Here is a 142,687-nt window from a genome sequence, read left to right on the forward strand (position 1 = left end):
AAATGAAGGAAATTAACGCGGCGTACACAAAGAAAAACACTTCTTGAGACAACAGGAACAAGTTTATTTCAACACTAGGTGTAAAATCCGAGACGGAAACAATGTTTGTGGTACTAAACCTAAACGTATGGGTTGAGCGAAGAAATCTGACCGTTTCGAGCATCCACCCTGAAGAAATAATGGTTTTTCCCAGGAGATTAGAACGTCTGGACTGTATCGAAAAATGGGGCCAAAATAATGAAAATTAAGGTCGCGGAAATTAACGCTCCACTTAATTAACGGCGCGGAAATTAACGTTAACAAAAATTAACATGTTAATTTCATGAAGCGTTAATTTCCTATAATAAGGTAGTTAAATGGGATGCTAGTTTATTGCAGGGTGACCCCAAGCAAAAATCTTAGGATTTTTGTGATACTCTTAAAAATGGACACTGACAAAAATTTTAAGAGTCTTTATGGTTTGGGAGATGCTGTCTCAAAATAAGAGACGTTTGTATGGATTTTGAACCAAGGTCCAAAACTTGGTCTCTGTTCATCCTAAAAGCATCAAACTTGGACAAATGACCAATCTCACTGTGATCTTTCACATGGTGTTGAGATTACTGATTGCTTAAAGGGACTATGTCAGGAAGATTTCGCAGATTTTTTGTCTAAACTGTTCTGAAATGAGTGGAAGGCAAGTTAATCTTTAAAAAACAATTTCTTTGAACATCTAAAGGAAGATATAACCTTAATTTGTGGATAGAAATCATTTAAGGCTACAAATATCTATTTTTTGACGACGTGCGGAAACAATTTGAAAACGTTTGCCTAACGTTTTCAAATTGCAATCCGTTTCCATCTGCGCCATCCCCAGCCAATAATGCTACTTAACAGTTTCAGTGCTCTAATATAGCAATTTTTAATAAAAATGGACTATTATTTTTAGGTTTCATGCGACACAAATATAAATTTTGGCTGTTCAAAAATCTGTTAAAATCCGTGACATAGTCCCTTTAAAATTTGAAACTCGCCCCAGTTCCCTTCACAACTTGGGAATGGCCAATACATGTGGGTGAAGGGAGGCACTATCATATGAGAGTTAAGTGTCTTGTCCAAGAACACAACACAATGACCCCAGCCAGGGCCCAACCCAGATTGCTCGAATAGGAATCCAGCACACTAACGACCAGTCCACAGCGTCTAATGGAAAATAGTACAATAGCAAAATACATAAAACTGGAGTGGAAGGAATTCTCTCCTTTGCAACACTTTGTGAATATCTTCATTATTTTATTTCATAAACATCATAAAAATCTTATTTTATTAACAGTTTGGTTGGTGAGCGATTTATAACAAACTATCTCTCAATAGATTGAAATTCATTTTAATTTAAATTTCCATTGTACATCAAAATTCTTTATCAGTAAAATAGATTTGGCATTTTTAGTAGCTGTATATAAATTATGTAATGTCAAACCTGTATTTTAATACTTGGTGCCTACGGTCCCCCCTTTACCCAAGGATGATCCTTGGGTAATGCGGGGGGGGGGGGGGTGACAGCCACTGAGTCATGGATTGCCTACATTGTATGCATGTCTCCTTTTCTTTGTTTCATGTCACAATTGTCACATGCACCATGTACACTGATCATGAAAACGTAATACTAAATTTCTACATGTATTGAGGTAACAAAGTTCCACGTCAGTCCTTATATAATAATAATAAAAATAATGTTTTTTTACCAGGGTGATCTCATTAGCATTAGTGCTGGTATCAATAAGGGTCCTGGAAAAATTAAACATAAACCTTAAAACTGAGTGTATTTCTCTTGTAAGGATTTTATCAAAATCTTTTCAAAAGTACAGCCTACATGTTAATTCAAACTAAAACTCAAAAACACTGGCAAGCCCTGATCATAATTGAAGGGCTCGGTGAAAAAGAGCATTAACTGTGATTTTGGCTAAAAATGAACATTGCCAAGAGAACTCCAAATTTTGCATGTGGGTTTGTTTACGTGTTCAACATTTTACTGTATTTATTTTCACTGGTTTCTGTTTTTTTTCTTCTGAGAAGTAATGTTTGCAAATAACTCGGTTTTTCCAGGAATTCTATAGGAATTCTTTTGTTTAATCAGAACAAAGGAACTCCAAAAGACGCCGACTGAACAAAGCTGGTCTTTTGCAAACATTTCTCGAAAACGACACAAAACCCAGAAGATATAGGCCAGCGATGTTCATTTTTAGTCAAAAATCAGAAATGCCTTTTTCCACCAAACCCTTCAATTAGAGTTACAAAGAGTTTCAGTAAAAGCTGCCTGACTGAAAGAATTCTGCCATATATACTTTACATTAGTATGGTTCTTTTGAAATCTTTCTCTTGCCCTTTTCCTCACTTTTCCATTCAGCTTGAATGCAAACAAACTCACTGTAGTCAATTTCACCATCTTTATCAGCGTCTAGCATGTCAATAATTTTATCCACCTCATATTGTGTCAATCCAACATGTGATTTCCTTAGTCCTTCAGCAAATTCCTTGACGCTGACTTGCATGCTGCCGTCACGATCTAACTTACGAAACAGGTCAACAACAAGAACATGTTCTTTGGCAATGTAGTTGCGAAGAAGTGTTCCAGGGTCGGGTTGTTCTCGTTTGTTTCGTATTTCAGGATTCTCGTCTGTAATGATTTCAACCTGCCTCAATTTTCTTAATTCATCTGCAATTAAGTTGAATTCTTCCTTGACAATCACACCTGTGAGGTCAATCTTGGATATTCTGCTGTCTCCATTTTTAACAATGGAGTTCAATAAAGCGCTGGCTCCATTGTTTTGCAGATTGTTCTTTGTCAATCTTAACACTTCAAGTGATGAATTGCTCTCTAAACATCTTGCAATACTGAACGCCCCAGTGTCTGAAATCCTATTGCAACTCAAATCGAACGCTTGCAGTGTTCCATTTTCAAGCAAAGCCCCAGCTAACGCACGTGCTCCGTCATCTGACAAACCATTCCACGCCAAGTTAAGGGATTTAAGCTTCACATTTCCTCTCAGTCCTTTGGCAAGGGCCTGTCCACCTTTCACTTGAATATGGTTCCAACTAAGATCAAGTTCAGACAAAGTGATGTTCTCATCGAGAACCTTTGCAAAGAACTCGCATGCTTTGTTGGAGAATTTATTACAGCTCAGATCCAAATGGCTGAGAGTGTTGTTCACGAGAAGTGATTGACATATCACTTCAGCATCTTTGTCATCCAAGGAATTCCCAGCAAGTCCAAGCTTTGTTAATGTGTTATTCTCCTTGAGAGTTTCCGCAATCTCGGCAATAGCCACTCGACTGAGTTGATTTTCTGACATGTCCAGCTCCACTATGAAGTAGTTCTCTCGTAAAAGCTTAGCCATGATCACGCCTCCTTCCTCTCCTATCCCGTTATCCCTTATGTTCAGGCTCGTGACTTTTGTGTTATACAGAAGTGCCAAAGCCATGGCACGAATGCCGAGTGGACCAAGTCCATGGTGCATCATGGCAACAGTTGGCTCAATCATGTGTCGCACAAAGTACGAGGCTGGGATGATGCCGAGTTTCTGACATGCCCGCCGATAGAGTGTACGCCCTGTTGGGTCATACTGTGGCTTTATCTGAAAGAAGAGATACTACGCTTATCAGTTGAGTATGCAATGAGGGAAGTTTGCACCCAAGTTTTACCGTTAAAACTCTGCTGTTGTCAGGGGCGACAGAGCTAGTTTTCATTGGAAACATCTCGTGCTATCTTTTCTTCAAGCCTGAGAACTTTTAGCCTTGCAAAAGAAATCCAAGACTCCAAGAAGGAATCCCAGAAAAATTTGAGAAGACAAGATCCCTTCATACTGCGAGACATGCAGAGTGCAGCTCAGATTATAGCTTTCATTTGAGTGACCACACACTAATATTTAATCTATCACAGCCTTAACAACGTGTGATACCATATCTTTGGGGGGGCTAAAAAAAGGTTATGTACAAGTTTGTCTTACCTCTTCACACTCCAAGTCAGTTTCCCACCCATCTGAATCGTCACCACTGTCCTCACTGGTAATGGCAGGAGATACAGCTTCATGTTTCACTTGACCATGGTCTGCAGGGGTGACGGACAGGCTTACAGAACTCAACGCCCGTAATGTCTTGTCAACTTTCTTCACTGTAGCCTTTGGTGAATGCATTGCCCTGGTGAAAGCGAGCAAAGATTTGTTATGCTGATTTGGAAAGCCTTTTGTGTTGATAATTGATTGGTGCGATTTGTTAGCTTAGTAAAAATAAAGCTTTTAAAAACTGTCATCTCCTAGGTGGAATAATTGATCTTGTACAAATAACCACATCAGACTTAAACAATCTTTCAACACATTTTAACAGCAAAGCAAGGTTTGATTCCTTCATATTAGTTCACCATGGAATATTCTTTCTTAAAACACTGACCAAAACACCAGCTAGAAGAAAATACAAGTTTCTCTTTATAAAATGTACATGTATTTGCTTGCTCTTGCATCAAGCAAAAAGAATTAATTACTCTAGCTTTTGACCCCCAAAAAATCAAAATCAGACAGACATGATTTTCTTTTTTAAATAAAGGTTTATAGTTTGCCTTATAGTCTTCTCCTGACATCCACATTGCTTCTTTAAACCGTTTGGTAAAAAAAAAATTAAGCATAGCAACATTACAATAATCCGATTTTCAGATATTGGAAACGCTTTGTTTACTCTAGAAGACTTCATTCTAGCTTTTGTTTCATTCAAGCTGTACAACCTGTTTTGCATTTATAAATGATGTTTTTCATTTCCTGGAGAATTTTGAATCACTAAGCAGCTATCGTTCTTGAAAATACGGGCATAAATCTCGATACATTAAACATATACTCGCATTTTGGCACGCGAATCGAACGAGTTGATCTTCTAATGACTAAATTGTGGTATTTCCTTTCAACAATATTCCTTCGTAAACTGTTCATATAACTTAGCCCAAATATTTACACCGTATCTTTCCGAAAACATCAGCGTTTCTAAGAAGTAAAGAACTATTACGTTTTTCGTTCGATACGAACTCGATACAATTGACTAAAGTTAGTTTACGTGATCGATTGTCGAAGCACAGCGTGAGGGATGAACCATCTTTTGTGAAACAAATTCGAAGGCCTTTGTCTCAATCAAAACATTAATCCACTGCGTTGATCCTTTAAAAGAAGAGAAATTCACGATAGCTTTTTCAAATCTATCTTCAAGGCAAGAAATATTTTTAATGTATCGAGAAGATTATCGGAATTTATAAGGCTATCTCTAACGCAACCTGAAGACAGAAGTTGTTTGGCCGCCATGTTAAAATTAATTATCGGGAAATTACGAGTAAAATCCAACACAGATCATTAGAACAGAACTTACGAGATCTTTAGAGTAAGCTGTTCCACAATCAAATGCCTCTACCTTTCAAACACCATGATTAATGATTTTGCCTTGCCTAGCTTGGTCAAATAGTCAACTGCTCCTTGCTGAAAGAACTGACACACAAATCACTAAAAGCTAATTTATGGACAATAGAAGGTCAGCCGAGTCATCCCCATAGCAACGCGTGTAGAAATTAGCGCTGAAATTTCTTGATATATTCATTTTTCCACTCTTTGGGGTTTTTCCTTCTTTAAAACCATTAACCCGATCAGCCGTTTTGTTTGATGACTCTTTGATCGCTGGAAGGGTAAAAAACATTGTAAAGTCGAACTGATCATGACGGGACGGGATCGTGCGGGATTGACTTCCCGGGTTTGTTTGGCCAGCGTTCGTTTTGGCGGGACTTTCAATCACCACGCCATGTAAGACCATGATTAGATTGTTGTGTTTGGGGGGGGGGGGTGACATTGTGACTCCAAACCCCGGCTCCAAACCGAACATTCAAGCTTTGGTTGAAAGCCAGCAATGAACTGCATGGAGTATATTTCTTTTGGAGTACTGCAGCGATAGAAACCTATCTTTCTATCGTATTATGGATGAAAGATTCCTATCGGATCGACTTCAGATGCCGACCATTCTCAACAGTGAGCCCCCAGGATCGACACCAACATGTAAGTTTTGTTATCTAGTTCTTTCACCTTGACCATAGTCAAATTTTTTAAAGCCTAGCAAAACGATGGATAAAAACTTAATATTCCAACCAGTAAGCAGTTTGCGATTCAGGCGAATTTCCGTTGGCGGAACTGTTATTTCACGTAACTGGAGTGAAATTACAGACCCGTCTGCGTTCGCAGGCCCGGGTGAGGATACGTGGTCACGTTCTCTATGTTTATGCACCTATCAGTGATTTGCCCCAGGATGGGGGATGCGGGCAACCCCGGGGGAATTTGGCATTTTTAGGTTTTCAAATGTCACCCCACCCCTGGGTCTCCATTGAGCATGAGAGTCAAATTTTCACTTTCCAAGATGGAGAGTGAGTCATTTTTTTTTTTTTATTGAGGGACTGTTGTGGATGCCAAAATCCCTACCCAGAAAAAGTTGCCCAAAGTTAAATTCCCGTGGGTTGCCCTCCCCCCCCCCAAATCCTGGGGCAAACCATTGGTAGGTGTGTTATGTGTTACATGCCAGGAGTGGCGCAAAAAAAAGCAAAACGAAGACCAGAGACATGCAAATGAAGCCCAGACTTTGCACCCTTACAATATTATTTCCTCGCTAGTTTTACATGTACTACCCCCCTTAAAATGCGGTACCCAAAACACCCTTTAAAAGATAACCTCTGCAACAATCTGCAAGTTCCCTTGGTTTGTCTATTCTTTAGTTAAAAGCTACTCAATGTTATTGGAGATATCTTGATGTCATCTATTAAGTTCCCTCCCCCTCACCCCTCACTTTTAAGCCCCCTCCCCCCCCAATGGGACTAATAGGTAATTATGACATCTAATGTGTAGCATTTAGCTGTCATCATGTTCATTATATACATATGATTAATGAAGCACCAAAGTGTTAAAATCTATATGGTCAGGAATATTTTGGCCGAGTATTCTGGAATAGGGCAATTTTTTTTTTCACCGAATTTTTTTCTTGGGCTGTATTGTGGTAGACGACTTTTTAATCAAGTTTTTTCACATCAAGTTTTCATTATGTCAGCATACTTTGTACATATATGCATTTGCCATTCATTTTGCTGGTCATGTAGTGTCACACAACACTTGTTTTCACTTTACCAACTACCGTACACAGCCTTTGATTGAGATAAACATTTATTCACTCTGATAATGCTATTTACAACCTGTGTGCTTATTAAATTCTACTTAACTGCTTATTTTACTCTTGTGCTTAGAATATGTTTTCTCCTTAGTAATCGCTATACATTTCCTTAAAAGTTGGTTTTGAGAATCTGGCACTTCATCAAGACAATACCTTAAGCTGATTATTTCCTTAGCTCATTATATTCTTTATTTGCTTGACAATAATTTCAGACAAGGGGACATTGATAAAACATGGGAGTATTGCATGCTCTATATCTCGTTGACTGCAGCAAATTCCCCGTAATCGATCTCCCCGTCTCCATCTTTGTCCAGAATGCGGATCAGTCTTCTTAGCTGTAGATCAGTAAGCGGCACGTTAAATTTCTTCAAACCGGTAAACATTTCCTCGGGCGACACGCTCTGTGTCTTGTCTTTGTCCAAGCAGTTGAACAAATCCACAGCACGCAACCTTTTTTCCAACAAAAAATTCTTTAGCGCCGTCAATAGTTCGTGTTTCATCCTCCTTCCGGGGTCGTTGTCGTCGTTGCCATGGAAACTGGCCAGAGAGCCTCTTTTACTGTTGTTATAAGTCGAAGCACCGGAAGTGATTTGAAACGCAGGCTTTTTCTTCATAAACTCTTCCAACAGAGAGGCAAAGTTCTTTTTCACTGTAACGTTGTCGAGGTGAAGTTCTTCCAGAGCTGAATCAGCATTTTCATTGATCGCTTTCATGAGTGCGTACGCGCCGGTGTTTCCAAGAGGATTAAATCCGATTTTAAGCACGCGTAAAGTTTGATTGACCTGCAGACCTTTTGCTAAGCCTTGCGCGCCTTTCTCTGTGATGCGATTGTGGCTTAAATCCAACTCAAGAAGTGTGTCGTTCTTTTTGAGCGCCTCTCCCATCGCTTCAGCGCCTTCATCCGCAAAACCGTTCCATGACAGATCAAGGATTTCTATAGAGCTGTTTGATCTCATTCCCTTGCAAATTGCGATGGCGCCCTTCAATCTCAAGTGATTCCAACTTAGGTTTAGCTCAGTTATGCTGTTATTTTCCGCCAAAACTGGACCTATTGTCTCTCCGCCCGCCTCGCAAAAGGAATTCTGACTCAAGCTGAAGCATTTTATGCTTGTATTGCTCATCAAACCCTCGGCTAGCGGCTTGGCATCTTTATCGACAAAGTTGTTAAACGACAGATCAAGCCATTGTAAGTATTTGTTTTGCGCGATGACGCTCCCTATTGCACGCGCCCCGTTTGAGCTCATCATATTACCAGCGAGGTTTACCCACTTTATATAACAGTTCTCAAGCAGCATTTTTGCGAAGCAATCCACTCCTTCCTCGCCGAGGCTGTTTTCTTGTAAGTCGAGTTTTTCCACTGTGGTACTTTTCACAAGCGCCTTAGCCAGGGCTCTGCCACCCTGGGGTCCCAGGCCATGATGTGCTAGCGCAATCTCCGAAGTGTGGATCGTGTCGGTTATGGCAGTGACTGGCGGAACCCCAAGCCTACGGCAAGTTCTCAGATACGCCGATTTTCCAGTGATATCGGCGCTTTTGCGCGTCTTCTGGGCGTCTTTAGATGGTGTTTCTAAATCCGTGTCCCAACCGTCCTCACTGTCATAATTGTCAATCTCATTTTCAACATCTTCTTCGCTCTTTCCTTTGTTTTGTAGCTCCTTCAATGTTTCATCAACTTGACGCACGGTGTTTTCGAAGCGAACGGTAACATTTCTTTTGGAGGGCTTACTTTCCATTTTGCTAAAATTAATTTACGACTCGTAATTGGTTTTCTTTTCTTCAGTATCCAAATATTTTAGCCCAGCAGTCTTTTTCCGTTGTGCTGCGGATCCAAACACAATTTTTGAGCTTTATTCTAATGTTGTTAGCTTGTATCTGGATAATTATCTCTTCTACCGCCAACAAACTATTTAGTGTATTTCAAGCTGCCTCTATTAACACATAATAATAAACTTAAAAGCTTTGTTCCTTTAATTACGTAAAGGAAGGTCTTCGGGATCTAAATTATCGCTTCGGACACGCAATTATGGGTCTTTTCACAAGGCGACAATCATGCCAGTAAATTGAAGTTCTCGTTAGCCTTAAAAATGTACAAAATCGACTTTTCTTAACCTGTGTTTCGTTGTTTGTGAAAAACTACTTTTTAATGCCTCTGCTCGTACAAAGAAGCAAAAAAAACGGCACTAAGTCGCCATTATGGATGTCGCTATGCCTTTTTGTCATAATCGAGAAGTGTTAATTGTGGGATATTGGCTATTCTGTTCCATAATCACATATCTTTTTATCTTTTGTGTTCTGCTGATGAAATTTCCGTTCGCTAAGTGATTTTGCTAATGAGACATTTCCTTATCGCCGTGAAATGACCGAAAAAAGAGACATAAACTTCAAGTTTTAAATTGTGTTGGTTATACAGCAAAGAAAGGAACACAAGGGTCGTTTTACATGTCAGGAGTAGTAAAGGTTTTATTTTTTTAAGTCTTTTCAACAACAATGTTGAACAAGCAATGCCGAATACACCTTATACGTGTTACCGCAGTTGCTAAATCTCACCTCCAAGCCTCGTTTACACGAAATTCTTTTCCAGCCTAATGGCACATTCACACATTTCACGTGGGTATTCTTTTCATCTTTGCTGCTTTGAGAATTCGTTCATGATAAAATTTACAAGCTTGTACTAGTCTCCTTTTTACGACTGGTCACTCACATGGTCCATCATCTGTAAAATTTTTCTTTGCAACTCCGCTGACCTGGTAGAAATATACTTGTAGAAAGAGTGTAGCAAGGCGGTTAAATTTAAAGGGGTTTGACAAGAAAAACAAGAAGCAAAGAAACAAAATATGGCTGACAATTACGTGTAGAAAGTAATCGACCGCCAAAAAAGTGGACATATCAATCTAATAGACATTCCGCCGATTATCTGTTATCATGTTTCCTTATTTCTGAAATGTTTGAATCACTTGCTGCTCATATATTTTCAAGGAATGAAAACTAAATGTAAAACTTGGTGAAAAAAATTCAGTCGTGGCCCGAAGAGCTCTTTGATTGCTTTTCAAGGTGGTCCCCACACAGCCTCTTGTGTGTACATGTGTATGCGTAGGGATTTTGAAAGACGGTTGCAAAGATGTGTCACGTGGTGCCAGTTAAAAAGCGTGGGTCGAAAACTTGATGCAAAAGTCCTTAGCTGAAAATAGGGCATGTCTGAGTTGCCTTTTGCCTCTGTGTCAAAACGAGTCTTCGTGCGAAACCATTCATGTGAAAAAGAGTTTCGTGTTCATTTTCATGCAGATCCAAAATATTTTTATATAAGAACTTTGTATGAGGACTCGTTCTGAAGCAGAGGTAATAAAAAGTGATCTTGTTTGGAGCCAAGGGTTTGGAGCCGAGTTTGTTTTCAGCGGGGTATCCGGGGGTACCAGACAGTTTCGTTCCCAGACTCGACAGAGAACCTGGAAACGCGGTTAGAAATTACAGCTAGGGCCAGGGACACCCTGCATGTTATATCAGCAACGTACCACGCGCACTATAATTGGTATATAACTTAATTGCAATGATAGAAAACATTTCGAGAGTTTATTTCATACAGGAAATACGTAAATTTTCATGTCCTTTTTTTCAAGATACGGAAACCCTCGACGTAAAAGATTTAGAGGCCAGTGAACGCGTCATGTTTCCATCGGTGTTTCTCGTTCTCCCAATCATCCACTCGAATTGCTACCGGAAAAGGCTCAAAAGGTTTGTATCACAGTGTAGCCACACTGTTTTAGATTAACTTTGGGGGTGGAAGAATATTTGTGTTTAATACAGGGGCACTTCCTAGGAAACATTTCAAATTGTCAACTAACTATAATAAAAGCAGAAAGATTAAGAAATAGGTTTTTTTGTGGGGGTTATCCGAAATAAGAACAATAACGTACTGATAAAAAAGCATTAGCCAACATCGTATATTCTTCGCAGCCGTTATTTGGTTCGCCAAGTAACGGTGATAGGGTAGACGTATTGCGTGACTAAAGAGAAGCATTGCGTGACGACTATAAAGGCCTGGCAAAACGAGGAAACATTTGATGTTTCCATAATTGTTTCCTCGTTTTGCCATGGTTCCATGCCGCGCTGAAACACGAAATGTTTCTGTCGTGTAGAAACACATTTTGCTTAATGCAGACACAAATTGACGCTGTAAACAATATTTTCCGTATGGCAAAACTAGGAAACTCTGGAGAAACATGTGCGCGCTACGAGTGTTTCTGAAAACAAGTTTCCTCATTTTGCCAGGCCTTAATAGCAGCTGCGCCGGAGACTGCTGTAGCTTGTTCGCGTTCGCATCTTTTCCACAAAATAAGCACAACTGTTCATTTTAACATGCATTTATTAATACTCTAAAAGGTTTAAATCACAATATTAAGACGCACTTACTAAGCAAAAAAGTTAGAAACTACTTCCACTCGAATATTAAAACTGTAGAATCAAAGTTCCTATTTCTATTTTTCTTATCTCAACTGTGAGGACAGCTCTTATTTCTATTGAGCGAAGTCCGGCCCTACCGAGTTTTCTGCTTCAGTTCTAGTACTCGTTATAAGCAGAGATTGCTTCGTTCGGAATTCTTTACCACTAAATAAGAACTGTCCTCACAATTTTATTTTTGTCCTGCACAAGCCAACTGCGCCTTCTTAAATTATGTTCCTAGTACGGACACGAGCAAGCTGGCAATATACTATTTTCTACGACAGGAAACATTTTAAAATTCGAACTACTTGTTCCACACACGAAACGACTGGCTTTCAAGTTTCGATTTGGCAGTTTGGACATATTTGTCTAAACTGAGTTTAGTCCATTTTGGTTTTTGAAGAATTTGGTTCAAGAATAGAATTAGAACATCCATGGACTTTGTTTCGTGCTATAAAAAGAAACTTGAACCTAAAATCACATTAATTGGACCGTTTTCGTCAAGATTACTCTTACAGTATCGAGCAGTGCACGTCGATGTTAGCTAAATATCTCATAGGAAAATATTAGAAAAATAGTGTTGTTTTTTTAACGAAAATCTTGAACACCTGAGTTGTATTAAGTAAATATTAAGAGAATTCAACCCTCTACTTTCACCAAACAGATTATTTAAAACAAGCCTTAAGTTTGGTCTGTTTTCTAAGAATAAAATATCTGAGGAGCTTTATGAAGACTTCATCAGCTAGATTATGTAAATTGTTCCAGAAGAAGAATTAAAAAGGTAAGTCTTAAGCAATGTTTCTCTTTTCTTTTACTCAAACAGTAAAAGTGTTCTTGATTTTCTTTAGGATTTCGTTTTTCTTGAGCTCTTTACCTTTACAGTGCGGGTGGTCACGGTCTGTTCTCCTCCCTCGAAATCGTCATCATCGAATTCAAATCTGGTGGATTCAGCAGATGGCCCCAGGTCGGCGTCACCTCCACCACCGAGGTCGAAGAAGGTTTCGATTTGCTTTTGCGTGGATGAGCTGTAACTCTGCGTCTTCAAAGCTTCGTTTTCACGCTGTAGCTCGCCGACGGTCAGCTTGAGGGACTGCACTTCTCCAGAGCGTTGCTGTTCTTCCAGATTGCGGGCTCGTCTGTAGTCATCGATTTCAGCTCTCAGAAGACTGATTTCTCCAGCGCTTTCCTGGAACTCTGCACGTTTCTTGGAAAGCTGCTTTGCTAGGTCTTCCTTTTCACGGCGGAACGATAGACTGCGTTCCGACAGCTCGGAGATCTGTTTGCTGATCTCATGTGATTCAGATTCTCCCTTGCTGTGCATGGCAGTCAGCTGGAGTCTCAGGCTTTCCTTTTCTCTCTCGGAATCGTCCAACTGTTGCTCAAGGCGCACAATCTTGTTGCGCTGGTTTGTAACTTCAACAAGCACCAAAGCCTTTGACTCCTGGACGGCCGCGTTCTCTCGGCTCATCTCCTCGATTCGCTGTTGCAGCACAGTCAGCTCGTTTTCCATGTCTTCGTTTGCTCCTCGGTTGATTTCATACTTCTCCTCCAGTTCTGAGAGCCTCCTCTGGTAGCTGACGACTTCCTCGCGCAGTGTCGCACTCCTGATGGTCTCGGTGTTGTAGGTAATTGTTAGCCGTTCAACTGTCTCGTGCGCACCGTTCAACTGGTGTTTCAACTCTCCAATAACCTTGTAGCAGGTCAGCAGCTCGGCTTGCACCTCGTTCTCTCTCTCCTGGCTGCGTTTGTATGCTTCTTGCAGTTTGGCATAAGCACCGGAGTCATCATACTCGTGGCGAGTGCTGATGTGGATTTCGTACTCAGCCTCGATTTTTGTGATCTTCTTCTGCAACAGGTCGTACTCTATTTTCAAGGAATCCTTATCGCGTTTTGCAGCATCCAGCTCTGACAAAAGATCAGCGATCTTTCGTTTGGCAGATTCCAGCTCGACTGTCAGCCTGTTCTTGTCCGATGATAAGGTCTGGTTGTTGTGCTCCAAGTGAGTGATGGTTTTCTGCATGTTGTCCAATTTGTCCTCGAGGCGCCTCTTGTCAGCATCCAAGTTGTCGTAGTTGTTTTGTAATGTGGTGTACTTGTTCTGCCAGGCGGAAAGATCATTGTTAAGACGGTCACGTTCGTTCTTGGTTGCTTCGAGGTCAGAGGGCATATCAGGGAACATGTCCACACCAGCTTCCAGACCGCCACCTGACACTTGACGAATCATTGGCTCTGGCTCGCGTCTGGCCTCATCCAAAGCTCTCTTGGTGTCTTCTAGGTCCATTTGGAGTCTGGTCTTATCTTCCAAAGCCCTCTGCAATCGACCCTCGAGATCGTCCATCTTCGGATTTATTTGATTCAACTGATTCTGCAGATCGCGCTTTTCGGCTGCCACGTTGTCGAAGTCGTTCCTGTAGTTGGCCAGTTCTCGCCTCAACTTTTCCAGCTGGGCCGTTAATTCGGCGTTTTCTTTCTCCAGGCCATCGATCGTGTACTTCCTTTCTGACCATTCCTGGACCTGGGAGTCGTACTGCTGTTGCAGTTCGCGCAGTTTCTTCTGCAGCTTGGCGATTTCCAGTTTAAGGTCTTCGTTCTTGATCTTCACTTGGTCAAGAGTGCCTCTTACGTGAGCGTGCTGTTTGGCTTCTTTCTGGAGTTCATTTTCCAGAGCCTCGATCTTGTCTCGCAAGGTCTGTATCACACCATTCAGTTCACTCTTGCTGTTGTGACAGGACTTGGTGGCTGCCTCGAGGTCTGCTACTTTTTTGTAGGCTTCCATCAATTCCTTTCGCTGATCTTCAATTTTATCTTGGTCCTCTTCTGACTTAGCCTCGAGCTGGGCCACCCTTTCCCTGGCCTTTATCAAATCTTCGCTGAAGTCCTTCACCTTTTCTTCATAAGTTTCGTTCTTGGCCTCGAGACGGAAGATCTTGTTCTTTGAGGCATCTAAATCTTGCTGTAACTGGGTGATTCTGTTCTTCCATCCAAGAGCTTCATCGGAATCAACCATGTCTTTGGACTGCAGATCATTTAGCTCGTTTTCAAGCTGCTTGATTCTCTTTGCCTTCCACATTGAATCGCCCTCTAGTGCATTCTTCGATCTGTTAACATCGGCAAGTTCACTTTCTAACTTGGCTATTTTGTTTTTCAGCGCTGCAGCATCTTTGTCTCCATCTTCCTTTTCTCTGAGAACTTTCTTGTAGGATGATTCCAAGTCTTTGTATTTCTTGTTGGGCACAGAGTCATCTTTAAACTGGAACATGTCTGGAGCTGACTGAAGACTGGGACCAACACTCTGCACGACAATGTCTGTAGCTGGAACGCGACGATTTGCTTCAAGTTGGACTTTTTGATCCGAGATAGTCTTCTTGAGGATAGAGATCTCCTGCCTGAAACGATTCTTGTCTGCTTCCAATGCCTTGATACGATTCTCCAGGCTTCTGATCTTCTGGATCTTCATGTTAAGCTCGTTCTGTAGTCGTTCGATGTCGTTCAAGGCGTTAAGGTACTTCTTCTTGAAGTCTGCCGCGTTAGCATTTGCAGTGGCCAAGTCTCTTCGGAGCTTTTCATTCTCATCCCGGAGAAGAGTCATGTGGTGTTCAAGATCGGCAATCTTTGCCTCTTTTTCTTGTATCTGGGCATTCAAGTTGTCCACCGTCTCGTTAAGTTTGTCGTTAGCTTCCCTCATGTTATCCAGCTTTCTCTTTAATGAGGCTATCTCATCCTTCAGCTGACGCTCATTGTTAACATGCCAGTTGATCTTACTCTGGCTATCATCTAGCTCACGCTTCACAGCTTGGACTTCTCCTTGAAGGTCACGCACTTGCATTTTAGAGTTGTCTAGCTCGCTGCGTGCCCTCTGCAAACGTTCTCCTGTCTCAGCCAATTCTCCGCGCAGGTTGGCTTGCTCTTGCAGTGCACGATCCCGTTCAGCCTCGATAGCTGTGTTCTTCTCCTGTGCCCTTAGCAATTCCTGGTGGAGGTTGTCATTCTGCGTATTGGCCATGTTGAGCTTGAGTTCTGCCTCGTTCAACTTCCTCTTGATCTGGTAAAGCTGGTTCTCGACGTCTGTACGACGCTTCTGTGAATCGGCCAGGGTTGCTTTAACAGCTTCGAGCTCCTTCCTTAACATCTGGTTATCGCGTTCCAAAGCGTCTTTTTGTGCACGCAACGAAGCAACAATGCCTGGAGCATCAGTCTGATCCCCTACTTTGGAAAGACGAATGGTGAGCTCTTGAATGCGCCTCTCTAGGTCCAAAATAGTATCGTCGTTATCCTTCAAGATCTTGTCTTTGTCGTCTACTTGGGCTTGCAGCTGCGCTTTTGAATCAAGAGCCTGTCGTAGCTGCTTCTCAAGTTGACCATTTTTCTCTTTCAGATCCTCCAAATCTCTCTTGAGAAATTCAGCCTCCATTCCACCTTCTGGTCCTGCTTCAACGGAGCTTTCGGATTGCATTTGGATAGAAGATTCAATTGGTGGGGCGGATTCCAAGTTGACAATTTGCTCTTGGGCTTGTGACAGCTTCTCCTGCAGTTCTTGTCCTTTATCTTCATTGATCTTATTAGAGATATCCAGTTCTGCGATCCTTCGTTTTAAGCTAATATTCTCTTCATCGAGACGCTTAGCCCTGTCACGATTGCTGTCACTCTTGCTCTCAAGCAGCGTGGATCGCTCATTGGAAGATTGATAAGCTTTCTCCAATTCTCTGATCTTTTGACGAGCTGATTCATTTTCACTCTCCAGGCGGCGCAAGTTCTTTCTCAGATTGTCAAGCTCCTTCTCTTGCAGGTCATCTTTGTTCCTCAAATCCGCTATGATTTTATCTCGGTTCTCAATCTCTCTTGTCAGGAAAGTGATCTTGCCCTGAAGTTCAGTGAGCTGCTTGTCGACCACCATTCTTTCCTCTCGTAGGTTATTTAGTTCTTTCTTCAATTCTTCAATCTTTTCCATGAGTGTTGCCCTCTCACTGACCAGGTCTCTGATCTGCTGCTCAAGATTGGTGATTTTGTCTGCGCTGACTTTGGCCTCGTCGAGTGCTCTATCTCTTTCTCCTGTCAGTTTGACGATACGGGCCTCCAATTCGTTTATCTTGTTTTGCAGGTCCAGAATTTCATTTTGCTTGCGGGCATCTTCAGCTTTCAGGGAATCGATCTCTTGTTGTGCATTTTCCAAACTGGCCTTGGCAGCGTCAAGTTGGCCTTCTAAGAATTCCTTGCCTGCTGTTAAGTTTTTGATTTCGTTATCTTTCTCTGCCGCCTCCTTTTCAGCCTCCTCGAGCTGTATCTTGTCTTCAACGATGACCTGTTCGTTTTCAAGATTCTGTTTTCTTGCCTTCGCCAGTTTTTCTAGAGCATCATCCAGCTGCTTCTTGAACGAATCCTTTTCTTTTTCTTCATTGTCACATGCTACCTCAAGATCAGCCACCTGGTTGTTGGCAGCTTCCAGGTCTCCTCGGATAGCTTGCCTTTCCTTGTCACTGCGATCCAAGGCGGCTTGGAGGTCACGGACCTTCTTGTTTAAGGCGTTTACTTTAGCTCGGAGGTCGACGTTCTCCTGTTGGACTTTGCGATAGTCGGACTCCATCTTCTCCAAGCGTGCTTTAAGGGCTTGTAGTTCCTGCTTCCATCTGTTCTCGCGGTCCTGGCTAGCCTTGTAGAGAGTCTCGATCTCAATATATTGAGTGTCGTGAGATGAACTGGCTCGATCTCTTTCTTCTCGCTCCCTATTCAAGTTTTGAATGTTGACTTCGAGCTTGCTCAAGCTGAGGTTGGCTTGTTTCAGGCTATTTTCCAAGGATTTTATCTTGTTTTGGGCGGCATCCAGGGCATTTCGAGTTGCCATTAGTTCTTTCTTCAAGTTAAGGAGTTCCTCGTCCACTGCGGCCTTTGCAGCTTTCAGTCGTTCAATTGTAGCGTCTTTGTCTTGGATCTCCTTCATCCTGGATTCCAGCTCCTTTTCCAAGCGACGTATCTCGGTTTGCAAAGACAAGTTTTCCTCCTTGAGCTTCTTCAAACGGTCGTTAAGGTTTTTCACTTCCTCTCTCAAGTTATCTCTTTCCTTTTTAACACTGTTGAGCTGAGACTCCATGAGCGCCAACTTGTGCGTCTTGTTGCTGAGTTCAGTCTCCAGAGCATTTCTTTGTGCCTTGAGATCTTTTATTTCGTTCTCGAGTAGCTGAGCTCGCTTGGACTGCTCTGCGAGTTTACGCTCCAAATCCTTCTTGTCAGACTTGAGCCCCTCAGCTGCCACGTTGGCAGCAATAACGTCCCGCTTAGCATCGGCCAACTCGTTTTGCAACTTCTTAATCTTGTCGTTGAGTTCGGCGATGACTTTGTCCTTCTTAGCATTCACGTTCTTTAGACCTTCGTTGACCTTGTCCTGTTGGTTTACTTTAGCCTGAAGGTCGTTGTTATCTTCCTTAGCTTTGACGATCTTGTTGTTGGCGTCCTTCAAGTTGTCTTTTAGCTGAGCATTTTGCTTGCGTTGGGCGGCCAGTTGGCTCTCGAGATTATCGATCTTTCCTTGAACTTCGTGCAGGTCATCCTCAGCCTTGTCTTTGTCTTTCTCAGCAGCCTCCAGATCAGTCTCCTTCTGTGCAAGGTCACTTTGCGCCACGACGAGGTCACGGGAGAGGTCATCCTTCTCACCTTCAAGTTGCTGGATGCGATCGTGCAACTTAGCAATTTCTTCATTGGCAGCATCGAGTTCCGCCTTCAGTTGATCGATTTCTTTGGATCGGTCTCTGTCCTCAAGCATTTTAATCTTGAGTTTGAGGGCCTTGATCTCTTTCTCCAGCTGTGCGTTCTTTTCTTGTTCTCCTTCAAGCAAACCATCCTTATCACCGGCCAAACTCATGAAGTCTTGGTAGCTACTCTCGACATGCTGCACTTTGTCAGCCACCACAATTACCTCGCTCTGTAACTCTTCATTTCGTTTGACTGTGGTGTCGATTTCTCCAGTCAGACGGTTGATCTCTTCGTTCTTCGTGTTCAGCGCAATTTGAAGCTTCCTCCTCTCCTCTTCAACGGCTGCAAGTTGCGCTTTTGTCTTGGAAAGTTCTGCTCTTATATCGTCATTTTCCTTGTCCAGATCGTTGATCTGAGATCTGAGGGCAGCAATTGTGGCATCTTTGTTGTCAGCCTCTCTGCGATAGGCATCAATTTGACGTTGAGCTTCAGCAAGCTGGCTTTTGAGGCGATCTATTTCATCGTTGAGCTTGGTAACAACGGCGTCGTGCTGCTTAGCGTCTTCCTCGAGGACTGCCTTCTTACTAAGAGCATCACGAAGTTCCGCTTCCACGCGCGCAAGATTCTGCCGCAGATTGAGCACCTGCTCTTCGAAGTCTCTCTTTTCTTTCTCGGTGCTATCCAGTGCGTTTTCCAGGTCGTTGTTAGCCTTCTGTGCGTCTATAAGGTCTCTTTCAGCGTTGTCTTTTTCTTCCAGGGCCTGCTTAAGATCTTCTTCTAGCTCAGCCAGTTTCTTGTTTCCATCCATAAGCTCATCGTGCATGTCGTTCTTTTCATCTTCGAGCATGTTGTTTTGGAGGTTCAGCTGTTGGACGTCCTGTTCTTTCTCGTGGATGTTTCCCTCAAGGCGGCGGATTGTGTCCCGCAAGTCATCGATGACCTTCTGCTTCCTTGCGTTGTCATTTTTGTACTTGTCGAGGTTTCGTTGTGCTTCTCCTAACTGGGTCTGCAATGCAGCAATCTCTTTCCTGAGCTGAGAGCTCTTGTCCTTCTCAGCGTCCAAATCTGCCCTAAGCTGAGCTTTAGCTTTGTTGGCTGCAATAAGCTGAGCTTCCAGATTCGAGTTCTTAGCCTTCAGCGCGTCAAGCTCCCGCTCAAGTTCGTCACGTGAATTTTCGCTTCTCTCCAGAGCCAGTCTCAGTTCTGAGATCTTCTTCTCCAAAGGAGCAAGGCGCAACTTGAGGTCATCTCTCTCTTTGGCGGTAATGGAGTGACGGGATTCCAACTCATTGACCTTGCTCTGGTGTCCTCCCATTCTGGATCGTAGCCCGTCCACTTCAGTGATGGAAGAATCATACGTAGACTGTAGCTGCATATACTTGGTGTTGACGCTTTCAAACTCGCTCTCCAGGTCGTGTATGCGGGCACGGCAACGGACAAGTTCGTTCTCCAGTTCTCGTACTCGGCTAGTCATCTTACCGTTCTGACTCTCGAGCGTAGCCACCCTGCTGTTGGAAATTGCAAGCTCTCGTTGAAGATCTTCATTGGTGCTTCTAAGGCTATCGATCTGCGCCTCCTGCTCAGCAACTCGCCTGTCCGATGAGCGGATCTCGTTTTCGAGGTCTTTCACGTGTTTGGCTTCCACCTCGGCACGCATCTCGCTCTGGGACAGGTCTTGCTTAAGCTGCTCAATCTGATCTTCCAGTGCACCGTTCTTCTGCTCCAGGTTGCGGATTTGCCTGTTCTTGCCTTCCGTTTCATCCCGGAGTCTGTCAGCCGTCCTCTTGTTGTTCACTGCCTCAGCCTGTGCACTTTGCAATTGCTCCTTGCTCTTCTTCAGATCGTCTCTTAGCTTTTCAAGCTGCCTCTTGAGGTCCTCTCGCTGCTTCTGGGAATTCTGCAGTTGCACTTCAAACTTCTTGACTCTGAGGTCGCACTCCTTCTTGGTGGCGTCCAGGTCTCGTATCGCCCTATCGTAATCGGCCTGCAACCGAGCAAGCTTCGTCTGGAGATTCAGAATCTCTTCTTGCAAGCCCTCTTTTTCATCTGCGGAACTCTTCAGGGTGGCTTCGTACTCCGAGATCTGGGTGTTGAAGAATACATCCTCCATAGGTGCCGATTCCTGGACAGTGGACACCGTCTGGCTTACGACCATCTCGGACTTGAGCGTCTCCAGCTCTCGCTGTAGTGCCACCTTGTCGGCCTTGAGAGACGAGATGATGTTGTTTTTGGAAGACAGCTCGCGTTTGAGCGCTTCCAGCTCGGTCTCGCGCATCAAGAGCCGTTTTCTGATGGACACGAGTTCTTCATTGAGCCTGTTCCTGTCGCTCTTGCTCTCCTGAAACTGCTCCTCTATTTGTCGTTTCTGACGCTTCAAGTTCTCGATTTCCAGCCTAAGCTGTTGAACCTTTGACAAGAAAAAGACAAATGGAACACTTAAAATCTCCTCTCCCGACTGCATATCATTTTGTGTCGTGCCTAATATTTGAATTTCAATTTCATCATTCGCGTTTGGTTTTTTTGTTTGTTTGTTTGTTTTAGAAGTAATAGTTGCAAGGACCATTGAATATTATGTTTCCTCGCGAAGCGAGGCGGGGGGGGGGGGTTTTGGGGGGGGTTGGGCCCGCGCGGGGGGGGGGGGTTTTTTTTTTTTTTTTTTTTTTTTTTTTTTTTTTTTTTCTTTTTTTTTTTTTTTTTTTTTTGATCTTTAAAGTTGGGCAGACTTTTCACAGGTTCACTTTTTTTTCCCTTTGTTATTGATAATTTTGCGCTCGCAACACGATCCGAGAGGATGTAAACAATCTGAGGTTAGGTACTCATGATTTAGGTGGAGCCGTACTGCTAAGCCAAGCAACCCCTACCCATTTTGAGCCATAAAATATCAATCTTCCCTACTCCATTCCAAACCACGAAAAATTTCTATCCCACTTTCTTTTTCACGAATATTATGCAAAAGCTACCGCGAAAAAAAAAGCCAATATGGAACTGAAATAGGCGGCGTCAAAATCTCCCGACGTGGCTAAAATAGAAATTTACTTGCGAACGCCACTGTAAAAGTTGCAAAGGGCGTTTGTAGGCGCTGGCTGCCTGGCGCACAAAACCCCCGCAGTTTCTTTGTTACTGTGAAGAAAGCTGTTTGTTTTTTGCTTTGTTATTGGTCATTTTGTGCTTCATTAACAATTTCACAATGCATAACAAAACATTTTCATATGTCTTCTGTTAGAGTGGTCAAAACTCCACATACGCCGCCCATTTCCGAATCGATCCGAGGCATTTAACAAACTTAACAAATTTGAAAGTGGTGCTTAAACCGGTCATGAGTTATTTAAAGGGCGTATTTATGTACAACATACGCTAGCTCATTGGAATTTTTTATTGGTTTTAACTCGAAAACAATAAAAAATTCCAACGAACAGATGCGACGGCTATATATACGCCTATGTTGCAAATACGTACGCCCTAAGTCTTTTGAAACTTTCGTGATCGTTGCAATTTAATCGACAATAGTTCGGGTTTATCTGGCTATATCAGGGTGTATAATCGCATGTGATAATCTCTGCTAATGTAAAATAAACGAACGTAAACACACGCCAATTAAGGAATGTTTATTTATTCTTTTATACCTTTTGCCTCGGGGGAAGCCCATTTGGATTAATTTTTCGCAACAGTCACAAAAACGAAACGTGATATTTCATGTGTATTTCATTCGATTGCGTGACAGTGTTTGAATTTAGCCTAAACTGTCGGTCAGCTTCGCGCCGTAGAACTCAACTAGGCTCGAACGGAACCTAGAAGTCAACAGGCTAATTCTGCTCATTAAAACGGAGCCTTTGTCATAAAATTTAATTCCTGTGCTCAAGCCTTGCACACTGTGTTAGGTTTTGGATAGTTTCATTTCAACAGGGCTTTCAGAATTTAGCAAAAGAAGACTTGTGTTCAAAACAGGTTTTCAAAGGGCCAGTATTAAAGAGCCTGTTACGTCAATCGTGTCAACTTTACTGACGTGTGCACGGCGATGTGCGAGGCGAGCTGGAACTAATGTGAAAAATCAATATTGAACATAGTATAAACTCTTCGCTTCTACTACAGTATCGGACTTTCCAAACAAGCACCAGCAATTTTAATGTCTGCCGCGGCAGCAGTCGATGTCGTGGGTCAAAATAACCCTTACGGTCCCCGTTTCTTCCTAGAACTTAAAACACTGTTTTTCCGTGTCGCCTTTGTTCATCGCGTGATGCAACCCGCGGTAGGCGCGATGGTGTTTGCGTCCACGGTCCACTGGTTATTTGATTTACGCCTTCCTTCCTTTACAAGCTTTTTGCATTGATTTCCTGATCCTGTGGAAACTTATGCCCTTTCTATTATTAGAACATTTAAAGCGTGAAAGAAGCTGTGCGCGAGCCAAAATCAATCACGAGCCTATACTCAATACCTCGATTGCCTAAGTAGTTTTTTCTCAAAAACACTCTGCCTTCAAAACTTGACCAAGTGGACAAAATATTTTGCCTCTTTAATTGTTCTACAGTATCCTAAATTTGCCGTTGTTTTTTTACATAAATATATTTTTCGACGCGAATGACAATCGCCTATATTTTCAACTTGACCCCGACCTTTCTCGCCCTATGTTTTATACGACTTGGTTGTTTGTGAAACTCGCTGCGTCGATTTAAAAATCCAATAAATTAAATCAAATCCTTTTATTTAGTGGATGATTTCTTCTGCCGAGATGCTTAAAGAGCTGAGGCGTTAAATGTACACGAATGTATAATCTTGACAACTTGTCTAGGCAAAAGGATTAAGTCATTCGCTCTTTTTGTTGTGATCTTTTCTTCTGAAATAGGTCCAGATCCCTTGGGTTTGTAGGCCTGGGAATTAATACTTTGTGGCGTATGTATTCGAGCGTGAACTGAGCGTCGGTCGCTCTCGAGCAGTGCGAAGTGTATTCTTTTAGGCGTTAATAAATCATGCTCGTAAACTGGGATATTTCAATTCTGCCTGCATTCTTCTCGAAATTCTGCTTGGATATACATTAGATATTTCGAAATTCTGCTTAGACAGCTATTTTGCTCGAAATTCTGCTTAGACAAAGCTATTTTGATCGCATTTTATTCGAAAAAATAATAAATTGCTGTGGTTACTAAGTCAAGTGTTTGCTTTCTCTGCTACAATTCTGCTTGGGCTTAAAAACTCCTTATCAGTTCTGCTGGCATAAATGTTCGCGTCCGCAAACGGCAAAAAAAGCCCTAGTCTGGCGCATTGAAATTCCACTACCGATGTTATCCAAGGCGTAAGTATAACTCAAAACTGTCAAAAAGTTTTGTTTAGTTCTTTCAGGTTTTACGTACGGTAATGGAAAGATTTTTATCGCTTTAGCTGATCCCTGGGCATTTGAGTACATAAGCGCTTACTAGGTCTTCTTACATAACCAGCATCATGCAAAAACATTTGATCTTTGGTCCGCAGATGTCTGAATTTCAAATCAAAACTTCACGCATATAAACGGTGACAACCAAAGGATTAGATTTCTTAGCGACGCCAAGCGCCAGCGAAATTGAGAACGTTTTCCTTTGCAAATAAATAACTCCCGAATACATCGGGGTTTCCCTTGTTTTCCTTAAACATTCTTACTTACTCGTACAGAAAAAGAGCAATCGATCGCTTTGTTCATAAATTAAACATTGATTTAAAAACCTCATTAAAGCCGATGCTGTCAAGCTGTGCACAGGGAAACGGCTACAACTCTCTAGCGAAAAATATTTTCACACGCAAACTTTCAGCTTTAGTCTGTCAGAGGAGCGGGTCACACACAAAAGCTACCGCGGTCAGATTTAATGCTACTTTGGGTGTGCCGAGCAAAAGGCAATTTGCATGTGTGTTTTATTTAAAGCAATATCGCCGTCTGTAACATACGAGTGCGGCGTATTAACGAAATTATTAAAGGAAGAAACACAATATATGTTTTCGCTGAGGGCTAGTAGTGCGCTTTTCGTAATAAAACTCAAAAGAGAACCTTCCTACGCAAAAACTGAACCATCAATTTGGAGTGTGTAGACAAATGTTAATATACTTTAAAGAAACCTAATTACAGCTATTTTATAAACATATATATGTGTTGTGGACGCAACTTACCTCGCTGGCATGGTCTCTCTTGAGGCTGTCGATCTCAGCTCGGTGTTTCCGGTACATTTGCTCAAATTCATTGAGGTAGCCTTTCGCCTCGGAGATATGCTGAATGGTGATGTCGTTTCCTTTGGAAGACATCGAAAGCTCGGACGCTTTGTAGGTCACTGTGCGGCGAACGGAGGGCGAAACTGGTCTTCCACCGCCAGACGTAACTTCCAAGCGCGTCTGCTCCATTTCGGACATCTTTGCAGTTGGTAGTGAAACTTAAACCCCTGTAACAGTTTGAAAAGTGACCTGGTGTCAGCGAATCTACCGAGCAGTGTTGTTTCTTTCAAGAAGCGAAGACGCCCTTTAATACACGTACACACTCAAATGCAGAACTTCGCACTTCACTTGTCTCGGAGACTGAGCGTAATCAAGCAATCGCGCGTTGTTTTGTAGTCAGTGAGTCATTTGCATTCTTTATAAACCGCCTGTCAACACGCCCAGTACTGGTGCAATGTCATTCAATAAAAGGCAGTCAATGACCTAGAAGATTCTTATTATATTTGGGCAGAACGCAGACTTAATGGAATATAACTGGCTCACTCGATTGTATTGGGAATTGTTTATACGCACAATGGGGTCATGACATAGCTCACAAAATTACTGAGGCCTGTATTCCTGTAACTAAGCGCGTTTGAATATTGGGCAAGGCAAACGAACATTCTGGCCACCTTGTGCGCAAAGCCTACTCAAAGGTACGTAAAACCATTTTTAACTGTAACTTTTCTTGTTCGCGTTCAGCTCGGTTTACTAAACGCATTCGTGCACGGAAATGGATGATAAACCTGAGACGCCCCTTCACGATTTGATTTTTCCGAGTGTTTATGGGAATTTGGTTTGGTCAAATGTCCGGAACTTTTCAAGCGTAAAAAGTGCTAACAAAGAGCCGAGCAGAGCTTTGCTAAATATAGCCATTATCTAGGATCACTCAATGCCCATTTAGAGACTAACCGATTGTTTAACAAGCCAGACTTCCTGGGAATATTTCTTGGTGCACTGTAGTTGAAATTGTCTGGGAAAATGCTGCTACGAACAATTGAACGACGTAAGAATTTAATCGCAGTGTGTTGTCGTTTGTACATGAGTACATCACACCCCATTGCACAAGCATTGTTTACAACTGTAAATTACTATGCTAATATCTATCAGATACAACTCAGGCCGTGGGAAATTTTTTCCAATTCAGTTTCTGAGATAGAGAGCTTAAGCTTGGGAAAATTTTCTTTGCTAGTCAATTTTTTATCTTTTGATTTGTTATTTACCTTCTTTCCCACGTTTGCTTTCCTTTGAAGACGAGAGTCACGCGAGGGACTGATGGAGTTTGATTTATTTAGCACCTCATTTTAATGGAAACGATATTCCCACGCATTTCCGGTAGTTAAGCACATCGCAAAAGGCGTTTGATGAAGAGCTTTTGAATTTTTTTTTCGCCTCGTATTAAAGACAAACACAAGAACATTTTTCGAATGTGGTGAAATCAAACATTTTTGCTCTCAATAAAACCTGGAAAATTCTAGACCTAGAAGGGGTTTTCCAAAGACCTCTAGACTAAACTAGAACGAAGTGACCTCGTTTTAGGTGGAAGAGCACAGCTTAGTGGTTCGTGACAAAATTGTTGTTTATGAAACTTTTTGGCGTTTTATGTCGACGTCATCGAGTTCCCCTGTTTAAAAATATTTTCTTTCCAGCTTAAATGTAATATAGCCTTTAGTACCCAAGGAACGAACTTCTTTTTATTAAAACGTCGTTTTGTAGGGTTTTGTTTACCCTCTTGTCAAAGGCTTATATGAGCTTAAGGATCTCTTGTTGTTCGCATTGGATATCGTGATTGCGAGGATTAAAAACATGCACTGTCAAGCACTTTTTAAAAAATCATAGATATCCAACAGTTTTTCACTTCCCTTTAAAAAAAACATTAAGTTTCGTTTTACCAACGGCGGGTGGTATTTTGCAATCTAGTGGTGGCGTGATTGCAACGTGTCACGGAATATCTATCTAAAGTTTTATCTATTCGTGGCGATCTTTGCTTCTTGAGAGCTTTTCAAAAAGACGTATTGTATTTCTCAAAAATATTGGCTTTAAAATGTTTCGCTAATAGCAACGGTATATTTTTATGGAATCACAATGCCCGATATATCTCGCTTTTAACCCCCTATCGGTATCACGAAAGCCTTGATCACAAACTTTCAAAAGTATTTCTAATTAATAAGAGTATAAAATGTTGGACCACATTTTGTGGGGATTTAAAAAGAATTTCACTTACTTAAAATGTTATGTTCTCGACGTTTTGAACAACGATCATGTAATTTAGTGTTAAACTTTACAGTGCCGTTTTAAATTCAATATTATAGATACATTAACATTTTCCCTTTTCTTAAGACCTCCTTTCAGTGAATATTGGTTAACAGCATTTTTAGAGGTAATTAATTGATAAATTTACAATGCCTTGATCCTTTAAATTCCCCTCATGTTGGACCCAATAACAAATATAACCTAATTTTGTCCTTTTTGTGCCAAAACATTCGTGCAAATTTAAAAAAAAATAGCGAGCGAGATATTCATTATGTACCAATATGAATAACAATTTACAGCGAAGAAACGAGAAAAATTTTCCTTTGTGCTCGAGTTCGTGTTTTTAATTATTTCACTTCCGCTCAATAAGCCCACAGAGATCTTTAAAACAACACACTTTAATGACTTGATCACTGTGGACTTTTGTTTTGATATTTTACCTATGTGATTTTCAATTTAAAAACCTGACGCTCTTTTTCGCTGTTATGAGCCTCTAACTTCAAGATCATAATTGATCACGCACGCACACACTTGTACAGTTAAACAGTTTCTTTTTAAACTCCAGTTCTGCCGTTTGCTCGTCTTTCCTCGCTAAAACATACCGTTTTTATCTCAAATTTTGACATGGAAGGAGTTTTGTTGTGACCTTTCAAAACCTTATTTCGATTGAAGCCGATTTTTTTTTTCGATTTGCGAACTCGACGAAACGAAATTCGAGGGTTGTTTTCCCATTATTAGTATCAAAGAAATGAAGCATACTTCCTTGCCCGGAGCAGTTAGTTTGGGCGATCGATCGTTATCTAGGCAGAACTTTACTGATGCTTTGGCGGCAGACTGGATACTCAAAACAGACGCCGATATAAATTAAACGATTGTGAAATAATGAATAATGGGCTGGGCAGAAAAACAACGCTTTAACCCTCAGTTTCGGTCAGTGAGCAATTGCTTTGGGTGTTGGCCTTTAAGTTTGCTTGAGTGGGTTTGCATGTGCTCCGTAGGACTGAATTCTTGGAAAGGTTTGCTTTATTCTGCGATCCCACCAGGCTACATAATTTGATTTTTTTTCCTTGTACATGCAGTGATCAAACGCCACGACTTTCTTTTGATATGTTCTTTTAAAATACTTTTTAATTTTGATGCTGTAATTAACTTAGCAATAAACAATTTAAATTATGCTCAGCTGATGATTTTATCGTTGTGATTAAGTTGGTTTTACTCAAAAACCGTGCGCTAAGAAGCTGTATTTTGGTACAATCGGCCTCCCCACCTTTAGATAAAAAGATGAGGTCGTTTAAGTGTATTCCTGTTATATTCGATTTCCGAAACAGCCAGATATCAGCCTTGAATATCTGTCTCTTCAAATGTCACACATTAAACTTCCTTATTCATCTTTTGACGTCTAAGTTACCGTCTTCGAGCTCAAGCGATGATGGCTATTGCTTGTAGCTAGTGCAGAATTTAAAACTGTCGGATCTAAGCGGCAGAAATTTCCTGTCTTCGAGTTTGTTTGCGATCTTTCGAGTCGCAGACACTCACACCCTTAAAAGCAGTGAAGCGATACACAAGTTTGTCAAATTTGCATATTAGTGATACAATATGTGTGTCCGCCATCGCCGCCAACTCAGCGAACTTTCCATTACATTTGCATAAAATTTACGTGCTTCGGAATGTTGCCAGTGGCATAAATTAAGCAAGAGAGTATAGTTTGAGCACTAGTTTCTTCGTTGCAGGCTTGATCTGTTGTTCACCTCCATGACAGCGGGCTTGCACCGGCTACCACCACTTTTAGCGATCAGCTGAGGGACTCCGTCTGAACATGAGTACAAAGAAGGCCGGAGAGAGCAGTTTCTCGAGTGTGTCTGGCGCCGGCGAGCGAACAGAGACTTACAAGAGCGGCACAACTGAGGCTACCAGTAAAACCAAGCTAGGAGACGATGTGTATTCCTATACGCGAGTCTCAAGGATTTCACAGGGATTCTTCGACAATGATGACCTCGCTTTGCGGCATTATGACGAAGCGAAGGACACTTTCACCGCGCTCGAGGCCGCTTATAAGAGACTTTTACTTCAAGTGGAAGCCATGAAAGACGAGCGAAGATACGAGGTAAATTTTATTTGTTCCTTCTTTCGTAACTTACGAACTTATAAACGCCTGCCTAAAAGGTATACCTTTGATACCGAACTGTGGCAGATTTGTTTACAAGTTTCTAAGGTTATAACTGTGTGATTGCGAGCCCCCTTAAGAATTCGCGCGTTAAGAAAATTTAAAGGTGTTTTGAAGTTTTGTTCTCAAGACTTTTTAAAGTTCTTGTGTCACTCATGTTACTCAATAATTCAGACAATTCGCTGGGGAATTACATGTATAGTCAGTGTCTTCTAACAAAAGATCACTTTATTCACTTTTAATTTGGCTCTTGCATTGTGTACGATTTCTCGTGTGAAAGTTCGCGATGGATTAAGGTTATATTACACATTGTAACACCTTCCCTTTCTCCAATATTCAAAACAGTGTATTTTATCATTGCCAATTAACGTTTAGTAGAATTTTAGTTAGGGCTCAATAATCAGTTCTCAATTGGTTTGGTTAGGACTGTGTCACTTGCCATCTCTTACGATAACTGTCAATGAAATTATTTTCGATACTATCGTTAAGAATTCCATTTACTTTTCGTATATACCGTGCGAACGATTACAATATCATAGACTAATATATTGAGACAACAATTAGGTGCTAATTGAATTAGATAAACAAATGTGGAATTCTAGATGCAGTATTGAGCTCTTTGAGAAAAATCAGTTCATATTCTATTCACAAAGTTTGAAAGGAAACTTATATTTCAGTTAAACAAGACGAAGTAACAACGGGGCCCGCTGAGTCAATACGATGCTAACAAATGATCAATTTCTAAAGCATCCAAAAGCTAATATTGATTTTATTCAGATTTCTATCTTCTTTACACGGAAGCTTTTACTAACTGGGCAAAAAATTTCAAACTTTAAAGATGACTGTCGATGCTGTTGTGTGACACGACTTGTCCATTCCAAACTGTCATGTAGACGTATCGACTTTCTGTTACTTAAGTTTAAAACTTGAGAAAAGTTGCTTTCAAATATTGTACTTGTCTTTGCTTAATTTTTGTAACTTACACTTCAAAAAGAGACAGGCTTCTTTTTCTTTGAGACTCAGTGAACCGCTTTCACTACCTTTGGTAGACTGAATAAATCCGGTCGAATTTGAAAGAAAGTACAGTACTTGTGTTCAGCTGATCGAAAATTAATGTTCATTAAATTGGCCACCATTTTGTAAGCGTATTTTGTTAAAAATTTAACTATACTGAGTACTTACAAAGTTACTTTCTGGTTGAAACGAAAGAAGACGCGTACACACCAAAAAAAGAAGAACAATTTTGCCCGGAGCCGATGAATGTTTGTCAAGATTAATTACACTGTTTTTATGCGAAGTCAGCGTGTGTATACTTTTCAACTTCTAATCAACTAGAGTTTTGACAGGGTAAATAAAACATTATCTGTACGTTTTACTAGTAGGAATTATACCTGTTCAAATCAACGAAAGAGATCTTAACAGAGCGTACCTTATTCGTTAGCAACCAGTTATTTTCACTCAGTTCGTGGACCACCGACAAAGCGAAATGGTTTCGTTTGCAGAGGAGTTAATTAAAAATCTGCTCAAGATTTTTGTCACGCCGTGTTGGCGTTAAGACAAGCGTAACCTTTCTTTCTTTAAAGGTGTTTACAAATAGGAAACTTCTGCTTCAGCATGTTTGGATTCAGTTCTGCTTTAATATATCCTCTCAATCCTATTTGGGCTGGAAAAATGACTCTCATCAAATTTGAAGTTTGTGGCATATGTTACTTTTAGTGAAAAGCTGTTTACACAAACTGAAAGTAGGAAACTTCCTACCTTTTTCGTTAGCAACTAGTTATTTTACTTAGTTTTTGGACCACCGACAAAGCGAAATGTTTCGTTTGCAGGGGAGGTAATTTAAAATCTGCTCAATATTTTTGTCGCCGCCGTATTGGCGTTTAGACAAGCGAAACCTTTCTTTCTTTAAAGGTGGGGTTTACAAATAGAAAACGTATGCTTTAGCATGTTTGGATTTTCTGCTTTAATATATCCTCTCGATCCTATTTGGGCTGGTTACTAAAATAACTCATCAAATTTGAACTTTGTGGGATAAGCTGCTTTTAGTAAAAAGTTATTTACACAAACTGAAAGTAGGAAACTTCTGCTTATAAAAACACGTTTAAATATTCAACTGAATAAAAACTTCAACCCTTCATGGACCTCTTCTTGGGCTTTCCAATGGTCTGGCGAACCCTCCATTACAAAGGTAGATCACATATCAGTGTTAAGAAAATATTTTCGTTGTGTATCCGTGTTTGGCTTTCTTTTTCTGCTTTTGTTAGCTCTGGAATGAGCAAAATCCTTGGAAAAACATGCAAAAAAATTTAAACTTGCTGTCACATCATGTGGAATGTGGACGTGCCTTACGTCTTTAGCTCATGTGCAATCGGCTTAATACTAATTGGGAATTGTTTATCTATTCAAGTTTCTATTTAAGCCAAGCCAGAAAGTGCGATGTTTGATGAACAATGAAATATACAAAATCTAAAGTCGAGAAGTTAAAGGGTTTTTTTCCTCGAGGACTCTAAGTTACAGTGTAAATGTTTTCTTAGTTGTGTAAATAGAACGAAACCGATACCAGCAGAACCTCTATACGAAGGATAAACATTATTCACGGTAGCTGAGTCGCTTAGTCACGGCAAAAATAAGCTACAGTACCCACGAAGTAAAGTAAGAACAGATTGTCTTGGATATGTAGCTAAATCATTTCACCACGTTCTAAATAGCTCAAGTATTTAGTAATACGTTGGAAATCAAGCACCGCCTCTCTCGGTATTGATGTCCCATTGTCTATAAATGGCACTGTAATGTCTGGTACTCTAATGTTGTTTCTTTTTTTTTGCCATACTCGATCATTATGTCTGATAACAAATGATTGATTGCAAACCGATGTGGAAAGAAACACAATTCCTTGGTCCGAGCGCGCGGCACAGCAGTAGAAAAATCTACCCTGCTGGCACTACTGGCTCTTGAGGCAACTTTGATATTTTCCGGAAAAAAGTTACGAAAAAGAAGAGCTTACACGGCGTTGTTCTCAGAATAGGGAGCTAGAACTACAAACTAACTGTCACTAAATAATTAACTGGATACTAAAAAGAAAAGGAACTCAATTTTGAACTCTACAATAAATTATTTGCGAATAATCATTTATGAAATAAACAAGAAAATGCATGCTGGGATTTGTTGGAAAACCATCTTATCACAAAGTTATTGTAAACATATTTATGGGGAGAAATAGGATGGGGGGGGGGGGGGGGGGGGGTGGATCACTCAATAGTCGGCTTGTGTTTCCACAGCTTTTTTTCGTTTTTCCAAACATCCACTCGTGTCACTCTATGAAAGCTAGTTTTCTATGTTTATCAATATGCATTACTCGTAAGGGTGCCTGTCTAGGTTTTTACCGCGGCACGCACAAAACGAGAATGATGGAGTGGAGAGTACTCAGTTCTAAAATCTCTGCCGTATTTCCTTTACTCTCGTTCTAAGGTATAATTTAAAGGGTTCCTAGTCCCCAGCGAAGCATCCCACCCGACTTTTCCAAATCCCCCCCCCCGGCATAAGATGAGCATGACATCTGCGTGAAAGCTGGTGTAACTACAACACCATGCTTTGGAAATTTAAAAGATAACAGATCATCATATTGTATTGGAAAGAGCCAAAGAATTTTGAAAAATAATTTTAGTCAGACTGCGTGTTTACGGTCGCTGACCTTACAACATCTCTATCAGAGGACTGGGAAACTCTGATTGGTCCGTTCGAAGCATTATGCCATCGTTTAATCCTGACAGCGGGCGCAACAGGAAAGCACTGTTTCCGGAACTTATTTTGTTTGTTGCGCCCCTGGTCAAAATGAAAGGAGATCGTCATGAGACGCATAAACCACAAGATTAAACTGTGCTTCTTACGTCACATTTACTAAATGAATAGCAGAATTTGCATTCTGTTCATAGAGTAAAGTTTCAAAAGGTAAACAAGCTGTCAAACTAGATCAATTCCGTTCTTAGACTGCTTAATTTATTACATGTACCCTATGATATTTTAGCAAAATTATAAGATTTTGCTTCTCAGAGATTTTGAACTTTCTCAAGTACATCTAAGTTCGGTAAATTGAAGTAATCTTTCCGAAGCTGTGCAAATTTCACGGGTATGGAATTACGTCACGCTAGAATACGCGACATCTTGTTTATAGTTATTTTTCTCGTGGGAAAGATTTCTCAATGTATTCAAACTTATACAGAAGCAACCGAGCGTTTCAATGGACAATGAAATAGTAAATTTGAATGGAACTTTAAATTTAAGTTTTAGATCAGGAATAGCGGTATTAGAGAACTTCGTTAGGCTTGTAAATTGTGCATTCTACTTATTTTAGACGCCTCCGTAAGTGGGTTTTCTATTCGCCGACAATGTTAACTTCTTTGACCTATCAGTGCAGTGATCAGCCGTGGTAACCATAGAGACAGGGGGCGTGTAGGGGGTGTAAAGAAGGCGTGTCATTATTCTGCATAATTTTATACAGGGATCAGCCCATTGTTGTGGCTTTTAATTGAATTTCTTGCCTCTACTCAAAGTGTGCAATGAAAGAAGTCTAAGCTCTTACTGTAATTTGGCTTATTCGGAATAAGTCTGTATTTAGCATTTTTAAAGGGTATACACTAAAGGGGCTGATCTTGATAAGAGAACTTTCATGTTATGCGTTATTTACGGAAATTCCGCCACAAACCAATTGGTATTAAACCTATCATACACGTCTCGTTTCAGACGTGTCAAATGTAAATTAGGTGCAATGTCCCTTGTTTTCACATTGTTGTCGAGTTCAAGATGAACAATTTTTGAAACTTTTCATGGAGCTTGAATTACGTCTGACGCGACTTAAATGTGTCGCATGAATTTAGACGCGTGAAAAATAATTTTAAATCCGAAAACAATTATGGTCTTTTTTTAACAGTGTTAACTCTAAAGCCTCTTTGCAGTGCTTCAGGTCATCCTGAGATAAACGAACGTTTCGTTTCAAAAAGTAAATAGAACCTGTAAGTAGTGCCCTGTAAAATAAAACACAAACGAAATGCTTGATTATATAGTCATACAATTGTGGCAACCTCTCAGTGTCTGAGTTAATTGCCCAAAGGCTCTGTTACATCAAAATTGATTGCTATTTTTATAACTTTTTTAATTGATCGTTTTTTTGAAAGATATAATGTAGAGTTTATTTGGTTAGTATATAATTTCCTCATATAATGTTATCATAATAAAGACAAGAATAATTTGAAAACAGAACAGGAGAGAGTGGGAGAAATCGGCCACGTTAGTGATTTCCAAACTGCACGATCAAAATCTGATTTCTCCTTCTGAAGCAGACAGGTGAGGGGAATACCGATAATCATCAAGCACTCTATGCTATCTCCATATAGCGGCAAGTTCGTCTAACTATCACTGAAAGAAATGTAGGGCAGTACGTGAGGAGAATTACTATGTAGACCTTTCGTTTTACCATCAAGCTCTCTTATTTTGCTCTTCCACTTAATTAAAGGGACTGTGCCACGGCTAAGTAAGATTATTCTATTTACGTTTTACCAAATACTTGCTATGAAACTTAATGTTTGCAAAGAAATTTCTCTTTTGGATCTTAATGACAAATTCCTACCTTCATTGCAAAAATGTGTCTCCCGGGCGTTATAATTTAAAGCTACAAGCAAACGAGACTAACTTTGAAAACTGTTTAGCCCAGCAGTATTTCAAAAACCCATATCACAATCCGTTTCAATCTTCGTCGCTTTGGGCCATCCGTGCCTTCTTTTGTATTTGCTGTGTTACTGAAATATTCTTTCACTGTGTTAAGAGGTTATTTTTATATTTCACCGAATCTGATGGTCAAATTTGACAGTCCCTTTAAAAAATATCCGAATTTTATTTTCCTTTTTTCAGACAGAGAGATGGAAAACCAAGGTAGATAACCTTACTCGACAAAACCAACAGCTTCAAGAGCAACTGCTCGACTTCAAGTCCAAGTACAACAAACAACAGGAAGAGCTTTCTTCCGTCCAACGCCGGCTTCGCGAAAGAGACTGGGAAGTAGAGTCCCTGCGGCGCGAGATCAACACCAAGAACAGCGCCATGGACAAGCTAAGAACTGAGAAGGTGGTCATTGAGAAAGAGCTCATGATGATGCGAGACCAGATAGTCAGTCAGGTGTCCCAGGTGCAAGTCTTGGAATCATCGCCTGACATGGAGGCGTCGTTCCTGCAGGAAACGATCTCTCAGCTTGAAATCGATTGCAAGAATGCTTCGGACGAGAGGGATATGCTTCAGGGCGAGCTGTCGACGCTACAGACAAAGTTCAGCCAACTCCAGGCTGATTGCGACAGGTACCGCAGGCAATCGGAGATGGCAGGGAAGACCGGTAACATGACCATCAGCAGGTACAAATAATTTAATATTTGTAGTGCGCTAATTATACATATTAATACTATCAAATGCGCATAACATACGTTAAAAAAATGCTAAAAACTACGTTTAAAAAAATACTAAAATACTTGCAATATGTACTCTTCAATCTAATAAAAAGCTTTAAAGTATGTGAAAAATTCAAAAATTTAACAAATAAGAAGCTAAATTATAAATAAAAATTAAGCAAAATGGAACTTTAACAACGATTTAAATCTATTAATAGTTCTCTCGTTACGCAACTCTTGCGGTAAATTGTTCCTTAATTTCGGAGCAGCCGCCGAAAAAACACGGTCTCCTAGTGTCTTTGTAGTCAAACATTTTGACGGCTGCAGACGCAAACCTCTTGAAGGTCGAAGATTATAGAAGTTGCTTATTTTAAAACTAATGAGTTCACATATGTATTAGGTATGAGATGCAAGTACAGACCGTGGTGAAGCAGAGAGAGTCATTCAAACAACAACTGGACGATCTCCGCGAGGAGCTCAAGAAGGCCAGAGACACAATTTCCCGATTGCAACGTGAGGTACTGCAGAGCCAAAATGACGCCAACAAGTACAAGGAGGAGTCCATCTTGAAAACACACAGAATAGAAACTCTTCAAACCCAAAACACGACTCTTGAAGAGAGTTTGGAGAGTGTCAAAACAGAGCTTTCCAAGTGTCAAACAACGGTGGATGTACAAAAACGGCAACTGCTGACGATGCAAGAAACGATCACACTTCACGAAAAGACCATCCGGGAGTACGAAGTCACGGTGAAAAGTCTGCAAGAAGAGAAGGAGACCATCGAACGGGAGCTTGTCTTGGTGACGGGAAAATTTTCCAACCTTGAAGCATCTCAGGGCAAGCTTCAGGAGCGAGTAAAAGAATGGGAGTCGGTGGAGGTGCAACTGAGGAAGAGGGTAGGTGAACTGGAGACAGAACTGGAAGTAAGGAAAGAAAGAGCCCCAGACCAAGCTGATGGGCAGCTTGTCAGTAAAGTAGACGATCTTCAGTCCAGGCTGGATGAGTCCGTCATGTCAGTAACCGACCTTCAAGGAAGATTTGAAATTGTCATCAAGGAACGAGACGAGCTTAGGAAAGTTGTGGAAAGTCTGAACTCCAAGGTGGTAACTACGACTGACTCACTGCGTCGGGCACAAGACGAGAAGGCGGAGTTAGAGCGTACGGCGACTGCAGACCGCAACAAGATATCAAGGCTAGAAGTTCAATTGGAAAGCGTTAGTAAAGCGAGAGACAGATTCAAATTTGAGCTTGATTCGGAGAAGAACAAAGTGGCACAGATGAAAAAGGAGTTGATGATGGTACAGCAGGAATTATCAGAAAGTCGCCGTGCCATGGAACGCCTGAACGGAGATCTAGAGAAACGAGACAAGACGATTGACGAGCTCAAGTCCAGAGTGTCCTCTCTTGAGACGAAGGTCGATGACTACCGCGAAGAATCAGAAAAACTGGAAAGACGAATCCATCTACTGGAAAGCGAGAGTGAAGAACTTCGTGCTGAACTGATGGAGCTCCAGAAGAGGTTGGGAGATTCTGAGGCCAACTACAAGATCACAGCAGAAGAAAGAGATCGCATCAACGAGGAGCTTCAAACTGTTTACAAGGACATGTCGAATTTGCAGTCTAATTTTAACATCGTGGATCAGCAGAGAAACGAGTTAGAACACCAACTGGCGGTATTGACGAACAAAATTGTGAAACTAGAAGACGAACTTAGCAAGGCGAAAAGAGAGAATTCTGTTTTAGATATTGAAGTACAAGAACTTCGATCTACTAAAGCTAGGAATGCGGAGGAAATCGAATCCCTCAAGAACAAGCTTGCGGATTTGAAGAAACTAGCTGAAGCGTACAAGAAAGAGATTGCGGAGAGGGACAATACGATCGAACGGTTAAGAGGAGAGTTAGCTGGTGCGACATCGGACAAGGATAATATCCTCGCGGAAATAAACCGACTAAGAACTGAGAACGACGTTATTAACGAAGAAAACAAGGTACTTCAGAAAGAGCTCGATGCAGCCAAGAAGGAAATCCTACGGTTATCCTCCTTGTACGACACCGCGACGCAAAGCAAGGAGCTACTGCAGACAGATTTTGAAGTGGTCCAGATGAAAGTGTCTGATCTTGAGTCGACGTACATGGATTTTGAGGAGCGTGGTAAGGATACTGGTGTTCTTTTAGAAGAGGAACGAGCGAGAAATGCGGACCTAGAGAAGAAAATACGCGACCTCACTGACAAGGTGAAATCGCTGGAAACGCAAGTCGACGAGAGACAAAGAGAGAATGACAAGCTGGAGAATGACATGGACGTCGCTGAAGAAAAGATGCTCACGCTTAATATCGAAATTGAGCGAATCAATGAAGAGAAGAACAAAGAGTACCAAAAGCTATTGGTGACAGAAAGCAAGTTGAAGGAAGTGGAAGAAGACCTCGATACTGCCAGAGATGAAAAAGATCGGGCTGAAAAAGAGTTGTACAATCTCCAAAGCAAGGTATCTAAGCAAGAAACTCAACTTGAGACCTGCCGTAGACAAATAGCCCAACTACGCGAACAACTGGACGCTGCCAACAAGAAGATCTTCGATAGCCAGGAACGCTTCATTCAAATTGAAAGCAAGTCGGCGCAGCACGAGAAGTTTGGCGAAACCCTTAACACCATTATAGCAAGAAAGGACAAGACAATTGACGAGCTGAATAACAAGATAAGACAGCTTCAAGATGAACTGGACAAAACCAAACGACAACTGAACAAGAACACCGCAACGTATGACATATTGAAGACTGAAAAGGAAGAGCTACAGAAAAGGATTGCCAACTTACAAGCAAGGCTTGACGACACTGAGCAGGAGATTAGAACGCTGAAGCAAGGTCGCCAAGAGCTTTTACGCGATGTAAGTTCAAGAGATCACTCAATCACCATCCTTGAAACACAGCTCACTAGCGTGACCAAGGAAAGAGACCACTATAAAGCGGACGGTGGCACAGTAAGAGAGGATTACCTCAAAGTGAAGGAAGAATTGATAACCACACGAAACAGTTTAGTGGAGAAAGACAGGCTCATCAACAGCCACGTCAAAGAACTTCAGGACAAAGCCAACTTGGTAGACACTCTCAATAACTCTAAGAAGAATCTCGGAGATGAGTTAACAAATCTGAAGAAGGAGCTCGAGACCACTCGGACTTCCAGCCAAGAAAGGATAAGAGTCCTACAAGGCCAACTCCAACAAGCAAACATTAACATTTCTAAGCTGGAAGTTTCCGTAACAACGCTGAGTAGAAAAGGTGAATTGAGCGAAAAAGATCGCAAAGACTACGACGACAAGATATTTGAAGTTGAAAACTTGTACAAGACCACTCAGGGTCGCGAAGCTGACTTGAGGAACGAGGTCGTAGCCTGTAATACGAAGATCCAGAAGATCGAAACGGATTTTAAAAAGTCGCAGAAGCGAGTGTTTGAACTGGAGCACGAGACCACCCAGTTTGAGAGGACCGTGACCGAGCTGCAGAAAACACGAGAAAGAATTGACCGAGAGAAAGGTGATTTGAAAGAAGAACTTGTCAATGCCAACACCAAGATATCAGAATTGGAACTAAAGTCCGAGTACGATGACAAAGAGATCGCTTCATTGAAGAAACAACTTGACGGTGCACTTCAAAGATCTTCCGGTGTGAGTCGAGAGGATTATTTGAAGCAAGAGCAGCAGTTGGTTGAATTAAAGTTGATAACAGAAACAGCTCAAGACAGGTTGAACGAGAAAGACAATCTCATACGACAGCTAGAATCGGCAAGAGCATACCTCGAGGACCAGCTGGAGTCCGTGAAGGGTGTCCTAAAAACTACCGAAGAAGACTATGAGAAACTCAAGGACGAGATCGGCAGCTTACAGGCGGAAAATATCGAGCTCAATAAAGTCATCAATGAGCTTCACGGAGACGCAAGGAAGTTGACTTTGGACAAAGAACGCCTTCAAAATGAGCTCGATAACCAAGTGAAGAAGCTTACCTCCTTAGAGGAGCAACTAGCACAACTCACAAGTGCCGACGAAGCAAACAAAGAAAAGATCGCCGAGTTGAGGTCGTTGCTGAACGAGAGTCGAGAGAAGAACATGCTCCATCAAAAGACCATCAACGAACTTCAAAGCAAAGTTGATTACTTTGAGAAGGACATGGACGACAAAAACAAGCTGATTGACGATCTTAGAGAAACTAAGAAGGCCTTGGAAGATGAGATAGATGAGTTGAGGAAAGCACTCCGCGCGTTGCAAAACGACCACAATATCATGGTAAGAGACAAGGAAGATGTAGAGAGCAGTTACAAGCTGATCTCTGAAAAGACGACATTGATGGAGGATTCTTTTGAAACCAGCAAAGGAGACGTTAGAAGACTTACGGAGGAAGTTACTGTTTTGCAGAGACGACTTACCGACGCAGAAAGTGAAATCAGAGCATATCAAGACAAGGAGAGAGATCTGCTGGAAAAAGTAAAGACCTACCACGCCCAGCTTTCCAAACTGGAGTCAACAAACGAAATACAAAGCGAAAGAATCATGGTGTTGGAGCAAGACGTGTCATCGCTGAAGGAAGAGATAACCAACCTCTTGAATGACCGTGACCGCGCAGTAAGAGAGTTGCTGGTTGTAAACAAAGAAATTGAGGAGAGAAACACGCAGATTTCACGGCTTAAGAAAGAACTTGATGTCGTGAACAAAGAAAAAACGGAAATGGAGGTGCAGTTGGAGGAACATGTCAACGTTGTGTCTCAGAATGAGACGCAGCTGCTCAACGCTGAACGCCAGCTCCAGGAGTGGATGGTCCGTGGTGATGACACCGATGCCCAGCCCACGGAAAACATCAAAGCAGAGAGAGACTCCCTTCAAAAAGAGGTTTACGTCCTCAGGCAGGAGATGGCTTCTACTAAAACCACGCTGGATAAAGCTCAGAGAAAGAAGGATGATCTGGAGAAAGAAAACTTCTCACTGAAGAAGCAAACAACAGAGCTCGAGATGAAAGTTAAAGCTCTGGACCACGAAAATGAAGACCTCAATCGTGAATTAATCAAGGATCAGAAGAGAATAGGCGTCCTGGAAGGGGATATTCATCGGCTGAACGTAGAGAAGAACAACTTGCTCGGCGAGCTGGAGAAGGTGAGGGGCGCACTGGACAAACAGCGCGAGGAGAACATGATCCTTCAAAGGGAGATTTCTGAGCTCAGAGCCATGGTGGATAATTTTGACAAGACCACCGAAGAGAAGAACAAGCAGATTGAATGGTACCGTTCCACCAACAAGACTCTGGAAGAAGAAGTGACTAACCTGAAGCGAAAGATCGCAACTTATAGAGAGGACTATGATAAAGCTCAACACGAAATAGCAGCCCTAACATTGAAAATCCAAGAACTTGAATCCAAAATTGATGGCCTTCAACATAGCCTGGAACTTTCAGATAACGAGAAGAATAAACTCAAACAAGAAAAGACGACTCTGTTAACCTCATTGAACGAGTACAAGACTAACTTTGCAAATGCCAAAAGAGAGGTGGACAGGCTACAGAACGAAATCCTCTCAATAAACCGCAAGCTTACCTACCTGCAAGCTCGCAATGAAACGCTGGAAGAAGAGAAAGATCGTTTAAAGAAGGAGATAACAGATTTGAAGAGAGAGAACACTGAGCTGCGAGCTCGCCTGAATGCTCTCCAGTCGGAAAGAGATCGATTGCAAACCGACATCACCATGATAAACAAGAAGTATGTAAATATACAAACAACGCAGACGAACAAAAGAGATAAGAAACCAACAGATGCAGCCACTCTTAAGAGACTAAAGGACTTAGAGGAATCCTACCAAAGAGTTCTTAACGAGAAAGAAGACGCGGAGAGAAGGTACCTTGACGGAAAAAGAAGAACATCAAAACTTGAGTTGGAGCATGGAGATTGTAGTCGAATTATCCAGTCGTTAGAGCACGAGCTTTCTTTGAAAGTGAAGAGGATATCTGACCTCGAGGACAGCCTTTCGGAGCTTCACGGAAGGGATGTCGTGGACGAGGGAGATTATAAAACGCTGCGCAAGAAGGTGGTCAGTTTGGAGCAAGAGTTACAATCTGCTAAAAACAAAGTGTTCCGTTTAGAAGCGTACAAAACGTCCTACGAAGAAAAGCTGAAGGACTTACAGGAGGATCTCTTGGCCAGTCAGCAGAAGACTGCCCAGACTGAGACAATGTTGCAAACAAGTCAAGATCAACTAAGCGCCCAGCAGAAGGAACTTCTGGAGGCCCTTAAGAAGATGGCCGACTGGGAATCGGCTTACAAGTCTGCAAACAACGCCAAAATAGAGCTTCAACGAACTGTGCAAACGTCGCAGAGCAAGATCATATCCCTTGAAGAGGAGCTGCAGAACCAGATGAAAGAAAACGCCCAGCTCAAGGGATCGCTCGACCAAGTCAGAGCCAGAAATGACACCCTGAGGGAAGAGATTAACCACCTACAGAAGAAATTGATAGAGCAGCAGAAGTACTATGACGAGCAAATTCGCGAGCTGGTGGAGAAGAAGGCGATAATCGAGAGACTGCAAGAAGAAAACGAATATTTAGAAACGGACAGAGCAGAGTTAAAGGAGGAACTCGATCGTGTTCGAACGGAACTGGAGAAAACTATCATGGAACAACGAGACACGAAGTTCCAGCTTCAAAAGCTTCACATTCAGTACAGTGAGCTAGAGGGTAATGTCCGCATACTAAAGGATGAAAACGAGAGACTCAAAATGGAGCTTGCGTCTCTGCAGAAGCTTTACGACGAGCTTAAAGTTTCCCGTGAAGAGACCATCGCTGTCCAAAGCATTTCAACTGTTGAAGCAGCACCCGACATGTTTTCAGTGGATTTTAGCGCCGAGTATGAAACTATTAAGATAGAACGAGACACTCTTAAAAGAGAAAACGACGCCTTGCGAAACAAAGTCGGCGGATTGGAGAATTCTCTGGAGGAGGTGAAACAAGAAAGACGCAAACTTCAAGACAAGGTCCTTGAACTACAGAAAACGGTGTCTGAGAAAACGCAAGAAATACAGATTTTAACGGCAGATAACAAGAAGTTAACATTGGAACTTCAGTCAATTAAACGCCGCCTTGAAGACATGCAGGAGGAGGAGACGGAATGGGGAGAAGAGAGGGACATGTTAGTGAAAGAAGTTGAATCTATGCAAAGAAAGCTTCACGACCTTGTGTTGGAGAGCCAGAAAGAAAAAGTCTCCGAAGTCTCCTCAGAACAGATATTTTCCACCATGGAAGCTGATTTCAAGAAGCTTCAAGAAAGGGAGGCTGAGCTGCAGCTGGAACTCTTGGCTGCGTTAAAGAAGGTATCCACTCTGGAGCATGAGTTAGAGACCGAGAGAGAGAAGAACAGTGGGCTACAAGGTTCAAACCGAGTCCTCGAAGAGAGAGTTACCACGCTTAAAAGAGAAATTGTCGAATACCAAACTAGGATCTCTAAGATAGAAACAGACTACGAACACATCCAGGAACGAAATAAGGAGCTTCTCAACCAACTGGCAGAGCTTGAGGTCCAACTTGAATCTGTCAGAGACTCAAGCAAGTTGTCGCAACAGGGCAAGTCTGATCTAGAGAACGAGGTTATCTCCCTCAGGACCAAGGTGAAGAAATTACTGATTCAAGTTGAAGAGGACAAGAAGGTACAGGAGACCTTAAAGGCCCAGCTCGCTGATTATAAGAACATGGGAGACAACCAGTCAAGGGATTTCGGAGATCGTGTCAACGAACTACGAATCGAGATTGAAACCTACCGCAAAGAAATCGTCGATAAAGAGTGCGTGATCAAGGACATGCAGAATAAATACGCTGATTTAGAGGACGACATCCATAAAGTTCAAAGGGATCTTCAGAACAAGCAGCTAGAATGCCAAGATTACATCAAAGACCTTGAAGGAAGTAACCAACAAAAAGCAGACATGGAAATCGAAATCAACACACTCCGCGGGCAAATAAGAAACTTCGAGATTCTTATAGAAGAGCACGAAAAAGACAAGAATGAGCTGAAGCTGAACATTAACGAGATCGTTAGCAAGGGAACCAATCAGAGCAATGACCTCAAGAAACAAATCAAAGATGCCACGAATCAAGTGGAAGTCTGTAAGCGGGAGATCATTGAAAAGGAAACCATTATTCGAGAACTTCGGGAACGAGTGTCCCAAGCAGAGCATCAGCTTCACATTACTAAGACCGAGTTGGAGACGAGAGAGAACGACTGCGAGGATCACTACAAAGACTTGGAAGACACCAAGAAAGAAAAGGCGGATATGGAGGTAGAACTGATGGCGCTAAGAAGCAAGATTACTAAACTGACAGTCCACATCGACACTGAGAGGGCCGAAAAATCCCAGCTACAGGCACAGCTAGTGGATGCGAGGACCCGTGGTGATCAAGAATCGACAGGTCATGCTAAATTCGTGACTGAACTGCAGACCAAGCTTGACAATGCCAAGAGAGAAATCAGCGTCAAGGAAGACGAAATTGAACACCTGAAGTACGAGCTAGAGGTCACTAGAAGAGACCTTCTTTCCAAGGACGGAGAGTTCAAGATTTCCCTGGAGAAAATAGAACAGATCACCAAGGAAAAATCTGAGCTCACTATCGAAATAATGTCGCTTCGGGAAAAGGTCATCATCCTAGAGGGCGACGTACAGAAAGAGAAGGTCACTAGAGAAGGCGTCGAGAGACAACTTTTTGATTCCGCGGCTAAAGGAGAGACAGATGCCAAGTTTATGAGTGAGCAGATCGTTGAGATACAGACGAGGGTCGAGAGCTACAAGAAAGAAATCATCGAAAAAGAAACCATCATAGAGAAGTTGCGATTCCAAACCACATCATACGAGCAGGAGGTCGACCGGCTCAAGAGAGATCTCTCCTCCAAGAAAAACGAATGCGAGCAATACTTGCAGGACATTGAGAAACTGAAACATGAAAAGTCCGAACAACTCGTTGAGATCAATTCACTTCGCAGCACAATCAACAAGCTGGAGATTCACATAACGGATCTTCGGAAAGACAGAGAAATTGTAGTCGCTCAAGCGGATGAGCTGAAAAGTAAAGGCGAGAGTGAAGCTAGCGTCATGCATGAACAAATCATCGAGATTCAAACACGCATCGAAGAATACAAGACCGAAATTATCGAGAAAGAGACGGTCATCGAAAGGCTCCGCGTCCAAATTTCAAACAACGATGGAGAGATTGATAGACTGAGGCGCGATCTGAATACCAAAGAAGTAGAGTGCGATGGTTACATCCGGGAAATCGAGAAGCTCAACCAAGAGAAGTACGACCTCGAGGCGCAAGTTTCCACGCTTCGAAGCAAGTTTGATGTCCTCGTAAAACAGATAGACATGGCGCGGGCCGACAAGAGTCAAACAGAGAGTGAAACGAACGTCCTACTGGTAAAAATCACCGAAATCGAGAGCAGAATAGAAGTGTACAAAACGGAAATCATCGAAAAAGAGACCTTGATCGAGAAGCTACGCATTCTTAACAATTCTAATGAGCAGGATTTAGAAAGGCTAAAGCGAGAGCTCAGTAACAAGCAAGTGGAATGCGATGGCTATATCAGTGAGATCGAGATCTTGAATCAAAAATTGGCGGAGTTGGACATCGAGCTTAACCACCGGAACAGTCGAGTCTTGAAACTGGAAGGATTCTTAGAAGACGAGAAAAAGGACAGGGACATGCAGATCAAGAGTGTGAGATCAACTCTGGAAATCGATATTACTTCGTTGAGACGAGATCTTGAGACGAAGATCCTCGAGTGCAATGGCTACATCAAAGAAATCGAAGAGTTGAACCAGGAGATTTTCCGGCTCAAGGGTCTGCTAAGACCAGAGAGAGAAGTCGAAGCCCACTACACGACATCGTACATCATGCCGCCGAAGGGAGTAACGGTGACCCGAGAGGTGGTTGTACCCCAGGAATCCACACAGACGGAATCTTCGTCTTCAACTTTTGGTCACACTGAATTTATGGTGGACGTTAAAGAGAAGACGAAACCTGTAGAGATTTCCAACTACGAGATGAGCCCTAAAAGAATGGTCAAAATCAGAAGCCCATTTGCTGAAGCTGGAAGACAGGGCAGCACGGCCAGCAGTGATCAGAGCAGTAGCACTGTCACCACAACAAAGATTACCAGAATCCAGAGAAGTGTCAGTCCAGTCCAACGCTACCAGGTCGACGCAGGAGCTGATGAGCCGTCCATTACTATTGTAAGTAATAACGGTGAAACTAGTAACACACCACCCAGCAGTCCCATTAGAATAATGCACCTGGAGACGAGCTCAGGTCCCAAGATTAACGTCTTCCAAGCCCCCACAAAAACATCCATCAAGCCTACAACGTTAAATGTTGCAGACACTAGAAGCCAAACCGCAGCAACAACAACAACAACCAGCAGTAGAGTTTTGACCAAAATCACACAATTGCAGACTAGTTCCGTGTCGGCTACAAACTCTTCTTCCTCCCCGAGTTTGTTACAATTCCGGGTGCAGTCTCCGAGAAACGGCTTGGAGATAACCGAAAGCCAAGAAAACAATCAAACTGTCATTTCACAGGTCGAGTCGTCTCAGGGAGCAGCCAGCCCCATTCGCGTGAAAGTAGAGGCGGAAGAGAAATTAGAATTTGAGCCGGTGCAGCTTCATGTTGAAAGAAAGCCATTGCAGTCATCCTCTACCAAATACCAAACGGTCACCACCCACTCCTCCACCAGCGGAGAGGGGAGGGACGGCGGGACCACCAGGGAGGGGAGAGACGGGTCCACCAGGGAAACTACCACACGGACAAGAAATGTACCCGAGTTAAAAGAGCAGCGGGTCGAATTTACACGAAGTGGGAGCAGTTCAAAAACCAGCAGTCGACAGAAGAGTACCAGCAAAACATCAGAGCTGTAAAAAAATTAGTTAAAAATACACAAAAGGAAACAATTGGATGTAAAGGGATACACGTTGTATGGTGCAGAAATAAACATTGTGGAGTTTGCTACTGTAATGGAGCTGAAGCGATTGTCGCGGACTGCAAAAGTTAATATGGAAGAAGAAGAAGCTGTTGTGCTGCATCAGCAAAAAAGTGAAAACACTTACGTTATTGTCAACTTAGAGACGACAAGGTAAATTCACTGACGTCCAATGTTTAGTTACAATTCTGAAGAAGCAAGCAATACTAGTCGCTACATACTACGGAAACCAGAGTTATTATGCACAGCCCTGTCGAGCAACAAGGCTCGAAAAAAGCTTTTCTTCAGGATTAAAACAGGTAACGCTTTATATTTGAGCGTTTTAGTCCTTTAACTCGGGGCAAATCAAAGGGTTTTGATCTCGAAATTCCTGGATTGCAGTTGCACAGAGCATTCTGATTGGTTAATTGATTTTCATTTTTGGACGTCAGAGTTGTCTTAGTCATGTAATACCTTACCTTATCACCTCCAACTTGACAATAAAATGAAAGGGTGTTTTTACAAAGATACATTCAAGAAAAAAATAAAACGCCATAATTTATGAAGGTGAGGGGCTTGATATGGTCCAATTTTAAGTAGTTAGGGTGAAGTGGCAAAGAACTGTTAATATTATGCTACTTGAGATGGGACGCAAAGTTATAATTCGATGTAGATAAACGTGGTTTATTGAAGTATTTGGCAAAAAATGCCTATCATTTGAACTCATTGGAAATTCTTAAAGAAGTTGCAGGAGATTCTGTTCACTAGTCTAATGTTTTAGAGAATTGGGGTTCAGAATCAAGGGGATAAGCCATAAACAAAACAAAAACAAACGAACCCGAGAGCATCAACAATTCCACAGGCGTGACATGTGACGTCAGTGCTGAAATCAGTTCAGCTGTGAATTCCGTAATTTCTCTAAATACATTATTGGCTGACATTTTATTTGCGTGACTTCACTGTCACAAAAACATGAAAAAAAAGAACAGTTTTGATATGTTACTGTGAGACTAAACGAGCTTTCAGGGTTCAAAAAAGGCTTGTTTATGGAAGTTCTCTTTTTAATTACAAAGTTAGCCTAGTGTGACATTTCTCAGGTTTTCTTACTCTAAAGAACAATCAGAATAAATTCAAAACTTAAAATAATTATTAGCGACTTGGTAAAAATTACTCTTCAGTTTAACGGGCCTATGAAATCTTGGTTTCTACAAAAAACTTAGTGTCATGAAGCTAGTCATTTTTTAGACCCTCTTATGAAAGGGACGGGGATGCTTGTTGGAAAACTGGACGCCTAAAAGATACCATGTAGTATCCCTGATCCGTCTATGCTGCTTACACAGTATGATGACATGTTTGTTCTTTCTTCGCACAGAATCCTGAACGAGACTTTGATGACTGTCAACGAACACCTTATGTACTTATCAGTGTTAAGCCGCTTGGGTGGGGGAGGCTGTGCATAGGCAGGGGATTTGGCTGCACTTGTTTGCCCATAGTGGCGACTTTTGACCGTTTTAATGGCCTTTCTTACAACATTTTATTGACGTTTAGTAACTTTTTGAAAATGCTCTGGGGTTGGGCATTTTAACAGTGTCTTTGCTAAGTTGAAATGCCCGGCCTCCCCCCTCAAATTAATGCCCGGCCTCCCCTCCACAAATTAATGCTCTGGGGTTGGGCATTTAAACAGTGTCTCAGCTAAGTTGAAATGCCCGGCCTCCCCCCCCCCCCCCCCACCTAGCGGCTTTAAGTGAAACCGCAGTCCATATTTATATCTATAAGTGAGACAACGAGCATCCCCATCCCTTTGTATGGGTATCCCCCTGGGTTTGACATTTCTCTCTCACAGAGGCAAACTGTGTCCATTAATGTGATTATGGTCTCCATCTGGCACTTGTGGAAGAGTTAGAATGGGCCATTTCCGAGTTACCCTTTGCGTCTGTTTTAAATCGAGTCTTTAAAATGAAAATGAGTTTAATTTTGCATGAAAATGGACCTGTAGGTTAAACTCATTTTCATTTGAATGGGTTCGCACGTAGACTCGTTTTGAAACCGAGGCAAAGGTATGTCGGAAATGGCTTATTATGGCCACCATTTTACTGAATGAAAAGTTATAGTTTACGTCTAGCTTAACAACAGCAGTCCAAGGGAATTTCTCACAAACGTACTGTGTAGACTCTGCCTTTTGCATATATAATAAAGTGAAACTAGTTTCACATCAACAAATGTTGCAAGGTTAAACACATTAAATTAACTGAAACCAATTTCACTAGATGTTTCTCTTATAAAATGATTTTAAGATATTTTCACAGGAAAGAAAAAAAATTTACATTGGCAATAATTCTGTAAGTAAATCGCAAGGCCATAAAACATAAATTAAAAGGTCTAGGTATATATTTTAAGTCTCAACAGGTTTGTGGTATAATAAAAGATTAAGAGAGGATTTAGATTTGTGTTCTGTTTATGTCTTGGCCAGTACCTTTTGTCGGGAGGCGGTAGGGGAGATGCAGCAGCCTATTGGTAGCGTGTTTGACTCTGAATTAAGCTGTCCAGGTTCAAGCCCTGGCCAAGGCACTGCATTGTGTTCTTCGGCAATATAAATGGGTGCCTGCAAATTTACTACTGGGAGTAACCCTGCAATGCACTTGACAACTAAGCCCTTACCCTTTCAAATACTATTTTAATCAGAAAAGGACCCCATTTTAATACCTTTGATAGGAAAATGGTACCCTTTCCATGGTTTGTACCAACCCTAGAAAACCTGGAAAGTCCTGGAATTTTATTGTGGCACTTTCCAGGACTAGAAAGTCCTGGAAAAATGGCGACCAGTCCTGGAACGTTCTGGAAATCTGTTAAACTCAAGTAACAACTAAATTCTCAGAACTAAAAATATAAGAGATGTACAGACAGTAAGGAGAAATAATATTGAGATTTTTGGAGTGAAAGGGTTAATGTGAATTTCAGAGTCCTGGAAAAATCAATCTGAGTCCTTGAAAAGTCCTGAAAAAGTGCTGGAAAATTGTTTGTGAAAAAGGGTATGACCCCTGCCTTTCACGTACCTACAGACTGCTCAGTGGGTCCGTTTGAGAGGTGAAAGGTCTTTTTAAATACCTAAATGACAGTTTTCATACCTTTCTGTATACCTCAACTAATGAAATCCTTATATACAACAGCCTGACAAATAGACTTTCAAGAAAGTCCTTGGTCTTTTACCTGACAAAGCACCCCTTAACCCCAGGGGGGGTACTCGGGGTTTTAAGTGACGGGGATGATCGAAGGATTTTTTTGGGTTTGAAATTTTCGATTCCGGGATTTTTTTGGGTAGGAAAATTTGGCAAGTGTTTTTTTGATTTGAGTAGGGAAGTTTTTGGGTATTCAAAGCAATCTGAAGATTTGTGGTAGTGCCTTGGCTGTGTAGTTCTGCGAATAAAGTACAAACAAACGTGTTTTGCTGTTGATTTTTGAGGGGTCAATTTTTGATCTAGGGATTTTTTTGGGTTATGTTGGAAGACCTAGGGATTTTTTTGGGTCTTGATTTTTGCCCCCATTCGATCATCCCCGTCACTTAAAATCCTGAGTACCCCCCCCCCTGGGCCCTTAACTCCTTATATCTTTCCTTAAGAGCTACAACTAAATAGAAGCCAATGGGCTTATTTTTGGAAGGATATTTGCGTCTGAGATTTGGGGGACTTAATTTTTTTTTTGGAAGGGGGGGGAGGGGGGTTGCTTATTTTCTGGAATTTTCTGGTATTTTTCTTTTTTAACATAATTTCCTTACATTTTTATCCAACAGAGACAACAGACAGATTTTGAAAGCTTAGATTTTTTTAAACTTTTTTCAACTGCTTTATTTTTCTTGCATTTTTTTTGTAACAATCTGTTACAGTCCATCAGCACTGCTTTTGAGCTGGTGACTTATAGTGAGCTTACACACTTGTTATCATTGCCTCTGTCATGATAGCCTGTGAGCAGGCTCACCTTTGGGTCACACACACACACAAGGCAAAGCTGCCAGAACAAGTTGGCAAGAGAAGCAAGCTGGTGGGGAGCCAGCGAGAAAGTGAGCCTGCTTTGACCTCTGTAAATTTTTCACTTCCACCCCAAAAACTACAGTGCTTGGATAAGCAAATTAAATTTCACCAGAAGCACAAAGTTTAACAAAGGCTGCAACAAACCCACCTGCAGAAAAAACACAAGCTGAAATGAGGTCTTGTAAGATCTTTTAAGCATATGCTCTGTGAAGATACTTGACTTGGTTTCTTCAATCTGTCACTGAATGATGCTGGTAAGCAGACAACTTACAAGAACACAAGCCTTTGTGTTGTTTCATGGTTCACCAATTGCCATCACATACCTTTGAAACACAACACTTTTTCATTTTCCAGTCAACAGTGTGACAAGTATGTTGCAATTTACTATCAGATTTTTTGAGAACTGAATGGTGATCCTTTTTAACCAGAAACCAGCTGAATGTATGCAGTCAAATCTTGCTTTAACTGCATGCTGACATTATGAAAACTGAACTGGTAAATGAACTCATCGCTTCGCATCAAACATCAATGATTAACAGTTTTCTCACTTATCTTGCTTCTTGGTCAATGGCATTTTTTTTACCTTGCTCAGTCAAAACAGAAATGAAAAAATTACAGACATCAAAGCAGGCTCACTTTCTTGCTGGCTCCCAACCAGCTTGCTTCGCTTGCCAACTTGTTCTCGCAGCTTCGCCGTTTGTGCATTTGACCCAAACGTGGGCCTGCTCACAGGCTAATGTCATGACTGTATATAATATTCTTGTATTCTGAATCTGTTTGGCCTCTAAGACATTGCATCTGATATTTAAATCTCCAGGGTTGGAAATAAGGAAAAACAGATTGATACGGGTTTTTTTGTAAAGGTGCAAATGATAAAGATTTGACCACTTAAATATATATATACGGTTAACAACTGCATCGCAAAATGGAGGTTGGGTGCCTGCGGCATCCAGGAGCTTCCACTATTGGCAGCCAGCTCCTAGATGGAGACTGCTCCCATGGCTGGCAAATCCTGGCAAGCCAGCCATGAGCCCCCACGCAGTAGGGAGGGCAGGCACCCGTCACACTGCACGAACAGTGGAAAGAGGGAGGGAAGAGGGGGGGGGGAAGCCTTGAAGATGAGGTCCCATGAACTGCCACGCTAATAAACACGCTTACGTCCGCAAACGCTCAAAGCACACTTCAGTCGAAGAGCACATGGGATCTGGCGCATGCCCATGTATGAAACACCGCTGACTCCAAACAACACTGGCGCTCTTTGTTGTTAACTCTGTTAAATTGCATTTAACTGCATTTAACAACTGCATCGCAAAATGGAGGTTGGGTGCCTGCGGCATCCAGGAGCTTCCACTATTGGCAGCCAGCTCCTAGATGGAGACTGCTCCCATGGCTGGCAAATCCTGGCAAGCCAGCCATGAGCCCCCACGCCAAGCCGGAGGACCTCCGAGCAGCGCGCTAGCAAGCTCGGAGAAAGAGGGGCTCATGGATGGGAGAGCCAGAGACCCGAGAAAACTGCCCAAATCCGGAGGCACCCAGTAACCGGCAAATAAGTGATAAGTGAAACACCATACCTGTTAGGCAAGTCTTTCAGCTACTGAAAGGATGGTTTCCACAGGCGTGCGCACATATAACAGGTAAGCATCACTCGACCAGCGACCCATTGTCTTAATGAGATGGTCAGGAACACCTCTCTGCGCAGCAGTTGTTGCGGCTCCAATTCTAAAGCTATGCCCTGAAAACTTTCCAGGAATTCCTGCTGCCTGTAGAGTGGTTTGAAGAAACGAGGAAAGCCGCGATCGAGAAAGAGGAGAGCCATCTTGGTGAATAAAGAGAGGTCCGGTGCCTGGCCCGCGAAGATGAAGGTAGTTTGTTAATGCAGTCACAGGACAGAGAGGCAAGGAACCACGGCCAAGATAGATGAAACAACCCTGCCTGAAAGGGTCAGTCTTTGAGCACTTGATCAACACTCTAAAGCTTTGGGGATTTGTGGAGGAGTCTACTTGAAGATCTGCTGCTGTCAGGTGCACAGTTGGATCAAAGGTACCATTTGTTGTAAATTCTCCAGCTCTAAGAAACCCAAAGAAGCCGAGACAGCAGGCTGCCCATAGCATGACATTGTCAGGGTTAGTAAACTCTAAAGACTTGTGCAAAACAGACATAAGGTCAGCTGTCACTGGCTGGCGCTGAGGGAGATTTGAGCCCTTGTGTCGTTTGATCCCCCGAAGGAGACGCTGAAGTTGAAGACGATTGACCATTGGGTCCGAGAAGCCATAGTCAATATGTAAAGAACGGACTGCAGACAAATATACTTTAATGGAAGAATGGTGAAGACGATCTGCTAAATGAGTACAGAAGCGCATCAGAGTTTGTTCACTGGCTGGTAAAATGGGCTGACTTGGCTCGATGGGAGTATCCTGACTACAAAATTCTAAGAATTGACGTTGAGCAGAAGCATAAACTTGGCGAGTAGAAGGTGCGAGGCCATTGGTCAAGTAGAACTGGCATTTGTCTGTCAAAGTACGGGCAGCTGAGCTAGCAGCGTTGAAGGAATTGGAGTTGCCCCAGGAGCTGCGTGAGGAGCAAGATGATGGAAACGCTGAAAGTCAAAACGAGATAAGGCATCAGCAATGGAGTTGTCTTTACCCGGTGTATGAGAGGCAGTAAAGGCAAAGGAATGTCGGGCTGCCACAAGTGATAGGTGACGGAGAAGAACCATCATGTTCGGATCCTTCGTGGTGCCTGAACGCAAGACACTAACGACCGCCATGTTGTCGGAGCAGAACTCAACTCGTTTTGAAGCCCATCGGTGGCCCCATAAGGAAGCTGCAATAACCACAGGAAACAGCTCTTTGTACGCAATTGCCAAGGGATGCTGAGCAGCTGACCATTCACCCACGAACCATTCATGATCAAAGATTGCACCATAACCCTTGGCACCAGCAGCATCTGAGGAAACGGAAAAATCAGGTAAGGTCGCCCACTGTGGGGAGAGCAGGAAACTGAGACCATCCCAAGAATGGAAAAATTCTCGCCACCAACGAAGGTCTAAGCGAAAGTCTTGGTTGAGCCTAATCGGGTGGTCATCACGTCGGAAGGCTGACAATAAATTAATCATGCGCCGCAAGAAGGTACGCCCCTGAGGAACTACTTTGCATGCGTGTTGAAGATTGCCAATGAGAGATTCCAGCTCCTTCCTAGTGCAATGTTGTTTGAGGGACCAGGATTCAAGAAGAGCAGCAATACGATCAAACTTATCACGTGGCAGACGGGCCTGAAGTGCAAGAGAATCAAGCTCAATACCGAGCACCGTTAAACAAGTGGATGGCCCCTCCAGTTTGTTCGGGTGAAGAGGGATTCCCCACTTTTTAAATAGCTTAACACAAGTATCAATATTGTTCTGGCAGACAGGTGAATTAGGAGGGCCCAACGTATGGAAGTCATCCAGGTAGTGTAATAGAAAATTCACATTGTAATTGTGTTTCAGGATCCACTCGAGCATATCTGCAATGGAGGAGAAGATGAATGGAGCGGAGCGTAGTCCAAATGGAAGCGCCATATCAATAAAATATTTTTCGCGCCACTTCATACCAAGCAGGTAACGATCATCAGAATGGACAGGGACATTGCGATAAGCACTTTCCACATCGAACTTTGCCATCAGTGTTCCTCTACCGTGAAGCATGATCCCGCTGATGACATCATCAACCTTCATGTACTGCACTGAAAAGGGTTCTTTGGGAATGCCGTCATTGACACTATGGCCTAAAGGACTAGACAAATCCAAGATAAGCCGCCATTTTCCAGGCTGGTACTTCTTTGGGATAATTCCAAAGCGACTCACGTGGAGGTTTGGGATAGGGGCTATAGCGAAGGGGCCAGCTACACGGCCTTTGTCGAGTTCCGTGAGGAGATACTGGTCGATGACGGACGGCTGAAGGGATGCTGAAGGCATATTTTTATTTTCCGATTTTAAAGATATAGCCAGAGGATCAAAACCAAGATGAAAACCATTTGTGAGGCCTGCAATTACATAATCCACTTGCGATTGGTCGGGGTAAGAACACAGTTCATGTCGAAGTTTTTCCGCGTCTATGGGTGTTACTCTAGATGGGGGGACGAGGTCTTGCTGCGAGGTGCCCAACGTGGAAAAGGAACGAGAGGGGAAAGTATGGGGTGCCATTGCGGAGGGCATGCCACTACCAAAAGCATCTTGTGGTGCATGAACAACAACATTAACAGGAATAGGAATCAAACAATTTGAAGAGGAAACTGAACGAAAAGAATGTACACTATTTACAGATGGTTTGGGTCCCACTTCAACGCCGCTGACGTTTGCTTTGGGATGGGGGAGTTGACTGGGAGCGCCGGTAAAGAGAGGTTGAGGCCCGAAAGGGACAATTGACGCGTGGATGATCACCTTCACATTTCTCGCAGCGATGTCGGTACCGGCATTGACCAAAGGTCCAGCGACAGGTGCCATCATTCCAAGATCGGCAAAAGGTGGACGAACTGGCTATCGACGTTGAAGCTGGAGATGAAGTGGTTGGCTGCTGGCTAGACTGAGGAAGAGGTGACGCAAGAGTATGGAAGTTGTATAAATCCAGATTCATACGAGACCAATCCACCAAACCTGCTGCAGCTGCGTCCTTGCGGAATGCAATATCGTAGTGGAGCCAGGCCTTCCCAGGGAACTGGCGCGATGTCTTAAGAATTAGTAGCTTGTATTGTGTCATGTCCTGCCACCTGGAAGGATGAGCGCAACATAAAATCCACGAATACATGGTGAATGCCTCAACCCATGTCATGATATCAGTGATCTCTTGCACCCTTTTCTTAGAAGAACTCACGAGAAGTTTGCCATCAAAGTACATTGGGGGCTCTGTGTCCTGGGCTTTTAAGTTTTCAGCCAGCAAGTCGGCAAGATCAACAAATTGGCCAGACCTAATTTTCGTCACCAGCTTCTCAGGGATAGGAAAATAACCGGGGCCAACAACAAATGGGCTATTCAGGGATGTTGAGGTAGACGCAATTGAGGAATTAGAACCAAAGGAGGACAATGGCGTAAAAAACTGGCTCGAAGATGGCGGTCCATTCGCGGCACCACGAGAACCAAACAAGGATGGCGAAGACAAAGAAGAGTTGCCTAGTGTGCAATATGTTGAAATAAATGGAGGAACGACCAAATTACCTGAGGACTGGGCTGCAGAAGAAGGCAGTGGTTGGTTAATGACAGCAGAACCAGATGACATTGTGACGGGCGATGTTGTGCCCGATGTCGCGTTTCCCGCCGCCGAAGAACTCGATGTGTGGCTTTGCAACGCCGCCAAAATGCGCGGTAACGAATCCCCCAGGGCTTGTGAAAAAGCTTGACTGAGGTCCTGTTGAGAGAGAACGAAGGAGGGTGGAGCGCTCACCGGAGTTGAATTAATGGGAGGACTTGCGACGGAAGAGGGAGGATCGGCTGAGGAAGAAGGCTGACTTGAATCCAACATGGCGGCTGCACTGTTGTTTGTTGTACGCTTTGAACGAAGTGCCATACAAACGAAAGAAACAACCGCAAGATTCGAAACGACGGACGAAAAACAAATAATGCACACGCTACTCAAGATAAGGACAAGGGGGGAAGCCTTGAAGATGAGGTCCCATGAACTGCCACGCTAATAAACACGCTTACGTCCGCAAACGCTCAAAGCACACTTCAGTCGAAGAGCACATGGGATCTGGCGCATGCCCATGTATGAAACACCGCTGACTCCAAACAACACTGGCGCTCTTTGTTGTTAACTCTGTTAAATTGCATTTAACTGCATTATATTTTTAAATTTATCAAATTTTATTGAATTTTTGGCTGATCGGTAATTACCAATCACCTGCTGTTATTTCCAACCCTGAAACCTCTTTGGTATGCTTTGCCAGCATATCTGATGGGTTTGACCAAGCCATGGTTCATTTTTTGGTGAGACCCAGTCAAGCCAAATACTCACATGGTGAGACCAAATGTGCCTGATATCCACCAAAGCATACCAAAAAAGGTACCATCAGGTATTTACCGTACCCAAAATCAACCAAAGACCAGGTCAGTGACTTGATATTTCAGGAAATCCGTACGGCGGACAAGGCTTCTGGTTGGCTAATTGCAAATTTAGATAGAGTAAAGCAACAATAATTCTCCAAAGAATGTGTGGTAATAAGCAAAAAGAATAAGGAGTGAGCTTAGAACTCCAGGGCCGGGTTGTTCAAAGCATGATGAAGCTTATCCAGGATTAGCGTGAATATTTTTCTTTCAGTTTTTAACTTTTCAGTGAGGTTTTTTGTTAATACTTTCTGTCCACCAGTTTCGATGTCCACTAATCTCAAATCCCACAAAGCATAAGCAAAAGAAACACTTTTATGCAAGAGAAATTAAACCCTCAATCACTTTCAATCCTGGGTTAGTGTTAATCGACTTTTGAACAACCTGGCCCTGGCTTTAAAGATATTACAATATGGAACTCATTATTGGTATATATTAAGCTGAAGTCGCAACATGATAAATTGAGGGTCCTGAAGGGGGGTCCTAAATCCCAGTTCCCAACCAAATTTTGGTCCAAATCCCAGTTCATAAACAAGAAATCCCATTTCCATAAGTACAGGTTCAAATCCTGTACAATTATAATGACTATGAATTTGGCATCATCGGTTCTGTGGGTAAAGGCACCCCCTCCTTCGATTCCATGCGACATGGGACCTCTTATCATATTGACTGTATCCTAACCACCAAGCTATTTCAGAGTTTTTTTAAAAAAAACTCTATGAATTCAGGATCCCACGAATATTCTCACTGATGGGGATACATACACTTGAAGGAATGCTTGAAGGCACTTATAGAAAATCCCATTTGTTTGGTATTTTCCCTTGTTTGACAAGTTTGTCTAATGTACAAGCAACTTCATCCGCTTGCTCAACACATACAGGAAGCATATTGTAATCTGCGTAATTTACTTCAAGTACCAGTATCTTGTGAAGTTTCTTCATCGAGTATTACAGATTCTGCATCAGTAATCATCTCTGTAGATTCAAAATCAAGACAAAATTCTTCTGTGTCATATTCACTGTCCACGCCACTAAGACTTTCATCAACTTCATAAAGATCAGTCAGAACATCACATGGATTACGATATCGCCAATCACGTGCTGACAAGTTTTCCATGGTTCAAAGGTATATGAGCCAATGTATATCAATATTAATTTGAAACATCTTCAGACCTTCCTAGGGAATCTTCAGTTATCTTCGGCAATCTTAGGAAATTTTCAGAAAAATTCGGAAAATGTTCGGAAACATTCGTATGACCTTTAGAAAACAGTTTGTAAAACTTCGGAAAATCTTCGGAAAATGGTCGGAAATCTTCGGAAATCGTCAAAAACTAGTAGGTTTATATAATAAACAGAATAATACATGGTTGCTTGGAGATATGAAATTTATCTTCTCGTGTTAAAATCGATATCCCACTTGTTCGCTGCGCTCATTTGAAGATAAATTTCATATCTCCGCGCACCCATGTATTATCCTTTATTTAAACAAACCGCTGATCATGGACATGTTATGACGGCAACGTAAAGCGTGGAAAAATACTGACTTCTAAGTTTTTTGTGTCATCAAAGTGGGATAATTCGAGTATCCCACTTTGAAATTATAGAGTCAGAGACTAGCAAGTCTCACAAAGAAGAGAAATCCCATTCCCATTTTCCAAAGTGTTTGCCCCATTCCCAGTGGTAAAATCCCAGTCCCAGCGCACGAATCCCATTTTCCCAGCCCAAAATTAGGCAAATCCCAGCTCCCATTTTACCCCTTCAGGACCCTCTAAATTACTTCAGTCAATCTATAAAATACCACACTAGATAGGTTACTTATCAAATGTGTTTGATCGGCCTCGGCTGTTGTAGCTCGATTCCTCTTCTAGCTTAGTCGCCCAACGTTCGCTGCTACTGCCTTAGCTACAAATGGATTGAAGCTTTCCTGTTACTGAATTAAGGCTGAGTCCCCAGCTTATTCATTCTGACGGGCTATTATCAAAATATCTCTGTAGAAAGGTTTGTATCGATGCAGGCATATCAACCTCTCCAACTAAAAGCTCCAACCGCCACTGGCCCATATTGCCTACAGGTTCGTCAAGCCAGACAATTCATCCCACCTCAGCAAGGTAGCAGTCTTAAAATTCATGAGTTTAGCAAGAAATTCCTAGATCAGATCTTGAAATCCACTTCTCAATCCACTTCTCATGAATTCTCCTTCGGCCGCCATGTTGGATTTATGTTAAACCGCAGACGAATGCGGGCTCAACCTAGTCTCGTACTAGTACCCAGACCTCTCATATGATAAATCGAATAATTTCTTCGTTTTACCTTCATAAAGTTATAATAAAGTTTCTTGAAACGTTACCTCACTTCTACTTTACTATTTCTAGCGCCTTGTAAGCTATTTGAATACGTGCTAAGAGCTTGGATATCTGTGATTTTCATGTACACACACAGTCAGAATTATTTGCTCGCCTGTTTACACATATCGTATACAATTTAATTAATTACTCGTACCTTACCGCAATATGTTTCTCAAATCGCTATTAAGAAAATTCGACCAATCACTGAAGAGCATAACTAAAATAACTGTCTCTGTTTATATATGATTGGCGAATCAGAGCTTTAGAATGAGTTGACGTGTACATTGTTACAGTAGGGGGTCGTGAGAATTGACCTTTGATCAGGTTCTGTTTTCGTTTGCTTGGTAAACTATAGTGGCTCGGAGCAAACAAAGCACTTTAAAAAACACGCATGATTCGTCCAAATTTACCCACACGCATAGGCACATACACGTTTAATTTGACAGTGTCAATAATGAACTGGTGCGAGAAAACTCTGAAACTGGTACAAAAACGTGAAACTTTATCAACAGAATCCCTGATATCTTAAAACCTAGCAACGGAGCAAGGAGAAAAGAAATACGACACAGGTACAAAGTAAGTAATTTTTCCCCTAAGAACTTTCTTCTTTCTGTTAGCTAAAAATGTATTCGCTACATTCCCGTGCGTTCAAACTCTTTCATTCTTGCCGCGCCCACAGAACAAGCTTGGGTTGCCTGTGCCTTTACCAAAGGTTTTTTTTAAAGAAATTGTTCGATACCATAGCCCGTTGAAACAACAACCAGAATACCAACTTATTTACTGCGATTCAGTCGGGGAAGCATTGCCGAACCCAACGTAATGAAAATTAATTTTCATCAAATATTCACTGTCTTAAGGTGACTCGGTAAATTAAACAGTGAACAAAGTTGAGTTGAAAAGATCAAGTGCACCGTGGTGCTGGGGGGAGGGGAGGGTAATGCTTGTCAGAATTTTTAGCGGGGGCATACTTATCCTCTCCGCTAATTCATTTTCACTACCTTTTTTAGACCAAAATGCTCTATAAACCTTGTTACAAATTTAAAAATTTCCTTCCAAACCTTGTACATAGTTTGCTGTCGTTTAGTCGGAAGTTTACTGGCAAAAGAAATTTACGTAACAATTAAAATAAGGAAAAACTGCTAGAAAGCTGATGGAAAATGCTAGCTATGATACGGAAAGAACTCTTTCATGATACCTTTAATATAGAAGATAATTAGTCAATTGAACTTGCTAAATATTATCAAAATGACTGTTTCTGGGACTATATTCATAGCAACAGTATAGAGCAGCAATGATAAAGTCAGCAAACCGTGGTCTTCCGAAAACAAAAAAAATAATTTCGTGAAAGCCATAGGTTAAGTTTAGTACCCATTATTTGGTCTTTACGGTTAAATTGCCCAGTATTGAAGCAGCACTCGTAAGCTTGTAATTCTACTAGTCTTTTTAGTGTAGCAGTTGCTACTGTGTTTTGGGGGCTAGGGGCATTGTTTGTTCTATTTAATATTCTCTCGAAGGGTAGCGAGCCACTCATGTGAGTGAGACCTGGCGAGAGCTCGGCTACACGACCCAAATTGCCATTTTCCGAGCATCGCAGTATAGGTAGATCTCAGTACAGATGACTACTCAGAAATTTAATCTGACGGACCTCTTGGACCGATTCAAAATTTAAGTTCTTTGCCGGGGGGGGTACTCCCATAAATTTCGGGTAGGGGTGTGCCGCCAAGGTTCTTAAACCCTTACCCTATTTAAGGATAAAGAAAGCGAAAATTGATACCCTTTTTAAGGCCCAAAACCGAAAAATGACACCCTATTCAAGGGAAGGAGAAGCGTTCCGTGACGACCCAATTAACGGCTAACCGCGCACGGCAAGACACAAATCTTTATAAAATCGCTTTACTAATACCTGAACAGAAAATTCAGTTTTAAGATTTATTTTTTTCTCAGCGCGTGAGCGGGCAAGATGAACCAAATCCTGCAATCTGATTGGTTCCGGGAGCGGGCGGAATTTTCCGATCTTGACCGCGGTCAACGGTACGCGGGCCGCAGGGAATCAACGGAACGGGATTCAGTTCCGCGCGAAATCAGTGTGCAGCGAGACGAACGAACACATGAAAGTTTTGCTCTCCAAAATTGAAATAGCTGTTTACTCGAGTTTACCAACCGTTGTAAATTTGAAAGGACTAAAAAGCAGTGGAATTAAAGGCCTCAAAGTTCTTCAAAAGGCGAGTATTTATTTCTTTCTCAACAAAATCGAGTTGTAGTTTACCGTTCGTAGTTTGCCGTCGCGTTGTTTGTGCATTTTGCAATGATTTTCACGCCATTGCGGTAACCTTCACCGCGGTTTTTAGGCTCTATCTATGAGTTTAACTGCCTTGTTTATCTGTCAAGTTTGCTAAAGCAGAACACTATTTGCCATCATTCAAGGAAATGAGATTCTTTGATTAAAAACGGACAAATTAATTATCACAATATTGTGCCGTACGTAGACACTACGCATTTCATTCAGTATGACACTGTTTATCAGAATAAAATTCTGCTGGGAAAAGTACAGAGATTATTAATTTGTTAAATACAAGTGTGAATAGATTAAAATACTGCTTTCCAGTCAAAGAGTATTTTTGAGTCAGAGAAATAGCCTTAACACCCTGTGAGCAAAAATTCTTTCAAGAGAATTTATCGAGAATTGTTTGGGAAGCCGACTGAAATCGATTTAAATGTGTTAAGTTTTGCGGCATATTTGTGCTTTATTTATGACTTCATTTGCTTTTCTTGATTCTCTGCAATGTAAATTAAATATGCTGAACCTTTTTTGAGTACGGTTCATTTTAAGTAAAGCTATTTCATTCGGAATTAAATAGCAAACAGCATTCTTCATTCTTGCTCGTCGATCAAGTCGCTCTCAAATAAAATCAAATCAAATCCGCGCGTAAAAACAAATATTTTGCGACACATTTTTCCTTGGTTTCTTTTCCAAACAAATTAAAGTAGAAAAAAATAAAAACGTTATTTGCCGGCCTAGGTCGGTCCGTATTGGGAAAAACTGTACCCTCGGTCTTGAGCACGGCCCTCGGCCTGCGGCCTCGGGCCGTACTCAAGACCTCGGGTACAGTTTTTCCCAATACGGACCTCCCGGCCGGCAAATAACATATATACCTTTTTTTTCGTTTGGCTGGGCGTTTATTTTAGCTGATAGAATTTAGGTACCCTACCTAAGGATCACACCGGGAACAAATTGCCAAAAGGAGCAAAAATGATACCCTATTTAAGGACCGAGAACCTCAAAAACCATACCCTATCGGGCGGCACATACCTATATAGGCCACATATGGGAGTACCCCCCCCCTCCCCGGGGTTCTTTGTAGAATTATGTTTCAAAAAAATATTCACATCCTATTGTTTTTCCCAAAAAATGTCAAAATAATTTATTATTCATTTTCAAAAACCTGCTTGAGACATTTGACATCTTCGCATATAATTGTCGTGGGAAAGCGGAAGTTGGAGGCGCGGTAGCCTGGGGGTTTATAGCGCGCTGGGCTTCAGATCGAGCAATCCAGGTTCGAGTCCTGGGGCCCGTTTCCCGAAAACATTCCGGGCCCGCTTAACCATTTTTAGTTTTATGTGTCTTGAAAACTCAGTCAAAACTGTATGAAAATGATTCTTAATTACGTGAACATAGACTTGCTCACAAGTCGAGCTCACAAAGCCGAAGTGCGAAACTTGAGGTCTTCCCAGGAGGTCTACTACCTAACCGGGAAAGAGAAGCGAGCGACTTTGAGAAAACCTAAAGTAAACAGAGTGTCAATTAGGAACTGGTAAATGTGATTAGCACTTCATTGTGCCGCAACTACATTGACTATTAAAGCTGATCTTCTTGGCACAATATGTACAAGTTAAAACATGAGTAATCACAGTGTTCTAGCACCAATCAAAATTTCTTTCCAACTGAAAATTTATAACCAGTTGCGTAAATAACACCACGCATTTAACAATCGGGCATTACTTTATTAATTGTTTTTAAACCTTGATTTTTGTACCACTTGCGGCCCAGTTGCATGTACTGTGCTCGATCTCACAGAAAGGAATTGCTCATTTTCAGAGGGACAACTTGGTCATCGATTAAAAGATATACAACTAAACAATTATATCAAGTAAATGGAAGCCCACACTTGTATGCTTCGCGAGCGCCTCAATGTTTTGCGCTGTTGTCACAATTGGTCGTGTAGTAGTCGCCATCTTGGACAATAGTCCGGTTGAAAAACTGGAACATTTATGAGCGAAATCCGGAGAAAGGACAAAAGTACTCCACCTCCCCTCCCTCCACCACCACCACCACCACCACCACCAAAGTAGACTGTCCACAGCCTCTCGATTTTTCAACACAAAAAAGCAAACGAAGCGAGCGCAAAAGGGCAAACGAAGCGAGCGCGAGCGCCCCCCACCCCCTTGCTTCTTCCATTTTGCGCTGGCGTCCAGTTCTCTCGCCGTTCTCACCGCGCGCTCATGGATCGAAAAAACACGAAAAAATAGAGGGCTGTGGTCAGTCTACCACCAAAGTAGTTTTGCTGTTCTCTCCCCAAATTTCACTCCACCAAATTATTCAAGATGGCGACTGACTCTACGAATCTACGATCGAACGACAGTCACGGCCCGATGATTTCACCGTCAAAAATAAAGGGATTGTTACGGCCAAGTTGCAAAACGTTGTTAGTGTTTTTCTGACTGACTGTGTTCAACACAATATAACGCTACAAATCAAACATTACAACCAGGAGCGAGAATTTTTTTATAAAATGAAAAACGGCGGCGCAGCAGGAGCTATTTTCTTTTGCACTCATGCGCGGCTTTCCGCAAATCATATGCACAACAGAAAAATTGATTGGTAACCATTTCGCTTCGATTGCTGTCTCATATGAACCGCACACACAAAAGGAAGCTACTACTGCTGAAAAACGTCATCATCGATGTCTTTCTGTTTTGTAATAGTTTATAATTATGGAAGGATTAAGAACATATGCGCGATTTACAGTTAATCTCGCTCATTCGAAACGAATTCCTGCCGCGAACAATCGTCTGACCCGTAGCATCTAGGGCCCAACTTATTTTCATGTATATTAAGGGTTGACTTTTCAATCCTAGCACCTGGAGGGGGGAATATTTGCGACATTCTTGCAAGCCCGACTGACAGAGTTTCTTTGAAATCTTTTAATAATTTCGTTACAACCTCATTGCAAGCGGCTGCGACCTTTACGAACTGCACTGAACTAAATATTCGCGCGCTGTCGACTGGAAAAACAAAATGAAAGAAAGGCAATATGAAAGCAGTCCACTGTTCAATAAAAATCAGTTCGCTTTGGTCTGTACCTCAAACTTGAATCAAACCAAGACTTGCTTACTGCATGCCAATAGTTTAGTTATGTTGCCTTCCAAAAGAATAAAAGAATTTGTGAATTATTCTCGTGTCACAGAGCTGGGTCGGCTTGATTAATGATATTGCACAATGTCTGTAGAGTCACTTTTGAAATGCACACAAAAGACTTGGAGTTCCTTTGTTAGCAAGATGAAACGGAACCGGAAAAGCTATCAAATGAGATCATTTCAAGTAAAAAATAAACTTCAGTAGTTTCTTCTCGCATTTTTTTTTTACCTGCTTGCTTGGAATTCATTTTCACACTGCCTTCGTAAACAAGGTTACGCTAGCTATTGTAACGAAATGAGTATTAAATTGGTGTTCTCTTTGCAATTGCATCAGTCGGCTTTTAGTGCTTGACTTAACAATTAAATGCTTTGCTTTACGAACATTAACACTGAGCAAGAACAAACAAATTAAGCATCGATCATGCAAGTGGTTTACTTTCAGATTTGCATATCAGCAGGACAAAAGTTTTAAATAGTCTAAAGACAAACAACGAACATTTTTAACCTAAAAAATATATATATGTTTGCTTGGGTGAAGTCAGCAGGGCCTTATAAGCTTAATTTCGCGTTGTGTTAATGTTCCTATTTATGTCGATGAAATTAATTTACAAGGACGAATAATGGTAAAAATCCCTTTATGATGTTAAGCATTGTCCGTAAATGACGGTATATGAAAGATCAAAAACGTCTATTCATCTTTTTGATTCAAAAAGCCTTAGGGAGGAAAAATTCCTGAGATGTTTCATCTCCTTTGAGGCATATTCAAAGTTGAAGACATTGATTGGGCTTTAAAAGCAATCTTTCTAGAACTCTTTTGTGAACAGGGCCTTTGCTTTGTCCTTAGGTAGCGACGCGGAACAACCTTACATATTCAAATCGAGCTCTTCGCTAAGAGTTCAAGTTGGAGCTTGTCTTCGATCGCGCTTGCAGGTCTGCAAAGCAGCTCGAGTTTGCTCAACTTTCCGACGGCCAGATTTCATCCAAGCCTATTTCACCGACAGTTACTTCAGTTTGGCAAGGATCGCGTGGCTTTTGGGTGAGTCTTGAATTCTAAATTTCTGTTTGGGATTTTGAGATCGAACCTTTGCTGATACCTAGTGGAATGGGGCGGTGGTTTGCGCAATTAGTCAATTTGAGTCACAGATTTCTTATACATGATCTTTCTGCAATGTAGTGGAATTTTCCTTACATTTCGTGATTTGATAGGCAGGAAGCTAGCGAGTGGTGTTATTCAGGAATGATTGTGATCTAACTGAGCGTGCTGCAAAAAAATTAAGTGCACTTTCTAAGTCAAAATATAATTTCAATTTGTTTCAATGCGCGGTGTAATTTTCGACGCGTTTTACCTGCAAAAATGAGCGTTAAGTGTTAATTCACTTTCTAATCGCAAATTGAGATGGATAATTTAATGTTTCACCGCTACAATTAGATTTCGAGCGAAAATAAATTAAAGGCCGCTACATTTGTCGGTTTTTGGTTTCGCTTTGTTCAAGTAAATATCAGTAATATTTCTCAAGAATGTTACTTGTCTGGACTTAACAGCAGCGTTTCGACTTGACACTCCTTAAGTTTGTTTGCAAGATAATTTGTTTTATTTGATCCTTGGCTCTTTAAAAAGAGTATATGTAAATTCCAAGGTGCAATATTTGCAAATGATGTCAACAGTTATTTTACGTCGCGTGTTTACTTAACAAATTTCACGTTTTCATTATCAAATATTTATCTAAGGTGTTCGTTCTTTCAACAAGGAGACCCTCTTATTTAAAGAACTCATTGCAAACAGCAATCTTAGGTATTTAGGGACAATCAAATTCCATGTCACACCAGAAAGTTCTCAATGTAAATTACGCAAGCCATTCATTTTCCATGCGCAACTAGTCTGTCGCAACATTATCACATGAAGCGTTCTCAAAGTAACTCCTTTTGTAGTTATTAAATATTAACGAGTTTTCAAGAAGTCAAAGAGTTGTAAACAAACAAAGAATTTACCTACTTTAGGTATATCGTATTGCCAAAACATTTTTTGCTTCGAAGCGGAGTAACTATTATTAAAGGGCTTTCTAGTGGGCGGATGTTTGTAACAAAACTTCATTGCATTCCAATAGATTATGCAAGTTTTCCTTTTGAATAGTGGATTCCTCATTCCTATTTTGAGCACACGCCTCGAAATTTCGCCATTCACACATTTCAATGACAGGAATCTTGCTACTCGATTAGCCAAAGTTTGATAAGTCAAAGTTACACAATAGTTTCTGTGCTCAAGTTTAATTTCTCGATTTGTTCAATGATGCTGAAAAGACGCTTAGTGACTGTTTTGTGCCCATAACAATGCAGAAAAATCGCTCTAGAATCCCACATTTTATTTTATACGCAAATCTCGTCCAATTTTGAGAAAGATTCTCTGGTCACGTTCATTGTCTTAGAATGGATTTTTTTCTTTGTATATGCAAATGCAACACGGCAATTATTGAAGTTGTTATTCAACTCGCAAACAAGTCCCATGAGGCGTTTTGCCTTTTCAGTAAAGAACTCCAAAATTGAAATTAAGCAGTGTCATTCATGGTCGATGAAATCTATAAACACTTTTCTTGTGCAATGCATGAAAACGTATGTTGATGTGTTTAATTCTCCTACTTCAGGGTTCGAACCTTAGTTTTACTCTACCACTCCCAAAGTGTGAAAACTTAACTTAAGGAATGTTTTGATAACATATCTTTCAAACAACATGGCTCGGGCGATACATTATGCCAAATTACGCATTTAGTTCTGAATTGCGAAACTATTAAACTATATGTAATTTTCAGCTAAATTTCTATTTTCACCGCACATACTTTTTAAAGCATGAATATATCTTTTACAAATCAAGACCTCGCCAGTTATGCTGATTGTTTGGTAGTGTTAAAATAAAGATATTCATTCACACATAATGAAAAATTACGCTATAAGTTCTGAAACTGTTTAAGGAATAGACCACATATTTTGTATGAATTACAAGCTTTTGGAGCTTTTTTCAAGTTTTTAAATTTCCCAAGCTGGTTATTGAACCGAATAACCACAGAAATGCGTGGTTTCCTGTTCATATAATTATCATGTGGTTTGTTAAAATACCCAATATCTACTGATCAAAAATTAATCCCGGCACACCGCGCGTATCATCTTAAGTTATAACATTAAATGTTAACAAAATTATCAGCTGAATTATCTAACCAAATTACTGAGAACTTATCACTGTTGAATAAACCGCAGAACCAAATACTAAGAGCCCCTAGAACAAAAGGTAACAAAACTCTTTGTTTGCATTCTCGCGTTGATAACAATTCTCATAAATTACATCGTTTCAAATCAAGTCTTTTCAGCATGCGATCTAACGGCCTGCATGCAAATTTTTCTTATTTCCTTTCTGCGAAATGTGAGTACAAAGTCAACGCTGCAAGCAATTTTATCACGAAAAAAAGTTGTCTGGTATCTAATTAAATTCTCTCGGCTATAATAGATAGAAATATAAGGAGTCGAGTAAAGAGAATTTGTGTGTTGATAATCAAAACAATGACAGCCCTCACAATAGCCAAGATCACGCGTCACGCTTTACTTAATTTTGCGTCACGCATCATTGCGACTCACACCCTTATTTTGACCGACTCACGAACAATATTTGCTTTATTAGCATAAGGGCTTCAGTTTCTGATCGAGGTACAAAAATATCAGTAATGAAAATTGAAAGAGCATGACACGATTACTTTTGGAAAAAATTTGAGCCCGATGTGTTAAATACTTTTTCTTTGACGCGGGATTGAAAACTCAAAATTTTACAAAAAATGTATGGGCTCATTAGCGCTTTTGCCACCCAGAAATGTTGCAGTTTTTGTAAGGTAATATCTCCTTCAATATTGCATGTAAGGAGCTGAAAATCTCGCCGATTATTAAGTTTCTCAAGGTCTTTAAACTTTCTGGGGTTATTTTGAATATAGCAGGATGCCCTTTTTACACAAAGTCGTATGATAATGAAGCAAAGTGTAAACAATGACGTCAGCAAAGATCGCCCTATTCAGTAGGCGAGCGAGCCGTGCCAACAAGTGTTTTATAAGCCATACTGGATTATGAGAAAAGTGGAGGACTGGGGCAAAACGACCTAGGAAATAGGGACCATCAGTCGTCACATATTTATTTAAGACGGACGGTTTACCTATGCAGTTTTTCTTCGTATCGGAGCTATTGTCTGTTTTCTTTGTTTTACGCTATTGGCGCAAACAGATTTTAGCAAAAATAACATTGTTTGCCGCACTGGGAAATTGTCTGCTCAATTTTTGTGCAATAATAAAAAAATAGGCGAGTCTTTTTTGAGGAGTTAGAGACTTTTAAAAACGACAGAATGATTTTCCTACAAAAGGCCCGCGAGCTGATAACATTTTCTTCTCATAGCAGAGTTATGCTTTCAAAGGGCTTTCACGAGAGCGGAGGTAAAAACAAACCCACAACTTTGGTGCATTCTAATGCTGGCAAGGGAAAACACAGCCCTTTCGAGCTTTGTCCCACCATAGTGTCGGTGTGCAAACATTTTGCGAAATACGTTGTTTTAGTGGGGCAAAAGCAAAAGAAATGACGGAATCGCGAAGTAAAATAATCTCCATGAATTCCAATTCTTCTAATGCAGCGTTAATGACTTTTAAACTTGAGATACCAGCTAAAATGTTACTGTTCAAATTTGAGGAATGTAACAATCAAGCTGCGAGTTTAAGTTTTTGATACAGGTGTTTGTAAATTTTTCTGCAGACTTAGAGAGGGCTTTCCAACCAAACATGTGAAAACTTACGAATGTTACTGCGCCCGCTTTCTAGCCGACCTAAATTTTCAAATGTCACCAGCAAGGTCATTTGCCTGCTATCTTAATTTCGCTCTTCATGAGTATTGCGAAGTTAAATTATTTTGAAAGTCACTTCACAACGGATCTTTTTTAAGCGATGACGTATCGCTTAATGTTATCGTGCGAGTGGACGGGATCGGTAATTCTGTCGCGCGCAATCGACTGACGAGTAGGAACATTACGAGACCAGAAATCAAATTAAACTCAACAAGAAATTTCCGCATAGAAAACAAAGCAAAATACGACAGGGCAGTTAGATAGGTCTAAAACAAAGTATAAACGAAAGAGACAAATTATATTAAACGAGTTCTTTTAGATTTAGTAAACAGAAATCTTTATTTCTTTTGAAACAAAAGGCCGGTGTTTGACCTTGTATCGTATATCGGATGTCACGCTACAAGGTAATACAACTTTTGATTAACAAACAATCAACAGAGAAGTTGTCAGCTATTATCATTTACTTTAGTTTTTTGAGAAATTTCCTGAAAATTATTGAAGACCCCTTGTGAAACGTCAACGCTTCTGCATGCATTGCGTGCCATTTATTTTTCTTCCATGACAATCATTGCACAAAAATACTTGTTTTTCGCTGGCGAAAGTTTTTGATTAGGTCACGTTTGCAACTTTTCCTTCTCGTTTAAATGTAGCATGAACTTACATGTAATTAAATTGGGATTCCACTCGGCAGAGACTTCGACAATCTGCGTAATAAATGCAAAGACGGTGTTGGGAATAAATCGTTTTACGTGCGGAATGGGTTCTATATGATAGCAAGTCCATATATGTTTAAATCTGAGGCCGACTTAGGTCCATTTTGTTTAAATCAACGAAATACCGTAAAATTCCGGTTATAAGCACCGGGCTTATACAACTTAGTAAGGGGTTTTGGGTGGGGTTATAAAAGTGAGGAGCTTATATCTGGGGTGGGGGGGGGGGCTTAAGCGGAATAAAAAAAATCGTTTCGAAACAAGCCACGGCAATGTTGATCAAAATAAGTTTTTAAGTTTAAAAGTCAAAACAAAGCAACATTTAGCCCTGTTCTGTACTGTCATCCAGCAGAGGGGGGCTTAAATCCGGGGAGGGGGGTTGGGGGGTTATAACGGATATATTTTTTGTTTCCAGGTAGATGGGCCTATAACCAAGGGGGGGGGGGGGTTACAAGCGGGGGGCTTATAATCGGAATTTTACGGTATTACCAAGCATTGAGTGAAACCCAAAAGACAATTGAACATTCTTACATTCTTTCACATTGCAGCTTATCTGACGATATCGTTTAATTTCGAGTCAAGGAAGCTATATCAACTCAACAGCGACAGATCGAGAAAGTGGACTTAGCATCATGTCTTCTCGGCGTCGAAGTGGTGGTAGGAGCTTGCCATCAGAACCAAAGAGCACAACGGTCTCAGACCCGCGTACCCAGACGGTCATTAAAGATGAGAAGGCGGGAATCGCGTTGATCGAGGAGACCAATCATGAATGGGCGGAGGAATACGATAGGTTGTTAGTCGAATATAAAGACGTAAAAGTCGTGTACCACGACCTGGAATGACAAGTACCAAGAAACCCAGAAAGAGAATGTAAAGGTCAAGAGGCATATGGAGCTAGAATATGAGAAGCACACTCGGGAAAAAGGGGGCCTGGTGAAGCAAAAAGATGACCTTAACGCTGAGAATGAGAAGTTGCGAAAAGAGCTTCGCGAAAAAAGTGGCAAGATTGGCGACTTGCAAAAGCTACTGGTAGAAAGTCAGAAGAAGGCCGACTCGCGCAAGGAGGAGCTTCTTACCAAAGCCAAGCAACTCGAGAAGTTGGAGATTGTCATCAACGATCTTCAGAACAAGACCATTCCAGAACTTAAACAGAAGCTCAACAAGACCGAAGCTAACCTGGAGGTGCTTCAAAAGAGAAGCAGCCAGCTTTCCGTGGAACTTGATCAGGCTGAGGAACAACACGATGAAGATGAACGGACAATTGAGAGACTGCGTCAGGAAAAGAAAGACCTTTTGGAGAAACTAGCCCGAGCCGAACGCGAGGTCAGAGAAGCCGAGGAAGCCCGTATCAAGGCCGAAGACAGTGTATCCAACTTGCAGAACATAGAAAGGTCGCTTCGAGACAAAAACAGCCAGACGGAAGCGGAGAATCTCTCTTTGCAATCAAAGATAAGAGACCTGGAAAACGAGCTTAATAGGCGTCTAGCTGAACCCGAGGAGAAGAGTTACAACATCACTGTGGTGGAAAGTGCTCCTGCGTTAGAAAGTGCCCCGCCCGGCTTTTCGTTTGGAGATGATTTTAACAAACAAACTTCAAGAAGAGAACGAGATGCTGAAGAGGAAACTGGAAGATACAAGAGATAAAGCTAAGCGGCTGGAGGAAGAAAACACCGATTTGAAGGTCAAACTCGATAAAGCCTCTAAGGATATCAACAGCTGGGTGAACAAGTATGAAGACGAGAACAAGGAAAAGAGCAAGGTTGCTGCCCAGCTTGAAAACGAAAAAGGGAACTATGGGAGGCTCAAGAACGAGTATAATGACCTGAAGAGCAAGCTGGCCAAGGCAGAGAGGACAATTGAGCATAACAAGAAGGAAGTGGCTAAGAAGGACAGAGTCATCGAAGATCTGAAGATGAAAATTGAGCAGCTGGAGCGAGACATCGACGATCGAGAAGATACTATTGCCAAGCTTGAAGCGAAGCTAGAGCAGCTTGACTAAGGAAATGGAGAAGCTGCACGAGGACACGTTGGAATATCAGAGGAAATATGGCGATCTTGACAGCGATTACAAAGTCAGTGAAAAGGAGAAAGAGTCCGCACAAAGAGATCTCGACCAAGTGTCCATTAAAATTTCTGAGCTGGAGAGTAAGTTAAGAGAATCCGAGGAAGAAAAGAAGTACCTTCAAAAGGAGAACGCCGATCTCCGACAGAAGTTGTTACGATTGGAAGATGACCTGGACGTTACTCACAAAGACAAAACAGTGTTTGAGAATCAAGTCCAAGACTGGTCTGACAAAAGCAGTAAAGACCGCAAAGTTGCTGACAATCTGAAGAAAAAGCTTGCTCAAGCTCAGGAAGAAGCGGAGCAATACAAGAATGAAAACAACAAGAAGGACAACAAGATTGACGAGTTGAACAAAAGATTGGCTGATCTTTACTCGGAGTACGATACAAGCAAGACAGACCTTGCAAGTGCCAGGGCCGATAGCGACTACAAAGACGACGAAATAAAGCATTTGAGTAAGAAGGTTGACAACAAAGACAATGATATCAACAGGCTTGAAGCGCTGTTAGAAAAGGCTACGAAAGAAAGGGAAAATGTGGAGGTTGAACTTGCTGGTGTTCTTGAGAAGCTTCAGCACATGGAACCAAAACGGGCAGGAAACGATGAAGTCTTGAAACCAGTTGAGGTGTCTTATTCGTACAGCGCGCCACAAGATTTTGAAAGTGACCTCGCGCCTCTCCGTCAAAGGATCTACGAACTTGAAAACGAAAACAACAGGTTGTTAAAGATCGAGGAACACCTTAACAGCGACATCAAAGATAGGGAAGACGAGATTGCTTCATTGAAGAGGGATCTGAACAGGGCCAATGCCGAAAATAAGGATTGGGAGAGAAAGGCATATGATATGAAGAATAAAATCAACGCCTTGGAAAAAGAGGAAGATGAACTGATGGATGCCAATCAAGACCTGCGTGAGCAAGTGAATGACCTGTCCCCGCAAGTCGAAAAGCTGCAGAAAAAGGTGGAGACACTAACTCTTGAGCGCGACAAGCTTAAGGACTATCTCAGTGATACCAACTCGAGACTCACCCAGAGCAAAGAAGACTACAACAACAAACATCTTGATTTCTCGGAACAGGTCAAAGTCAACAGCACGCTTGGAAAGGCAGTGAAGAAACACGAAGCTACCGTAGAATCATTGTCTCTAAAATGCAAAGAACTGGAAGAAGAATTAGAAGATTTGAGACCACAATTGAGAGCAGCATTGGCCAAGAATGAAACGTTGGAATCCGAAAACAAAGAATTGGACACCCGTAACAAGGTGCAAAAACGCAAGATCGACGACCTGCAAAAAGAACTCCGAGAGGAGATTGATGCTAAGGAGTTGCTTCAACAAGATGTCGACGCATTGTCTTACAAGTTTAACGTCGCAGATGCAAAGAACAAGGAACTGACCAAGCAAATAAAGGATTTGCAAAGTCACGTCGACGAATTGGAGAGCAAACTAAGGAAAATCAAGCCCGAGCTTGAACAATGTCGTAACAAGCTCAAAGAGAAAGATCGCATCATAAGCCGGTTGGAATCAGACGTGAAAGACAAGGATTCAAAGCTTGAAGCAGCCAAACGTAAGATCAGCACCTTGGAGGCGACGGTCATTTCCTTAAGGAAGGAGTCAGAGGCCAACAAGAGTGCAAACGAAATCAACCGTAATCGCGTAAAGGAGCTTCAAATTCAGCTTCAAGAAATGGGCAATAGTATGCAGTCAGCTGTGGCGAACGTGTCTGTCGTTCAGTCGGCACCACCACAAAGCTTCAGAGAAGAAAGGATCCGCAGTACACCCGACGAAAGGGTTCACGACTTGGAAGCACTGCTTATGAAGAGTAAAGGTCGTGAGGATCAGTTGAGGGAACAGCTGGAATCCGTCGAGAAAGCGCCTTCCCGAGGCAGAAGCTGACGCTAAAAAAGCCCAGGATAAATTGATTGAGGTTCAGCACAACGTCAACACACTGCAGAGGAAGCTGGACGACGCCAAGAAAATGTTGGACAGAAGCAACCGTGAAAAAGAAGATGCCAAAAAAGAGCTGATGGAGGCTCGAACACAGCTGACTGTTTTGGAAACCAAGAGCGTGGCGGACGCGAATGAAATTGTATCCCTACAAAGTCAGTTAGACCAAGCCCACCGACGTCTGGAGGACACTCACGAAAAGCTGCTAGCCATTGATGAGGACCACGTACATCTTCGTTTGGCCTTGGATGTTCATGATAAAGAAAAGGAAGAGCGCAATGCGACAGTTAGTAGATTGCACGGAAAAAAGAACGATCTTGAGGAGAGGGTCGAATTCTTGGAATCCAGTTTGAAATCAAGCCAACAAACATGTGATGCATTTAGAGAGGAGAAGACAAAGGCACAACAAGAACTCAACGAGCTCCGACGATCAACTCTGGCTGACTTGAAGAGAAACCTTACTCGCATGCAGGGAGAGAGAGATCGTGCTTTAGAAGACTGCAGAATGGCTATGTCGAAAATAGAAGATCTTGAGAGTCAGTTGGCTGAGGCCTTGGCGAAAAAAAAGGAGGTAGAAAAAGATAACGATGACCTCGAAGCTGAGATACGGCAACTGAAGAACGAAACCGAAACTAATCGTAAAAAGATCGAGGATCTGGAGGACAAAATCGACGTGTTAAACCTAGAACTCGAGCGAGATGAAAAGGACATTGATGAGTTGAAGGAGACCAAAAACAGGCTCGAGGATGAGATTGCAGACCTCCAAGTTAAATTGGCACAGAAACAGGATGTCATCAACATTGCCCCAATGCAAGTCGCCAATGTGGAAACAACATACGCCGCCGCCCCAGGGTTTGATTTCGGCTCAGATCCAGACGCTTTGAGGGACCTTGAAGATAAAAATGCAGATCTCGAAGAGAAGCTAAAACGAGGAGAAATGGAATACGACGTTTTGCGAGGGCAACTAAATGACTACAAGAACAAGCTTGGAGACTCGGAAGGCAAAAATCACCGCCTTGAGTCAAACCTTAAAGACAAAGAAAATCGCCTGAAGGAGCTTGAAAAGAAGTTGCCTGAAGCTGTGGACGAGCTAAATCTAATAAATGATAAATACCAATCAGCGGAACGCGAACTCGAGCTCTTAAAAGACGAGTTACAAGATGCACAGACCAAGTTAAGTACTGCGGAAGCACAACAAGCTGCCGGAATTGCCAAACTCCGATCACTGCAGCAACAACTAGAAGCTGCCCAAAAGGACCTCCTTGACAAGAATGACGATATTATCGAAAAACAGCGCAAAATTAACGAGCTCTACGCTATTTCTGAGAGCGGCGACAAAGACTCTGATCGCTTAAAGCAAATTATTGAGGAGTTGCGAGAAGACGTTGACATGAAAGACAGAGAGAACACTAAGCTACAGAAGGATCTTCGTCTCACTCAAGACAGCCTTGCCAAACTTCAAGCAGCCCTGGAAGACATGGAAACGAAGTTAATTGACACAGAGCATGAGCGAGAAGAATACAAAATGAAAGCCGATGGACTAGATGTAGAGATCGAAATGAGAGATCGAGCACTGGAAGAGGCACAACGTGAAGTAGATGACTCCAGGGACAAGCTTAAAGCAGCTAAAAGAGAAATTGACACTCTCCGTAGTCAGCTGAAGGAGGCCAATGTCGGGCTTAAAGGCTGCTAACGACGAAAAGAAGATCCTTGAAGGAAGAATTGCTGAACTACAGGCAATTATTGAGCAGTTGAGGAAAGAATTGTCAGCCAGGAGTACTGCAATTGTTCCTAAATCTGGATCAAGTGATGCCTACCTAGAAGATCTTAGGAACAAGCTCTCAGAGTACCGGCAAAAATACCAAGATGTTAGTAACGAAAAGATGAGACTAGAGCTCGAGCTCCGAGAGAAAGATGTCAAGATTTCTCAAGTATCTGGTCCGTCGGATACACTACGTGAAGAGAGAGACCGTCTTAAAGACGAAGTTATCAAATTACAAGGCACTCTTAAAGAAACGAAGAAAAATTACCAGAAAGCTCAAAGGGATGCAGAAGAACTACAACGTCGCTTGGTGTCAAAAGACAGCGAAATTAAGCGCTTGGAGGACAAAATTGCGAAACTTGAGGAAGAAAAAGAAAAAATGAAGAAAGACTACGCCAACTTGGAGAAAAAGAATTCCGACCTGAAGGTGGAATATGAGAAGCTGAAATACGAGAAGAACAAAGCAGAAAATGAACTTTCTCTGCTAAAGAAGAAACTACAGGCCCTACAAAACCAGATGAATGCAGTGGATGTTCCCAAACAAAACCAAGATGTTGTCAGCAGAAAGAAGTACCAAGAATTGGAAGCAAGGTGCCAGGATGCACTCCGCGAGAAGGAGAGGGCAAAGAGTGATGCGGCTGCTTACCGTACCAAGATGGCAAGATTAGAAGCTGAACTGAATGAACAGAAGAGAGAAAAGGATGTGTTGGAAGATGAGCTGCATCGTCTAAGGAATAGCGAAGCTGAGCTAAAAAACAAGCTCCAAACATCGAGAGACAGACACAAAGAAGACAAAGACAAGATGCTTGAATGGCGTAAAAATAATTTCTCGCCCTTGGAACAAGAACTCCAAAGAGCCAAGGGACTTATCAAGAAGCTCGAAAAGACGAATGCAAGCCAAGACCAAGAAATTGGAGATTTGAAGGACGATCTTGCTGACCGAGACAAAAGAATTGCTGAGTTGGAGGACGAACTTGAAAATCAGGATATCACCGACGCTGGACCACTAGACTCGGTTAACATCGACATCAGAGGAGACTCAGAAGCACTTCAAAGGGCTCTAGATGAAAAAGCGGATGCAGTGAAAGAAGCTCAGAAGTTGAAAAGCAAATTGTGGACTGTGGAGCACGACATGGACATCATGAAGACGAAAGAAGCTCAACAAGAAAAAATGGTAGCCGAAGTGAACAACATGAACGACAAATTGAAAGACGAGCTACGTCAGCTGAAGAAAGGAACCTGGGACCAGCAAGGATCCTACAACAAGCTCGTTAAAGAGAATAGCGAGCTCGCCTACCAGGTTAATGCGTTGAAAGAAGACAAGGAAGAGCTAGAGAAAGACATTCAAGAACTCCGTGACGAGCTGAATGACGTCAGAAGCGAAAATCGAAGACTGCTGATGGAGAACAAAGAACTCAAGCTTGACCTGCAGCAGTTAGAAATCAAACTGCGCGAGCTGGAAATTGGACACAAGCTGGCAAAGGATGACAACGAAAAAATGCGAAATGATTTGTTGCTGACCCAGAGCGAAAATGCAGATCTGAAGGACAGTCTGAACAGACAGGATGACATGATCCAAGTACAAGCCGTAGCTACAGTGGAGAGCGCCCCACCCATGATGTTCGACGATGACGTGGATGGAATTAAACGGGACAAAGACAAACTGCAAATTGAGTTAGAGGCGGCAGAAGATCAGGTTAAAATGCTGCAGAAAGAACTCGAAGACAACCAGCAGATGAACAACCAGGCTCGAGAAGAACTGACCGAGGCCAGAAGACGGCTTAAGGAAGACGAAGCAGACATTAGGAAACTGGACGCTGAACTGGAGAATCTACGCCACGAGCTGGATCTGGCGAACCAAAATTATGACGATCAACGAAATGAGAATCGAGACCTGTTGGATGCAAAGGACAACCTTCAGGGAGAGGTGAACGATTTGCGCGGAGATGTGAAGGATTTGGAGACACAGCTACAAAAACTAGCCAAGGAGAAAGCTGATTTGGAACGAGAAGTAAAAAGAAACGGCAGAGCCCCAATAGAAAGAAAGCCTTCGCGAGATCTTCACAACGAAAAAGAAAAGAAGATCAGAGAGCTCGGAGAAAAAGTAGCACAACTAGAGCGTGACATACAGAAGGGTGGATACGAACTGTCATCGCTGAGAGAAGAAAATGATGACCTACAAGAGAAGATCAATAACCTAAAGGACGAGAATAACTTCCTCCATTCCAAGTTATCCCAGCTTGAACATGATGCCAAGAGGGATAGTAACAAGATCGATGAACTCGAAAAAGAGAATCAAGAGCTGCAAGATTTACTAGGAAGAAACCATGGCGGAAGCGATTCTGGACAAGACAACAAAGACCTGTTGCTAGAGATCGATACACTCAAGGACAGAAACAACAAGCTGCAAAAAAATCTAGAACAAGCCAAGCAAGACAAAGCTGAGATGAAGAAACAACTGGATGAGTACAGCAACAGATTTGATGATGACTCGAAGCAGCTAGCTGTTCAGATTACGAAATTTGTTGGCGATCAGAGCGAGTCATTCAGAAAAGAAGTCCAGGCGAAGGACAACGAGATTGAAAAACTGCAGCAAGAGAAGCTAGATGTGGAAAAGAAGTTAGAAAGTCTGAAAGAGGAATTGGATGCAGCAAAATCAAATTACAACGACATTCAGAACCAGAATAACATTCTACAGGAGGACAACAAGGCCTTGAAAGAGGACAAAGCCAAGCTGGATAACAAGCTTATCGAAGAAATGAACTTTAACAAGGTCAAAACCGCTGAGTTGGAGGCCGAGCAAGATATTCTGAAGAACAAGATTAAGGACAAAGACGACCTCGTCAAGAAGTATGAAAAACAAGTTCAGCAGCTCCGAGAACAGTTGTCCATGTCGGTTCCAAGCGACCAAGCTTCCACCACTCTGATCTTAGATGTAGATAAGCGTCGAAAGACACGGCAGCATAGTCTGATGCTGTCTTACCAGGAAGGTTTGATGAATAGGCCTGGAGGACTGTACCGCTCTACAAGTGAAAGCAGTCTTCCCAATGGCGATGTCTCTAGGTCAAGCGACACCAGCAGAAGTGACTCCGAACACTCTCAGTTTGGTGCGCTCCTCGGTAAGGAGCTCTCGCATGGTGGCAGACGAAGCAGGCCGAGCGCACCCAAAGACCACGTCGGCGAGACAGTGGAGGCTCATACAAAGGACACTACAGAGTCCGAGCCTGACTATGCTGCCCAATTTCAACAACGCAGTAGCACGCCAATCTCCGATGACGATGATAAGAAGAGTGGACGCAAATCATCTGATAGAGATTCAGGAAGCCAGCGCTATGGAGACCGAGACCGGTACAGCAGAGAGACAGTACCCGCAGAGACAGCACCCGTGACAGAGACAGTAGCAGTAGAGACAAAGACAGAGATGCTGACAGCAGCAGAAGGCGTTCTGATCGTGGAAAGGAGCGTAACAGAGCCGAATGCCAGCAGAATTAGGCAGGAGAAATGAAGAACTGTTTTATCTATAAACTCTATCAGCAGTATTGACTGAAACTTTAGTTAAGGACGTGCTACTTGTTGCTACGTAAGCCGTCCTAAAAAATTAGCGCCAGTAGAAGTAGGTTCAACAACAACAACAAAACTATAATACTATCTTATACTTTAGTTTAATCTTATACAGTAGTTTTGACTTGAACTAAAATGTTATACGCACTCGTTTTTGAGCTAGGTAAGAATCGTTTTTTACTGCTATGGTTGGCGTCATAATTTAAGAGTGCAAACAAAATTTTTAAGCTTGCAAAAATCTGTTTAAAATTACTAGTTTCCTTTCTAAGGCCCTCGAAAGTTAATCAATAATGTCTAAGTTACTTATAGACAAGGCCATTGCTACGTATTTTTTTAATTCATGATTTTAAATGATAAATGATTTAATCAGGTCCTCTTTTCTGATAAATAGACAGCGTGAGATAAGTAAAATGCAAGGAGCTCAACCCGAGGGTTAAAAATGTGATGCTGTAAAGCTAAATTTAACCTTAGGATTTCTTGATATAGCTTATTTAGGAGGAACAGAAACTAAGGCCGAAAAGGCAATTTCGGGATACTAATTTTTTTTACTAGCTACCTTTAGTTGGAACTTGTTAAAAATAAGTTAAAGATGCCCTAAAAATACAAGATCACAGATTAAGTTTTCGACTCGTTCAAGGAAAGTCGAGCAAACACAACTTGACAAAAAGTTCAACTTGTTTTAACTGTTGGAATTTGGAAGTATATACGCCAATGTAATTTCGTGTAAGGGCAATTTTTATACTTTTTTATTGATTTTTTCAGACTTAGAGTATAAGAACAAGAACGAACTAAGAACTTCATTGGAACCTCTTAAGTAATGCTGTTTCCATCAACAGTCTGCAAAAGATAATTGCTACACAAAAAGATAATTGCTACCCGCAGTGAAAACAGTGCTTTTTTACTCTTTCTGCTGTTAAAAACCGCGAATGCATGGATTCCGGTCATTGCAATTTGGGGCACACAAAGCACGCTGTTGAGGGGAGGAACCCAGGGGACAGAATTTCAGGTGTTACTTTGAACGCCATTATTTTTGAACATTTTAGCTAAATTAGCTTTTAGACTACTTCGTCAGTATAGAGGACGAAGACTATGCTAGATAGAAATACAGTATTTTTGCTTTTGTAAAACTAATAAAAGTCTTTTGTTTTTTATAATAATGCGTCATCGTTGGTTTCGTAAAACCTAATCACGACAGCGGGAAACGGGCAACAAACCAATGTAAACTCGAAGCAAAATATTCCTGCATGCCTGAATTTGTACCAATTCTGCAGATAAAAATTTCGGGACCGGAGAGTCACATTCTTCAGAAATTCCTCGGTCTGCAGTACTGGTTTCTTAAGTCGCTGAAGAACGAGAAAAATTGTAGCAACTCGAAGAAAAATATAGGAAGTGGATGAGGACAGGAGGCCGTAACCAGACCGGTCTAACCAGACCTTTGCCATAGATGAGGCAAGATCTTTATAGGGGGTTATGGGGGCAAACCCTTCGGAAAATTTTGAAATCTAGAAGCTCTGAAACTCTTTCAGGGACATCTTTCTTGAGGCATTTCTCGAGAAAAATCAATCTTGTTCAACTGGGGATTATTTTCCCAACAAAACATATTTCATATTGAGTTTTGGGTAAAAATCTAGACAAGGCAATTGCCTCGTCTTGCCTCTTGCTAGTTAGGGCCCTGCCTGGGGCGGGAAGCGGAATTCCCAAAGGAACCCAGGGTCAGTGGAACATTTTTCCAATGGGGGGAGCTGACTAGCAACTTGTAGTGAGGGGGGGGGGGGGGGCTTAAGAGACTCTTCTTGTGAGGGGGGGGCTTAAGAGACTCTTCTTGTGAGGGGGGGGGCTTAAGAGACTCTTCTTGTGAGGGGGGAGCGAGGGAGGCTTAACTAGCCCCCCTCACTCCCCGGCTCCGCAATATTTTGTTATATTTTGCAAAAGAAATGGGAGAAAGAGGAGGGAACCAATACGGAAAGGGGTAGGAAGCGGGAGAAAAAGGTATGGGAAGCGGGAGGTTCAGCCCCGAAAGACAGAGTTCAATACTGTATAGCCGTGCAGTTGCGTTTTAAGAATTCCATGCATTTTATCTCCAAGTAAATAAATCTAAGTACACAGCGGATAGTCTCATATTTCAGAAAGGCAATTTTCGCAAATAATAGGTATTTACTTGAATTGAACACCCTGCGATTTTCTTGCCAATTTATCCAGAAAAGCCACTGTAAACTGATCGGACGTGAATCAAATTTGTTTCAGTAAACAAGGGAACATGGCCATGAAATAATTGGGAACAGGGAACAATAGGAAAATAAAACTGGGAACACGGGAACAAAAGCCGTGGTGCCGATATTTTAGGGAACAGGGATCCAAAAAAAAGATAAAAAAATTTAGGGAACACGGGAAAATAAAGGAAAATTTTTGGGGGAACAAGGGAATATGGACCCCCCCTAGGTGGCCCTCATTCGCAGGTTTCCCTATACGCTCTAACTCTCAAGTAACTATGCGAAAATATTCGCTTCTCGCCTCGCCCCGCCTCCTCCCCCCGCCCGTTCTTTTTTTTTTTCGCATCAAGCTTGACGGACTCTTCGAAAAAAAATTTCGCCTCAAGCTCGATGGACTCTGCGAAAAAAAAAGGGACTGCTCGTAGTCTACAAGTAATCCTGCTTGGGATCCCAGATAATCCCGGGGTTCCCAGATGCAATAACCATGGTTGGGTCAACTATCTAAATTGAGGGATTTTTAATACTCATGGGATCCCAACCCAGGGTCCCATTTCAAAATCCCACTCGGGATCCCACCTGGGATGCAGGGTGGGATCCCGACTAATATTTTACATGGGCTGAACATCTAAAAAGTGGCACTTCGATTTGAATATTTTATGATTTATTAGGCCAGCTGATAGGACAAGCAATAACATTCCAACTGTCTACAAGGTAATATTCGTCTTCGCTTGTAGGACACACTCACCAGTAGCGGATCCAGGGGGAGGGTCTGTGGGCCCCGGATCCCCCTATCAGACCTAACACTTGCTTGACACTGAAATTCGTGCATCGACAGTGATAGAAACAAGTAGTCAGATTGATAGGCCTGCACAACTCTCGCCCACTTCTATTAGTCATTTTCATAGCCTGATCTCACAAGTGTATTCTTGAAAGAAGTAATTTGGCGCAAAAATTTCAACAGTGTTTTCTGAATCAAATGTTAGACCCTTCTGATCAAAAATTCCTGGATCCGCCCAGCTGGGTTGGATCCGATCTATGTATGCAGTATTTAGTGGAGGAATTTAGGGGGTCATCAATGAAATACTGTATTAAGACGGGGGGGGTGCACTTGCCATTTTCAGGCGTGAGGAGGGGTCCCTTGAACATCCGAAATAAAATGTCCCAAATTTTAACATCCAAAATGTTTTGCAAGACTAATGTAACCTGTCTCAATAAAATTTATTTCAAAATGTCAAATGCATGAAAGTTTGTCTCCAGAAATTTAATAACATAATGTTAGAGTGTAAGTATACTCCTTGAAATTATAGCATGCATGTACAGTGGGGTAATTAGCTAGGGACTTTCACAGATCATCACATTGACTTCTATGGCCAGGTAGCATTTTAGCTCACCCTAGCCTGTATGTAGATATTAACATTCAAAATGTATACTTCAAATCGCACTGAATTTGTTTAATTATATCACCATCCCACGTACCCCACTGATGCAAATATATCCTATATACCGGTAAAACAATCTCCAAGTCGACATGTGTTGGGCTGAATGGGTTGATGTGAGCCTCCCCCCCCCCGAGGGGGGTACTTTTTTATATGATATGAGTTAATAGGTGTGTGCCCCTGTGAAGGGTATGGTTTTTATGCAAGCAGTTTAGTCTTGATCTGGTATAGGGTATAGAAATTGGTCTAGAATAGGGAATCGTTTTTTTCAGGAAACTGATCAGTAGTATGAAGGATTAAGTCCAGAATAAGGGATAGAAACTCGGAAAAGAAACTGGCTTTCCTAAATGTAAATAAAATCATCCCACACTAATAGTTGTTTCTGGAATCCTTGCATTCCTTCCTCGACAAAAACACTATAAACGAAAGAGTGCCCTTCCCAAGGGTTTACACATCGCTAGTTGCTCCCCAGAGGGACAACGAACAATAACGTCGATGTTGCTTATTAGAATTCTGCGAACCTTGCAAAAATCCATCATTCTCTGAAGAAGACTGCAGAAGGCGATCGAAAATTTAGAGTATCGTTTTATATTTTTAGATCTGTTTTAAACATTTTTATATTTTAAGCTATGACTACAGATCGCTCCAGCAGTTTTTATAGTGATACAGTTCTAAAAAAAAGCAAGTCTGGGATAGGGTAGGGGTTTTCGGTATCTAGTCTAGTTTACATAATTTTCATATAATGTGTGATTTATAACATTCACCAAAATGTTTTGACAACTTTCCAGCTACCGGTAAATAAAGGTGGAAAGATAAAATACTTATTTTTTGAGCTAGGCTGGGCCAGGAAGGAAGTATTTGGTTTTATCAGTTATTTCGCATGGACCTGCGCCTGGTCCATACACCACGACCTTGAGATATTTTATCATCCAGCCCTCCAACTCAGCCACTATATACTACTTATTAACCGAGAGTGAGGTCAATAATATCAACAATACCAATCACACCAAAAGACATTCACAGCATTCAGAATTATTTTTAACGGGGGGGCCCCCAAAGGGGTTGGAGGCCCGCTATTTTTTTATAGAGGAAAAAAAAAAAAAAAAAAAGAGAGAGAGAGAGAAGAAAATAAACTTCAGCCAGTGTCAAGTCCAGAATAATCGAACAAGACTAGTGCCAAAAATCTATTTCCTTTACCTCTTCTAGAGGGTCTTGAAGGGAGGGGGGAGGGGGGTATAAATCCCATTTCACAGCCCAAATTTGCTCAAATCACATTTCCCAGCCTATTATTTTTGTCCAAATCCCAGTCCCATTCCTATTCGTCTGTTTGTGATTCCCAGAATTCCAGTCCCAGTGACCAAAAATTATCCCAATTTCCCACTGAAAAAATCGGCAAATCACAGTTCCAATTTTATTCCTTCAGGCCCCTCCTTCTAGAAATACAAAAATAGAACAGTTGAAACGTTAAACACACTTCATATTTATCAGTCTGCTCGCCTAAAAACACTTTATACATGTACATGTAGTAGTCAAGTTACCTCTTGAAGTCTTCAGTCTCTTCAAGTCCTTCAGGGGCTTCAGTCAGGACCAGTCAGGGGTCAGTGCTGTGAGTCTTCAGGGCCTGTTGGTGACCAAAACTCTTCGTTGGCCTGTAGAGCAAAAATGGATTGGTGTCAGTGGATTTTACCAAACCAAAGCACAGAACAGACTTTTTGGGGAAGGAGACTCGTGTGGGACAAAAGTTGAAGAACTCAGCTTTTCCCAGTACCAGTCCTCTCCGACCTCTCCAAAAAACGCGCGCGATTCGTGGCCGTTTAAAAGTAGGTCTGCAATGCATATTTATGGCTTGTTGAAGAAACTCTGCACTTTGCAACATGTGATGCAAACAAAGCTAGCAGGAAGAGATAAAGAATTTTTCAGGTAGTCTGGAAAGCAGACACGCTGCAATGTATGATTGGACAAGAGAAACGAAGCTAATTTACATAGTTCCATTCAAATTCGTTCTGGAGACTGTGATATAGTTCAAAATGGTAGTATTCTCGCCTGATCGAATGGTAACATCACAATGCGAGCCAAACGTAAGGTATATTTCTAAAAGGTCATGCAGTTTTAAAATCAAGAACTAGCTAGAAAATGGCGCTCGTGTTTAGGTAACCTGACGCACGCATGAAAGAACGTTTGGAAGAATCCGAAAGTTTATGTCTATCCGCCTGGAGGCAAGTGCTTACATAAGTACTTTCGAATTCTACCTATTTTTTGGGTGCTTGTAGCAGGCCACACAATTAAGAAGTGGCCACAACAAAATTACCCTGGGTGTGTTTTTCACGTCTCCATTGGTGTCACGCTTTCCCTGCTTCACCGCTCTTCTCGCCAACGAAAAATAGAACGTCTGTCACCCAGGGTACAAAAAGCAGTGCTACGCCAAAACCGTGTTTACATAGCCTCACGCAAAGCAACTACTCAAAAAAATAAGAGATATCAAACAGAATTAACTTTATTAGCTCACAAACTTTCAGAGCCATCACGGCGCCCTTCTTAAGTAAAAATATTTCTCCGTTTCTGATTGACTTTCAATCCCCGGTTAATTCCAGCTAACCGGCTGGCGCTGACCAAATTTGGAAGAAGCTCCAATTATTATATCAAGAATTAACCGATCGCAACCTCGTTCCCACGTTCCACGACAACTGCTCTGATGCGGAACGACTGGGAAAATGGCGAGATTTGTGCAGTTCGACAAGCAGAAAATCACCAAATTATTAGAAGACAAGGGGTAAAAAGCTACGAAGTCGAGTCAAACGATTTTCAAAGCGTATCTTCAAGAAAAACAATTTCTGAACCAGCCACAGCGGAGGACAGTTTTACGAAAATTCTACGTCGAAGTCAGCAAGAACGATGGAAACCTCTACTCGAAAAAGTTGCTTTGTGTCATCAGATTTGGCTTCACTAGACACTTCAAGCAACTGCTGAATATCGACATTATAAAGGACAGGGAATTTTAATCTAGGTAACCGAGTTTTGAAGTTTAAATCAAGTTTTAAAGCGAATGTTGTTGTGTATATTAAATTCCATCATTAAATTCATTTTCTGCATTTAAAGCTCTGGAAATATTTTAAATGAATAAAAAAACAATTATTGAATTCGGCTTTCGTATGATTTGAAGAATTATGCAGATCTCGGAGGGTGTTATCCGCCGTTCGGCTTCGGCGGATAACACCCTCCTCGATCTACATAATTCTTCATATCATACTCATCCTCATCCAATAATTGCTAAATAATTATTCGGAACGTCTTCTTGAAACTTAAGTTTTATTAAAAAATAATAATCCACTTCGCCCATCTTTGTCTCTTGACTAAAACGGTGACATTTTAATTTAAAACTTGAGTATAGAAATTTATGAATAGGTGTCATTCTTCCTCTCTTTCTCACTAGTCTTAGTCATAGCTATAACAGGGGCGGATCTAGGGGGAGGGTGCAGGGGTGCGCACCCCCCCCCCCCTCGCCGAGATGACCTGCAGCTTTCTAATACAACTGGTATTCTGCAAAAAAATGTCAGTTTCGCCATTCTTTAGTGTTGCACCCCCTCCTAAGAAAAATCCTAGATCCGCACCTGTATAAGACGAGCGGCGATTTGTTGACGGGTATTTACAATAGCGAGCCGAAGGTGAGTCACTATAAATACCCATACTGATCGGACGAGAATGCTGTATCGGACTTGTGAAATGAATGTGTAATTTTTGTTGTTTTTAGACTTCAAAACAGTAAATGGACATCATCTATCGATCTCACTCTGTATCAAAACTACAGAATGCCCATTCTGTATTAAAATTACAGAATGCCTATGCTGCTGTATTGGGATTTAAAGCTTGGCTAAACTAGGAAACATTGTTGCGGACGCAAATGTTTCCCAGTTTAGCCAGGCGGGAAATTTTGCTTAACGGAAACAAATTTTGCTTAACGGAAACAAAAAAGTTTCCGTCTCACGTCAAAAACATTTTTGCTTCCCGGACACAAATTTTGCTTCCGAAACATGTTGCCCAGTTTAGCCACCCTAGAAGCAGTGTTGACTAGTTTATGCGCATGCGTGACAGTTTGTTTTCTACTTTAGCCACCCGGGCAGCAAAACATTTTCCTTGCTTCCCGCTAATTTAGCCACATAGGAAACATTACAAGGAACAATTTTTCCCCAACAATGTTTCCTAGTTTAGCCAGGCTTTTACAGTGCATTCACGTGACCTGAATAAAGCCATTTCATTGGTTCCATTCCTTTTAAATTATAAATGAATTTTACAACGTTTGTAACAGTTTTAGTTATGGGTAAAAAATTCTAGTTTTTTTAGCTAGACAAAAATTTTTCTCTTAAGAATATCCAACAAGATTAGTGCAACTAGTCGTTTGCAGGTTGATGTTCTACTGAGCTGTTATAACCCGATCTTAAATTAAATTCGTCCAAATTTTCAGCTGTCAATTTCCTATTTTATTGATATACATAGCCGGAACTTCTTGAAAGACAGCACGCCACGCCTCACATACGGAGATGTAAGCATGTTTTTTTTTTTACCTAATGCTGATGTTTGTATCATCATCGTCATCATCACAGTTCTCCACAAAAGGCTAACCTGTAACGAAGATAAGTTTTCTTGTCGCGGACGGATGACTTAAAAATTGAAAAAATTGGACAGGAAAGCTCGTCAGCACCATTGCAGTAAGTTGTGTTTGTTACAAGATTAAATTTTACAATTTTTACAACAAGGTAATATAACTGCTCGCGCGTCTCCGTGCACGTACGCCAAGCAAGTGAACGAGAATAATTTCTTGTTTCCTTTGGATCCGCAAAACGCAACAATACACAGAACGACCCGCAAATGAATGATCGATCTGTAAAAAAACAAATATCTATTAACTTATACCTTATTACATGAAATTTTCGCGACACGTTAATTTCGCGATTCCAAAAAAATCGCGAAATTAAAGTGACGCGAACAATAAGTGTCGCGAACATAACATGACGCGAAAATTAAGTGACTCACATTGTGTCAATAATCAAGAAAGAATAAGTTTAGTACCAATGAAGGAAGGGATTTTTAATGCAAATGGATGTCGTCGTCAATTGACTGACAATAACTCATGCACGTACAAGCATGACCTACTAAAATAACTTGTAGACATTGTGAGAACTGATCTGTTGTTGCTATTGCCGAGATTTAGTCCCTAGCTTTCTTTGACGTTATTGTTCCTTGGATGAAGTCGTTTTATTTAATTCAAGGGCATGTTAAATGATGCCAAGAAATGTAAATTGTGTGTCTTCCCCAAAAACGCGAAATTAAAGTGATTCAAAATACAAAATTTTCGCAAAATCGCGAAATTTAAGTGTCGCGAAATATGCGCACCTCGAAATCGCGAAATTAACGTGTCGCGAAAATTTTATGTAATAAGGTATTAGAAAGTTATAAGTTATATTCTTAAATTTCTGTTTGTGAAATTTATATGATTTTCTCCTCTTCTTGGTTTCTTTCGCTAGACGCGAACAGCTTTCCTATTTTTTTTCGCCCGGCATTTTATTCCTTCAAGTCTCCACTGAATCTTTCACTAAACTCCAGCCTGAAACATGTATTCCAAGATATATTACAGAAAAGTTAAATTTATTGATATTTTCACAAATGATATGCGTGGATATCCCAGACTTGACTGCAAAATTTGGCACCGTTTCGCAAGCAATTCGTCGTATGAAAGTGTGGCGCGCAGAGAGGTGAGGCAAGAATTCCTATCTTGCCAACGAAACATGCACTTTGTCTACCAGATTGTATTATTTGTTAGGGAATGTCCTCGATAGGAATAACCTCAGACGTTTTCATTGATGACATACACCTAATTGCAATAACGTTGTCATAGAAAAAAAGAAAAAGGTAAGTAGGATTTAATTAGCGTAGTTTCATAACTAATAGCATTTACAGAAAACTCGCGAGTTTATATCTGCACACTTTTAGTCCACTTTTTTTGCTGTAACAAAATAAATCGATTTATTCGTATTTTGAGGCATTTTGAGGCCATTTGTACGAATAAATTTCATGCATGCGCTTAATTAATTCCTAATTGACTTTTTCCTTTTTTCTATAACAACCTTATTGCAATTAGGTGTATATATATTTTTCTCTTTTGTCATAATAAACATATTAGCTTGTCTTGCCTTGTCTTGTCTAGAAATTGATTGAAAAATAGACAAAAAACGAAAATTAGAGGAATATTGTTTTTTGTATTTACTACAACGTCCCGGCCCAGTTCCATGGCGGTACTTTTCATCCCATTGCTAGCTTTTCATATGCACAATTGTATCTTTTATCTCTAATTTATTTTATTTTATTTCCTGTGGTACACTCTTTTTAATTTTCCGACTTACCTTTTTGCACCGTTCTCTTTCTAACGAGTACTATAATTACAGGAATTATTTTCTCCAAATGAGCCTTATTGAATTCCTTTCTGGATATGCTAAGTGTGGTTATTTCAGTAAAATTAACGTCGCCAGTCTCTAAGAAGTAGTTACATGTATTTCCAAAATCAACTTTAAGCATTTGTTTCCGAAAATCAGTCATTTCAAATAACACGTTTATTACCAAAGTTGGAAAGTTGTAATTTCAGTTAACCAATAGTGAACCTTTACTCCTCAGTGGCCTTCTCAAACTCATTAATAATTCATCAAGTTAAAACAAAGAAAATCATAACCGTAAAGGAGGATACCCGGTCTCAATAAACATATTTTTACGATTTTATTTCTCTGTTTACTCCTTAGTTTTGTTTCGATTAGGAAGATATATCAAACACTCGAGACAGTGTTTCATCGGCGCATCCAAACACCTTCTTCTCGGTGTTTGGATATCCCGATGAAACACTGTCTCTCATTTTTGATATATAACATGACAGACTTGTCAGTCCTGTCATATAATCAATTTATCGACAGCTTTGCATAATAAACACCTGTTACTTTGATTCCTAATCATTTTTTATTCTCTGGCTGACACATTTTCTCCCTGATGATACTTTCATTAAATGTTCCTTTAATTTAATTTTTACTTCAATCTTGCAATTCCACTGTTTTAGTTCTCTTTTAAAAAGCGGCTGACAAGTCGGAATAGTGAAAATAGGTGCTCCGCCACTAGAGGCGGATCCAGAAGCGCTTAAAAGGAGAGGGGATCAGTAAAATGGGCCGTCATAGAGAGGGGTTGGGGTGGGATGGTGGGCTCTCCATTGCTCTTGTTCATATAAGGAGAGCCTCTGGGCCGCATAGGCGTACGAGGCGGGAGGGCGAGGGGGGCTGCAGCCCCCCCAGCGCCGAAATTTTTCGGGCAAAATGCTTGGAATTCGGGCAACAAGCCTAGAGAAAAAATACAAAATAAGCCGACAAATCTCAACATGACATTCAAAACGAATTACATAAACAGAAAAAAGTATTGGGAATTTAACTTTGTGGTTCAAAAGTCTAACCGATTTCTCATGTATGTTTTCGTTTCCTCTCGCAAATTGCTATAATCCCTTTCGATTTTCTTGCAAATTTTGTGTTAAACCTACAGTTTGATTCAGTTACAATTATTTGAAGTAAGAAGGAAATTGGCGAGGGTGACCAGAAGTTAGGATTCTCCATAGCTCGACCGTTTGCGGGCGGTGAATCCAGCCTAAGACCTTGAAACAAAACTGTTACAGATGTGATGAAGCTAGTGCTTTAACTCAAATGTTAAGTCGTAAGGGCTAGCTCAAAACTTTCAACTAAATGTTTCAACCCATTTACCCCTGACACACTTTTACATCTCTTTTAAGTGAGGGAATGTAAATTGGCTGCCCGAAAATACGTTAATTTTTGCTGAACTCAGGAGTGGATAAATAATATATTTCCGAAGAAAAAAGATACAGTGCATTGACATCTTCGGGCAACACCACGAAATTAATAAAAAAAAACTTTCGTTTCCTTAAAGCAAGCAGGCAAGTTGAGGTTTGTACACAACTATTTTAATGCACGTTTCGTTGTCCACTTTAAATGCCTTTTTATTCGGCTTTCAATGCATGTCATTTTTTTTTTCGGGCAATTAGGTCTCCTCCCTCCCAGGTCCAAAGGTGCCCGTACGCCTATGCTGGGCCCCACTGCAAGATACAAGCATTTGTTTTAGAGAAGATTGGACTAAGACACACCTAAACGTTGTGTTTGCGGAACTTTAAGGCTTTGCAACTTAGTGGGAAAATCGTCACGTACTCCAAACGGCAATGTTCTGACGAGCGAGATGTTTATGAAGTCATTGCGTTGCGCATTGCCAAAATGGTTTCATTATAGCGAGTGACTGCAGAGGTTAACGGATCGAATACACACAGAGATCATATCTAGAATCATCTCTTTCCAAAGGTTTCTTAAGGCGCAGTAAAGCTACAATTTTTGTTCCCTGTTTGTTGTGAATTTTGCTTTTGCAAGTTTTTACATATTCAATCGCACGGGAATTATGAAAAGCCCTATGAATTTACTATTTATCAGAGCTGGCACATATAAAGCGATGAAAAGGCCGTTTCTCTGGAACTTCTTGACCATTTTGATCAAGAGACGTCTCTTGCGTAGCATTTACAAAGTGCTGAACAGAAAAATTGCATCAGAAAGCGGCAGCTCTCCAAAATTTAACTTCTTGGTCCTTCGCGAATAGCACATCGCAATCGCAAACGTAACTTCGACATTTTACATGTAATCGATACGAAGAAATATCGATTGCAACTTCGCAACCTCATTCCTAGGCTCAAGCGTAAACAAATACATCGGACTTGTCAATGAAGCATCGACTGTTGCGTCCACTTCCTGTCGGCATTACGTCGGCTTCCTAAATTACGTGCTTTAAAGGAGCTCTGTCATGGATTTTAACAGATTTTTGAACAGCCAAAATTTATATTTGTGTTGTAGGAAACCTAAAAATAATGGACCCTTTTTATTAAAAATAGCTATATTAAAGCAATGAAACTGTTAACAAGCATTTTTGGCTGTGGATGGCTAGGATGGAAATGGATTACATTTCTAGCTTTCTGATTGGTTCACTGAATCCCGGTTATCAGCTCGTATACCTATGTTTGACTTTATATGGGAAATGAGTGCGGAAAGTGCCGCTCAGCGTAAAAAATTTCTGCGGGAAGCGGCAGTTCCATCAGAAAAATGGTTGAAAACAGCAAATTTGGCGAGCTTTATGAATAAGAAATAATCAGCGGTGCCTACAAAAACCATAGAAATGCCATAGTAAAATTAACTACGCAAGACAAAAGGATTGATGCGAGAAGTTTAATTAATAATACTTGTAAACGCACAACAAGAGCAAGTGAATAAAGTAGAAAAGCAGCAAATAATTTACGAAAGAACGGCAAACTGACACAGTTTCATTCATTGTACGTCATAAAATTAGGCTCAGCAACTTCTGTAAAGTTTGTTACCTTTTAATCTTGGTCTTGTCCTTTTATACTTCAATAAACCTGTTCCACTTTGAGCTCAATTTCGCTTCAAATAATATAGCAGTCTTGATGACAGCCGTGGAGCCGTAAATTACAAGTACAATGTAAACACTTGCTTCGTTCTACTTGCACAAGACGTGTAGTTTCTAGAAAAGCTTTTGCTTCGGATCATCCCGTAAATCTTAACTGTTGTCACAATTTCCAGGATATATAGACGACTTTAGAGGAGATTATTGGATGAAAATTTTGGGAAGAAAACTCTCTCGCTCGCTTTCCTCGTGTGTCTCATTCAACTTAAGAAGTGAACACCACGCCACAAATTTTCCCGCCTCCTCATACTATCACTTCGCTTACATCGAACTGAAATGTCCAGTCGATTTAAACTTAAAGAAGAATTTAAAAAAACAATTATTCTATTCGCCCTTGTTGGATACGAGTCGTTATAGCCAACGAGGCGCGAAGCGCCTCGTTGGCTATTTACCACCTCGTATCCAACGCGGGCTCATAGAATAATTGTTATGTACACGCTTCTCTTCTATGTCTTAATCAAGACAAAACAAACCGAATTTCTTTTTGTCTGACAATAAATTATAACATTTTGTGAAGAACTGATTCAGTCAATACGGCTAGAAATCATGTTTCAACTTTTCAACGTTCGCCTTGATTGCTGTTTTTCTTTCCCGTGCACATGATATAATAAAAAACACCTGCCTCCTTGTTTGTGCGGAATTTTAAATTGGCGTGAAATATCGACACGAACAAAAACACTCACCGCAGTCGCCAAAACTTCCCCTTAAATTCGGAATTAATATTTTTCTTAGTTTTGTGTTTATTTGCGTTTGTTATTTTCATACAAGTACTATATGATTCTTTCAAAATCGGAATAGCTTTCTAGTTCTTAATAAGAAATGTTATTTTCATTGACAACCCTTTTCATCCTTGTATAGACATGCACAAACCAATTATAATCCACCTACAGATGAATTTGTTGAGTTGTTCCAAAACACATTCAACTGTTAAGTTTTATATTTTTATCAAGGTCTTTGTTTAACGGATTTAATTGTAAAACCTAACGGAGTACTCCTTATAAACATTATTTTTCAAATTCACTCAGGATTTTTTCTGGAAAGAGCAACGGACAGCCAAAACTATTATCGCTATTACAATTTTCTTCAAGTTCATTTTGCCCTCTGGCCTTGACATAATCAACAGTCGGCCAAATGCAGGTGAGATATTGAAAACATTTTTTCGGTTAGCCATTTACACCATGACGTTTTTGTTAGAACAAACGTGGCAATCAACTCCAGAGCTTGGCATTTTGCACGGATGTAAAGGAAACGAATACGAAATCTTGCTGTAAATACCCATGCACGATTGGTGCACCAAGGAAACCGTTATGCTCTTAAGTTATTGAGTACAAAATTATCAAAATGCAATTAGTCAGACGTTTTGTTATTTATTTACACAAAATATGCAAGGTCAAGATTAAATAGCAACTGAACACTCAAGTAAAACGTTCTGTCGCACGCCAAGAGCTACTGAACTAAGGTAAGTGAACAAGACTCTCGATATGTTGTTTTTCACACTGTAGTACGATTTAATACAATCTTTGCGTTTGTCTGTCTTTTATTTGTTGTAGAGTTACAAATTGTTCTTCGAGTTAATTTGGATTCAAGGCGGAAAGGTAGGAATTCCTCCGTTATTTTCAATTTACGCCTAAACACGCAATGCTAACAGTTCCCAAAGAATACATTTCTTGCAAAAAACTTCGGACGTTGAATTTTTCGGACACTTTTTACCCTATGTCGGACAAATTTCGGACACTTTGCTGAAACATAGCTAAATGAAATTTACGCCAACAAAACACGAATCAGGCTCTGTGAAAATAATAGTTTTACGGCACCCTCAAGGTTCTACAGCTACACCGACGGGAAAATAGCACAGATACTATCAAGCCGTTACGTATCTCAAGCAGAGCCTTAACTGAAAGCTTTGAAAGGATCATCCTGGTTCTAGTGACAGCCTCCTTTATTTCTGCCATCTCAAAACCCTTTCTTGCCACATCGAGCTTGATTGTGTGCTTACAAGAATTAAACTATACTGTAAATATTTCAGACGGTATTATTTTCGGACACTTTTTTGGTCAGAAATTAAAATCGTCCGAAATTTTGTGCAAGTTATGTGACGACCGATTGCTTTGGTAGCTTTTTGGTAGCGAATTTCTGGCAGCATTGTTTGCAGAAATCAGTTAGTTTCTTGAACACTATCTTAAACTTCAGAAATAGCTACCTATCTTGTTTATCGTAGTTTCTCATTAGAAAGGTTTTCTTTCGTCTTATTAATTTATTTTGCAGCAAGTAAAATGTGCACGCACAAATGATCAAATTATTTCTGAATTCGATCTTCTCACGGTAGATCGAACCTCAGTCTCAACACAAGCATACACAGCCACGGCTAAGACCAAGAGGCGGTCTTAGGCGTTCACCTATGCCGAGTTAATTTTATTTGTCAGCTGTGGATATCCACCCACTCGAATTCTACACGCTGTTCCCAGTTTTGAGCAATTTGTGTCAGCATTCTATTCCGAATAATTCTCTTGAGGTTTTTGTTTATCCTTTGATGTATTTATTTTGCAGTTAGGCCATCCCAACAGAATGTTTCGTTTCCCATTATCCGTCTCTTGTGTTGGTGGGTCGTCTGTCGGGCAAAAAAAGAATGAACACGTTAAGGGGTCTGGTAAGAAGCGGAGGAGAGATTTGTTCAGTCGATCGCGAGAATGTTGGAAGAATCGAAGCCCTCGGCGCGAAACGCCAACTAGTATCGATGTTTAAGACAAGGACTCACTCACCATTGTTAAAACAAGATCGTGTGCTTGTAATTAAAGTACTGCCCTTGATTAGTGAATATGGTTTGTTTCCTTTCGAAAAAAATGGGTCGGGCGGTGGGAAACGAAACATTTTATTGGGATGGCCTTACCAAAATTGCATGTGCACAACTTATAAAATTAGTTAACAAGTCGAACCTGCTCTGAGCTGAATTTGAAATTGGTTCAAAATCCCTGCTTTGAACTTAGGTTATTTGTTTACAGCAGACACTATTAGGGTCCAGAACGGATTCATTCTGGGTAATTTTTCAAATATTTCACATTGTTACGAGTATCTTAAAGATAATGAGTTAGTTTTGGCAGCTTTCCGATATCGTAGGAATAAACACGAAATATCATTTCTTGTCCTTAAGTGTTCCATAACGTAATTAGCAAGATGCTTAATTGTCCTTGAGGTGACTCCTTCGTTGGTGGCTTACGTTATGTCAAAAGAAACTTACTGAGTTCCACAGTTTGTGCTGCGCTTTTTCCAACAAGTGAAAATGTTTGTTCCAATTCGAAATGGTTCAAAAAGAACGCTATCAAAACCTATTTATTCGTGGAGGCTTTTTAATTCTACATTTGATGTTTTTATTTAGTTTATGTTTCTACATTTTTTAGTCAGTCAATTGTTATTTTTTAATTTTTAGCTTTAATATTTAGGTACAATTTTAATCTTTAACATTGTAATGCGCAATTGAAAATTTTATATTGATATTTGCGCAATATAAATTTATAAATTGTTGTTAACAATTATTCACCGAAGTGGAGGTGAATAGTTTTTTACTAACTACCTCAGAGTTAACCATCAGCGCGCGCGAATTTTTTTTTGGTTTTTTTTGGCTCTCCCTCTTTTGTATTATAAATTTTTTGTGTTTCGTGATTTTTTTTTTTTTTTTTTTAATTTTTTTTTTTTTTTTTTTTTTTTTTTTTTACCAAAAAAAAAAAAAAAAAAAAAGGGGTGATTGTATTTATCCACTTTTCGACTTGATAGCTTTTTGCTTGTTAAATCTGCGGGCCCTAAAAACAAACACTGCATGCTGATGATGCAGGAGATTTGTGACTACATCAGTTCGCCGTCGAACATTTAAGAAACAGAGAGATTCGCCATAGTTGTCTTATTTAATTCTTTCCTTCGCTGTCTCTATTTCAACAAAAGTCTTGTCGTTCTTCGCCATCTTATTTGTTCTATGTCGCTGTTTAAACGTCGTGTCGCTTGTCGGAATTTACCCTAACAGGGCCTCACTGCTCTTCACTTATAGCCAGCTTGATAATAAGACTGTCAACAGGTCTAAGTACGTGTTTTGCCTCCATTCCGTTTTAAGTTACTAAATACTTCCAGGTATAGAGTGATCCAGCAGAAATTTACCAATTATACGCTCCTTGCATTACAGCTTTTCTGACGATATCGTTGCATTTCGGAGTCAAGGAAACCTTCGGTCGTCCTCAGCTACAGATCGTACAAGATAGATTAACAACATGTCAAGAACTGATGAACTCGAGAGCTTACTGACAGAAGCTCGAACCACGACGATCGTTAAAGATGAGGAATCGCGCATCGCGTTAATAACGAAGACAAATAATGAATGGGTAGAGGAATACCAAAGGCTGTTAATTGAATATCAACAGCTGAAGACCAGCTACGACGGCATCGAGGTGAAGTACCAAGAATGCCAGAAAGAGAATGTGAAGATCAAAAGGCATATGGAACTATCAACTGAGAAGTACAAACGGGAACAAGACGGCTGGACGCGGCAGAAAGATGACCTTAACATTCAAATTGAGAACTTGCGGACGGAACTTCGAGAAAAGAGCAGCAAGATAGGTGACTTGCAAAAGACTTTGGTGGACAGTCAGAGGAAGGCGGACTCGCGCAAGGAGGAGCTTCTTGCCAAAGCCAAGCAGGTCGAGAAGTTGGAACTTGTCATTAACGATCTTCAGAACAAAACTATCTTGGAGCTAAAACAGAAGCTCAACAAGTCCGAAGCTAATCTGGAAGTCCTTCAGAACAGAAGTAGCCAACTTTCAGAGGAACTTGGTCGAGCTGAAGACAGCCACGACGAATATGAGCAGATAATTGAGAAATTGCGCCAGGAGAAGAACGAACTTATGGAAAAGTTAGTACGAGCCGACTATGAAATAAGAATGGCTGTAGACGCTCGAAACAAAGCAGAGGACAATGTCTCCTCTTTGCAGGACATCGAAAGATCGCTTCGAGACAAAATTAGCCAGTTGGAGGCGGATCTTCTTGCTGAGCAGGCAAAAATGCGGGACCTGGAAAATGAACACAGTAGGCGGCTTGCCGCAACTGAGGAATCAAGCTACAACATCACTGTAGTGCAAAGTGATTTAAACCTCCAGTCGGCGCCACCAGAATTTTCGCTTGGAGATGATATGGGTAAAGAGGAAAAGGAACTGCTTAAGATGAACCTGGAAGAGCTAGGAGTTAAAGTCAAGCGACTTGAAGGCGAGAACTACGATTTGAAAATAAAACTTGATGTGGCCTCTAAAGATATCAACAAGTGGGAGAACAAGTATGAAGACGAGAGTAGGGAGAGGAACAAAATTACTCTTCAGCTTGAAAATGAAAAGGGGATATATGGGCGGCTTAGAAACGAGTATAATGACCTGAAAAGCAAGCTGGCCAAGGCAGAGAGGATAACTGAGCACAACAAGAAGGATATTATCAAGAGAGACAAAATCATAGAAGATCTGAAGGCAAAAATCATGCAACTGCATCAAGATATCGATGCTCGAGAAGATACCATTGCCAAGCTAGAAATTAAACTAGAGCAGTTGAATAGGGAAATGGAAAGGCTGCGCGAGGACACCTTGGTACATCAGAAGAATTATGAAGACCTTGATAGTGATTACAAAGTGTGTGTAAATGAGAAAGAGTCCGTACAAAGAGATTTCGACCATGTGTCCATAAAAATCGTGGAGCTGGAGAATAAGTCAAGAGAATCCGAGGAAGAAAAAAACTGCCTGCAAAAAGAAAACGCCGAGCTCCGACAGAAGCTGTTACGAATGGAAGGTGAATTGAACGTTACTTTCAGGGATAAAACAGTGTTTGAGAATCAAGTCCAAGACTGGTCTGACAAAAGCACCAAGGAGCGCAAAGTTGCCGACAACTTGAGGAAGAGGCTTGCTGAAGCTCAGGACGAAGTGGAACAAAACAGGACTGAGCTGACGCAGAAGAACACCAAGATTGACGAGTTGAACAACAAATTGTCTGAGCTTAAATCGCAGTACGATACGTGCCAGACAGATCTTTCAGGTGCCCGGGCCGATTGTGGGTATAAAGATGAAGAAATAAAGCAATTGAATAAGGAAGTTTACGACAAAGAAATCAATATCAGCAAGCTTGAAGGCCAGCTAGAAAAGGCAACAAGGGAAAGAAACAATATGGAAATTGAACTTACTGGTGTTCTTGAAAAGCTTCATCACAAGGAACCAAAACGGACAGGAAACGAGGAAGAGTTCAAATCAGTTGACATGACATATTCATATGGGCAGACACATGAACTTGAAAGCGACCTGGTGTCTCTCCGTCAGAGGATGTACGAGCTTGAATGCGAAAACAACAGGTTGAACAAGGTTGAGGAACACCTTCAAAGCGACATCAAAGACAATGAAGACAAGATTGCTTCATTGCAGAGGGATCTCAACAGGGCTAATACAGAAAATGAAGATTGGGAAAGAAAGGTATTCGAATTGGAGAACAAAATCAACGCCCTGGAGAAAGAGGAAGATGATCTGAATGGGGTCTGTACTGATCTGCGAGAAAGTCAAGATGAACTGACCCAAGAAGTCGAAAAGCTGCAGAAAAAGGTGGAGACTCTAACTCTTGAGCGCAACCAACTAAAAGGATATCTCAGCGATGCCAATTCCAAACTCACTCAAAGCAAAGAAGATCACAACAACAAAAGTTTAGAATTCTCGAAACAAGTCAAAATCAGCACGACGCTTAGAATGACTGCGCAGAAGCACGAAGCCACCGTGGAATCACTGACTCAAAAATGCAAAGAGCTGGAAGAAGAACTGGAAAATTTGAGACCGGAATTAAGAACAGCGTTGGCCAAAAATGACACGCTGGAAGCAGGATATAAAGATCTGGACTCTCGTTCCAAAATACAAAAACGCAAGATCGACGACCTGCAAAAAGAAGTACGAGAAGAGATTGATGCAAAAGAGTTGCTTCAACAAAATATCGACTCGCTCTCTTACAAGGTAAACGTCACTGACATAAGCAACAAGGCCCTTACTCAGGAAAGAAATGATTTGCAGAGTCAGGTCGACGACTTGGAGACCAAAATAAGAAAAATCAAGCCAGAACTAGAACAATGTCGTAACAAGCTTAACGAAAAAGATCGTATCATAAGTCGTTTGGATGTAGATGTGAAAGACAAGGATTCACAGCTCAACGCCGCCAAACGAAAGATCAGCACTTTGGAGACCACTGTCACCTCCACAAGAAAAGAGTTAGAAGCTCTTAAGAATGCCAATGAAATCAACCGAAATCACGTAAAGAAACTTCAAATTCAGCTTCAGGAGATGGGTAATTATGCACAGACAGCAGTGGCGAACGTGTCTGTCGTCCAGTCAGCACCAGCACAAAGCTTTGCAGAAAAAGGTTTACGCAGTACGCCTGACGAAAGAAATTACGACTTGGAGATATTGTTAAAGAAGAGCGAAGGACGCGAGGGTCAGTTAAGGGAACAGCTTCAATTCCTTCAGGACCGCCTTTTAAAAGCAGAGGCTGACGCCAAGACAGCTCAAGAGAAAGTTATCGAGTTTCAGCACAATGTCACTACAGTTCAAAAGAAGCTAGAAGAAGCCAGAAAAATGTTGGGCAAAAGCAACCAAGAAAGAGATGATGCAAAAAAAGAGCTGATGGAGTCTCGAAAAGCGCTGACAATTTTGGAAACCAAGGGCGTAACGGACGCGAATGAAATTTCTTCCTTACAACGTCAGTTAGAACAAGCCCACCGACGTCTCGAGGAAACACACGAAAAGCTTCTCTCTATTGACGAGGACCATGTAAACCTTCGCTTGGCGTTAGATGTCCATGATAAAGAAAGGGAAGACTACAATGCAGTGGTTGGAAGGTTAAAAGGAAAAAAGAACGACCTGGAGCAGAGGATCGAATTCTTGGAGACAAGTTTGGAATCAAGCCAAAAAACATGCGACGCATTAAGAGAAGAGAAGTCAAAGACACAGCAGGAGCTCAACGAACTCCGACGGACAACTCTAGCCGACTTAAAGAAAAATCTTACCCGCATGCAAGGGGAGAGAGATCGTGCTTTGGAAGACTGCAGAATGGCGATGTCGAAGCTAGAAGATCTTGAGAATAAGTTGGCTGAGGCCATGACGAAAAGAAAAGAGCTAGAAAGTGATAACGACGGTCTCGAATCTGAGATACGACAGCTGAAGAACGAAATCGAAACAAATCGTAAAACGTTTGAGGAACTGGAGAATAAAATCGACGTATTAAACCTGCAACTCCAAGAATACGAGAAGGATAAGGATGAGTTGGAAGGGACCAAAAGCAGGCTCGAAGATGAGATTGCTGATCTTCATGTTAAATTGGCAGAGAAAGAAGACGTCATAAACATTTCTTCTCTACAAGTTTCCACCGTAGAATCAACATATACAGCAGCCCCAGGTTTTGTTTTCGGTGCGGATCAAGTCGCTTTAAGAGACCTTCAAGATGGAAACATGGATCTTAAAGAGAAGCTCAAACAGGTAGAAATGGAACACAACGTTTCACTTGAGCAGCTAAATAATTACAAAATCAAGCTGGAAGACGCTGAAGACAAAAATTACCATCTAGAGTCAAACCTTAAAGACAAAGAAAATCACCTAAAGGAGCTTGAAAGGAAGTTGCAAGAAACCGCAGACGAGTTAAGTATGATGAGTGATCGATACCAATCAGCTGAACGCGAACTCGAGCTCTTAAAAGACGAGTTACAAGATGCACAGACCAAGTTAAGTACTGTCGAGGTACAACACTTTACCGGAATTGTCAAACTGAGAACAGTACAGAAACAGCTGGAAGCTGCCCAAAAGGACCTGCTTGACAAGAATAGCGTTGTTGTCGAAAAACAACGCAAAATCAACGAGTTCTACGCTATTCTGGAAAGCGGCGACAAAGACTCTGATCGCTTGAAGCAAGTTATTGACGAGTTAAGAGAAGATATTGACGTAAAAGATAGAGAGAACGTAAGGATACAGAAAAATCTTCGTCTTGTCGAAGACAACTTCACCAAACTCCAAGAAAGCGTGGAAGAAATGGAATCAAAGTTGCATGATACAGAAAATCAGCGAGAAGAGAATAAAATGAAGGTCGATGGGCTAGAGTTAGAAATCGAAATGCGAGATCGAGCACTGGAAGAAGCCCAGTGTGAAGTAGATGACTCAAGAAACAAGCTTAAAGTCGCTAAAAAAGAAATTGAAACCTTCCGTAGTCAACTAAAGGAGGCCAATGTCAGCTTAAAGGCTGCTAACGACGAAAAGAAGATCCTTGAAGGGAGAATTGCCGAGCTTCAGGTGATTATCGACAAGTTAAGGAAGGAATTGTCGACCGGGATTACTTCTCAATCTGGAACTAGTGATGTACATCTAGATGACCTGAGGAGCAAACTTGCGGAGTACAGAGCAAAATTCCAAGATTTGAGCAGTCAAAAAATGAAGCTTGAGCTGGAACTGCGAGAAAAAGATGTGAAGATTTCACAAGGTTCTGACGAAGAGCAAGACCGCCTCAAAGACGAAATTATGAATTTACAAGCCACACTGAAAGAAACCAAGAAAACCTTCCAGAAAGCTCAAAGGGATGCAGAAGAATTGCAACGTCGCTTGGTCTCAAAAGAAAGTGAAATTAAGCGCTTGAAGGATAAAATCGCGAAACTCGAGGAAGAAAGAGAAAATCTGAAGAAAGACTATGTCAACGTGGAGAAGAAGAATTCAGACTTGAAGGTGGAATACGAGAAGCTGAAATACGAGAAAAACAAGGAAGAAAATGAACTTTCTCTTCTAAAGAAGAAATTCCAGGCCCTGCAATATCAGATGAACGCAGCGGATGTTCCGAAACAAGACCAAGATGTTGTCAGCAAAATGAAGTATCAAGAATTAGAAGCAAGTTGCCAGGATGCACTGCGCGAGAAGGAGAGGGCAAAGAGTGATGCTGCTGCTTACCGTACCAAGATGGCAAGATTAGAAGCCGAACTGAATGAACAGAAGAGCGAAATGGACGTACTGGAAGACGAGGTTCATCGTTTAAGAGACAGCGAAGTTGAGCTTAAAAACAAACTCCAATCATCGAGAGACAGACACAAAGAAGATAAAGACAAGATGCTCGAGTGGCGTAAAAATAATATTTCGTCCTTGGAACAAGAACTTCAGAGAGCCAAAGGACTTATCAAAAAACTAGAAAAAACGAATGCAACCAAAGATCAAGACATTGGAGATTTGAAAGAAGATCTTGCTGATCGTGACAAGAGAATTGCCGAATTGGAAGATGAACTTGAAAATCAGAATATCGTCACCACTAGGTCACTGGACGCAGCTAACATTGACAACACTGGGGACTCTCATGCTCTTAAAAGGGTTCTAGATGAAAAAGCAGTTGCCGTTAAAGAAGCTCAGAAGTTGAAAAACAAATTGTGGACTTTGGATCACGACATGGACATTCTTAAGACAAAAGAAGCTCAACAAGAAAAAATGGTGGCTGAAATGAACAACATAAATGACAAATTGAAAGATGAGCTACGAGAGCTAAAGAAAGGAACCTTAGATCAGCAAGGATCAGTCAAGCATATTAAAGAAAAAAGCGAGCTAGTCTACCAGGTCAACGTGTTGAAAGAGGACAAGGAGGAGCTGGAGAAAGACTTTGAAGAACTTCGCGTCGAGCTGCACGAAGTCAGAGGCGAAAACCTAAAATTAACGATGGAGAACAATGAACTCAAGCATGACTTGCAGCAGTTAGAAATCAAGTTACACGAGCTGGAAATAGGGCACAAGCTAGTAAAGGAGGACAACGAGAAATTTCGAAGTGACTTGTTACTGTTTCAGAGTGAAAATACAGATCTGAAGGAGAGTCTTAACAGACGGAATGATGATGTAATCCAGGTACAAGCAGTCGCTACAGTAGAGACCGTGGATAGCGCCCCGCCTGTGACGTTTGACGATGACCTAGATGGAATAAAACGAGACAAAGACAAACTGCAAATTGAGTTAGAGGTGGCAGAAGAACAGGTCAAAATGCTGCAGAATGAACTTGAAGACAAGCAGAACAAATATGACCGGATTCAAGTCGAACTGAGTGAAGTGAGAAGAAGAGTTACAGAAGAGGAAGCAAACAATAAGAAGCTGAAAGCTGAGCTAGAAAACCTACAACACGAGCTGGATTTGGCAAACCAAAACAACGAAGCTCAACAAAACGAGAATCGAGTCTTACTGCATGCAAAAGAACATCTCCAGGAAGAGACTAACAATTTACACACCGAAGTGAAGGATTTGGAGATTCAGCTTCAAAGCTTTTCCAAGAAGAAAGCAGAGTTGGAAAGACAGATAAAGAAAGCCAGCCAGACACCTACAGAAAGACGATCCTCACGAGATCTTCACAATGAGAATGAAAAAAAGATCAGGGAACTTCTGGAAAAAGTGGCACAACTGGAGCATGACATAGAAAAGAGTGGATACGAAATGTCAACTTTGGGAGAGGAGAATGATGACTTGCAAGTGAAGATCAATACCCTAAAAGATGAGAACAACGACCTCCGTACCAAGTTATCTCAGTTTGAACTCGATGTCCGGAGAGACAGCAGCAGGATCATGGAACTCGAAAAGCAGAACCAAGAACTTCAAGAAATGTTACAAAGGAACAATGCAGGCGGAGCTGATTCGGAGAATGACAACAAGGAACTGGTGCTACAGATCAATGCATTGAGCGAAAGAAACAACAAGCTGCAAAAAAGTCTAGAACAAGCCAAACAAGACAAAGCTGAGATGAAGAAACAACTGGATGAGTACACTACCAGGTTCGACGATACCTCTAGGCAGCTAGCTGTGCAGATTACAAGATTTGCTGGAGATCAGAGCGAGACAGAAAAAGATGAAAAAATTGAAAAGCTGCAGCAAGAAAAGTTGGAAGTAGAAAAGGAGTTGGGAAGTTTGAAGGAGGAATTGGATGCAACAAAAACTAATCTTGTCTACATTCAGGATCAAAACGAAACTCTGCAGCTCGACATCAAGACTTTGACAGAGGACAAGATGAAACTGGATAACAAGCTTGTAGAAGAAACGAACCTCAACAAGGTCAAAGTTGCTGAGATGGAGGCCGAACAGGACATTCTGAGGAACAAGATTACGGACAAAGATAATCTGGTCATAAAGTACGAAATCCAAGTTCAGCAGCTCCGAGAACAGTTGGCAACATCTGTGCCCAGCGACCAGGCGACAACAACTTTGGTCATTGACAAATGGCGAAAGCAGCGACAGCACGGTCGGTCGACGTCTTATAAAGAGGGCTTGATGAACAGGTTTATTTTAATTTTTTTTATTTATTTGCCCAAGATCATTCACTATCACAATATTTCATTAATCACTGTACTGACAGCATTGAGCAGGAAGTCTCAAAAGCTTTTCTAGGCTTATCTAGGAGATCCCCTCTGCCTTATTTACGATAATGTACATTAATTTGCAGATTCATATAATAGGGCTAGGAAAGAGCACAAATTAAAAAAAAAGAAAATAGAAATCTTGAATATCAACATTTGATTTGTAAAGATAATGTTTTTTTAGTTTTCGCTTAAAAGTTGATTGACAGTGGACTTTTTAAAATTACTTGGTAAGGTTTGGAGGACTGTTCCGTTCGACAGGAGAAAGCAAGGTCGCCTCAGAGCAGTCTCAGCTTGGCGGAACGCTCAGTAAGGAACTATCGCATGGCGAACTCAGCAAGTTCAACTCAGCCGAGGACTACGTCACCGAGACAGTAATGACTACTTCAATGGAGACTACAGAGTCCGAGTTTGACTACGCCACCAAGCAGGATTAGATGCTGCGATGGGCTCCTAAGTACCGCAATAAAGGTAAACTCTGCGTCCGAGCCCAGTGGCCCTAGCCTACCACCTATCTAGCCCTGGCCCGAGCCTACCGCCGGAGCTTATCCCGGTTTCTGTAGCATGAAGCGCCTAAGAATATTTCTACTCCCCCTTAGATGGGATGCTAGACCGTCGTAGGGTACCCCCAAGCATTATTTATCCGGTACCCATTTAAACAACTAGGTGGAGAGAGGCACTGTCTTGCCCAAGAGTACAACACAATGACCCCGGACCGCTCGATTCGGAGTCCAGCGCGCCAACCATTAGGCCACGGCGCCTCCCAAGTTCCGCAATAACACATCTTACACGAGTTTTAACTTTTTCTTTTGTTTGACTCTAGTTTTTGTGAAGTAAACCATCCAGAGGAGCCACAACAGAGCCGAATGCCGCCGTACAAAGTTAGGCGAAGCCATTACAGAAGAGTTTTAAGTATTATTCATAATTAATCTAATAGCATTTTTAAGTTATACTTTGATTTATGCTTTATAGAAGTCTATAAGGAGTTTCCATCTCTGAAATTGCATCTTGTGCCATTGAATACCCAAGTAGACTTTTTAAAGACGTTTTCCTCCGCGGAGGAATCCGAAGGTTGAAGAAAAGGTTTGCAGACGAGCTAAGGATACTATGAATTTAGTGTAAGTGATTCTCTTAATTTGGTTTAGTGAAAACTAAATCTTTTGAAAAAGATTTAGGACTTTTTGCCTTTGCAGATTGAGCCTAACCGGTAGCTAAAATTGGACAGTAGGTCTACTTTCGTATTTTTAAGTCAGATGGTACGAGATGGTAGCGAACTCAGGAGAAACTGATTTGGACTTTAAATGTGACTCTGAAGATTAAAAAAAAGCAAAAAAAAAAATCGAAGAAAATCAACACAAGTTATGTGAAGTCTGCCTTCCCAAAAGCGGTTAAAATCGAGGGCAGAAACTTTGTAAAGGAGGTTGCTAGAGGCTGGATACACGCTGAAGACTTTTCACTCTGTTTAGTACGTACAAGAACGGCGATACAAGAAAAGAAAACTTGTCTGTCTTATGTACGTTTTTGGTCGCAAGCAACATGCATTGTTGCCACTTTAACACGAGGATATGCTGTACAAAACAGAAACCTACTTTTCTAATGCAAGGTTAAGCTACTTTTGTGAGTTCGTGTCATCGGGCTTGCGGGTCGCCTTTTCGCTTGCCTGTAACAAAGATTGAAAACACCCTTTTTAAACCTACAAGACCTGTCAAAATGTTTGTGTCAACTGGCGATGTTTCAATAGCAAGATTTGTTCATCATTTCTTTGTCTTTTTTACGAGATTGGCTTAATTCGACTGCGCAGAGTTAACGTTAAAATTAATGGCGCGTGTCGCAATACAAGATGGAGACTTACGGACTTCAGTTTTAGGTTACGCTTAATAATAAAGTGGGGTGGAGGTGAAAGTGACCTCATTAATCATAAGAGTTATGTAACTAAAAAAAATTTCAAGGAGTAATGGAAAAAAACATGGCGGCTTTTCTAAAATGTGTTGGGAAACATTATATTAGTTTGTCAGTTTTTATATATACACTGAGTACATCTGGATAATTGCGAGATTCTCGAGTGAAATACAAATTCATTTTGTATAAGGCGTTGTCCTGGGCGTCGCCGTCGTCATTGCTTTAGCTCCCAATAAAGTGTATTCATCCCTTAGCCCTTCCGAGTTACCCTGCCTCTGGAATCACAACCATTCAAAGAAAATGAGTTTGATTGCATGAAAATAGACCTGAAGGGAAAACTCATTTTGATGAATGCGCCTTTGAAACGAAGGCAAATGGTAATCGGAAATGCCTTAGTAATGCCAATCCAGTGTGCTTTGCGAGCGCACACTTTATCCACGCTGCCATTTTTGTGTTTTATGCTGTAAATGCTTATTCAGGTTCAAATTTGAAGCTATTCTGAAGCTTGCACTTTGTTGCCGAACTAGGTCTAAGGTTGTTTCGCCAGCCAGAGAGGGTGTGTTATTTTAGCTGATTACGATTAATAAACGCCTTTTTCGCTTAATAATGCATCGTATTTTATTCTTTGAAAGTTATCCCAAACAATGGTCGCCGGGGGGACTCCCACTAGCGGATGCAGTCGAAAGATAAACCCCCAGGGGGGACCATCTCGGGGGGCCAAGCTATACTATTTTTAAAATAGACATTGAAGATAAAACATAGCGATAAAAAACGACGTTTCGACCTATTTAGGTCATTTCCAAGTTTAAAAGTAGAGCGACGACATAACATATTAGGTGCTAACGGGAACGAGACTATAATTAACCAAGCGTTCCTGTAGTGAGCACAAAATACAAAAGACCTAATAGCACAATAAGAATAATCATAGCACAACAAAATCATGATAATAAAAGAGACCACCAATATAGTGACTTTGAAGACGATTAAGACATTGTAAGCGAATGTTCATTTTAAATTTAAATTAGATAAATTATCATCAAAACGGACACTTAAGTCACGAAAGAGATAGGTAATGACGGCGTTCACTTTTTCGCATACACAGTAAAAGATTGATATAAACACCGGTACACTGTCCTGAACACCCTGAACACGTCCTCCCCTACCCCCGGGGGCACGGTCGCCAGTGACACTGGCAGAAAAACTGGTAAGAGATCAAGAAAAACTTTGCATGTCCAATTCCGAGGGATTTCTTGGGTCAAAAACCATGTCCGTGAATGACAGTAAACTTACAAGGCTGAGTGTATAAAGAAGAGCGAGAAACATTGTAACAAGTAACAAAGTAATAGGGAGAAGGAGAGAGGGCGGGAGGGGAGGGGAGGGGAGGGGAGGGGGAGGGGAGGGGAGGGGAGGGGAGGGGAGGGGAGGGGAGGGGAGGGGAGGGGAGGGGAGGGGAGGGGAGGGGAGGGGAGAATTTGTAATAAGAAGAATTCGTTCCTACAGTCGACGTTGAAGTATAAAGCCCTTGTCCGTGGCCACACATTTCTTTTTATGGTTAGCCTTGAGAATTAAGTTTACTCGAATCCATCTTTTCGGTTGAATCAAAAATGGAGTGTTTTACGTCGAAAAGTGTTTATAAGCCTGAACATAACTTAACTAAAACAAAAGATAGCACAGAAACGCGCAGGAAACTTCAGTCCGAATACTAATGTCTTGAAGAGTACGCCTTTAATTGTAACACTGTAGTGGATCCTTTGCAGCTTACGGTCACACGGTACAATTTCCACTATAATGGATAACAATTTACAAGCTGGTACACCCTAAACAAAGCGTCTTTAACCAGTAAAGTTTGTCTTTTCTTTGATTTGGATGTCCGAGTGCGTTGTTTGCTCTCCAACAAGGTGGATTTTGTGCAATGTGTCCGTTAGCTGCAAATGCCATTCTGAGTACAACTGAAGATAGTGTTGTATTAATAAATTATTAAGCCAGTCAAGTAAAATCAGACTTTATACATGAGTCGCCTTACTGTTTCAGCCCGAAGACCAAAATAGTAATTCTCTCTACTGATTGCGATATCTTCCTTATCATGTCTGTTTTGAGAATTTGGTGATATCAAGATACTATCGTCTAACTGGCATTTATTTTCGTCACATGCACGTTTGCTTAACTAAATATTCAGGAGAAACATAAAATGGTGTCGTTAACGCATCCTACTTTTTATGTTACGACAAACTATTTTGAAATTTTATGTTACGACAAACTGGTTTGAAAAAGGTGTGTATCAAAATATATCCACATATCGTATAAACAAGTTTTTTATCTCTTTTTGTTACTTTAGTTCACCGTGGGCAAAATTACTCCAAAGATAACAAGAAAGATGAATTCCGCTAACATGTTTACACCTTTGTTGCCACGCAATTCAGATCATGTGATGATTCATTTGGGAGGCTACAATTTTTCGTTGCGTACATACTCTCTCCCATGCACTCAGTTGCATGTGAAAAATTGCACAATCTCAAACTCCCAAATAAGTCATTCTATGGTCTGAATTGGATGGCGACAAGGATGTAGACACTTCAGCGCAGCCGAATCCGTCTATTACCCGAGGACTTCTGAAGATTGCAAAGTTGCTGGGGCCCGAAGACTTCCGATAGGAACCGAAATTAACCCAAAGCCTTGGGAAGTTACTAAACGTGACCCGAAGATTCTCGGGAATCACACGAGGGCATCCGAAGTTTTTCTAACGCAACGTTAATGTTTGCAAGTATTTTCAAAAGACTCACGAAGACCACCCGAAATCTTCACAGTAATTTTACCCTTCCTTTATAAGTTTCTAAAAACACGCGCGATATTAGAAGTTCATTGATCCAAGAATGGCGATATTAAATCATCATTCAGCCATATGCTATTATTTTAACTAATTGTGACAAATACTGGGATGAATACTACTCAAGCTTAAGCTACGGTCCTCGGTCAGTTTTCTACCAGTTACGCTGTGTTCGGCTATAGATACACTGCGCATGCTTAAGGCCGGCGAGGCGCTGACAAGACTGCGAAGATCTTGAATCGTCAACAGCTCGTGTTCACAGTTAAAGATTTCTCTCAGCCGTCGTTCAGATTTCTCGTAAGCTTCCTTGGACACAAACAGTTCCTTTTCTAGTTTCTCGATTTCCTTCTTAGAGGACAATACTTGCAAGCGCAGCTTGCCCAAGTTGGTGAATTTTTTTTCCTCCATAACTCGCTCGTGATAGTCATTTTCTGCTTTTAGTTTTCTGGTCTCTTTTTCCAGCTCGTAGATACACTCTTGCTTACTCCAGAGTTCTGTTTTGACTTGAAGTTCCATTTCTAATTTCATCGTCTCATTTTGCTGCTTGACCTCATTATAGTCGTTTTCCATCTTGGTGAATTTTCTCTGCACAATGGAAAGCTCTTGGTCCTTGCTAGAGCTGCCCATCATTGCGAGGCTTTCGGCTTCGGACGCTTTCCTCCTTGACACTGACAGGTCGTATTCTAATGAACACTTGTTTTTAAAGAGAAAATCTCGCTCTTTGCAAATATCGTTTAGTTTCAATTTCAAAGTTCCATTTTCTTTGATGTTGTCAGCAAGCGCAGCTCTCAACGATTCGGCTTCCTTTTTGAAATGCTCTGCATTCAAGCTTTGCCTCTCGGAGAGAATTGTCTTCTCGGCGAGTTCTTTTTTGGCGGTTTCAATGCTTCCAGCTTGTAGCTGTACAGCCTCTGTGCGAAGGCTGTCAATCATGGCATTCTTTTCATTGACCTCCCGCCTGTAACCATCGATTCGGCTGTCAACTTCCAGCGATGAATGACTTCCGTTCTTCAACTTATACTCCGTAAACTGCGTTTGCAAATTATCTCGCTCTTTCAAGACGTCCATATATTTTATTTTGAGCGTCCCGTGCTCAGTTTGACTTAGGCTCTGCTCTTGTTTTAGTCTACCAACCTCAAGTTGTAGTCCGGTAGTCTCTCTTCTGAGCCCATCAATGATCCTCTCTTTTTCTGCCAAGTTTTGAGCATGGACTCTCTCCAACTGCATACACTTATCATAGTCGTCACGTGACTTGTGAAGATCGAGCATGTGTTGTAGGTAGTCTCTCTCCCTTGAGACCTTCTCCAAATCGATTCGAAGCTCGAACATCTTTGCAGTCTCTTTCTCTCTGCCAAATTCCTTCAGTTCCACAGTGCTTTTCTTGTGTGTGATGGCGAGCTGTTGTTCGAGTCGACTCTTCTCCGCGACGAGGGTGTTGTTGGTTTGTTCAAGGTTAAATACTGTCCGTTTGGATTCCTCGAGTTTGTCGCGTAATTGTACTTTTTCTGAGTGAAGTGAGTCGAGTTTTTCTTTATAAGATGAAAGCAATATGTTTAGGGACGCTACTTCGCCACTTAGCCTGCCTTTTTCTTCTTTCAGTTGTTGCATTTCGCTACTTTGTCCTGTGACATCAACTGAAGTAACATGGAGACTTTGCTGCCTTACAACATTTGAGGATTCTTGTAACTGGGAAAAACGTTTTTGTAGAGCGTCAAGTTGGAAATGCAGATCATCATTCTGCCGTTTGATGTCACCGTATCTCGTTTCCCATCCAGTGATTTCCAGTCGGCTTTTTTCAAGTTCAACGGAAAGATTTCGCTTCTCGTTGTACACTCGGTGATAATCATCTGTAAGTTTTGAAGGGTCCCTCTTGAGCCAGTCAACTTGATGGATGTTTGTAGCTTTATTTTCCTGTAACATTACATCGGATTCTTTTCTAGCTCCCTCGTTTCTTGCGAGTTCATCCCTTAAGTTACCATTACTTTTTCTGGCCTCATCTATCAATCTCTTTAATTCATTGAGCATTCCTTGGAGCACTTCATCTAGCGATCTCAAATTTGACCTTGATGACTCGTGACGAGGAAGTGTCTCTATCACAGATAGTCTTCGTTGAGTCTCGAGAAAATTGTTGTGTTCTAAATCGCATCTTTTATAGCTGAAAAAGTAAGTTGACTCCAACTGAAGGGCTTTGTGTTCAGCTAGCCGTAACATTTCTTCAGTAATTTTTATCTTGTCCTCGCAAGAGTCGCGACATTTTTCCAAACGAGCGATTGTGCTTTTGGAAGCAATTAGTTCCTGTTGAAGAGTTGCCATATTGAGCTGCAATCTATTTCCAAAAGTATATTCCTGCTGTTTAGAGTCATTTAATATCCGGCTTTCGAGATCTTCGATCCTTCTTGTTCTCCAAAGCACGTCACATTCAAGCTTTTCCTTTCTCTCTTCTTGTCGCAGCTAGCTTGGACTCTAGATCAAGTACTTTCTCTTCCAATCGAGAAAACTCGCGAGTGTGTTCTTCGTTTATCCAAATTAAGGAAGAATTGTGTCTTGAAACAGAATCTTCCATGGCTCCGTTGGACACGATTCTGTTAGTAAACAAGGTGTATGCACCGCTCTTGGATTCGTCGTGTTGGAGCAGGCTTTGCCTTGCTTTAGCCATCGATAACTCCGCCTGTAATTCTCGTGTCTGTCGCTGAAGCGATTCATATTTAGACTTGAATCCAAAATTTGTTCTCTTTAAAGCCAGCAATTCCTTTCTGCTTTCTTGAAGCTCTTCTTCTTTCGTGGAATTTTGAGCGTCCAAATACGACATCTTCTGACGCAAAGATATGATTTCTTCCTGGAGGCTGTCAGCTTTGTGCTTTGAATCGTTAAAATTCTGCTTGTGCTTCGATTCAACAGCCAGGCTGTCGGACAATTCAAGCCTCAGCTGGTTGTTTTCTTGAAGAAGCTTCTTCATGTTGCCTTCTGTTGTTAAAATGCACTTATCTTTCTCGTCGAGCTGTAATTTCAGCTTTGCTAGTTCCTGGTTCACACTGTTATAGTCATCACTCCCACAGGCGATTCTTAGCTTTGACGATCGAAGTTCCTCTTCTAAAAGCCTGATTTTTGTGCTTTGTTCTTTTTGCCAGCTATCGTTCTTGGCCAGTTCCATTTTGTAGTTTTCAACCATTGATCTGAGACTAAACAGCTCTCTTTGTGTGTCAAAGAATTCTTCTTTCCCGTAAGCCATTCTTTTGTTGGCCTCATCCAGCTGTGACCTGAGGGTAACTTGTTCAATAATAGCCTTTTGCTGCCCTTCTTCAGATGTCGTCATTTTTCTTTGGCAAACGGTGACATTCTTTTGAAGTTCCTGAATCTGTTGCTGTGATGCATTCAGTTTTCCTTGCACTTCTGTAACAGTTCTCATTAGGTTGAAGACCTCTTTACCAGCCTCATCTCTGTCCTTGGTTGCCGCTGTTAACAAATTTTGAGTGCTCATTAATTCCTGGCGTAGCGTGAAAATGTCCTTTTCCAACTTTTGGTTCTCCTTTGCCAGGTGCTCAGTTGACGAGACTTTGTCATCAGCTGATAGGCCTTTGTGTTCCAGTAGCAGGCGGGCCTCCTGTAGGGTGCGCTGTGCACTTAGCAATTCGTCATCTCTGTTCTTAAGCGTTGCTATGTACTCCTGAACTTTTTGCTCTAGTTGCATTCGCATATTTTGCGCTGTATCAATCTCCATTTCTAGCTTTAATATCTTGTTACGAGCCTCTTGCATTTCTCCATTAACAGTTTCCAGTTGAACAACAGAATGCCGATGATCGTCTTTCAAAGGAGTGAATTCTCTTTGAAGTGCTATGAGGTCTTGTTCGATTTCATTCTTTCTTGCTTGAACCGCATCATATTTCGATTGCCATTGCGAGACTTCAGCCCGAGCGGCAAAAAGATTTTCTTGCAGCTCACCTTCCTTCTCAACAAATTCTCGGCAGCTTGGCTTCCAGCTCGAAAATTTTTCTCTTTTGCATCATGGTCTCTCTTTCTAGCTTTTGAATTTTTTCTTGTAAAATAGCAGAGGCATTTTCACCAGCTTGAAGTCGTGAAAGAGATTTGCTCTGAGTTTGCGTTTCAAGGCTTCTGTACTGTTCAGTCAACTTTCTGTATTCCACTTCAAGCGTATGCAATTTTTTCTTGAAAGAATCTGCTTCTCTTTCTAAGTTTGCATTCTTTGCTTGAAGCTCTCTAACGTCTCCATCTTTCTTCATGGCTTCATTTTTAAGATGGTTGATGTTGCCTTCCAGTTCAGCAATGTGTTCATCGGCTGTCACGTGACTCTCTTGGTACATCAGTGAATTGTTCTTCCATTCTTCAACTTTTCCACACAGTGCTGATTTTTCGCGGTTTTGTTCCATTATTTGATGTTCCAGTGACGTAACTTTTACCATAGAAGACTGATACTCAGCTTTAAGTCGTTCACTTTCAAGAGCCAATTTTTGAATTCGCGTTTCATAGTCAGTATTGGACGATGCAAGGGTTAAAATCTCGTGCTGTAATTGTTCTTTCTCGATCTTCGCTCTTTCACAGTCTTCGCGAGATGCCACTAAAGTGTGTCTCAGGGTTTGGATGCTTTCCTCTAAGTAGAGTTTGCTAGCTTTTAACTGATCAATTAAAATCTCTTTCTCGTCCATTTCTTTCTTCATGACGTCTGCCCCGATTCTTTGCTCTATAAGCTGTTTATCGTTCTTCAAAAACTCTTCGCGGCAACTCGTTACTCTTTGGAGAGCACTCTCAAGTTGGCGTTTGACAGAATCCTTCTCGCGGATTTCATAATCATGTTTTACCTCGAGGTCGGCCAATTTACCGTGTAAAGTGATCATTTCTTCTTTCAGATTTTTCTTCTCTTGGTCGTTCTTCTCAATTGCCAACTCATACTCCTGTATTTTCTTTTGAAGAATGCTGTTCTCGCGGCTGTATTCCAGACTTTCTTGCTGTGCATTTTTATTATCTGACTCAAGCCTTTTAATCGTGTTCCTATGGTCATCGATTTTTTGTCTCAGCGCTCTTTCTCTCTCTTGACTTTGCTTGTACAGAGCTTCAACTTCCCAAACCTTCTCATCGGACGACTTGTCAAGTTCTCCACTTACATCACGGAAACTGCTTAGCTCGAGCCTTGAGATGCTCGCATTAGCCTCATCTAAGCTATCTTCGAGCTCTCTGGTTCTTGACTGACTTCTTTCATAGCTAAGCGTCATAGAATCTAGGTCTTGCTGCAAGGCGTTCATCTCCGTTTCCAAGGCAACCTTGTCGTTAATCGCTTTCTCCAATGCCATTTCTTTTTCTTTTAACTCCAAGCTCAAACTTTCGCAAGCTTTGTTCTTTTCATCAACTTGACTTTGACAAACCTTTAATTCCTTTTTCATCTTAACGATGCCGGTTTGAGAACCTTCCCACTGGGTTTTGTAGTCATCTTTGTCGAGTTGAAGGTTGGACAACTGTGACTCCAGGCTGATAATCTTAAAATTTGAAGTACTTATTTCTTGTTCCAGTTTCATGACCGAGTCCCTTAGTGCAAACACCTCTTCCTCGCGCTTTTCCATTTTCTCTCTGTATGAAGCAAGTCTTTCTTCGTATTTGTTTTTCTCCGCCCGCAGTCCTTCAGTTGTCACCTTGAAGGACATCAGCTCGCTTTTTCCCTTCTCTAATTCCGCCTCTGCAGATCTGATCTTCATCTGAAGCTCTTCCACGAGTTGATCTTTACGGACAATTGCTTTATTTACAGTCTCGTTAATCTTCTTCTCTTCGATAACCTTGCTTTCCAATCGCATAATGTTCTCCTTGTCACAAATTAGTTTTGTGTTGATCACATCCAGCTGGTCTTTAAGCTGCGTTCTTTGATCTTGGATGGTCTCAATTTGTGCCTCATACTTTGCAATTCGAGTGCGCATTATATGAAGCTCTTCTTCTGCTTTGTCTTTTATCTGTCTACAAGTCAAAACCTCCTGCTCAAGCTCTGAGTTCCGTTTCTCTAAAGTGTTTAATTTTTGCTCTCGTTCCTCCTTGTTTGCAACTGCTTCTTCTAGTTCCTGTCTCAAAATCGACATTTTGTTTTCTGCTTCTTCTAACTCATCAAGAACACCTTGTATGTCGTTCTTTGTAAGAGCTGATTAGACTCGAGCGAGCTGACTTTGCTTTTGTACGACGCCAATTGTTTGGCAAGTTCAGTTGACCGCGAACGTTCGTGATCCAGTTCTCTAGCCTTGTCAGCGGCTACAGACCTCTTAAGACTCGACTCCATGTTAGCCATACGTTTCTGTGCCTCATTAAGTTCTGTTTCAATCTGTTCTTTGCGTTTCAATGTTGTTTCGTACAAGCCTTGCGCCCTAGAATGTTCCTCTTGTTTGATCATAAGTTGGTTGTGCAACATTTTCTTCTCCTTCTCACTCATCTCTCGCATTCCCTTCATGTTTTTCAGCTCTTCACGGCAAGCATCAAAGTCAACGTTTAAAGCATTCAATTTTTCGTGAAGTTGTTTTGACGACGCTTCGCCCTCTGCTATCTCCTTGCGAAGATTGTCGTTGATGCGCTGTTGCTCGAGGAGTTGAGTTTTAAGCAAAGCAACTTCTTGGCTGATAGTATTATTAGTGGCAGTGAATTCCTGCACTCTAACCTCGTACACAGAACGTTGATTAATGGTTTCATCGAGCTCAGCCTCCAATTTAGTAACCTTTTGCTGCAAGGCCATGGCTTGGTGTTGGAAATCGTACTTCTCATGCTCGCATGTGTTAAAAGAGGCTTGCAGCTCCGATAACCTCTTGTAAAAGCCCTGAATTTCAAGATTCAATTTCTCGTTTTCTTCTGAACTCTGTCGATTGTCGACAGTTACATCTCGAATTCTCTTCTCCGCATCCAATGTTTCTTCTTGCAATTCTCTTTTTTCTTCTTCTGTGATCTCCATCTGAGCTTGAAGCTTGCTAACTTCACTGAACAAAGATTCAGTCTTCAGCTCGTATGCTGCCACTGATGCTCTGAGATCCTCGATGATTTTATCTTTGTTACTGGACTCTTTTTTGTTAAAGTCTACGTTTCTCTGGAACTCCTCATGCCGACTCTGTGCCTTGGCAAGCTTTTTCTTCAGTCTGGTGACCTTCGATCGTTCTTCCTCTAGTTCGGCTTTTAAGCTTGACTTCTGCTTAGAAGCGCTTTCTATTTGGCCTTCGCACTTGAACATCTGGCTTTTCATAGCTGCCATCTTTTGTTCCACTTCGTTGCTTACATCTTCAGTTTTCTGCAATAGGAATTTCGTTTCTGTTAGTCTCCGCTCGGATAGCGCAAGTTCCTCTGTAAGATCGTCTCTCTCACGGATTGCTGTTTCGTAGCTGGATTCCAGTTGACTAATTCTAATTGAAGATTCTTCGAGTTTAACAGTAAGCTGTTCGATTTCATCTCTAGCCTGGGCGTAGGTGGGTTCGAACTGTGAGAATTTCCTACCCTGGGCAAACATCTCAGATTCCAGTCCAGCAATATTATCGCGCAATCTAGAATTCTCCATGTCTAGTTCTGCAACTTTGTCCAAACTCTTCTTGTTAGCCTCTTCCATGGTCACCAGTTTGCTTGAAACAGCAAATAGCTCTCTTTGAAGATCATCTCTCTCATTTTTGGCTGATTGTAGACTGGTGTCTAGCTCAGTGATTTTTACTTGCGACAAGTTCATTTCAGTTTCAACGACTTTACTTTGGGTTGCGTGCAATTCTATAGACATTCTCTGCTTAGACAACTGCTCTTTCAGATCTTCAATCTTGGACAAGAGATCTTTGTTGGCTGTTTCTAACTTTTCAACTTGGCGCGTTTTAGTTGCGAGTTCTCCTTTTGAGTCCTCAGCTTCTTTTTGTACCTCAAAAATGTCCTTCTGCAGCAGAGAATGAGTTTCTTTGTTTTTGCGAAGTTCCTCGCGTGATTCCACAAGTTGTGTCTTAAAATTTTCTCTTTGTTTTGTTGTGTTTTGTAGTTGCATTTCCAGTTTAGAAACCTATGTTGATAAAAAGGTTAAATGATATATGAGAATTCATAACATAATAGAAAGGTTAAGCTGGTTGGCAAGAGAAATTTTTTTTTTTTTTGTTTTTTTTTTTTTTTTTTTTTTGGAAAAAAAAAATTTTTTTTTATTAGGTGTATTCCAACGAATATAATTTGCCAGTATAAGCATGGTATACCAACTAGTAATACAACTGGCTTTTGAGTGGTTTTTGACAAAAACTATCTAACGAGTGACTTGATTCTCAGCATACGCAACAAAGGAATGTGTATACAAAGAAGTCAAGTCGCGAGTGGGATATCTACGGTATGTGAAGACGGATCGGCCGAAGATTTTCGACTTCATTTAGAAATCCTCCATAACTGTCCAAAGGTCATTTGTTTTCAATGATTTTCTAACATTTCTGAAGATACTATAGTTTTTTTCTAAGATTTTCGAATAATTCGGAGAGAGATGGGACGTTGTTTTGACCATATCCTACATAAGGTACATTTCATTTCAAACTCAGCTTACGCCCCAAGAAGACGGCAAAGATTCACTCCTTCCAATCTAGACTACATGTAGCATGAGAAGTTTTGCTCTCTCTGCAAACTTAGCTCACGGCAAGATGATAAACTTCACTCACCTTAATGCTATAATTTTTGTTGCAATTCATTAGCTCCCTCTGTGACTTCTCGTACTCTGCTTGTATCCCAGCCAGTTTATCTTGTAACTCCAAAAACTCGTTCTGAAATACTTCCTTTTCCTGAAGTAAACAATTATAGCTTTCTTCCCATTGGGCCGCTTCTTGCTTCGCTGCAAGCAGTTGCTCATTCTCCTCTGCATTGCTGTGGACAAGCACTGTGGAACTAGAAGACAGTTCTCGCTGAAGATGAGCAAACTCTTTTTCCAGCTCTTCCTTTTCCTTTTGTACGACATTGGTGACGTTCTTACATGACGCCACTTCCCGCTCAAGGTTCTCTTTCTCCCAGTCTCTCTCTGCTAGGGTGCGTTTAATTGTCACCAGTTCTTCCTGGTATTTTTTGCATTCGGCTTTTGACTCGCTCAGTTGATCGTCTAATGCTCCCTTCGCCTTTTGAAGATTCTCTATTCTGGTTTGAAGTTGGTTGACCTAAATACAATTATGGAAAAAAAATCGTTTTAATACTGGAAACAACTCTGTAGTTATGTCCGTACTATCGTTTGCTACAGCTGGTAGAAAAAAGTTTGTCAAGCTACAGGCTTGCGAAGTAATGAAGAATTATGCGCTGTTGATAAAGAGCGTAAAATATGATATTCAAAGTTTTCATGCCCCCCCCCCCCCTATATTCAATAAATGACATACTTTCACGACGGTTTGTTAAGTGAAAATTGCTCAATACGTACTCGGTCGAAGATTGTTCGTGATATTGCACTGTTCGACACGACATACAACTTTCTGACACGCTTTCAATAAATGTAACCAAGAGACTGTCTGTGCCGAAACGTTTATTACGGTTTTATATCCGTAACATTTGACAGTATATCCAATCTATCCACGACTCGACAAGGAATCCAAAACTATAATAAGCGAAAATAAGCTGTTTTCGTGCGACCTTTAATACAACCTCTATTATTCTCAGAAGGGCTATAGTTCCCCGGAGACCCAGATTCTTTTATGATTACTACAGCATTGTATAATTCCTGTTTTCATTTGCGTTTACGCCTCTTTATTTAGTTTTGCACGGTTAACAGTTAAACCAAACTTTTAGAATAAAAAACGCTAGGAGTATGGTGATCGCGTCCTTAAAACTGCGTGCAAAAAATCAAAACAAGTTTCACTTCTTAATTGAAAATGAAATGAATGAACACAGTTCTTATAGGCCTAATGGAGAAAAAGACAATGGCGCAGCTGTAATGAAAGATTGCATGCAGGCATTGTATTTTAAACTTGAGTGTGTTTATTAGAATTAATGTCATCAATGAAAATTGCACTTTCCACCAGCGCTCAGAGAAGGAAAATTCGAAAAAGGAAAGTCTAGTCCGAGTTGCATGATACTTCAAAGCATGGAATGCCAGACAATGCACAATATCAATTTGTACCGTTCAATTCACTTATTGATTGGTACTTCTTAATTAGGCACGGTGCACTTAGCTTTAGAAGTTTTCGTCCAGATAATTAGACTTCACTTTGTCCATAGCAAAACATTTGTGAAAACTTGCAGGCGTACCACGCCAAGGCAATACTCAGCAAACATTTCAGAAGGAACGAAATGATAGTATGGGTAAAATAGAGTGTTAACAATAAGCGTTAACCATCTAAATTCCTTGGATGTGAATTAATCACAGTAAAGGGAATGAGGCCACGCGAGGCAAAAAAACTCTATGACTTCGGCAGAATTTGAACACACGACCCCATAATTGACTGAGCGTTAAGACCTGGCCAAACGGTAACGCAAGTGGACGAGTAGTCGCAAGTTGAACTTGCGTACAGATTATAAATATTAAGTTCGCTGGCCAAACGGACCGCAAGACACGCAACTGAGTTGTCAAAACCATTTCATGCTACTGTGCGCGCTGCAATCAGTACTTGAAGCAAACAGAAGACTTTGGGTGGCGAATTGATGAAAAACTTGCGTTGACTTGCGTGCAAATTTGATCTTGACCAAAGTTAACCAAGTCATCGCAAGTCAGCACAAGTGCATGTAAGTCCTGGCAAATGGAGACGCAGGGACGCAAGTTAAAAACCTGGGTTTCTTGCGTCTCCGTTTGGTCTGGCCTTTACGTTGCTATTCTAACATAAGCTACGAGACCAGAGGGTAGCAAGAAGCCGCGACCCATATTGGCCAAGAAACTAACAACCTATCCGTTAGGGATTGTGCAATACTGGCAAAAGGCACGGTTTTTTGACCTCTCAGTAGTCAATTACAGAATGCAAGCTTTTCCTTACCTGTGTGGCATGTTCGGTTTTTACAATTTCCAGCTCGTGTTTAAAAGTTCGATAAGCTGCTTCCAGATCACCAAACGTTTCCTTTGCTGAAGCAAGATGCTGCAAAGTCGCATCTGCCGCTCCGACTGACCGCTCGATTGAGTTCGTGAAGCTTGTTTCTTCCAGAGATTCCACTCGGGAGAAACGAGACATCTTTCTGTCTGACAGCGCCAAGGCGGGCTTCGTTCTTCAAAGGGTATCCATCAAACGGAAAGTTCTTAAAAGTTCTTAGCAGTCTTAACCAAGCTAAACGCGTTTTGTATGCTAGCTACATTCTAAACGTACAGCTGATTAGAAGCGAAGAAGGCAGACTGTTTTATTTTTTTTTTGTTAAAGGACGCTAATTTGGCTTAACTTATAAAACCAACTTTTCAATAGTCACTCTTAGCAACAATTGTTCGCGAGTACATTGAAGTTAGAGAGAACAAAAGGTATGGTCCCATAAGATTTGGCGCGTCTAGTGTTGTCTACCTCCGGTCGCTTGACGCTTTGAGCTTAATTTGTTTGTAATAAACATTTGATTAGCAAAGATCGTTTCTGATTGGTTACTAGTGATGAATGTAAACACAAACATAGATCAACATAAACACATCAAATTAAAGAGCTTCTAAACATGCATCGCGACTCTTTTTGATTTTCAAAGGACAGCCAATTACACAATAATGCATTTTACGTTCATGGCTACTCACTGTATAGTTTAGAAGGCCATTTGTTTCTCGATGAGTAGTTACTGGTGCATCAATTTTGGCAAAATGAACAAACAAAATATACGTTAGGGAAAGGCTATCTTTTGCCACACAACTATAGCTCAACGGCACGATTTGCCACCTCTAAAACAAAGAGACAAAACTTTTCACACAGCATTGTAATGTTATAGTTCCCCAAGCGCTTTAACACGGAGCGCAAACACATTACTTTTTTTAAAGGAACGCCACACGAGTGGAGGCTTGTTTTGAGAGTTTTACTTTAAGTGAGGGAGATCTGTGTGCAAGAATAATTTTGCAATTCAAGGGCAAACCGTATTGCGAATACAACCAATGTTTTGTAGCTATTGTATCGAAGTAGAAGGAAATATAGTTAACTTGGCCTACGACTAGCTTGGGTAAAGTTTTACTCGAGCCAAACTGTTCACTAAGAAAGAACGTTTCAGCATTCAGTCATCTGCTTCCTTATGTCTCCTCTGGGAGAATAGGGCCTTTTATCCGTTCCCTCCACTCTACCCTCTCTTCCCCAACATTAACCACCTCCCCCCCGGTGGCAAACCCCCTCCTCCCCCCCCCCCCCTCCACCCCTCCCCCCCACCTTTTCCTCCGATCCCCCCTCTTTTTCCTCCCTCCCCTCTTGGCCCCCCCCTCTTTTTTTTTTCCTTTTTTTTTTTTCCCCCTCCCCCCTCAGCATTCAGTACTCTTTTTAAAAGTTCTTATTTCTTTATTAGTTGATAGATGAAAAGGCCCCCCCCCAAAAAAACAGAGAGCGAATAATCTTATTGTTTTTGTATAACTCTAGCTAAATTTCTTTTAAACAACGAAATCCAATTATTTATCTACATTTTTTTTTTCATTTCACGCTTTAGAAAATCGCGCAGACTGAATATCATTTGAAACTCCGGCAGCTGTGCTCACGCGCTTAATTAATTATCAGAGTCTTCATGCTGATCTTGATAATTCAACCTACACATTCTCCAAACCAACCTCTACTCATTTCTTACAATGCAGCTGAAAGAATTGGATTGTTGGTCAACGGTTTTTTAGTTCATAATGAGAATTCCAGCCAAAGGCAACACCAAAAAACTTATTTAAAAGAATTGTATCGCCCCTTGCTATCGCTATCGTTTGGAAGAAATTACAAGTCGAGGTCAGGAATGAGAGGGTTCTATTAGTGGCGTCTATTAGACACGTGGGTTGTTTTATATGACAACAATAAAGGAAGATGTGGATGGAGATGTTGCTACAATGTCAGGTGAGTCTTCATTAGTTTCTCAACCCGTTTACTAAGCAGAGAAGACTCTCTCTTACGAGGATTTGAGTTGAGGGACCTGCAGGAGCGACTGACATTTTAGGCTAATAGAGACGATTCCGCATAAAAGATGCGCACTAACAATAGTGACGTGTTAAAGCCCATTCCGGCCACTCTTATTACAACATCACTTTCTATTGTGTTATAGTACATGATTTTATTATAGGTACCGAGATAGCTTGAGACGTTTCAAGCTATATCAAAAGCTGACGTCTTTTTCTACCTCAGACGCAGTTCTTAGAGAACGAAAGATACTCTCCAAGTATGTTCACGACTGTGTCAGAATATTTAGAAACAAATAACAAAAATAAGTTTTGAAAATGTTATATTTCGGTATGAAATATACCATGATCAGACGGAAATTTGTTTTCAGTCTGATGATGGTACAGTTCATATCGAAATATAGCTTTTTCAAAACTTAGTTTTGTCATTTGTTGTCAGAATACTCTGACACAATAAACATACTCGGAGTCATTTTCATTCTCTTTGTATTGTAACTATCACGCAATTCTTCACAGAACACATTGTGAATTGTGATTCTTTAAGGATTTTGTGTTTAACACATCTTGATAACACTCGTGAGGATGTGTTGGTTTATATTTTCAGCTAGCACCCCCCCCCCCCCCCCCCCCCGCCCCTCCCCTCCACGTTCCGGTCCCTCTCTTGGCAGCCACGTACAATTTAGACTTCCATGCTAGCTTGCATAACAGATTCATTACAGGCCTAATCAGTGAGGGAAAGAGGCGAAACCGCGGTGAAAAAGGATGGTACATTTTTCTCTTAGGGCTGTCCACAAGTTTGCTGCAACTTTTTGGCAACTCAATCCGAACAACTTTCCCGAGCAACGTGCACTGAATCAGACCGAAGATTCAGAAGACTGTCCAAGTGTTCGAAGGCCATACGGACGTCCGTACATTTTCGAACTTCCGGATAGCGAAGTTTGTCAAAGATTGTGGACAGCCCTATATTTCTCTCGCTTTTCCACCCTGTTAGGCCTACTATGCTAGCTAGCGAGAAGTATAATGTTTAGTCTTCCTCTTCTTCGATACTGCGACACCGATGAAAAGTCAGTTTGTTTCTCTTTAAATAATCATCGAGCACCATCATGGCATTCTGAGGTTTGACAAAATGATAAAATTCACCACTAGCAGTGGACAATTCTAGAAGTTGAAATCGTGGTTTACGATTCTTCAATCTGCAGTACAATTCTTTAATGTCAGCGTTTATCTCCACTTCCGCCATGCGCACCTCTTCCACTGCGCTTCCGGAATTTTTCAGCAGCGACCGCAGTAGCGCGCATGCGCCTTCTGCGGTGACGAGATTGTAACCGATTTTGACAACTTTTAGTGTTTCATTGAGTTCCAGGCTTCTCGCAATTTTTTCCATTCCCCGGTCAGTTATACGGTTGTTGTTTAAGTCAAGCTCAAGAATCTTGCCATTGTTTTCCAATGATTCTGCCACACATCTCGCGCCTTCGTGGCCAATCTCGTTCCAACACAAATCTAACTTTTCCAACGTTCTGTTCTCCTTTAAACCTGTGCAAATTTCTTTAACTCCTTCGTCTCCTAAACGGTTCCAACCCAAATTTAATTCTCGCAAGGAAGTGTTCCGTCCGATCATTTCACCGAGATATTCACCACCGGTAATACCGAAAGTGTTATGACTCAAATCCAACGCAGCAAGCGAGTCTTCAGTTTGCAAGACATTGCTAAAAAATTGAATATCATCGTCAGTTAACCCATTACGCGAAATATCAATTCTCACTAAACTGTCGTTTACAGTCAGCATGTTTCCAAGGGCCTCAGCGCCATCTTTGCCAATTTTATTCTCGGATAGGTTCAGATCATTGATAAGACTGTTTACTTCAAGTAGCTTAGCAACGGCGGCGGCGCCCTTGTCTTGGATGTTGTTGAGTGACAGGTCGAGTCGCGTGACCGACTTGTTTCGCGCCAAAGCCTCGGCGACCGCTACAGCGCCGGTTGGACCTATCCCAAGATTCCTCATGATCAGCTCCGTATCCCCGGATGCCATTCTGTCGAGGAAGTATGTCATTGCAAGGGGAGGAATGCCAAGATGCTCGCAACTTTTCAGAAACGATTCCTTGAGAGATAAATCGTGTATTTGACAAGCATCTTGAACGTCTTGATGTCTGTCTTTTCTATCGAGGCGATGTATCGTCTTGGCGGTCTTTAACGTAGCGTTTTCCACGATCACCGAGTCAGCTTTCAAATTTTCATCGTAAGCGTCCAATATCTCGGTTGAGGTTTATCAGCATGTTCGTCTCTGACACTGCCCGGCTCTGTGGAAAAACATAAATTTCTTCAGCCCAGCGTTTTGACTTCTTTCCAATTTTTATCCGTGGAAAAATGCTAAAAAACGGATGTTTGCTTTTCGCTCGCGACGAACGCATATTTTCTGTTGATGCCAAATCTTTTCCTCTTAAAAACTTCTCTACGTCGATTATTGTAGATTGTTTCTTCGCACCAAATGCTGAAATGCTATCGATAAAATCCCACCAGAATTCTTAGGATTTGAAGCCAATTTATCGGCATGTTGGCTTCCAGAAAGCCGAATGACCTGACGATATTTTTAAGTATTGTGAAACGTGAGCTTAAAAATCCTCTTTAGTCTTTGGACTGTTTCACAATCGTCGCGAAACCTGAGAAACAGGAATGTGTGGAGCAGGGCAAAGGCTGAGTGCTTCAAAATGTCAAAAAAGCACAATTGTCACGTCTTAGAACGATCAATGAAGATAATGAACGATGCTTTCTTCAAATGAAATTACAGTCACTAAGCGAAAAAACAGATGTTTTTTTTTTCTGGTTATGAATAGTGAAATATTTTTTAGTTCAAATAAGCTGGTTTCTCGAGCAAATAAAAAATAAACCTTGCTTTCTTATTGGTGTATCTCAGACCTGATAATTTTAGCTCCGATGCGATAGTTTTTCAAAAGCGTGTCTTGATGAAAACAACCTTGCCCCGCGTTTGACCTAGTAAGATCATTTAAACTCGAAAATTGCTTTAATGTTACGAACTGATGTACATAAATGTACGTTGAATAAACAGAAAAAATAATTAAAGATCGAGTAATGGAAAGCTTAAAATTTTATCTGTTTAATTAAAGAAAAGACCACTGGAGAGTGATTTTCTGACTACGTTGAAGTTTGACCAAGATTGAAAAGTAAATTAAGAAACAGCGCTCCAAAATGGCTTCCTGACTTAAAGCGAACTTTGTCAAACTCTGTTTAATTCATTAATAACTCTCAGTTTTAGCAACCAACTCATCCGCTTTGTGTCAAAGTAAATGAAACGCTTTCAACTTAGACGTGATATCAACAGACATTTATAACATTTTTCTCATACTGATTTCAATAATATTTTGTTTTCGCGCGAATCGAAGTAAATTCGCACTCAGTTGTATAAAAAGTCGAGGAGTTTAAACCAACTATCAGAACGGATCAGAACTTACCCTTCCTGTTTTAGTTCTGTAATTCCGTTGTTCAAAAATTTCAGTGATAATGCCAGACATTGCATTGTGGTGGACCAAGTTTACTAGCTGAATTGTTTTGGCCTTTGAACCTCAAGCTGTTGTGCAGGCAACAGATTGTTTACAACAGAAATCTATCCCTAGCTCTTTTGACACCCAAAAAAGTTTCAATCGTGACCAACCTTTGGTACCGCTGTCAACACTTCACAAATCCCAAGCCGGGAAAATCATGTGATGGACATTCAATTTCTCTTTGAAGTGTTGCCCATTTTTTTTAAGCAGATAAGTAACGGGATTAATAATGAAAATTGTCGATTTGGGCTACCAGTTTGGTGCAATATTAACTCTCAGAAATACGTCAAACAGCGAGGAAAAACAATGTTTTTAATAATGATAGGATAGAGGGGGTCAGCCGGCAATTCTCAACATAACTAAGGCTATTGAGGAAAACCCACCATAGATGTTACTTTTTCTTTCACTCTCGTAGTTAACAGGATGACACATTAAACCACTAATCCAAATATTGTTTGACATGGATCTCCTTGAATCAACAACCAGTTTGGTTGCTAGACAACGTCTCCAGCCGTCTCGTGCCCAGTACACTTCCGCACAACTGGGGAGGTGAGGAGAACTCTGGAAACGAGCTTAATTTCGCGCACAGTCTATCGCACGTCTTATTTTAATAGTTTCCTGGCACTGAATAATGTTTCGTGCTTCTTGTCTCGACTCATGCCGAAATGAAATGGAATCTTCGAATTTTTCTTTCGCTAACTTCGCAGAAAAGATTTTGGTGCGAGAGAAGTTGCACGTCAGAATTGACATGACAAGAAAGTCAGCCAGTGGAAAAACCAAGACATGTCTCCTAGTGGCAAAAACAACAACAAAAAAAACAAAAACAAAAACAAAAACAAAAATTAAACAAGAAGCGATGTAATGTCACTTACCTTCTTATAAGTTCTTCGCCGAGTGCAAGCCTAAAAGGAAAAGTGACATGATGACAAAATATTACTACACGGAAAATCCGGCGAAAACAGTTAAACGGATAGCAATTTTTGACCCAAAGAGCTTTGACTATAATTTTGCTTTTACATTATCTGTTGATTGTTATCAGAAACTAATGTCGTTATACATATAAGGGGTTCTTACTCATGCCGTGTTATGCATTGTATAGTATTGTCTTATAAGGAAATATGAATAAATGGTTCACTAAGGACGAACGAGACCAATATAAAGGAAATAAACAAAAAAAGAATAAAGGATGCGGTTTTAAGGGTGAATTGGGACAAAATACGTTTCATAGCGACCTCGAATAAGTTTAGCTTATTTTTTTTCGAAATATAGTTTGCTTGCAAAGCGTAAGATCTTTCCCTAACCACTGGACAAATTAAATCACTCTTTTTTTCAAAAAAGAAATGTAAACTGTAAAGCAAAGAGTCCTAAAATATGAACAAAATTGTCTCTTGTTTGTTCCTTCTTTAATTTGTTGAGAATGAATTTCAGTGTTTATATGTGGTTGACTAAATTTCCAAAACATTTTGCCGGCACTGGCACCGATATTATATTCATTGTTAGCGTAAATTCGTTATATCACGAACAAGTACTGTCAATTTTTTTTTTTATAGAAATGTCCAATTCCATAAAGTTTTGGTCGTTATATCCGTTAAAAACTGCGCAGTCAATTTTTTTATTAGCACGGTTTGATCGTTTACTCAGGTCATGGTTTTCGCCACGCCGAATTATTTGTTGCTTACTATGTATGTGGTTAGCCAAAAATTAACCTGCGGAAATAAATCTTGATTAATTGACATACATCATAAAGGAAATCATTGAACTTTAGTGCACTCATTAAATAAAATTTCAATTAGGGTTTGAACCAAGTGAGAACACTTAAGATTCATTACGTGCGATGATTGGTCACTCAATGGCTACTGTCTTCTCAACCATCTTCATAAACAAATAATTTCAACTTTTTATCATTAAAAATGTATAATTTAACGACGAGCTTTCCTGTCCCGTCAATAACATCTTATCTCAATTCAAGCCTTACTTGGAGCTTTTTGTAATCAATTTAAAACTCGAAAACAATATTTTCAGTTAAAAACTAGAAGAAATCTTCGGCTACTCCGCGAGAAATTAAATTTCCAACTATTATACATTGAAATCAAAATGTGTGATGACTACTTTAAGTATTCATCAGTTAAATTATACATAAAAATATGTTTCATTTCGACCTTGCAATTTTAACAAATAAATCATAAAATTGGACATTATTCAAGAGATCCCCAAAGACAAGACCGAAATTGTATGAGAAATCAGTTTCCACTTTGTTGTGAAGATTACAAATAGTCTTTGTTATATATCACTAAAACATTGAACTCAAAAATCCTTAAATCCCTAAGCTTAAGTCAAGGAAAACATGCGTACACAATTTTACCCAGCAGAACAGAAACGAAGAGCTTAGATTAAGAGACCAAAAAACATACAAAAACAACTGACAAAAAAATTAAAAAAAAATGACAGGAAAGAACCGCATAAAGTTCGCTCTTACCCTCAATAGCTTTAACCAACGTTCCCTTGCCTCCGCCATGCTGGTTTTCAGAACGATAAACAAATCCGGGAAATAAATCCTCTAATCTTTCATTCGCCTTAATATCGTTGAGATGAAACGTTCAACTTATCTCGTGTTCTCCAACGAGCGCGATCAATACCAAGAAATTGTTAAAAACAGCGGAAATATAGTTTTGTTTTTGTTCAAAAAAACTTCAAACCTGGTGCGGAAAAGCTTCACGAAGTCTCCACGCAACGACTTTTAACTTTTCATTTATCACCAATTGACGAAATGACACCTTCAAATCAAGCACATAAAAGAAGCACTTTGAAGCGGTTCTCTTTTTGACGCAAATTCATTGTTTTTCAATGGCCGCCTCAAACAATCGAAGATTGGCAAACGATGTTTGTCGAATCAGAAATGAGTTTTGAACAAATATTGTAACTTAGCATTTAGAAACCAGTACCTGGAAGTGTGAACAACAGGAAAATATTGCTTTGAGAATATTTTAAACTGCAAAAGTAAACTCTAACATGAAGCCTGTCAAAGTGATGTTCCCATGTGTGTAAATAAAATGAGACAAAAACTGTCTGACAGCGCCAGAATATCTCCATTTTTCCTTTGCCACTCTTCCCAGTATGATCAAAAACTTACTTCTCTTAGCAATATGAACACTTTTTTCAGGTCGACAGGTAAGGAGAATATAGAAAATCATCAACTAAGGGGATACCACTAAATTCTCATAACTGATATTAAACAAGAAAGGTGAATTAAAATTTTGATTCTGGAAGATTTTAGATCCTTCCTCTGTCTTTTGGTGGTCTTGCTTTTTCGACTGAGAACGTAGGTTACGCTTTCATCAACAACGATCCAGGCTCTAAAATTGTCATTTGCCGGGGCAAACCTCTAACAATCTCAGTCCAAAGATGAGTCCCCCCAGACGGGAATTCGTGAGAGGGTTAGAGAAATTGGTAACACTAATCAGACCCTCATATATATTAAAACCTTGGGTGCGTGCGGTGATTGATCGATTTTTTCGGGTCGTATTCTACGGCACGCTCCGCGAGATTTTTAAATGTTTTCCTTTCTCCAAAGCGAGAGATACTGCAATAAAAATCTTTTAACCTCGTTTTCTCGATTCGTACGGATCTTCGTTAACCTTTTTCCCGTCGATTTATGGCCCGCGCTTTGCTCTTGGAGTATAAATCGACGGGAAAAAACATCGGTCCGATACCTAACCGTACAGACTTTGAACGCGAGCTATTAAGAGGTTATTTACACAGTCCTTACTCGTCGGCCTTACGAACACGAGGTCTTCTTGAAATAAGTTCCTTCCTGACATTATCCGATTTATTTTTGTTCTTAGCACTTTTTTTTCAATCCAGATTATCTCATCGGCCTCGCTATTCGTCTCCGCTATTACAAGACTAATGATTATCGCCTCCGTTTCAACCAATAAAATCAAACCGCCTTGTTAACGTCAGCATTGACATCGACAGGTGCCGTGTGCACGGGCCAAATAATCTTGAATATAATCTCCACGCGTGTTATAATATTTTGTATTGGACGTTGTTTCCATGCCGTATATCTTGACAAAACATGGAAGCTTTAATAGTCGGTCAATCGCTGTTTAGTGTTGGCGCGTCAAAAAATGTAAACAATCTATTTCTTTTTTTCCGAGACGAGCAAATAAACTCGCCAATGCTAAATACACAGGTTTCATTTCGGGTTACATTCAATGTTTTATGCCTTGTACAGACTTATTGTTTTGGAAATTCGTCTTTATATATTTTTTATTTATTTTATTCTGTGCTCGCCATACGTTAAATGTCGTTAGTAAAAAAACTTTGGAAACGATTTCGAAAAATAAAAACTCAGTTGAAGCTTGTACTAAATAAATAGCAGGAAATAGAAAACGAATCTATCTCGCGTTCAGTTTTTTGCCATCATTTGTCAATATTTGATCGGATTTTCATTTAAAATATATTTTTGTTCTACTCGCGTTTCTTCATTTGGAGATTGATATATACCGAACGTCACTGAAAGCAAATATCTCTATGCGGGATGCATGTTTATGTAGAAACTATAAAACATATCACATCATTTTTGGCGATTACACTGTAATAACCACATGTACTATTTAAATTTTATCCCTTCAAATAAAAATAACTAAAATTTTAGTGATTTGTTACTAGCCCTGTGACGATTCAGATGAGCCTTCCAAATTTAAATACATTTTTTTTTTACTTAAGATCGATTTTGAGTCCTTGTTGTTATGTTACCGTGTGAAATTGACCATGGCGCGTGTGGTATTGGTTTCCAAGGACACCGTGATATAAACCGTTTTAATGTTTTAGATATGTAGAACTGGCATTTAAAGCGTGGCAGTAACATTTTAACAAAAACACGTGGACTACCAACAAACACAACTTATTTCTTGGTCACTAATGAAGAATTATACTCACTTTTGCCTGGTCTTTCATTTTCCCAGTAAAAACGTGGAGTCTATACCACAGTGAAATATCGCTGTTATTGTATACACAGGCAGCTGACACTGCGTTTTAATGGTTTGCTTTAAGCGGTGCTATTTGCATAGCATTCATACAAGGTAAATTATTTATTCCCGGCCTATGTAAGGTGACACTAATCCTGCACAATAAAAACAATTGTTTTCAATGTTATATTTTAAGTTACCGAACCAACGGCACTGATTTCTCAATTTCATTTTTCCAAACAAATGTAAATCCAAAGTGGAATAACGTAAGTTTAAAAAATTGCATGCATAAAAATGTTTCCGGTTGTTAATCAGCAAGGAAAAAAAGCGGCCAATTCAAACGAAAGTGAAAACAAAAAAGTTTAACTTTTGCGAAAAGTTACGAGAAAAACTGTTTTAGGACTCAAACTGGACGGAACAGTGTTTTGCTCGCGAACTTCACATCAACATTATGGAAGAGAAGACTAAACTGAAGAAGAAGAATTTTATCTTTCTAGGAAATAAATATCACCAAAATGCTACACGTGGAAGAGACATCTACCGGTGTAAGAAAAACATCTTGTTGTTTTATTTCTTTTTCTCTCTTTTATCAACTCCAGTGAGAAGAGACCAGGAGCTGGAGTCTTTTTAAAAAAGGGGCACTATCATGAGCATGACTTAAAGACATATTTACACATACGGAACCTAACACTAATGGTAGTTCTATTCAAATATTACTATACACGTGTACTGAAGCTACAATGAGTTGCACGAAGTTTCGATTTCAAACTAAAAAAAGTCGGGCAGACGTTTTCAAATTCTGCCCTGTTACGTCTTGAAGAAATCGCTTAAAACTTACTACAATTTGCTCGAGGGGCGGTCCGGTTTGGGGGCCCCGCCCCCCCCCCCCCCCCCTTTAATATCTAGGCGCTTTTTGCGTATAAGCCAAGGTACTTCGTTATAGTTTAAGCACCACTTTGAGACGACTTTTGACCAGGACTGCAGCAGAATCCCTGGGATGGTGCCACTTTACGTTCGTATCTGTCGTACAATCGACGCCCATCTGTAAACTTCTCGGCTTAGTTACATTGGAACAATGGTTAATAGTCAACTCTCTCTAGGGGAGGACACCTCTCTTAGGCGGACATGGTTTGCTCACAGGCCCTACTGAATTGTATTAGTTTGTCTGAAACTGAATACTCTTTCAGGCGGACACCTCTCTAAGGTGAACAGCTAGAGTTAGACCAGAGGGTGTCCGCTTTTAAGAGAGTTGCCTGTATAGTAGGAGGAGTGGTGGCCTAGTGGTTAGTCCGTCAGACTCAGGCAGGTCTAGGTTCGAGGCACTGGCCAAAAGAAATATTTACAGTCACTCCCCAAATTATCTGAGTTAAAACTAAGCTGGTCCGAGTTACGTCGTGTTCGTCAGCTTAGAAGTGATTCTTTCTCGTTTTGGAAGAAAACTCTGAGCAGCGGCTCGAAACTGTCATCACTGCGTGCAACTTGTCGCTCCAAAGCGGTACGGAAATCTTCTTTAGCTCCTTTGTTAACTCCTCGCGTCACAGCCCTACTGAAAGATGAAATGAATAAAGTATAAGTTGATAAGAAGTCGGATGGACCATCAAACCCAGGGGGGGTACTCCGGGATCAAAGTGACGGGGATGATCGAATGGAGGCAAAACTCAGGACCCCAAAAAATCCCTAAGTCTCCCGATATTACCCAAAAAAATCCCTGGACCAAAAAAAAACGCCCAAAAAAATCCCTAGTCAAATTACCCCTTATTTGCCAAGGCCGCGCCAAGGCACTTTAGTTTGATTTTAATACCCAAAAAAATACCTGCCAAATTCTCCTACCCAAAAAAATCCCGGAATCGAAAATTTCGACCCCAAAAAAATCCTTCGCACATCCCCGTCACCTGGATCCCAGAGTACCCCCCTGGGCCATCAAACGATCGATAATAATGTCAGTTATACTGTTTGCACTTAGTTACACTGGAACAATGGTACAGCCAGTTTCTGACCTTATATTGACTTTAAATTAATAAATGGTGGTCACCCAACTAGTTTAGCTTTTTAGTTATTTTGGGTGACCAGCAACTGTAGGTATTTTTAATTTATTTATTGTTTAAGTAGTAACTAGAAATTTTGCAGTTCAAATAAACCTTGTTGTTGTTGTTGTTATATATTCACACCGCGACGAAACTGTCATTTTTGCCTTAATAATGATGTTTGCAGCATCGAAACGTCGGATAACTGACTGACTTTTACAGTAACCGTTAAAATGTCAGCAAGTAATTTGCGCTTAGTTTCCTTCTCAGCTGGTACTTTGGTGTAACGTGATGTTGCGTGACTTGGTGTAAAGTGATGTTGCGTGACTATTCAATTGCAACTCGTCTTTATCACTTCTGCGAGCAGGAGACTTAAAGTTGATTTCCGGTCCGTACTGCGCAGACTCAGGGTTTGTTTTCATTTTTGTTTTGAATTCGTTAAAACGTTACACTTAGGTGATAGCTTACATGAAGTTTTTTAGTTCGCCATTAAACGTCCGCTTGAAATACCGTCGAGCTTCTTTTACTCGTTATTATTGTTTTGCAAGGATATCTGGCGTTAATAATGAAGAAAAACGTAAGTTTTGTCCCGGAATTTTTATTTTTGCTAGTAAACATTCTTCTGTTTGTGAGACTCACAAACATTGCAGGCGGAGATTGCGCAGTACGGACTGGAAATCATCTTTAAAATTACCTTGAGCCGGACGTGGAATGAGGAACTAGATCAAGGTTATACGTATCGTCACTGTAAAGATGCGCAAATTCCTCTAAAATATCGATATCTGTCAGCAGTTAATTGAACCTAACGAATAGTAAGTTGAATAGAGGGGCGGTGCTCAAACCGCAAATTAAATCACATGGCCAACCCTCGCCAATCACTGTGCCTCTAAAAACATGTAATCCAACAAACCAATTAGAATACGTGTATAATCATGCAACCGATGTCAAGCGCGGGAAACTTTTCCCGCGCTTGGCATCGATTACCTAAGTGGAGACGCGCGAGCCAGTGCCGGTAGACTTTGCTTTGGCCCCTGATTGGTCGAGACAAAAGCGTGCCTTCTCTGATTGGTTAAAACAATTAAAGCCAATTACAGTGCTGGGAAACGCAACACAGAAAACGAGAATTTTTTTGAGTAAAAAAAAAAAAAAAAGGCGTACGAAGGCAATGCAAACTGGAGATATCCGTATTTTCCCAACTTCACCTTAGTTAGCGTTCATTGGTTAGCAAAAAATAAATAATTTTCTCCTTCACTTTTTCTTTCCCCTTCATCCTAATGTTACCGCTGCTACATTTTCAGCAGCGCTCCCACAATGAAAGCGAAATAACCCCAAAATAGAAAAGGTCAGAAAAAGGATACTGTTCACGTAGTTGAAAAATACTCTGTATTTCATGCCACCCTGGTCACGGATCTTATCCAGGAGCTCGTAGAAGGTCCCCTCCTCTCTGGGCCAACCAAATTGAAGAAGGACTATCACGTGGCCGAGAATTGTGTCATTTCGTGCCCCTGTGGCTAGTCTTTGCTATGAAAAAAAAAACAAAAACAAAACAAAAATAAAACATCGGTCAAATGACCAGTCGAGAATTCCAGTAATGTTGTATCAGTTGATAAAATAAGTTTGTTAAAAATCAAAGCCTTTGACAGAACAGAATAGAAGTGGTTACCTTGAGCGACGACAGAAGTAAACGGACAGTAAAGGAGAGCACTTCTGTTTCACTGCAATGAATCAATCTCAAACATCGACCTACGAGTGGAACAGAATAAAAAATGTAAAAATGTTAACTTTAAGGGATCGAAAGAGCCTCAGAGAGGAAGCAGCGTGGTCTAGCGGTTAGGACGCTGGACTTGTCATCCAGAGGTCCCGGGTTCAAACTCTTCTCCCCACCACTGGATGGATTTGTATTCGATGGGCCAAATTCAACTCCTCCACTCTTTGTAAATAGTCAACGGGTCAGCCTCTCGTATTCGTTTGCTCATTTACAGTGTCCACAATTAGCACAGCAGTGTGAAGTACACTGAACTCTGTTTTTTGTAGCACGAAGCGACTACTAGTATTTCTACTCCTCCCGTATGGGAAGCTAGTCCATCGCAGGTTGCTCCCAGCATTCTGTCAGGTGGAGAGAGGAACTGTACAAGTAAAATGTCTTGCCCAAGAATGAGGCACAAAGACTCGCCAGGCTCGAATTGAGGATATCTCCATTCGGAGTCTAACGTACTAACTACTAGCAGCTGTAAACAAACTAAGGCCACACTAAGACATCTCACACAAATAATCTTGATTAACACTAGCAATAAAAAGTAAGGGTGGTCAAAAGATAATAGAAATAATAACAACTTTATTTAATGAGGGTAACACTTTACAGTTGAAAACTGAAAAACCTGTGGTCCTCCCCTAGAAAAAAAAGTTAATAATACTTCAAACTATATATTATCAATAAAAATGGAAAACAGATAAAATAGATAAAAACTAGATAAAAATACAACAATAAATTAATTTAGGTGTGACAGTATAAAAATTTAAAAATTGCGAAATGGGAAAACTATCTGAGTCGGCATAACCTTCCTTAATAAAATTACTATAATAATGTTTAAAGGTCTTAATGCTAGTGCTAGATCTAATATCTATAGGTAAGGAGTTTCAACAATTTATGGCTGAAACAAGAAATGTTCTTCCGCTTTCCGTTTCATGGTTATACCTATTTACACTCACAAGCCTGTTCCCTACATACTCTGTGCATTGTCCATTTAGGCATTTGAGTTTTTGTGCTTAGTTACCTGAGGGCGAAGAAGAGGCTGATATTGAAGATTCATTTGCACTCGTATCAAGCTTTCCTTGATGAATCGATGTTGTTCGTTTGAGTGCCACGTTCTCTCCAGGAGACCCTCTGGACGAAAAGAACTGAAGAGCATAAAGAGCTTCCTCGCACGCCCTCTGTTGACAACAAAAACAAGAACAAAATCAAAACTTTCACGAAAGGTTCACCGCCAAGTCCTCAGGAAGAGCTAATGCGGAGTCTTTGTCTAAGCAAATAAGGGTGACTGCAACATTAAACTATCTCAAAGTCATTTTGGCAGTAGACCCCGGCGCGAACTTGTGAGCCTGACTTGTAGGCAAGTCTATTGCAACATGAACGGTTTAATGTACAGTACAATGGTTCTGTCACTGTTACTTCAATATGACAAACTGTAAGTTGTTCTTTTGATCCTTGTGTCAAAAAGTTTGTCGATGTGATTCTTGAGTCAATCACCTTGGGAAAGGTACGATCAGTAATCTTTGATGCAGAAAGTAATTGAACAAAAACTGGAAAATCAAATCAAATTGCCGAAAGTACGAGTTATATTTACATGGCTTTTTGATCAAGACAAAATAAAATAATTCCTTAACAAAAATAGATTATTCGCTGTTATTGTTGTTGTTTGTAATTACCTTGTGATCATCAAGGCGGAAATGACAACAGGACAATTGAATGGCCCCTCTTATCAATAACTGAAACACAAAGCAATAAGTAAACATTCTGTTACTACTAGACAATAGGCCATTTCCGAATTACCCTTTGCCTCTGTTTCAGAACGAGTCTACGTGCGAAACCATTCAAATGAAAATGAGTTTGATTTGCATGAAAATGGACCTGTAGGTGAAACTCATTTTCATATGAATGGTTTCGCACGTAGACTCGTGTTGAAGCAGAGGCAAAGGGTAACTCGGAAATGGCCTATTGTGTTGTGGAGTGGCACGAGAAACCCGAGAAACCAATTTAATTTTTCGGCCGAAATTTACGAACTCGTACCAGTCTTCTGCGATCACAATAGGGCAGTGCAAAGATCAAAGGCACTCCGGATTACAGTGCTGCAAGTGTTTCTGGGAATGACTGGGTAGATATGAGAAAGTGCAAAATGGCCACACACTGCCACACAGTCAGACATACCACGCATGCGCAATTCCCGCCAAAACAAGGCAAAAACGAGCGGCAAAACCGCGATTGGAATGGGGAGGAACCGCCAGCTACGCAGGCCAAAACTGCTACTGCCAAATTTAAGTACTTGTCTCAAATCTCTCTACTTTAGACTTAAACACAAGGACATTTATTGAAACCTTAACCTTTTACCATTATAATAGTTCTCAGCAATGAGTTTGCCTCGCAGTTTGGTTTCCCGTTGTATTTTGTACAATTCAAACTCTTACAAATTTCAAGGCAGTGGAAACTTGAAGTGGCACTGACTTTCTGTGTTTGACTGCTGTGTGAGCGTGACTTTTGTCAAGGAATAGAAACAGTAATAGACGCCGAAGAAAAAAGGGGGTGGGCTTTATTAAACCTGCGATTCGCAGGCGAATTTTTCTCTCTAAAAAGTAAGCAAACCTCTTGATTTTCCGAGGAATCTTGCTCCAAGGAAAGCCGTTGTTCCTGAAGAAATTCCACAGCCTTTTTGTACTTTCCCTAAAATTAATACGACACAGAGTTACAAAGTATAAACATAAATAAGGCTTATCGCGTGCACCTAAACTCAAAATTGTATTCATCAAGCAAAAATACACAAATTTGACAGTTTTAATTTTTGAGCGTGTGTTGCAGTTGTGCTACCTTATAAATAAGTCTATCCACTTTAAAGGTTCCCATCCATGTCCACTGATCGACTTCCCACTCGTCTAACAGCCGTGTAAAATCTGAAAACACAACCAAGTTGCTCTTATATAGATCGTAGAGTTCTTTTTAGGTAAAAATGTGCGTAAAACCAGTCCTGGCAAGGACGTTTTCCGAATTCGTAAAACCAAAAACAAAGTACACAAACCAAGCCAAGCGCGGGAAAACGCGGGTAAGCCAAACCAGTGGGTTGCTTCTGATTGGTTGAAAGAGCAACATGTGCGCTGTGATTGGTTAGAACACGTTGTGTGACTTTTTCTAACCAATCACATCTTTCAGCAAGCGCATATTCTATGACTGAAGCTGTACCCATTATTTGTACCCATTAACTAAAAGGTAAAAAACTCTGCTACACAAAAATGCAAAAGCAAAGTGAAGGTGCGTCTAATACAAAGCTGTAACAAGCCATCACAGATGATAAGGAAATAAAGAGGATGTTGTTGTTTGTTAACAGAAGGGAATAAATACCATCCCACAGAGAATCCATCCTGACATATTTTAAACATCACATATTGTTCATAACCAGCCATATTTAGAGAAATTTCGTCATTGAAGCGTTGTCAAAACTTTGCTCAAGACAGATCTTTTTAAATGAGCTTCCTTTTAGATTTAATAGATATTTTGAAAATTTTTAATTTTGTAGTTTTAACTTTGATAGTTCTTTGTTAGTTATTTATGTATTTATACGTGATGCGCATTTGATCACATGCACATGTTAATTTGCACAATATAAGTATTAAATAATTCAAACGTACCGTTTTTGTAGTCGTTGTGCGTGTTTAGAAGATGCCACGCCTCCACAGAAACAGCAAAGTCATCTGAAAGATTTTGACTCACTGAGCCACAATCTACACAAGAATCCAGAAAAAAAGAAATTTAAGTTAACGATTCACTGAATTTTATTACCAAAGAGCTGGACTAAGCCAACGTTTTTGACAGCTAGACAAAGTCTGAGTGAGAACTTTTCTCGGTCGCTCGCTTCCCGAACGCTGGTCAAGGGGAACTAAGACTCTGCCTATAAGATTGCTAACATTGCAGTTGATGCGCGAGTGAAAACTAAAAATCTAACCTTCCTCCTTCAAAATTCTCACTTGGTTTAATACTTCTTCCTCAATTATATTGTTCAACTTTGGTTACTTTCAGTTGGTTCTTGAAGGCTTTGCAAAATATGATGAAGCCTTCACTCTCTCCAGTCCCCCTTCCATACTCTTGGACAGAAAGAGGCGTGAAAAGAGTACTGTGTTTTGACCAAGACCCCAACGTCAACCACGACCAGACACGAACCTGTGATTTCTAGATCTTTAGTTGGGTTAGCCCACTGCACAGAGAACTTTGATTCACAACAATTTATGTAGCCAAACTCACTTTTGTCTATTATAATGTTTGATGGTTGCTTGGCTTTACTATCCTCTTTCCCAGGGGAACCAGGCCTACCCTGCAAGCATAAAAGAAGTTAACTATTTGAACTCTGATGTTACATGTAAAAGACAAATCCTCTTTACACTTTACAAGTGTTTCTTTAACTCTGTAGCGAGATCAACAAAATGTTCACTCTGATGCCAATAGAAAATTACTTGTGCACTGTATAAAAGCATTACAAAACAAACACAGCTCTCATCCAAAGGGGTGTCGAATGGTACATGCGAGACTTTGCGAGACTGATATCTTTTCTGCGAGCCCGAGACCTTTTTAGCCTTGCAAAAGAAATCGAGACTCCGAGAAGGCGTCAAAGAAAAATTCGAGATGACGAGACCCCTAAAATTTGGCTAAAATTTTGCAACACGCATTTTGTGAAGGACCATTCACCACCCCTATCCAACAAGAGCATCTGCTGTTTTTGAACCTATTTTAGTATTTTATTGCTGTTAATGAAAAAAAGTGCATACTAAGCAATAATAATTATTTGAAAATATGCTTATCATACTTACAGATGCCAGTTTCCGTTTCTTCTTCTTTGGTGCTGGACTATAAATTGAGAAAGGTTAAACAAAACACTCTGTCTCAAAAAATGTTGACTTCATTAAAGAGTAAATAAGGAGGATTACGTTTTTAACCATTTTCAAGTTTTGTTTGAAGGGTTCAGGCTGCTCACCTGGTTCAGTGTGAGATTTTAATGATTTGAAAGAAATTTTTGGATTTGTATGCTGAATACCGTATTTATTCGATTAAGCGCCCAACCTCGAATAAGCGCCCACCCTGTAGGTAGGAAAAGTTAATAAGCGCCCACCCCCACCCCCTAAATTGAGGGCACAAGCGGAATTTTGATTATTGTTGAAGTCGAGATTAAAATTGACTAAGTACTTCTAAGAAACTATCATGAAGACCGAGTTTTTTTTAGTTTTTGTTACTGAAACGTTCAATGAACATTTAAAATTTAGCTTTGGTACACCTTCACGTTTAGTTATTATACATTGTTTTCTTGCAAAATAAAAGTACTACTTGCTATAAAAATGGTGAAAATTTAATAAGCGCTCAGCCTTGAATAATATAAGCGCCCACCTCGAATAAGCGCCCACCCTAAAGGTCCAAAAATTTAATAAGCGCCCAGGGCGCTTAATCGAATAAATACGGTAGTTAACGTTTTTCACCCTGCAACTTTTCCTATACAATCTGAATTTCATCAAAACTTTTTTAAATAACATAGAAATTTACACTTTTGGACATTTATGGTCCCAAAATTGGTGATCTCACAAATTTCATCAAACCTTTTTCATTTTCTGGCATTAGTCTCTTTCCACAACCATTTTTTATGAATGACAATGTCAAATGACAGGGTTTTGTGAAGGGCACTATAATCACAGTCATGTGATCATTCTTACCTGTTGCTACCTCCCCCTGGGGTGCTGGATGCATTGGCTGTAGTGTGAAGACTTTCATCTGTCACAGTGTCCTCCACCAGAACCAATGGAAACACCAAACCAGAGGAAGCTGTGGAACAAACAATTTGCACAATAATGAGAACGACTTCCATAGGACATAGGGTTTTGAAATCCTTGTATTTTATACAGTCAACTCTCTCTAAGACGGACACCTTCGGGACCGATCACAACTGTCCGTCGTAGAGAGGTGTCCGCTTTGTAAAGAGTTAAGGTAACGTGACACCAGTAATTCTAAGATAACCTTTGCACAATGCAACAAACCTTTACATACTGCAACAAGACTAAAATACTAAAAGGACTCTATTGGTATGTTTAAGCAAAAGTTGAGCGCTTCTACAAACTGTAATACTTTAAGTGGAAAACAACCACTTTAGTGCCCATACACGTGGGTAGAGAAGTAATCTGTTAAAGCGTCATTGTTTTGGTTAGTAATCTTGGTATTCATGTGTCCTTAAACCCTGACTAACTTTGCTTTAGGTCGATACGAAGTTTGGAAGTATTTCACTTATAAAACATGATAAAAAACACTTCTCAAGTGTCTGTTAATGATTTCAAAGTGTCCGTTGTCCGTCTTAGAGAGGTGTCCGTCTTATAAGGAGTTTGGTTACAGTAAAATGACTGAAAAATGGCAGGGACCGTCACCAGGTGTCCATCTTATGGAGGTGTCCGTCTTATAGAGGTGTCCATTAAAAGAGAGTTGACTGTATTCCATTATTTTGTTTAAATATCAAGACAAAAAGGTATAATTTACTTTATATCATCCAACCTGGTTCCCAGGGTGGAGAGACCTTGGGAACAAGGTTGTTATACCATTCTATCACAATAACTATGTCAAGCCAACCTGAATATTCAAGCATGAGTTTAAATTCAAGGTGGGCAGTCCAGGGGAACCTAACGAGACAATTTTGCTATAGGTGTCGGAACACCGTTTTTACGTTATACACTGTAGGTGTCCCTTTTGTGTGATTTAAAGCCTTATTTTTAGACGCTGAGAAAAGCGTTTCTTTTTGAATACCCTAGTAAACTTTCAAACTTCAGAAAATTTTAGGAAACGAAATACTATTAAATGAATTTACAAGCCACTGTTGCCTTCTCGAAAATCGTAGCTGCTCTTTTTTCGTACCCAAAACGACAATTTTCCATGTCACGAAAGTTTGAGCTAAAGAAATCTCCAGTTTTTCATCACACTTTAATCCGAAAATCGTAGGCGATTATAGGTCTTCCGAACAGATATTCACCAAAACAGTCTGTTGGGTGCCCCAGTGTCAGTCTTGCATTAAAAAGATGGTAAGGGCTTGTCAAAAACATTCTACAACGTTTTTGCTTTTGATCAAAGTTATCCACAGTATAATATATATAGACTTGAGAACTGAACTCTGATCTTGGTGATTGACAAATTATCCCTTTGTTTTTTTTTGTTTATTCACTCTTTCATTCTTGTAGTCAATAACTTTTTACATCTGTGTGTAAAACACCAGTGTGTGACCACTTAAATGAAAGCTTTTGAGCAGTACTTTCCTGTGGTACTGTTTATCATGCTGTACAAGGTGGTTCTAACTTTTTTAAAAGTAAAAACTCTGTGGATAAAACACCAGTGTGTGACCATTTAAATAAAAGCTATTGAGCAGTACTTTCATGGGGTATGGTTTGTTTGTTGATGTTTTGCAAAGAATAAAATCAAGATATTTTAAATAAACTTCTTAACTAGCATTTTTAGGAGCAAAAGGGAACTTAATGGCCGATTTCCTCTATGATGCATGTCTGCAGGGAATCACGGTAGTTGTATCCGTTGTTGCTAAGTCTCGCGCATGGTTTGATGAATACAACTAACATGATTCCCTGCAGGCTCGTGCCATAGAGGGAATCCGGCATTGTCTCTGTCTGATCAGTACTTACAAACTAAGTCAAGTCTGTTGACAACACGGCAGTATTCCCAGACAGTCTGTAAAAACAAGATGATTGCAGCAAACATAACTCCAGTTTTTTCCAGCGTTTCCTCCTCTGTGCCCTCTTCTGTGCTATGTTTCGACATCCTCTTTAATTTGTGATGCAGTTCTGAGATGCTAGCCCAATGGTCATTGCTGCTCCTGAAATAAGTTATTATTATCCAATTTAATTATTCATTTATGGAAATTGTATTCATAAATAATAAATATTAATGAAGTCAAACCTCAGTTAATTGACACCTCCCACAGGTGAACCGACAACTTAGGTAGTGTTCTAT

The 142,687-nt window shown here is 40.9% G+C and overlaps 8 protein-coding genes and 1 pseudogene across 13 annotated transcripts in view; 3 read left to right on the top strand and 6 right to left on the bottom strand.

Moving 5' to 3' along the window:
* Nucleotides 1–1,236: 1,236 nt before the first annotated feature.
* On the bottom strand, nt 1,237–4,198 carry LOC144663415 (uncharacterized). The gene is made up of 2 exons (XM_078524346.1): nt 3,987–4,198; nt 1,237–3,614 (listed from the first exon to the last, which is right to left on the bottom strand). Exons 1-2 carry the CDS (start codon nt 4,170–4,172, stop codon nt 2,331–2,333), a joined length of 1,470 nt encoding a protein of 489 aa, XP_078380472.1. The 5' UTR covers nt 4,173–4,198; the 3' UTR covers nt 1,237–2,330.
* A 3,032-nt stretch (nt 4,199–7,230) lies between these two features.
* Nucleotides 7,231–8,974, bottom strand: LOC144663414 (uncharacterized). The gene has a single exon (XM_078524344.1). It carries the CDS (start codon nt 8,943–8,945, stop codon nt 7,464–7,466), a length of 1,482 nt encoding a protein of 493 aa, XP_078380470.1. The 5' UTR covers nt 8,946–8,974; the 3' UTR covers nt 7,231–7,463.
* A 2,580-nt stretch (nt 8,975–11,554) lies between these two features.
* On the bottom strand, nt 11,555–24,904 carry LOC144663357 (uncharacterized). Its single transcript, XM_078524264.1, has 2 exons — nt 24,463–24,904; nt 11,555–20,740 (listed from the first exon to the last, which is right to left on the bottom strand). Exons 1-2 carry the CDS (start codon nt 24,697–24,699, stop codon nt 12,494–12,496), a joined length of 8,484 nt encoding a protein of 2,827 aa, XP_078380390.1. The 5' UTR covers nt 24,700–24,904; the 3' UTR covers nt 11,555–12,493.
* Nucleotides 24,905–25,026: 122 nt separating this feature from the next.
* Nucleotides 25,027–46,949, top strand: LOC144663354 (uncharacterized). 3 transcript variants are annotated; one of them, XM_078524259.1, is made up of 4 exons: nt 25,027–25,196; nt 28,524–28,897; nt 34,862–35,355; nt 35,789–46,949. In XM_078524259.1, exons 2-4 carry the CDS (start codon nt 28,610–28,612, stop codon nt 46,314–46,316), a joined length of 11,310 nt encoding a protein of 3,769 aa, XP_078380385.1. In that variant the 5' UTR covers nt 25,027–25,196; nt 28,524–28,609; the 3' UTR covers nt 46,317–46,949. The 3 variants fall into 3 exon arrangements, with proteins under 3 accessions (XP_078380385.1, XP_078380386.1, XP_078380384.1); XM_078524260.1 differs by lacking the exon at nt 25,027–25,196 and having other exon boundaries at nt 28,408–28,897; nt 35,789–45,635; nt 45,981–46,949; XM_078524258.1 differs by lacking the exon at nt 25,027–25,196 and having other exon boundaries at nt 28,408–28,897.
* An 18,146-nt stretch (nt 46,950–65,095) lies between these two features.
* Nucleotides 65,096–79,278, top strand: LOC144663356 (uncharacterized). Its single transcript, XM_078524263.1, is given in 7 exon segments — nt 65,096–65,250; nt 70,331–70,621; nt 70,623–71,369; nt 71,371–71,778; nt 71,780–73,714; nt 73,716–75,467; nt 75,469–79,278. Coding segments are annotated over 6 exon segments (8,640 nt in total). The 5' UTR covers nt 65,096–65,250; nt 70,331–70,414; the 3' UTR covers nt 79,060–79,278.
* A 13,573-nt stretch (nt 79,279–92,851) lies between these two features.
* LOC144663358 (uncharacterized) lies at nt 92,852–106,087 on the top strand. Of its 2 annotated transcripts, XM_078524265.1 has the most exons (5): nt 92,855–93,769; nt 93,861–93,905; nt 96,479–104,623; nt 104,937–105,172; nt 105,525–106,087. In XM_078524265.1, the coding sequence occupies exons 3-4, from the start codon at nt 96,564–96,566 to the stop codon at nt 105,136–105,138; spliced, it is 8,262 nt and encodes a 2,753-aa protein (XP_078380391.1). In that variant the 5' UTR covers nt 92,855–93,769; nt 93,861–93,905; nt 96,479–96,563; the 3' UTR covers nt 105,139–105,172; nt 105,525–106,087. The 2 variants fall into 2 exon arrangements, with proteins under 2 accessions (XP_078380392.1, XP_078380391.1); XM_078524266.1 differs by lacking the exon at nt 105,525–106,087 and having other exon boundaries at nt 92,852–93,905; nt 104,963–105,160.
* A 9,428-nt stretch (nt 106,088–115,515) lies between these two features.
* LOC144664121 (uncharacterized) lies at nt 115,516–120,529 on the bottom strand. Its single transcript, XM_078525248.1, has 3 exons — nt 120,338–120,529; nt 118,055–118,540; nt 115,516–117,423 (listed from the first exon to the last, which is right to left on the bottom strand). The coding sequence occupies exons 1-3, from the start codon at nt 120,527–120,529 to the stop codon at nt 115,516–115,518; spliced, it is 2,586 nt and encodes an 861-aa protein (XP_078381374.1).
* Nucleotides 120,530–123,329: 2,800 nt separating this feature from the next.
* LOC144662693 (uncharacterized) lies at nt 123,330–129,114 on the bottom strand (annotated as a pseudogene). The gene is made up of 3 exons (XR_013572511.1): nt 128,428–129,114; nt 126,824–126,853; nt 123,330–124,691 (listed from the first exon to the last, which is right to left on the bottom strand). The product of XR_013572511.1 is annotated as an uncharacterized LOC144662693 (transcript).
* Nucleotides 129,115–131,819: 2,705 nt separating this feature from the next.
* The window catches only part of LOC144663398 (integrator complex subunit 10-like), an 18,686-nt gene continuing 7,818 nt past the window's right edge, over nt 131,820–142,687 (bottom strand). Inside the window, exons 9-21 of one of the 2 annotated variants that reach the window (XM_078524327.1) lie at nt 142,360–142,550; nt 140,404–140,512; nt 139,513–139,549; nt 138,950–139,019; nt 138,340–138,432; nt 137,525–137,607; nt 137,303–137,380; nt 136,372–136,431; nt 135,720–135,876; nt 134,609–134,688; nt 134,304–134,466; nt 133,640–133,727; nt 131,820–132,464 (exon numbers count right to left, since the gene is read on the bottom strand). In XM_078524327.1, coding sequence (XP_078380453.1) covers nt 132,323–132,464; nt 133,640–133,727; nt 134,304–134,466; nt 134,609–134,688; nt 135,720–135,876; nt 136,372–136,431; nt 137,303–137,380; nt 137,525–137,607; nt 138,340–138,432; nt 138,950–139,019; nt 139,513–139,549; nt 140,404–140,512; nt 142,360–142,550 — 1,351 coding nt within the window. In that variant the 3' untranslated portion in view covers nt 131,820–132,322. Of the gene's footprint in view, nt 132,468–133,639; nt 133,728–134,303; nt 134,467–134,608; nt 134,689–135,719; nt 135,877–136,371; nt 136,432–137,302; nt 137,381–137,524; nt 137,608–138,339; nt 138,433–138,949; nt 139,020–139,512; nt 139,550–140,403; nt 140,513–142,359; nt 142,551–142,687 lie in introns of both variants that reach the window. The other variant, XM_078524326.1, reaches the window with a different exon arrangement.

This window comes from Oculina patagonica, chromosome 8 (genome assembly GCF_052425735.1).
Source record: "Oculina patagonica isolate OP01 chromosome 8, crgOcupat, whole genome shotgun sequence".
Classification (NCBI taxonomy): domain Eukaryota; kingdom Metazoa; phylum Cnidaria; class Anthozoa; order Scleractinia; family Oculinidae; genus Oculina; species Oculina patagonica.

Bases quoted from the DNA above. Each gene is read 5' to 3' on its own strand.
- LOC144663414 (XM_078524344.1), bottom strand. From the start codon at position 8,945: ATGGAAAGTAAGCCCTCCAAAAGAAATGTTACCGTTCGCTTCGAAAAC.
- LOC144664121 (XM_078525248.1), bottom strand. From the start codon at position 120,529: ATGTCTCGTTTCTCCCGAGTGGAATCTCTGGAAGAAACAAGCTTCACG. The intron at 118,541-120,337 runs GTAAGGAAAAGC...AATTGTATTTAG, and splicing joins AAACCGAACATGCCACACAG to GTCAACCAACTTCAAACCAG. The intron at 117,424-118,054 runs GTGAGTGAAGTT...TTATCAACATAG, and splicing joins ACAAAAATTATAGCATTAAG to GTTTCTAAACTGGAAATGCA.
- LOC144663354 (XM_078524259.1), top strand. From the start codon at position 28,610: ATGAGTACAAAGAAGGCCGGAGAGAGCAGTTTCTCGAGTGTGTCTGGC. The intron at 28,898-34,861 runs GTAAATTTTATT...TCCTTTTTTCAG, and splicing joins AAGACGAGCGAAGATACGAG to ACAGAGAGATGGAAAACCAA. The intron at 35,356-35,788 runs GTACAAATAATT...CATATGTATTAG, and splicing joins GGTAACATGACCATCAGCAG to GTATGAGATGCAAGTACAGA.
- LOC144663358 (XM_078524265.1), top strand. From the start codon at position 96,564: ATGTCAAGAACTGATGAACTCGAGAGCTTACTGACAGAAGCTCGAACC. The intron at 104,624-104,936 runs GTTTATTTTAAT...TTACTTGGTAAG, and splicing joins AAAGAGGGCTTGATGAACAG to GTTTGGAGGACTGTTCCGTT.
- LOC144663357 (XM_078524264.1), bottom strand. From the start codon at position 24,699: ATGTCCGAAATGGAGCAGACGCGCTTGGAAGTTACGTCTGGCGGTGGA. The intron at 20,741-24,462 runs GTAAGTTGCGTC...TTCTTGTCAAAG, and splicing joins AGAGAGACCATGCCAGCGAG to GTTCAACAGCTTAGGCTGGA.
- LOC144663415 (XM_078524346.1), bottom strand. From the start codon at position 4,172: ATGCATTCACCAAAGGCTACAGTGAAGAAAGTTGACAAGACATTACGG. The intron at 3,615-3,986 runs GTAAGACAAACT...CTCTTCTTTCAG, and splicing joins CTGACTTGGAGTGTGAAGAG to ATAAAGCCACAGTATGACCC.